The sequence below is a fragment of the Electrona antarctica genome (genome assembly GCF_951216825.1).
Source record: "Electrona antarctica genome assembly, chromosome: 13".
NCBI classification, from domain to species: Eukaryota; Metazoa; Chordata; class Actinopteri; order Myctophiformes; family Myctophidae; genus Electrona; species Electrona antarctica.
Window position 1 is genome coordinate 25155850 of NC_136794.1, and position 126192 is coordinate 25282041.

Here is a 126192-nt window from a genome sequence, read left to right on the forward strand (position 1 = left end):
TCCTTCATTCCTTCCATCCATCCTTCCCTCCCTTATAGCTGTCCTTCCTTCCTTCATGTCTTTCCTTCTGTCTTTTCAGCCATATGCTGCTGATCATTAAATTAATCTATTGATACATGACTATATTGACCTTATTACTGTATGTGCACAGCAGCAATCAAGGGAAATTCTGTTGGATTGTAACGCTGCTAATGCACAATGTGTGGAAAAAATGTATACAGTGTGCGTGCGTGCGTGCGTGCGTGCGTGCGTGCGTGCGTGCGTGCGTGCGTGCGTGCGTGCGTGCGTGCGTGAGCGAGAGAGAGAGAGAGAGAGAGACTGTCTGTCAGTCTGTCTAACTGTCTGTGTTTGTGCTTTTAAATACTGAATGACCATCAATAGTGTTTCCTGGAAATGCTGCATGGTGTGGGTGGGGGAGAGAGAGAAATGCCCATTTCATTTCATGGCCATTAGTCACTATAATGTGAGTTGTAAAAGCAGCATCTAATGCCTGTGGCTTATAAAGACAAAGGCTCATATTGAGCTCTATTTCCTTGCTTCAATCAAATTACATACATTTCTCTCTCTCTCTCTCACACACACACACACACACACACACACACACACACACACACACACACACACACACACACACACACACACACACACACACACACACACACACACACACACACACACACAATCATAATCATAATCCTCCTAAAGTGCTCTATCTTACAGGTGATTTCTAGTCTGTAGGCCTACTATTGATTTGCTGCCCGGCATTCCTGAGGTGTCAGTGTTGACATGTCATTACAGTTTCAGGACCATGTAGGTTATGTACAATGCATTACCTTTTCCCAAAAACTCCACGGTTCTGAGAAGCAATTCTTTGATGGAGCTGGTGACTCAATATCACAGTCAGATATAAGGAGATTGATTTTTGCTCTGGGCACCCTACACTGTAAACCCTACACCCTACACTGTAAAACCCTAAGTGTTCATTTAGAGTAGCCCATGACTAATAAGTCAGACTCAAATCACACGCCGAAGGCATTCTTTTTTTGTTTTTTGCCAAGGCAGATTCGTGTCTGGCTTATTAGCCAGGCTACATTTAGAGTGCCCATGGTATATGGAACCGGGGCTTATATATCTTGTGCCACCACTTACACCTTATCGCTAATCTTTTTACTATTTTGAAAAACCTTTTAAAATAGTTCAAATAGCACGATCTACAAGCTCACAACGTATCGATGTAAGGGGTAAGAGGTGGTGTAACACATGGACCCGTAAAGGTCCACTTTCAGAGCTAAATGAACACGCAGGATTTTATTTGAACATAAGTTTGACTCCTTCGCTCCAGATGCACTTTACATGCAAAGGATGAAAAGAACAAAAGATCAAAAAGGTCAAACACACACCTCATTCCGTTCTCTAGTCTAGATTGATCAGAATCTTATCTATCTCCCTGACCTCCAGTTTAAATCAACAAAGGCCTCATTGGAGTCTCCCAGGGTTCTTAAAAATGCTTAACCTGTTGCTTTATTGCAAGCAATCTATGAACAAAACACCATAATATGATTAATTGGTTATTATACTGCAATGAAAATAGAGTATAGACCTATATTTGATTAGAAACCTGTATGTCAGTCTAATTTTAATGTTAGGACCACTGATTAAAAACAAAACAAAAACAGAACAGAAAATATAAAATGAAAAGGATTATGATTTTCAACAGGATATTTTCTCCATTTGAAAATGTCATTAAATCCACTATTAGAAGGGGGATTGGCAATCATGGTTCCACCATGATAAATAATACCTACAAATTCGACCTTTCATCATCATCATCAATGACCATGCGGATGTTGTCCCAAGATGACTAATTGCTAATTTGACGGGAGTATCCCTTTAAACAACTCGCCAGCCGCGACATAACGGAACAGTCCATTCTAGACAAAAAGGGAGACCCATATGTCCCACGAGTCAGCTTTCTAACGGCTCTCAAGACTGCACGCGAAATGTGTGCTTTTTAATCTAGGTGAATATTTTACATGCACATTTCCCCCTAAATCAATAATACTATATTCCGTGAAATCGAGTTATTTGTCAATATCAATTATTTAAAAAAACGAGGGACACCCCTTCAGGGCTATTCTATTTTTAGTATCAGCTGTTGCAATATAAAGATTTGCTACACAACGTATTGTTTTGCGGATGTGCGAAGCACACTCCCGACTGTGGAAGCAGGGCTGAGGGCGGTGGGATAGAGAACACAAATACACACAGATCGAGATGTGGAATATGACAACGTGAAGCAATTCCTTTCTACACGATAGCGACGCTATATCGGTAAGTGGCTCTTTTTTCCCCTATTTTTATTTATTTTTTGCTGAGAGAGAAAGGGTCGTGAATATGGACAGAGGGGAGCTAAGAAAAATCTAAAATCCCGTATAGGCTGCAGCACCTCATGAAATCATCAACTTAGCATACTGTAATTTGAGGCTTTACATTAACCTGATGATTCCACGGCAAAGGCGCAGTTCAAGATTGTTTGATTCAAGAAGATACTATATGATATATGGACGCCAATATTCCATTTGCGGAAATTGCTTATTGCTGCAAACTTCTGAGAAAGATGAAGCAACCGAAATCCGTTATTCAGGGGCGGTAGCTATCTTTTTCGCCCCATACTGTCGCACACATAGAAACACGTACGGGCCTTGCCTTTATAATAGGCTATGCCCAAACTAAGACATGTGTTTTTTTTCCAGAGGGCTGTGCACACTCGTCTTTCTTAACCTGGTATGTTATTATGGTGTTATTCGTCAATCAAAGTGATCGACAATGTGTATTTGACTCGCTGTGTGTGTGTGTGTGTGTGTGTGTGTGTGTGTGTGTGTGTGTGTGTGTGTGTGTGTGTGTGTGTGTGTGTGCATACATACGACATGCATACAAACCGACACACGCACACACGTAAAGTACATACATACATACATACATACATACATACATACATACATACATACATACATACATACATACATACATACATACATACATACATACATACACATAGGCCTACATACTAATGTAATACATGTATTGTTGTTGAAGAAATTCTGTGGAGATTCTTCATGTATCAGATCATAGGATGAGATCATTCAGAAGCACCAGGCAGTCCACACACACACACACACACACACACACACACACACACACACACACACACACACACACACACACACACACACACACACACACACACACACACACACACACACACACACACACACACACACACACAGAGGCATATTCATCACTATTAATAGCATAGTGAAATCACCAGATAATTTGGCTATTAGGGGGCATGAGGAGTCACAGACCCCCTCTTAGGCTCTCATCGCAGCTTCATGTAAATGTAAGACCTCGTCAAACCCCGCTGAGGATGATGAAGTTTCAGAAGACACTGTTCTGACTTGTGAAACGTCAACTGAATGAATAATTCCGTTATTAGGGAGTTTGGTCAGCCTGCCGTAGCACAATTATTGTGCTGCCTGAAACCTCGTAAACCTATGTGCTTTGCAGCAGAGGAGGAATTCCCCATAGAATGACTGGTAGACAGTGATGGAAAAAGTACTTACGTATTGTACTTGAGTAAAAGTCTCAATACTGCAGTGTAGACATAGCCTATACTCTATACACAATTAAAAGTTCAGAATTCAAGTAAGTAAAAGTACTCATTATGCAGAATGTCCCATTTCAAGTTTTCAAATGTATAAAAATATTTAGCAAATAGCTTGTAGATCGGCTATTTTCAAATGGTCAAAATGTATAAAGGGGATGAAGAGGTTCATTTATTTATTTTTAATATTAATCAACTAGGCCTAAAGTAACTAGACCTAAAGTTTTCAAACAAATGTAGTGGAGTAAATGTAATTGGAAATGCTCCAACAAAGCACAAAATCCCTCAAACTTGTAGGCTACGTAAGTGCAGTACTTGAGTAAATGTACTTAGTTAGTTTCCACCACTGCTGGTGGATGTTTGGTTTCCACATGGGGGAAAAGGTGCTCGGTTGAAAATCTCATCACTTCTTTAACTATTCATACCAGTCAGTAATGGATACCTCCCTAGTTTACAGAGTATTACACGAAGGAGCTCTGAAAGAATGTCTGTAAAATGGCACAGCTCCTTTAAGTAGGCCTATGTAGTTATGGATACAAGCAGGCATGGTAATTGGGCTACATATTTTAATAGCTGGAGTGAAGTGATGGGAAACGGGCCAATGCCCTATACAAGTGGTTCCCAAACTTTTTCATGTCAAGGACGGTCAAGGACCCCCAAATTGAAACTTATTAGGCCGCGGACCCCCATTTAAAAACATATGCCAGGGCATTTCAAGGCTAAAATGATCGTACTGTACCATGTACTGTACCACATGCTGTTTTCTCTTTACTGACTAATAACATAGGCTATTCAATCAAATCAATCAAACAATAATTATTATATAACACATTCCTAAAACACTCACATGGACACGCTCATACACATTCATTGTTGTGTTTCATTTTAAACTAAGGGACTGCAATGGAAATAAGCCGTTGGCTTTCTTGCATTTATCCTTTTGATGGTGATGTATAACTATATGCATTTTTCTGTACATGTAAACATTGTCAATAAACAAATCAATCAATCAATCAATCAAAAAGATTAACGACTTGAAGTAGCATTTAATCCTGAATTAACTCATTTCCAATATCAGTTCACCATCCTTATATCTATAGGCTAATACTCTTTTTACTGATTGGATTCCATTGATTTCTTGTAGTATAGATGTCATAAAACATTTACATTTTTGGTTTTCAAAATGGACCCATGCTGAATAGTGAATACTCTCAAGAGTATCACTTGCCAAATGGGAGCTCACCAGCAAAAGAGATGTGATTCAATTTGAGGAACCCACATAGTTTGAGTGAACATGGTTGTGGGGTTTCACAGCATTGTACTAGTGGTTCTTACAACGTCATGATTCCTTGGGTTCCATTTGATTCCATTTGTACACTCTCAGAGTTATGGAGGTTTTTGAAATTTAGAAGTTTGAGGACCACTGGTCTGTACCATAGTTGCCTGTATTTCAGTGGCATTGTGAGGCTATACTGGGAAGTGGATGTTATATAATGGTGTACGTCTGCATCACATCTTGTGCTACAGTATGCTGCCCGATATCTTCACACACAATCACTTTTTTAACACTGAGTATTTGACTTTGCAATATTCTGAAGAAAACGAAATGGCATTCTCATTATATAATTGCACTTCAGGAAATTATGTTTCATATTTCAGAATTTATTGTAATAGAACTAGTCATATAGTAGGAACAAAGACCCATATACGTGCCAACCAGAACCCTTAGATCATCTGACAAAGGTCTCCTCACTTTAGGGATAAACTGTAAATCAGGTTGTGGTGCTTTCAGTCGCTATGGTCCCACTCTGTGGACGTCTATACCAGTTGATCTAAGGTTTGTTAACATTAATTCATTCTTGCATGTTAATCATATGTAATTGTGTTAAAAGAACGACTTCAGCATTGTCAACTACTGGCTGTATAGTATCTTCATATAATTGGTCCTCACTAATGCAAATTGTAATTATGGTAGTAATTTTGTTAGCCTGGTCCCCAGCCTTTATCTCCAAGGAGCCTGGTCATGACCTAAAGCAGAGGGGATATAAGAGCAGGACTTCCGACGTCTGTATTTCCCACAGAAACTATTTTTTTTGACCAATCACAACACTCGTTTCATTCACAGAGAATGTAAACAGATTTGTATAAAGCCTCAACGTCATTTCCTTGGGCGGTATTTCCGTTTCGACACTGAACCAGCTAGGTCTTGCTTATTTTCTACTTGGACTGTATCTCAGAGGATGGCTGTGGACAGTTCAGAAACCCATACACCAGTGACATCATCGATGGGGAATCCAAACGAATAGAAACAGCAGGCCTGAATAGTTAGCATGCTAGAAACCATTGTTCTTGCATACACCCCCCCAAAAAAATAAAAAATAATAATCTTGTTTGAAATGAGTGCCAAACCTGCCTACCAACACTGTGTGTGTGTGTGTGTGTGTGTGTGTGCGTGTGCGTGTGCGTGTGCGTGTGCGTGTGTGCGCGCGCGCGCGTGCGTGCGTGCGAGAGAGACTAGAGAGAATTAAACTGATTATCCAATCAATTTCTACTTTGTATCAAGGAGATATAAAGGACAGTGAGGGACAGCTAGCTCAATTTCCCTGGACAGCCACGTTATTCTTTAGATTAAAAGACAACAGCAGCATGTTGGAAGTATAGCTAAATTCACTGCATGAAGTCTTTATCAGGACAGAGCAGATCAGAGAAGTTATATATGACAGTGTTGGAACAGTGTTGATTTCGTCAACCAAAACTATAGGACGAAAAATGTTCGTCGATTACCATTATTCACTGACAAACTAAATAAAAACTAAGCCATGATGACCTAAATTATGACCGAATATAGATATACTGACAATTTCGTCACTCAATCTTTTCAGGCCGTGACACCCCCAAAATAATCATATTTGAACTGGGACCCTGCAGCACTTTGAATTATAAGAAGTTGAGGCTTTTTTCTTTTTCCCAGATAAATATTGTGTAAATATAACCCCCCTTGGGGCCCCGACCCACAGTTTGAGGTATGTGATTATATGTGAACATTTTCTGGTAGAACAGTTTGAACTCATTGAACTCATTGTACTAGCACAGCACAGGCTAGGGTGTGCTCTGTGTTCCCCATGAGTCCCTGTTACATGAGCAAAAATAACTGCTCTGTTCCCATGTGAACAGGCCAGGGAAGATGCATATCCTTCCCTGTGATCAGCCAGTAGTCAACAGCAGATTTAAACTGGTACTTTGTGGGTCCACAGTAGAGCCACACCGTATATTGGGCATTATTTGACAACATCGTTATCAGGAATAATGCAGACAAATTTTAGCCATTTTCAGCCTGGATACAAATTTGGGGCATGTCATTATAGGCACATGTTTTGAAAACATTTTGTTTTCATACACAAAATATTTGTCAAAACATCAGTAATCGGTTGTCTAGGTAGGACTATCCAAAATCGGGACTGGCATGATCAGCTAACAAAATGTATTCGGCTACATAAACTACATGGAAATCTTGAGTGGGTTATTTGACAACATAGTCCAGCTGATATGAATCAACTCTCTTGGCAACTAGATGCACAACGACATGAAGAATGAATAAGCTGTAGCTGGTCCTGTTTGGCTTTCATGAGGAAACCCCATATCCTTTCCCAGGACAGCCACAGTCGATAAGGCTACAGGGCCACAAGCACGATGACTGATCAGCTGGCTGGCTGGAGGATGTTGGATGGTTACATGCAAAACAAATCTGCATCCATGCTTAAAGGACGACTTCACCCATTTTCAATCTATCTTCATATAATTGGTCCTCACAATAAAATTGTACCATTTTTGTCTACTCACTCCGGGTCTCAGAGGAGGGCTGTGGACGCTTCAGAAACCTGCCTACCAGTGACATCATTGTAGGAATTTTTGCCAGCTACTTGAAAAGCAGCTGGACAACGTGTTCACCTACCTCTACTACCCCTGGATTTTCCCCTAGGCCTACACCAAAGAATTAGCCAATTAGTATTGGCTAAATTTTAAAAGTTTATCCGAATAGGGTAAATAGGGTAAATTGCCGATCACAGATAGGGTAAATTGCCGATTACCGATCAGAGTGAATATCGGTGACCAATTATCTAAAATATTTACCTTATAATCCCTTCCTTATATTTCTGTGTGATGTGCACAGCTTGACCAGGTCCTTAGGTCCTCTGAGTCTAATTCTGCAGTGATTTAACTGAGTTGTCCTTTTCCATCATGAAGTTACACTATTACTGTGTTTACCCGACATTGTTCTAATCATTCATTTGTGATCAGTCACGCTGTGACAAACTGTGTCCAGTCTTTGTTATGAGGTGTACACTGCCCCTAAGTGGTGGTTTGTATTAGCAGCAGGAGCAGAGCTTAAATGCGACCAAGCACCTCCGAAATGTTTGTATTGAGAGTGCTGCACGGCGCGTCTTTAAACGAGTCAACGGGGTACACTGCAATACAATACAATGCAGTAACCAATCAGGAACGTTACACATCGTAGAACATTTTTAATCAACATTTGACATTTCATGGCATATATTAGCCTATTATAATTGTTACTCACTAGTAGTGGTATACTATTATATAATATTTACGTTGCTGGCTTGCTCATTTTAAATAAAATATAAGCTGGTGAGGCTGGTGAGACTTCATTTGTCATTTGTATTCAGGTCAGTGGACGAGCTGACACTGCTCTACTAGCGACCGTAGTAGCGACCTAGTGGACACTTTTTCGTCATTGGTTGCCTGCCTCTGCCCCATAAAACCCATAACTGAACGGCATGAAACCCATACTCTGAACGTCGCAACATGAAGCCATATTCTTGGCTGCATATAGCCGCAATGTGAAGCCGTGAGCTGAGGCAGACTGTGGCACACAAACGAGAGCCTGCTGTTTTTAAAACAAGATTTATTTTATTTTTATTTCGCAATAAAAATGGCTTCCATTATAGCATGCTAACTTTCCAGGATCAGAAAGCCTGCAGTCTCTATTAGCTTGGATTCCCCATAAATTATGTCACTGGTAGTCGGGTTTCTGAACTGTCTACAGACCTCCTCTGGTCTGTAATGAGGACCAATTATTTGAAGATAGGTTGAAAAGTATTTTAATCTAAAGATGAGGTTACCAACTGGAGATCTTTGCTGTTGCAACCAGTTTGTGTCGAGTTTGGTTGTCACTTGAAGATGTGCTCTCCACCAAGACGAGGTTAAGAATGAAAGACTAATGGTTACTACAGCATTTTAACTAAACTTGGCCCCAATTAGACAATCCCAACCAAAGTACAAGCCAATCTAGAAGATTTCCTATTTTTGGAAAAAGTTAGATCATTTTGGAATACTTTTGAAAGAAATAGTGGTGCCAGTTTGAAAGTGGTAATATAAACAAAATCAGAAAAGATCTGCATAATTTCCAATAGGTCAAATTAAAGGACTATAATTGCCATTCCATATTACTGTTGAAAAGCAGGACTGGTGAGAGAATCTCAGTTCGGAGAATCTCAGTTCACGCCACGGTGCTGTTCAAGAGTTGTTTTTTTCTACTGTCATGATGACTTACTGTGATCAACTGACTGACTATGAGCGAATGGGTGTCTGGCTGTAAACAAGTGACAGCTTGGACTTGGAGTAATACAAGAGTTGGTTGGCTGAGTCGCAACTAGCTGCACCATGTACAGTACACTGTACAGTATGAAAGGAAGCCCGATGGGCGAACTCCAAGCACACTCCCGAAGAGTAAGGACAGTTTAACCACTTAAACCTTATATGGTATATCTTCGCAAAAAATTGCTGATCTACACGAGCTTGTAGAGCTCATTAACATTAAAGATAAAACTGCCAAAAGGATGCTGAAAGACACAAGTGACTATTTGGATAGAGACATTTGGTGTTTTACATCATCATAGCACAATATATTCCGTGGGCTGTTGGTTGGTAGGTTGACTGGCACTGACCGACTGGTTGACTAGCTGGTTGGCTGTAGAAGGGAAGATGCTTCCTTCCCTCTATTGTGCAGGGCAGGAAGGGGCAGACTGTAGCCAGCTGACAGCTGTTTCCTGATGGATGAAGGAGGGATGTGGGAGTGGTGCTGCTGGGCCCAGTTTGACAGTCCTTTCGCCTCTCTCTAGTTGTGTCTACTCTACTGCTGCTGGTGTTGTTGTCAAACTGTGTGTGTGTGTGTGTGTGTGTGTGTGTGTGTGTGTGTGTGTGTGTGTGTGTGTGTGTGTGTGTGTGTGTGTGTGTGTGTGTGCTTTTTTATATTACCCCTCTCCTTCTTGTCAAATAGGCCTAGGGGAAAGTGCTTTTTAACTCATTTACTGATAAATGAGTTGAGCCAGTAGCTACTGTATGGAAGCATAAAGCTGCCAAAATTCTAATGAAATGCCAAAAAAAAAAAAAAAAAAAAGTGTGACTCGCTCTCTCGTAGCCTGCGATGAGAATATAATTTACCTGTGGGATAACAAAGGTACACACGTCTAGTTTCTGGAAAGTGCACTCCCGTTCATATTTTAGAAATCAGGGAAACTACGCCACATCATGGCTTTTATTGGGAAGGTATTATTCTTCCGGTTTGAGGGAAAGGAAGTTCTGGTTTGAGGGTTCCGGCCTGATGACTACAAAACAATGACTACAACATTAGGGCCGGGACTTTAACGCGTTAATTGAGATTAATTAACTACAGAAAAATTAACGCGTTAAAAAAATTAACGCATTTAATCGCACCTTTTTTTCACGGCGGAACGTTTCTCACTGGGCGCATTTCTAGTACTGAATAGGCTCATTAGGCTGCTGCACTCCTTGCACGGCTTGCAGGGGGAGGAGCAGCCCCCCCCCCCCTCGCAGCAGCAGCAGTCCAGTTCACTCTACACTACAGCTCCGTCAGACAACAACAACAACACCCAAACGAATCGAATGAAGAAGCCGCTTATATCGCTTTTGCTCCGTGGATGGGACATTTAGATTTAAAAGCTATCGGATGGACGGTGGATAGCAGCATGGTTGTGTGCAATGTCAGAGGGAAAGGATCCATAAGCCATATGACCAACGCTAGCTTCCATGCTAGCTGCTTCAGCTTAGCATGTCGCAGAGTAGAGGCTTGCAGAAGCTCGCGGAGATTTCACCACAGCACGAAGCTGTCAAGCTGTCCTCGATGCGAAACATACTGAAGCAGCAAGTGTGAAAGTCCGTGGTCAGACAATGGTCTGCCCCAACCCCATGTGAAATGCACTCCCCAGCTAGTTCATTCCACCGTTTTTTATTTTATTCCTTTGTCTAAGTGTTTCCCCCCTAATAAAGTTGTTTTTATTTGCTTTCTCATGCCCCACCATGTAAAGCACATTTGAGTATTCATAGACACTTTATATAGGCACTTGCTGCACTTGTTTATCTGTTAAAAAAAAGTTGTATTGCTTAAAGGAGAATACCACTCATTTTCAACATTTTTCTATGGAGTTGTGTGGAACACTGGAAATAATAAAAAGTCACCCCATTTTGTGTTGCCTAGAACTGGAGGTCTGACAAAAAACAGTAACAATATGAAGTACAGCTTTGTGATGTCACTGAGATGTACTTGTTACTGTTACTGATTTTTTTCAGACCTCCAGTTCAAGGCAACACAGAATGGGGTGACTTTTATTATTATTTCCTTTTCCACACAACAGCTCTAAGGTATATTAATGACAGTACAATGTTGAAAATGAGTGGTATCCTGTAGTCACTATTCATTGATTCACTGGGATACCAAAAAACATTTGAAAATCACTGTTCTCGGGTTGAATATTGATATGCGATTAAAATGCGATTAATCAAGATTAATTAATCACAAAGCTTCTAATTAATTAGATTAACATTTTTTATCGAGTCCCAGCTCTACTAACAATATCATCCGATTCCAACCAGATCATGAACCTGAAAAGGAATGCTGCCCAGGCTAGGATTTTACTGGATTGCTGAATTCCTACAATGACCATAATGCTTTGCTGCACTGCTCCTCTTTGTGGAGAAGGGGAGGGCTGTCTTACTGAGACAATATGTAGTCCAGGAAGCATTGGCCGCTGCAGTTTGTTAGAGCCATGTGTGTGCACAAGGGGGCGGAAGTGCGCAGGAAGAGTGCTGAAGGCTGCGTCGCTGTAGCCTGGTTAATAAACCAGACCGAATCAGCCGTTGGCAAAAAAAAGTTGCCTACCAGCGGATTACGGTCTGGCGAGGCTCAGTAGCACGCCTCTTTCCTACAGCAGAGAACAGGTCGGACCAATCGGGACACGGTATGCAATATAGGCGGGCTTTGGTACAGTGACGTTCAATGCTTGAGACTTTTGACTGACAGTAGCTCTGACCAATTGCGTCAAAGAGAAAATGTTCCCCGGGAAATGAAATCCAAGTGGAGCCAGCCCAGACTGATATACCGCGACAGTGTTGTGTGATATTAGTCTGGCTTATTAGCCAGGCTAGCGTCGCTGCCCAAGTGACGTCACTCATGCGACTCCTCCATGTCTCTCGCTGCCACTCAAGTGACTACTGGCCACAGTGGGACTTACGTTATGCTTGCTTCCGCTATGCTTCGTAAGGAATCTCGGGAAAATGTTGCCCCCTCTCGAGAACACATTCCTTGGGAAGCCATGCTTTCATTTGCTGTATCGTACATGATTCTATTGATATCCAGTCAAATGACAAGCACAATCGTAACTTCGGATCGGACGATGTTTGCCACATTACGCACGGAAAGACAGCCCTATACTCGCGTAGTTCCATTCCATTTCCATCCAATCTCAAAGACTCGTGCACCGCATTTCAAAGGCTTATTCCTTCATGAATCCAATGAAAAAACAAACCAAACCAAATGACAGCTGCTTTTCCATAGAAACAAATGAAGAGTATGTGCGTGTATGCAATCTCTTCCTCCTTGTCGGGATGCTTCCTCACTCTTAATACTCAACAATGTTTGATGTGATAATAATTTTACTATAATCACCATTTTATTATTCAAGTGTTACATGAATCAGACATAATTAAAAAGTAAAAAATAAATAAAAGCTTTGCGCATAACGCCACCACAGCTGACTTTCAAAGGGAATGGCACCCGCCATGCTGATTGGGTTAATGGAGGTGACGCTCAAAACACACCCATGACTAATTCAGGGCCGTTTTACGCACAGCGCCATGGCACAAATTACCGCACCTATAATAGCAAAATGGCATTGCATGGTCACGCCTCCACATCTTAAATTAAGACATAACCTGGCGGTAAATTTGATGTTCAAAATAGGGACCTGTGAGTGGGAATACACAATTTATTAAAATACTGTGAATGTGAATGTGATACACAATTTCTTAAAAAAACAGCTAATTTGAGGGAGATAAGAGGAACAGAGTATAGGTTAATATGAATTACCGGTAGTTTGATTGAAATTAGGCTACCGAGGATATTTTGTGCCAACAATATGAACTCCCTCACCCCTCTGTATGTATTTCAGTATGGTATTAGGTAATGGCTGTAGGGGTCCAACAGTTAGTTGAACAAATCATTTATTATGTAAATTGTAATTGATTTTGGGGCAAAAGTTGGACCTTTTTCTTTTAGTGAGCATGCAGATCTTCTATTCTCGCTATTTTTGTGCAACACTGTTGTCTAACGAAGTACTGTATAAAAGGGCTAAAGAGTTAATCAGATTTAGTTTATTACAAACAATATTTTAGATTAGTTTTTTCCATATTGACTCATAATGTAAAACAATAAATTATATAAAATATTTGTTGGTTATGTAACATTAATCAAAACAGTAATAATAATATCACTACGAAAATTGTCTATTAGTTACAGCCCTGATTGTTGGCCATAAAGAGCTCACAATATTACACATTCAGCTTAATCTCTCCCATCATGTCTGCCAATTGCCTCATCATCACCATTCTTGTGTCTGTTGTTAACTTCAAGCCTTTGTCCTCACTTGCCCCTTCTCCTTCACCCTTCTCTCCTTCTGCGAACCTCTCTCTGTGGTGAGAATGAAAACCCTTTGCCATAATAGCAGCACGGTATCCCGTGAAAATGGGCGAGGATCCACAACACAAGGAACAAAAGCTCTTGGCTTAGTCATGCTCCCTGGGAGATGTGATGACCATGTTGTATTTCTCAAGCTTTCCCATAACACAAGGACCTTCCCCTTCAGTCATATAGGTGTAGAACAGACACTGAAGGTGGATATTTATCAATAGACATTCAGTTTTCAGCATGACGAGCAAATCCCTGGCTCTTTTCAACATCTACAATATAACCACTCATACCGTACCAATGTAGACACTTTTATTTTTGTTTTTAAAAAGCCATAATTACAAACTAGCGTAACCCAATTTTGTCTGAACTCTGAACCATCACATTTCTCCACCGATTCTGTGGTTGTGTGGTGGGCTAAACGAGGAGACAGGGAGGAGTCCCTGGCCTGGTTTCCTCTGTGGGGACAAAACAGGGCTATAGCCAGGGCATATTCATTAGCCTGGGTTCCAATACTGGGACTAATTGAACTATAGGCTGGGCTTAGCTATTCATGTGGTTTCCAATAAGGCTGCAACTATTGATTATAGTCTCAGCAATTATTCTATTGATTACTTAATGCAGTGGTTCTCAACCGTTTTCAGGCAGCAACCCCGCAATATAAACATATTTGAACTGAGGACCCCTCACAATAATCATATTTGAACTGGGGACCCATACCAAAATAGCCATAACGTCATGCGAGCTTGTAGATCTGCTATTTTCAAAATGTTCGCCTCTCTTAGATTATTTGACAATTTGGCCAATATTTGACCAGTTTTTATAGTATAGTTTGTTGATTATGCAGTAATGGTCTTTTTTGTATTAAAAATATCTTGAAAGTCATTGTCACTTTACTGTCATCTGGGATCCCCCCCGAGTGTCCTGACCCACAGGTTGAGAACCAATGACTTCATCGATAGAATTTCTTAATAATAATCAAGACTATGGTTGTCCTGGTTTGTTCCTGTATACAGGAAACCAGGCTAATGCACAAGACCTGAAGAGTGGTTCCCAACAGGGACTAACAAGGCTATAGCCAGGGCTAATTCATTAGCCTGCTTTCCAATACAGGGAAACAGACAATCTGTGTAATAACCGTCCCTATTCTGAGGTGAACGGTAACCTAAAACAGCCAATCTTGCTATCTACAAGCTCACACCGCGCAACAATGCAGTAGGCCTACTCTCAAGTAAATGTAATAGTGGATACAGAATAGTTGTATCCACTAGTAATCGAGAATTCTAATAGTAATAGAAAATGCTATTTAAGAATACAAGTTTCACAAAGAAACAGTGGTGGAAAAAGTACTCAAATGTTTTACTTAAGTAAAAGTATAAATACTGCAATGTAGAAGTACTCCGTTACAAGTAGAAGTCCCATATTAAAAATGTACTCAAATAAAAGTACAAAAGTATTGGCATCAAAATGTACTTAAATTACTAAAAGTAAAAGTACTCTGCAGAATGTCCCATTTCACAAGTTAAAATCTTTTCTGTTTCTACCTCTCTCTGTCTTTATCTCTCTCTCTCTCTCTCTCTCTCTCTCTCTCTCTCTCTCTCTCTCTCTCTCTCTCTCTCTGGTTCAGCTAGGCTAGGGTGTCCATAGTGATGAATAAGCAGCAGCAACAACAACCTAAACACCTGTCTTTCTTTCTGCTTTTCTCTCCCGCTCTATCTGTCGCTCCCTCCATTCTTCCTTCTTCAAACTCCCCCCCACCCCCACCCCCACTCCCACTCCCGTCTCTCTCCTCTCTCTCTCTAGCCTTCCCTACAGGTGCGTCTCTCTAGCCACCTACTAGCCTGTGTGCCCACACACCTTTTATCACGGTTGTGGCGGTAGGTAGGTAGGTAGGTAGCCATGGCAACCAGCGCAATGCCTAGCGACAACCTGCCGACATACAAGCTGGTGGTGGTGGGAGACGGTGGTGTGGGGAAGAGCGCGCTCACCATCCAGTTCTTTCAGAAGATCTTCGTGCCAGACTACGACCCCACCATAGAGGACTCCTACCTGAAACACACCGAGATAGACGGACAGTGGGCCATACTGGACGGTAGGGCGTGTGCGCGCGCGTGTGTTTGTGTGTGTGTGTGTGGATGTCCATCAGAGTTTTCTCCAGAGTGGTAGTGAGATCTTTGGTGTGCACTGTGCAGACTGCATTAAGACAAGGCTGTGTGCTACAGCTCCAGTCCTATAATATATGATATATCTGTCTATTCTGCATACTGTAAGAGGTTGGAGATGCAGGCTGGAGTCACCTTTGACTTTATTCAGGCTTGAAGGTAATCTATGTAACATCAGGAAGTTACAGGCAACCACTAAGTTGACCTATGACAATATGATCGAGCTACAGTATGCTGATGATTGTGCGCTGGCATAGCTCCACACACCAGAGGCCCCACAAAACACTCTCAGCAGCTGTAACTTCAATTCAATTCAATTTTAGACAAGTTGTCTCAAGACACATTACATGTAGAGCAAAGACCCGGCAGAGATCCCACCCTGAGCAAGCAACCACAACCACTACACAGTACACACCACACATTGGGATTGACGTCAACACAGAGAAAATGGAAGCAATTTGTCAGTTGAGCGCCGACTGCCGACCTAACTCCACACCATCCAGCAACGTTCACATCATAGAAGGGAAACCGCTGCACACATAATATTTGACACCTGCATATTTGAAACAAGCCTTAAACAAGCCTCAACATAATGTTGTCAATGTCTATAAGGAGAAAGGTTTTTGAGGCTGAATGAATGAAAGGAATGGTGGCACGCACTATGAGCCGGCTTGTGTCAAACACTGGTGGTGTGTCCTGTGATGCCCTCGCGCTAGTTAGCCTACCTCTGGCCGTTGTTTGTAGCACACGCTGCCGTTTAATCGACGCGATCGTGGATGTGGATTGTGTTAATTTCCCTGTTGGAGCGCGGCTGCTCGTATCCCCTGTCCCAGTCCTCGTTGCGGCAGGTAATGCCGGTTTATGACACCGGAGTCAACACTTTGTGGATCATCCCTGAGAGTTTTATGATCAACAATCAGTAAGAAGATTCACAGCGCCCTGACCATGAATGACGTTTTGACTGACTGTTTATTTTATGGCGGAGGACGGAGGTGAACCTTTAAATGAACGGGCCATTTGTTTTGATTCTTACTATTGTGTTGCGTTGCCTGTGAACATTAATTGCGTGCGTGGGGTATTGACTGAACATTGGTTGACCACTCCAACCAATGTGAGATTTGAGGAATTGACTATTGACTGTGGGAAACGTGTGAACATTGAACTATTGCATTTTGGGAGTTTGGTTTCACTATATCCATTTAATACTCTGTTGGCAAACAAGTTACTGTGTGTGTGTGGACTTTCAAACTAGGAAGGGTATGGCCTGGTCAGCCTGCAATGACATGCATAAGATCTGGTCATCCCAGCTTAGTAAGATGTTAAAAGTACAAATATTTAGGACGACCGTTGAGCCGATTCTACTCTATGGCTCCGAGACATGGACACTTTCAAAGAAACTAGAGAAACGGTTGGATGGCACTTACACCCGCCTTCTAATGAGAGCGCAAAATCTGTCTTGGAAGAGCCACCCATACATCGACTAATCTAATATACGGCAACCTTCCCCGTGTTTCTTCACTAGTCAGATCCAGAAGAACACAGTTTGCCGGCCACTGCTACAGAGCTGACAATGAGGTTATATCTTCCCTTCTTCTCTGGAGTCCTGCCTCAAAGCAGACCAGAGGTAGAAAACTGTCGTTCCCTGATGTCATCGCCAGGGGAGGATTATCGTGATCCATGATCTCGATCGCAGTCGAAAAATGATGATGTGTGTGTGTGCATGTGTGGCCGTGCGTGCGTGTGTTTTCTTTATGATTTTATAAGGTATATTGTGTTTGTTTAATTCAGGTTTGATATAATCTCATCGGTCCCTTGTATGGTTGTTGGTGGTATTTATTTAAACATTTTTGTCAGACTGACACTGACAGGCGCCCCTGCAATTACCCCAGCAAACCGCTACAACTTTAACTATATTAGCTACTTTTGATTATTATTACACACATTAACACATACATTCCCCAATTCAGCCCTACTGTACATACATTTGGGTCCGAAAATACAAGCTCACAGCTGGTAGATCTTATATTTTCAAAAGATTTGTATACAATATATTTCATACATTTGAAAACTTGTGAAATGGGACATTCTGCACAATGAGTACTTTCTACGTTTGGGACTTTAAGTAGGCTACATTTTGAAACCAATACTTTTGTACTTTCAAGTAAACTGTTTTTTCCCCCAGACTTTCACTTGTAACAGAGTATTTCTACATTTTCCACAGTATTGATACTTTTATGTAAGTCAAAAATAACCTTTTCCTCCCACTGATGTTACAGTGCTGGACACGGCCGGTCAGGAGGAGTTCAGTGCCATGAGGGAACAGTACATGAGGACAGGTGACGGCTTCCTCATCGTCTTCTCGGTGACGGACAAGGCCAGCTTCGAGCATGTCGATCGATTCCACCAACTCATACTACGGGTCAAAGACAGGTTAGAGGACAGTTAATTCCTATACAGTTCAGTCAGACAACTCACAATTAGATTGAGACCAATAATTGCTTGTGAACATATTATTTATGAAATGTAAATGTAAGTGTGAATATTATCTTTGATCTTGGCGTTCAGGCTCTGCTTATACATTACTCCCTGCTCAGCATACAACCATTTAAGAGCAGGGAGATATAAATCTATTAAAAATATGGTGCATGATGTAGCCTACTATATGTGACGTGTCAGGCAGGTGACCAAATTGGTGGTTGTAATTGGTTACTTGTAACGGAGTATTTCTATATTGCTGTTTCTAGGCGTCTCTAGTGAAGCGTCAGAGATCGCCCTCTCCTCTCGACCTCCCACCCACGAATGTGGGCTATTGTGTTCGTTGGAGTTCCCAGCTAAGCTGGAGACACTGTGGGGGAATTAAATCCCAGCCTTCACAGTGTTTGGCAGGAGCCAGAAGCGTTACCCCTGTCTGTGCCACACAGATGCCTGCTGAGCACATTTTAGTTTTGATGGGAAATTTCATGAACCCATGACAGACTAGAAAGAATACATTCCAGCCAATAAGAGTGTGTGTGTGTGTGTGTGTGTGTGTGTGTGTGTGTGTGTGTGTGTGTGTGTGTGTGTGTGTGTGTGTGTGTGTGTGTGTGTGTGTGTGTGTGTGTGTGTGTGTGTGTGTGTGTGTGTGTGTGTGTGTGTGTGTGTGTGTGTGTGTGTGTGTGTGTGTGTGCTCTACCTTTCAGAGAGGCGTTCCCCATGGTGCTTGTGGCCAACAAAGTGGACCTAGTCCACCTGAGAAAAATCACCAGTGAGCAGGGCCAGGAGATGGCTGCCAAACACAATGTAAGTAGTAGGTGTGTGTGTTGCTACACAATGAAAATAGCAGATCTACAAGCTCACAAAGCATCATGATGAGATGCATTGTGAGCTTGTAGATTGTCAAAGTAAAGTACAAGTTGGGTTTTACTATTAATAAAAAGCAACAATCACACAATAACAGGACAATATTCAGCAGCTGAGTCAGATATAGGCTCAAGCAGACATGCAATAGCCAACTCTCTGCCTGTCAATAACTCTTTGTCTTTCCCATGAAATATGGATGCATATTTTTGTCTTTCCAGATAACATATATTGAAACTAGTGCCAAGGACCCTCCCATGAATGTTGACAAAGCCTTTCACGAGCTGGTCCGTGTTATAAGGTAACTCAACCGTTATAATTCATTATATTGTTTTTTGTAATAAATATAATAATTATTGTAATGATTGTTTTCCCCTTGGGTTCTTTTGCAAATGTGCTTTAAATAATGTGTCTTTTCTAAATCATTATTTTCATGAAATTAGCTCAGTACACAGATACTGCACAGTAAAATCTTTGTTAATTTAACTCTGAAAGAGTGTGCAACGGGAACCAATTGGACCCAGAAGGGTCCATTTGGTCCCATTTATGAGAGAGAGAGAGGGCTCACGTTACTTTTCCATTGTGGAATCTTCGAGAAACAGATTTGAATGCATTAAATTCACTATGAATGTGAAGTAAAAAAAAATTCTATTTTTTCAAAGGGAGAGGATGAGGAGAGAAAAATCCCAGAGTTATTTCCTGTCTGACAGACGTGTAATTTCTGAAGAATTTGGTTTGTGTTGATGTTTCACTGTGTGGTCATATCCTGTCTGAAGTCCCACTACTGCCACTGGAGTGCAAGGGTTAGGGGAAGAACAAAACATGGAGTGGAGTAGTTTTGAGGCGGTTTCTCATAACCTAGTCCTCTTGTCTGGAGTCTGGAAATGACTCTGCTAGCTACATTGTGTGAGACTGAGGAGAGAAGATCAGTGGATACACATTGCCCCCTTGTGGCCATATTTATGAAACTATGTCTCTCTCTCTCTCTCTCTCTCTCTCTCTCTCTCTCTCTCTCTCTCTCTCTCTCTCTCTCTCCCGGCATCCACCCATCCATCACCACAGGCAACAGGTGCCAGAGCGAAGCCTAAAGAAGAAGAAGAAGATGAAGTGGCGAGGGGAACGCTCCACTGGGTCTCACAGGTTCCACTGTGTTATATTGTGACTGTCCTGTTCTTCTGTGTCCCTCAATAACTTAAACCCACAGACACGTACACACACACACACACACACACACACACACACACACACACACACACACACACACACACACACACACACACACACACACACACACACACACACACACACACACGTACGTCAGGGAACACTGCAGCCCCTGCAGGCAACAACTACTGGAGCACAAATGTAAGGGAGGGACGCATTGGAAACACGGATGTACGGAATGGATGCACTGAAGGATGGATGGATGGAAGAACGGAAGAACGGAAGGAGAGCTAAATCTGTTTCCTACCTTGGAACGATCGCCATGTTTTCCTTTCCTCAATGGGCTGGAGTCCTCACCCCCGTCCCCACTGCAGGGAACCGCAGCAAAGGGTTTTCCGTTTCTCTGTCGATTCTTTCGTCTCAGAAGCATATTGGCAAGGAGGGCGAGGAGCACAAGACTGTCTTACCAGAGAAAAGAGATCACAAACGTACCGTTCTGTTGGAAACAGTCTTTGGGGTGGGGGAAGAGAGTGAATGGCGAGGGGGCAGCAGGAGGTTGGCGGAGGTGCCGTATTTTCAGGGATGTGTCTGTTCCACCGTCCCTGCTGTACCTCCTTACCTTTGTATCATTTTGGGTGTGGGGAAGGGGTAAAATAGAACAGAAAAGCACACCTGTGTCAAACTTCTCAATTGTCAAATTTTTGATCCAATGTGTTGAGATTGCACTTATTCCGCATAGGGGACATTTGAAGTGCAGGGATGGACAGACGGACGGACGGACGGACGGACGGACGGACGGACGTGATGATGTCGTTCCGGGGACCCATGAAAATGAATGTTTTGCCATTGTCAGTGGGTGACCTGTGAGTTTTGTGAGTGTAAATTGTACATTATGGTCGTTGTGGTATCGAAACAAGGCAAGTTACACGTGATGGGGAAAGGGCAAATGGTTGAAGGAAAGTTGCTTGATGCTGGTCAAAACGGGTGAGAAAGAACAATCATATTGACCAATGTTGTTGATGATTAATGAATGGAGAAATGTGTAAATGCCATTCGTCATTGACTGTGTGTGTGTGTGTGTGTGTGTGTGTGTGTGTGTGTGTGTGTGTGTGTGTGTGTGTGTGTGTGTGTGTGTGTGTGTGTGTGTGTGTGTGTGTGTGTGTGTGTGTGTGTGTGTGTGTCTCTTCAGGCCTCTATGTAAATCTAACAGGGCTACATGGGCTGCGTTGTATTGGACATCTCAGCAGCTTGTCTGTTTACACAATAGTAGGATTGGATCTTTCCCTCCATATGTGATACAAATCAGAGCCCAGTTGTAGTGCACAGAAATATGAATGATGGGGAGCAGCCTGTCCTTTCATTGAGAATTTAGCAGTAATCCATACTACTTCTGCACTGTATGAAACGGGCCCTGATCTTTTATTTCCAATGTTGTCCAAGCAGATAAACCCTTTTGTATGTAACATAAATATTCAACGTGACTTTTGTTCTATACAGATTGTATCTGTATCAATGTAGGTCAGAAGAAAGCTATTCCAAGAAAGATTTAATTTAAGTTACATTCTTACGCAACAAACTAGGGGAAATGAGGGCTACATGAATCAGACTGGAGAAGCTGTTGATTTGCACTGGTCACTCGCCAAATGTGATTCATTCATAGCAGGGCTGCACGAAAGAAGTCAGTTTTGTGTTATTGGTGAAATACGTAAAAAGTGCTGTTCACAATAGTGTTGTTAGCCCATGATTAATGATAACTATGGGCCAACCATAATTGTGAGGCAATGCTATCGCAAGGCTAACTTAGCCCCACTTTCACATTGCACCAGTCCATGACTATATGTCCTGAAATCAGGAATACTGCTCTATAGCTGGACTTTCTATCCCTGGGCTAAAGTAGGACATATGCCACTTTGGAATGTGCCATTCTGAATATTCTGGTAGCCCAGGCTATCAGAAAATACTGTATGTATTCAATGTAAGTTTGTTTTTTAAGGGGACCACAAACTAAGCAACAAGACATTCAGTATGTATGTAGTCAGACAGGTGAATGGGAAGGTTAATGTAATAATAGCCTATGGAACAATGTAATAACCTATGAAACCTATGAAATGGCTTGTACTGTTAACACACTAAAATATTTTGGGGCTTTTGTCTGGACGCATATTGTCACTTGAAGGAAGGAAGCTTTTGCACTTTTAATAGATTTTCTGACTTTCATATTGGCATGTTATTTTCTTTACCAATCTGCAAATGAAAGGGATGGCATTGAGAAAGTATTCTGAATGTAAGAAAGAAAGATAGAAAAGGAATAAAAAAAATCAGTAATAGCTAAATAAGCAAATAGAGTTAACTTGTAGCCCTATCTGCCTGTGCGTGCCTGTTGCCGTAGGGTGGGAGGGTAGGGGGGCTGTGGGCTTAAAGGGATTGTGACATTTTTATTTATGTTTTTGTAATTTTTCTTTTTACATTCAGTAGATTTTCTGTGGTGTGGGGTTTTCTGGCTCAAACAGGTGCTCTGAGTTTCCTGCTGTTTGTGATGTAAGAGACAGAAAATCCCATATATGTCAATGGGATTTGCAAGCAGATGTCACTGTTTTCACTGTTTTGCCCGTTTTCATTGCAGCTCAGAAAGACTTCCAAACCCCAGAGAAAGCTCCAGACCACAGAAAATCCACTGAATGTTCAAAGTTCAGGTTTTTTGGATGTAATTGAGGTCATAAAACATAAAAGAAAAACGAAAAATAAATGAAAATTAATGTCATGACACCTTTAAGAGAAGCATAAAGTTCAAAAATGTGAAGTTGTGATTTTATATTTGAAATGCACGATTGAAATTCAATGTGGAAAAATGTTATGTGGAAGAAAACCCATTTGAAGAATTGTAAAGAAAACCGCAGCTCCTTTCTGGAAAGTGAATAATTGATTCAACAGAGGAATACACACAGTATGGATCTTAGTTGTTAAAGGGACTTTTAAACGATCAGAGGTTTGAATGAGACCGAATCAAACAAAGTGCCGCTTGTTTGGCTGCGAACCAACTGACTCTGGGGATATGGTGGGGTGGGTGGGAGAAAAATGTGATCAAGAAAATGTTATATCACATCATGTATGTTTGATACTTTTTTGTATTATTGATATGATTCTTGCAAAGTGTTTTTTAAACGACTGAATAATTTATTACTGTCCATGTTATACCTCAGTGTGTCCCAGACCTGGTAAAAAAACACAACAACTCTGTTTTGAGCAGCTCCTGGTGTGCGTGTGAGTCAAGTCTTGAGTTAGAATTATTTGCAAGCTTGTGTTGCAGCGAAAATATCAGATCTGCAAGCTCAAAACACACAAGTTTGTAGATCTGATATTTTTGGTGCGCAACACCATCAAGCCAATGGCCAAAGTATAAGTCAGGCTTTACAGCAGTCAACGAAGGTTCTTAAATTATCGATCAGGACTCAAAATGGGGTTGCAAGCCCTCAATCCCCACATGCCAAGTGAGTTATACTAAGCTTTAATGAGCCATGGGGCTTTGGTTGAAGAAATCAAATCACTCAGTTTTGTTTCCCTTTTGTTAATAATCTATGATTGAGCACTTCAGTCCCCAGGATGAACTGAAAAGTGAAAACCACATCTATAAACTTACCTGGCTTAAATCAATGTCCATACACAGTAAGAGGAGCATCAGTGTTAATGTAACTTAAAGTTAAACTCAGAATTAATGAACACTGAGGATGTAGCTGTGTACCATGAACGGGCAGATGACCCCTATGAGGCTTTATAAAGGCTGTTATAAAGTTGTATAATTTATTTTGTGGTAAAAAAAAACAAAAAAACATTGTATGCACTAATTTGCCACAGTCTATAATGATATATAACCTGCCTATTTAGAGAGCTAGTTCAGGTATCTTGACTAAAGTATAAAATGGTATTTTGAATTTGGCTCTGCTAAGATTTTTGATCTTAACTGGTGAAATGTTTCCCCGCTCTTCTTTGCACTTCTGGCAGACAAAAGCAAATGCTACATTGAATCATCTAGTATCAATAATTTGAACCAAGTTGCCAGTGTGCTTGGCAAGTTGAACTCTAGCTAGCATCCCTATTCAGGGGTTAACGTGTAGCAAAAAATAGCAGATCTACAAGCTCATCAAAACATGTCTTGACTTGACTCGACTTGTGAGATTGTAGATTGACGATTGACTATTTTCTGGCATAGCAATTTAGTGTAGAGCGGAATCAGGAGGCTACAGAGCCCTTGTGAATCCAGTTTAGGATTTACGTTTTAATTGAGTGTACGGTATGTCAATTTTACCCCCTTAACTCATTCAGGCCTGAGGCCGATTACAAATATCTTCTAAACCGTTTTCTGAAAAAACATGGTGCTGGTGCTCAAACCTTTTTCATGTAAAAATGTATATGTATTTGTATTTATATGTATTTGTTCCAGGGACCCCCCAGAGGCAAAGATTTGACTTAAAAATGTTCACTTTATAAATATATTTATTCAAAGATTTGCAAAAACTTTCATGATTTTCCTAAAATAGCATATCAACAAGCTCATATCGCGTCACTTCGTGCTATGCTATTAGCTTGTATGTCTATTATTACTATTACTAGTACTATTTTTGAATAGGCAAAGTATAAAATAAAATAAAATGAAAAGTGTCCAAGTAAAAAACACAGTCTGATTGAAACCATCTGTCATATCTCCAAAAGGTTATTCATAGGAATATCAAAAGGCTCTTTTTAGATAGTCACATGGACAATGGACATTATAATATAATTAATCATATAAGCCAGACTTCTTAAGCATAAACAGGATAGATAGATATATACATCAATTTACAATTTAGGCATTTAGCAGATGCTCTTAACCCTTACAGTAAGCAAGAACACCACATGGTAATACATCAAATACATAGAAGGATCCTAAGCAAGATACATCAGCTCACAAGGACTGTGTAAACTTTACGATTGGACTTAAAAAGCAAAGCGAAGCGGTTTTCATGACAGTGGTGAGATGTTTTTGTCCAGGTCTGTTGTGTTCTAACTGGCTGTGTCAGACTGAAGAGCTAGATGAGGCGCAAACAACTAAATTATGGCCTTTCTATCTAGCCTCAGGGGTCGATTATATTTCAATAAAGAAATACAAGTATTGTCATTTCATTTTTTATTTTGCTGTGTTTGTCTTATCTTAACTCTCTTGTTCGTATTGAATATGACATTACATGGGTGAATGGATGGTTATTATACATCATTGTAAAGTTCATATCTGGTAAATGCTTGCATGTTTGACCTTTCGCACAGAAGTGTTCTGAGAGCTGACTTGCTTGTTCAGCAGAATCTCCCTCCATTAATCAGTGCAGCTTTCAAGGTCCATTGGTTTCCACACTGTTGGAGTGATGAAAACTCAATTTGGCTCTGTTGATCTCCATCCCAGTCCTGAAGTGAAGTCACACACGAAAAAGGGCGGCTAACATTGATTCATTTTCGATCAATTTGACATTGATACGCAGTGGTGCAATTTATTTCCGAAAGCTTGTGAAATGGGACGTTCTGCGCAATGAGTACTTGGTAGTTAAAGTATATTTTGATGCCAATACCTTTATACTTTTACTCAAGTACTTTTTGAATACAGACTTTTACTTTGTTGATTACAACTTCTTGATTGATACTTTTACTAGGACTGTTAGTACCGTACGTCGGACCAAACACATGCACCCTATATGAAATAAGGGTCCTCTACCAGATCCAATCTCTGCTGTGCCTTCACTGAGTCAGCCAGTCACCAAGGCCCCATTTAAGCCCCCTGCCTTACTGCAGAGCGCACGCACGCACGCACGCACGCACGCACGCACGCACGCACGCACGCACGCACGCACGCACGCACGCACGCACATACGCACACACTGGCTACTTCCAAAAACGAATTTCTCAATATCTCGCCTCCTAGATGGCATAAAATCAAGATTGCAGTGGTTAAATCTACATTTTTGGTGGGAAGGGTTTGGAGCTGATTAGATTCTAAACAAGGTATGTATGGGTGCATCGTATTTCGCATTTACATGATATATCATGTAAAAATGCAAATTACCCACCTTGGGTAACCCCTTTTTTAGATTTCTGTATTTGCCCTGCTATAAAAGGTTGGCCACCAGAAATAATATGTATGACCCATTAGGAACACAACCTATATGGACAACCCGGTCAACTTGCTGCTGGAAATCCAATATGGCCACCTCAATATCGGCCCCTATCAGAAAGTAGCTTTGGCAATAACTTTTGAACCAGATGGGATAGAAATGCAAACTTGGTGTCTATTTCATAATTTATGAGCACGAGAAACTCAATGGACTTTATGATGGGGTGTGTCTAAACCCTTAATTTGCATATTTCCAAGATGGACGCCACCCGGAAATTAGTTTTACTGTGACTTTTACAGTGACAGCTGCTTTTTAAGCAACGTGAGCACATTTGATTAGTTTGAGCTTTCATTTCTATATTGACAATATGGCTGCAGTCATAAATAATGTATTTTATTGTCATTTTCCCTCAGATTCTATATAGAGTTGTGGGGATGATTGCACAGAAAAATCTGAGAAGGCACCCACAATGTATCTTTAAGATGACATTTTAATAAATGAACTACACACCCAGACTTGCCAAAAACTTCAGCTTAGCTGGCTGTCAACACTTGTGAGCTTGAGATGACGTAGAATCCACACAACAGGAGGCTGATACAAAAATACTCCATAAGCTACAGTGTCCAGAATGACAATGTTGACAGAGTTGTCATCCATGCCAATGACACAGACATCATCATCATGTGCCTTTACTAATGCATCAACCCACCTCAGATGCCTTCCAGAGCAAAATGCATACCTTCCTGTCCATCAAATGGTATCAGCACTGGGGCTTGGACAGTGTTGTTGCCCTGCCCTTTATCCATAGCTTAAGTGGCAACAACACCAGCATTCACTGGCAAGAAGGCATCGTTCAAGGCCATCATGTGTCTGGATCTCCCTGCACTTCTCAGATGAAGTCATCAATCAGGCACGAGACCTCACAATTGCTGTATGTATATACATCCAAAGCTGACCACCCAGAGGATAATGTGGGACGTCCTTGTGACCGGTGCCTGTGTTGGTTCCCACAGCACTAACTTGCTGGCTGGAAGCTCTGTGTGTCTTTGGCAGTGTCCTGCCAGTCTCATTCTCCTGACCAGAGGCGTATCTACAATAAGGCGAGGGCAGGCGTCCGCCTGTCCAAATCAATTTCTGGCCTGGCCAAAATCCATACAATGAGAAAAAAGAGGGCAAGAACAAGACCTGAGAACTATTAAAATGGACAGCTGATTGGCCGTTGCGGTAGAGCGCGACCCTCAATCACCCATTGGAATGTAAATGCATGCCTTTCAGCCTTTGTATCCCACTCGTCTGGCAGGTATATCTCTTTGAAAACCTTTAGTGCTACGATTGTGCGCGGGGAGACGACAATTAACATAACGTAACATAACGGCCAAAACGTAATTCCTGGATACGCCACTGCTCCTGACTGCTATTTTCTGGCTCACCCTTGGCATTCCATCATATATATTCTTGTTGTTAATAGTTTAAAGCTCATCCTTGTCATTGCTAAACAAACTTTCTTACTACTATATATCCTCTTCCTGGTCTGAGTATCCGAAAAGAGTCATACATGAGTGCAAGTGCTCCTTATATAGGGTGAGTAATGTAATTGGGACATACCACTTGCCGGGGGAATGTGCGCTGTGAACTGTATATTTTTTATGAAGAGTTGTTTTGCTAAAAAATATGATTATCACTTACCTTGCTTGATGCATATTATTATCTGTATGGTTTTTAGATGTTTTTTCTGGTTTATTGTCACTTGAATTGAAGGTGACTTTGTCTATAATTATAGGGTGTGTAGGATGGGTGACAAATTCCAAATGTACTTTGTCAATGAATTTAGCTTTCTCTCTCCATTCTGTCATAAACTATAGTAAAACCAAACCAAAACAGGGCGGCGGTGGCTCAGGGGGTAGAGTGGCTGGATGGTAACTGCAAGGTTGCCAGTTCGAACCCGGGCTCCCCCAGAGTTGGTGTCGAAGTGTCCTTATATATATATATATATATATATATATATATGTCCACTATATATTTCTAAAACTATGAAACATTTTAAAGATTTATTTTCAGAAATCACCGTAAGATGAACCTAAATAGGTTTGAATGGGGTTTCTAGGTGTAAGTTATGTAGGACAAGTAGCATGCCAAAGTTTGTGTAATTGCCATTGAGAATAGAGCACCGAAGTCTGACATCACTTTCAGTAGAGGGCACCAACACACAGGTTCATGTATTTTTTTATTTGCATTGAAATCTCCATTCTTCATATAAGAACTGTGTTTGAAAAATAAACCGACCACCCCGGCCTTTCTGTCAGGGGAGTGGCTGTGCGTCGTTAATGATGTCCATTCATATTTGATACAGCCAGTTTCTGGAGAAAATGGAATTAATGTGGCCGCAAAAGCCTTGAAACTACATATGAAGGCATTGTCGCTGCTAATATACGTCACGCCCAGCTGTCAACACATTGCGTTCCTGAGATTCCTCGTTGACGTAAGCTCAGCTGGTGGTGACTCGACTCGTACTAACCACGAAACATTAAATATCAATAAAATAAAAATAAAAATAAACGTAATTGACATTCAGTTTCTGTTGTGCGACGGGCAGATGCAGCCACCCCGCATACCCGGAAATGTAGTCTCTGGGTTGTTTGACTCGTTTCTAACGCTTATTTTGTTACTCTTTGGGTATATTTGTACATTTCCACCTTCAGTCGATGCTTCATATCCATATGAGTGAAAAGGCTGGGGTGATCGGTTTATTTTTCAAACACAGTTCTTATATGAGGCGATCTAAAATCCCCCTATGGAGATTACAATGCAAATAAAAAGTACATGAACCTGTGGACTGACGCCCTCTACTGACAGTAGAGGGCAGTGATGTCAGGACTTCAGTGCTCTATGCATTGGGCGTTTAAGTTAAATAACTCCGAAACTAGAAATCATTTCAAAGTAAAAAGTTCCAGCATGTGTCTCCACAGTAAGCTGAATTATAAAATGTGTGAATGGAGTTTCTGGGGGAAAGTGCTTTTTCGACGTGCCAATATCTGCCATTGAGCCCCATTATACATTTCTCAAATTTGAAAGCACTATATATTTCTAAAACTATGAAACATTTCAAAGATTTCTTTTCAGGCAAACATGTCCACCGTAAGATGAACCTAAATAGGTTTGACTGGGGTTTCTAGGTGTAAGTATGTAGGACTAGTAGCATGCCAAAGTTTGTGCTATTGCCATTGAGAATGCATTGGGTGTTTAAGTTAAATAACTCCGAAACTACAAATTGTACATCTTTCTAGCATTCTGTGGTTGTCACACTTTACTATAGGTAGAAGACACCTAATTTGAGAACTCGGAAGAGCAGTAGCTAATATTCACGCCAATCATACTTTAGGACTACAGAGTGTATTTTATAAACTTTATTATTAATTCATCGGTTTCAACAAACAACATTTAGTTAAACACATCTATAAATGGCTTATCTGCACAGACTGCCTGGTTTGGCAGATTAATTGAGCTATTAAAGACAGTGAAAAGTGTCTATCATAACCAATTATAAGTTGTTTTAATTGACAGATGTTAGTGTCAGGTATGGCTTTAGTGGCATAGATTATATGCTGGTGGCATAGGCATAGATTTTAAACCTGAAATAGATATAGAAACACAAGAATATACATTTGTTACATTCCCATAATACGTTCTAATCATTTGTATTTAACAGAGATAGTAGGCAGAGTATAAAACAGTAATTACCAGTTCCCCATCCGGATCTCTCTTCTCCGTTTGGAGAGGTATGGACTCTTGGTTGATGTTACTGAATCTGACTTACTGGAGTCGCCGAAGTGGCTTATAAAAACTCTGTTTCCTTAGACCTGCCCTGTTGGGCAGGTTCACATCAGCTAACATTCAATTGACTGCTGAGCACCATGGCATCAGTCCTTCCTGTGGACCTTTACCATTGGTTGAAAGACCAGGAAGCATCACCCACTGACATGTGCTAGCCATGAGGTCTGGCATGGGAGAAGCAGTTTGCTGGTGGAACTTACTAGTGGTTCTGTGGTTATCAGAACCCCCACTGTGTGTGAGGCCTATTAGAGGAAGTTCTCCGGCTTGCTCCATTTATGCCAGTTCTTTGTCTGACTACTCCAAGTCTATAAGTTCAACCCATGACATTACTGCTACATTACAATAATTAGACATTCAATGGATAATTGATAACTTGAAGAGTATTAGTAGACAATCATTGATACACACATCCTTAAGACTGAGATGGAGAGGTGTCACATTTCACACCTCCCTGTTAACTTCAGTCAGGGCTTGCTTTGGGGTGAAAGGCTCTCACTCCCATGTTTAGTACTGATAACTATTGGCAAGTTGTACAGTGCATATTTATTAATAGAAACCAAACGCTGATTACTATATCCAGCGGAACACAACTCATTTCAAAGTAAAAGGTTCCAGCATGTGTCTCCACAGTAAGCTGAATTATAAAAAAGTGTGAATGGAGTTTCTAGGTGAAAGTGCTTTTTTGACGTGCCAATATCTGCCATTGAGCCCCATTGTGAATTTCTCACATTTGAAAGCACTATATTTCTAAAACTATGAAACATTTCAAAGATTTATTTTCAGGCAAACATGTCCACCGTAAGATGAACCTAAATAGGTTTGAATGGGGTTTCTAGGTGTAAGTATGTAGGACTAGTAGCATGCCAAAGTTTGTGCTATTGCCATTGAGAATGCATTGGGCGTTTAAGTTAAATACGGGGAGGAAATATGACAGCAAACTGCCTGTCATATTTTCTCCCTATTCCAAAGCCCCCCCAGGTACATTATATATTTAAACTATTTTCAGCAATGGTACACTTATTTTTTCAGTGGGTAGATCTTGTTGAGCTGGTCATTTTTAAAGTAGATCTCACGTCATAAATGTGTGGGCACCCCTGTTCTAGCCCCTAGGATGACCCGAGGCCCACCACTTAAAAACCACATGCTACGGTGCCCAAATCTGAATTTAGGTGCTCAAATGAACTCAAACTGAAGCAATTCAGTAAAGGTCAACACTTCCTCCTGGGGTCATTTTAGGGGCTGGGACCTCCAGTAAAAGGCCTAAATACTCTCCAAGAGTTGGGGAACAACATATCAAGAGAGTGGAGTGGTAGGCCCTTGGATTGACCCAGGACCAGTGATTAAATGTACCCCACTGAAAAATAGCAGATCTACAAGCTCGTAGCGTGGCACTCGGTGCCGCACTACGAGCTTGTAGATCTGCCCAAAGTTGAAGGGCTTCAACCTTGGGTACTGGGTAGCTGAAGTTGAAGCTCTGCCCTTCAACTTTGGGCACTTTTACATGTAGGCTGACCCAAAGTTGAAACAGTTGCAAGGGGGACATCTTTGGGCATGGGGTCCTCATCGTTGGATATGTTGTTCCCACAACCAAGAAGAGTATTTTACCCTTTACTGGAGGTCCTAGGCCCTAAAATGACCCCATGAGGAAGCGTTGACCTTTACTGAATTGCTTCAGTTTCAGTTCATTTGACCACCTAACTTCAGATTTGGGCATAATTACACCATTGTTTCAGTTCCAGTTCATTTGACAACCTTCTTTCAACTTTGGGCACTTTTACATGTAGGCTGACCCAAAGTTGAAACAGTTGCCAGGGGGACATCTTTGGGCCTGGGGTCCTCATCATTGGATATGTTGTTCCCACAACCGAGAAGAGTATTTTACCCTTTACTGGAGGTCCTAGGTCCTAAAATGACCCCATGAGGAAGCGTTGCCCTTTACTGAATTGCTTCAGTTTCAGGTAATTTGACCACCTAACTTCAGATTTGGGCACCCTAACATGTGGTCTTTAAGTGGTGGGCCTGTGGTCATCTTAATGGCTAGGAGGTCCAGTGAAAGGCCTACATACTCTCCCAAGATGGAGGAACAACATTTTACAATCTGGGAACCCTAGGCCTTTGTATGGCTACAGTGCGACTGGTTCAATCCTACCCTAAATCTAGGCCTAAGACGTGACACCTCAAAGTGGGGTACATTGCATCCACTGGTCAATCCAAGGGCCTACCACTCCACTCTCTTGATATGTTCTTTCCCAACTCTTGGAGAGTATGTAGGCCTTTCCCTGTCCAGGGAAAGTCCTACATTGTAGGACTAGTAGCATGCCAAAGTTTGTGCTATTGCCATTGAGAATGCATTGGTCGTTTAAGTTAAATAACTCAGAAACTACAAATCATTTCAAAGTAAAAAGTTCCAGCATGTGTCTCCACAGTAAGCTGAATTATAAAATGTGTGAATAGAGTTTCTAGGTGAAAGTAATTTGTTGACGTGCCATAGAGCTGCCATTGAGCCCCATTATACATTTCTCAAATTTGAAAGCACTATATTCCTACAAACTGTGTTCTTCTGGATCGGACTAGTGAAGAAACACGGGGAAGGTTGCCGTATTGCCAGCAATGTCATCAGCAAAGTCAGTGTCGGTTAGGTATTTAGCTTCTCCTAGGGTTTAGTTGGTAGCCCTTATCATTGATAGTATCAACTAACATATGAATAACATAATCAACAACAATCTCTCTTGCACAAAGCTTTTATATTCCTTTGCGATTTTAGATTCCAATCGGCCCCAAAAAGTAGACCGTGTGGGGCTGTAAACACAAATATTGAAGACAAAAGTGAGGACGCAAATTGTGATTGGCCAAAGTGAGATGATGTATGATGACAAGAGCGCCCCTCACTTCGTTCACACGTGTGTGCTTTTTTATTTCTCTCTCTGTCTCTGTCTGTCAGTTTAGTTCATTTTGTTCCACACAGATAGAGATAGGTGGATTTAAATGAAGAACAGGCAGACACATCTTCTCCTGCTTAAATTGTCCCAGTATGTTTATGACATGGCTCAGGTGTCCAGTTAGGCCACATGCTGAGAACTCGGTGCAGAGAGCTGGACGACAAGCACTGCATAAAATGTGGAACTTCCAATCCAACCCACGGGCTTTGTTATATATTCTTTTGATATTGCAGGTTGCATTTGTCTCATTTGGCTTGCTGTGAAAGGAAGGTGGACAGCCAGCCTGTTCACTGACTGTCATCTCATTACCTCAGCAGCAAAGTGTTTCATAAATGCATTCTGAATGGAGCCCTGAAATAAACTATTGAGGTAGACACAATCACAGCTTAAAATAGTATGAATCATGATTAATCACCATTCAAATCCAAATATGCCCTTTTGCTGTGGGAACTGAAAGATAAGTGCGCTCTCTCCATGTATCCATGCAGTTGTCGTTCTATGTGATTTGAGCCACTAAATTGTGCAGCCTTTTATGGCAATAACGCACTTGTTTTTTCTCCCCATCCAGATAGGGCTAGCTCGGCTTCTGCTCGGCTACACAGTACCCGGTGTAGGTGCCAAAATCCCCAAAAATGTGTCTTACGCGTTTCAAAAAGTCCATTGGAAAAAAGTCCAGTGGACATTAAAGTCCACTTCCAACGTACATTTTCTTCATTTATTAAAACTAAAAAATGTTTCCAAACGGTAAAATAATTGTTTCTGGTCTAACCTCAGTACTCTTTCCACTTAGATTCTAAGTGGAAAGTATAGAACAACTTGTACTGAATGAAGTCACTGTGACCCTGGCTCATTAAATACAGGCCTATACTGTTCTCAATTAACACAGCTGATCAAAGCAGATCCCTGCACAGATCAATTATGCCCAACTGAAAGAAAGAAAAGTTGCACAAACACTCGACATTACAGACCTAATATAAAACATTAAATTACAAAACAAAATAGCAATTCAAACAATTCTCACAATTCACAGGTACAGACAGTAAATATGTGTTTTCAGATTCATGCTCCCACACCCGGTGTCGAGTCAGTCTGACCCACGGTTGTCCAGAACAACTGGAACAAGTCGAATGTAACATGTCATTGTCAATTAATTACATTTGTCTTGTGCTGTGTCTCTCTCCCATGTTAACACTCTGGTACTTCCTGTTAGCATGAAATGTAACCCCTAACCTCAGTAACTGATCAATAAACAATATTGATTCACACAAAACCTGTAACAAAATAAGCAAACTCAAACTAAAGATGTTGCATCATAATTACAAATCCATATCCATACTCTACCCATTTATTTCAAAACATTTTATTTTTATTACATTTTATTACAGACTGACTGTTCATTTAGAGATTGTATATTTAGAGATATTTGTATCTATTGAACATGACAGTATAATGTGTGCAGTCTTTATCGCCACCGGTCTTAAAATGTTTGTTCAGCACCATGGACAGCGCTTCAGCAGCAAAGCCAAAAGTAGCATGAAACAAGATGGATATAGCTCAGGATAGGTAAAAAGGTGATGTTGCTTTCTCTTATTTCAAAAATACTATTTTAAAATCTGACAATATAAGTGTGACTGAAACGTTGCAGACACGTGCATCTACTCATTTTCCTCCGGATATGAAAGCACTGCATGATGTGTGCTCTAAAAGTGTGCTTTAATTCGTAACCGCAGCATGCCAGGCATAAACTATTGTGCTTGAAGTTTAAGGCAGAGGTTTATATTGCGCACACTGAAAGGGTAGAGTGTGGACTGTCTCAGTGTCACTACGAACAACAGGTGAACATTTTGTTTTAACTTTGCTAAACATGTACCACATGTGGTGTGGCGTTACATCTGTGCGCGCGTCACAAGACTCGCACAACGCACACGATCCAAATAAAGCTCGGCGTCGTTGACGTTGAGTGCTTCAAATCGACCCTGTCCAGGCACAGAGTTATATGGACTGGCCGCTGCAAAGCCATACACTTCTGTTCTGACAGACAGGTTAACCAGAGAGAATCTGCAGACACGCGTGGCTGGAGAAACAGTGGAATGTATATCAATGAGGACTGCACTTTTAATCGACCTTAATGTTTGTTTAGAGCACTTTAGAGCCGGCAGGGGAAAGCCAGCACTTTCCCCTGCTCACTGTACAGTCTGTGCAGGGGATATAGCATAGGAAACCGTCTTGTGAATCTGTGGAATGTGTGTGGCACATGACGACTTTTCTGTTTGGGACACAGCTTTCAACAGCATGTTCGAGCTGTAAAAATGCGTTGGTAATTTGCGCGCACATAGAACGGTGATCTGGGAACACAAGGTAAACGTCTTTTGGAAGAGCAACTAAAGTGGGACATTATTTATTTTAATTAATGCACAGCTCCCAATTGCCGATGAACAAGAGGATCGTTGTGGACGGAATGAATAACTCCTTGTGGAAACTGGCCAAGTTATTCATGTACTGGACTTTAGTTGACGCACAGGTAAGGAAACAACCCGACATTGTAAGCTCAACATAAGAGCACATTTCCAGTATATTCATTATTATAGGCTATACTCACAACACTAATGCATGCATATTTTTTTTTATTGCAACAGTGCATGGCTATATATATATATATAGACACCCCTATTACAACTTTTAATCTAAGTTGTAATAACAGCCTAATTCCACGAACTGTAGACATCGCTAGAGGGCAACAGATAGTCAGTTATTGCTTAGTTGAAATGCCCTTTTTCTGCCACTTGATAAAAAAAAGCAAACTCCCGAGAGTCAAGTTGAACACTGTCGAGCCTTATTGGGTCATAAACCCTTCTGCAGGTATTATTATATTCTGGCATATATCTTGGCTTCTTAATATATTTTTTACATGCGTCTGGTAATGACAGATCGTACTGTTTTATTTACTGTTTGTTTGTGGATTGAAGACTTTACAGACAGTAGCTGGTGCTTTCATGCCGTGCGTCATGGTTAAACTCATGTAGGGGAGAACGGGGTAAGATTAACCACTTTTTGCTTAAGTTGTCCTGGAAGCAAGGCAAAATGAGATGGCAGTAACATCTAATGATCTACCCATATTTCAGGATGTCTTGAGTAAGCATCTATGACAAAGGGACATGAAAATATGGTACATGGTAATGTGGCTCAAATTGCCCCAGGGAAGGGGCAAGTTGATCCAAGTCGAGGGGTGAGTTGAACCACATGATATTTGAATGTTAAAAGCTTAAACTTGAACAGATAATGTATTACCTTATCGATAATAATATAATAACAGTTTTCCCTTTTGCAAATAGTCTTATTTATTTGTTTATTTATTATTTAAACAATATTAAGACAATTAAATAAAGTTTGTTATTCAGAACCTTATATTTGCAATATTGTTAATACAATATTGCAAACTTCTCTTAAATGAGTATGTACATGCAAATTAACGGTCATTCAGTATAATTTGAGTAGCAAAGACTTAAGAAAAAAAATATGAATAGTGATTCCCATTGACTCAATTTACCCCCGGACATTGGTTAATTTTACCCCCAGCCTCCATTTTAGAAAACAATGACTATAGAATAAGTTACTTCAGACAATGTATTTGCTAAATGATTCACATGGTTCTATCCATTGGCAAATCATCAAAAACCTGTTTTTTGTGTAAAAGAATGTTTTCTACTTTCCCCATGTGCTTCCCAACTTCACAGCCAGGTGTAAATGATGGATGCTTACTAGATTTAAGGTCACATGGCAACACAGTTTTCTAGTTTTCTAGATAAAGGGGGTGGTTCAACTTACCCGCTGGCTCATCTTACTCCGTTCTCCCCTATATCTACTGCACCTTTGTATCACCTCTGTGCGCTATACAGCAGTGCACAGCCACATGCTGTGTTAGTAGGTCTGAATGAATAAAGAATGATACAAATATTTGGAGGGCAGCAAGGCCCTGCACCTGCGCTTGCCTTATGCTCCCATGCACGTCTGCTCCTGACAGAATGCTGTGATTATCGGGTCAACACACCATTAAGTCACCTCACCAGCCCAGAACCATCTAATAGAAGAGTTGCGATATTGAGGGGGCAGAAAACAGCCCGGGTCACGTGGTTCATGTACTCACGCAAGCCCATAGACTCCAATGCATTCCGTAAACTTCCGGTTGTCCCTATTTGAAGCCTTCAAATGGGGACAAACCAAGTCTAGAAGAGCCGCCATTGGACTGGCCCCATGAAGTGGGGTCTTACTCTATGGCTCTGCAGCCATAGTGGTGCACAAACATGGTTATTCCTGCCATAGACCTTTCAGAAGGAGATATTTGTCATTAGTGAATGCTATAGGTTCATTGAACTTTACCATTATTGTTGATAAAAAAAAATGTTAATAGAGCTGCATATGTGCTTTTATGCTTCACAGTAGTGGGGACACAGGAGGAAATGTAGGGCAGCTAGACATAGAGGTTCACTGGGCCATTAAGCTGACAATCTAATGGTCTATTACAGTAGTTAAGAATGTGATAGTGGCCACGGTTGCTTGGTAGGAGATCACAGGTCAACTCCATAAGTAGAGAGTGAGGGCTGTGAATGGAGAGAATGCTGGGGAGGTATAGTCCCTTTACTATAGTAAAGGGGATGGGGGCAGAGGAGTGAGACCTTTGGCCCTAACGTATGCCATGCCTTACCCGTACTGTATATAGCTCGTTTAGATCCTTCCACTATCCGTAAACGTTATCTTACGGCCACTATACCCACATAACAGTTTGCAGACTCCTATATTTGCGGGTGGAGGTGTGTTCGTGGGCGTGTTGATGCGCTTTCCTTACAATTGAAAAAAAATCTACAATGTAACCAGTGGCGTTTCCAGGAATTACATTTTGGGCAGGCAAGAATTACATTTTGGACAGGCAAGATGTGTTAATTGTCGTCTCCCCGCGCACAATCGTAGCACTAAAGGTTTTCAAAGAGATTGGCTGAAAGGCATGCATTTACATTCCAATGGGTGATTGAGGGTCGCGCTCTACCGCGACGGCCAATCAGCTGTCCACTAATAGTTCTCATGTCTTGTTTTTGTCCTCTTTTTTTCTCATTGTATGGATTTTGGCCAGGCCAGAAATGGATTTGGACAGGCGGACGCCTGCCCTCGCCTTATTGTAGATACGCCTCTGAATGTAACTAGTAACTATAGTTTTCAATTAAATACAATATTTCAGTAAAACTACAATATTATATATATATTATATATAACACTGCAAGTAGGCCACAATTTATTCCATGAAGTTACTTGTTTGTTTACTAAATTTACAGTAAAGCAGTATCTGTATGTGACAGCTGGACAAAAAACTGGTCACAATTCCCAAAGAGAAGAATAAAGTAATCTAGAACTCTTATAATAAGAATAAATAGGTGAGAATTAGACTAGTTTGTTTATTTTCACATTGGGCCTACTTGAAATTTGCATAGTGTGGCAATGACAAAATAAGGCTATAGTGAGTGACATTAAAAATAAAAAATAAAACCATTGTAGCTGGTCACATATTTATTTGAAAAAGCTCTTAGCTTTTAGGCAAGAGGGTGCCAGTCAATACATCTTTATTTTAATAGTTTTTTTTGCAAATGTTATTATTTGGTTGTGGTGATTGTATTAACTGTAAAAAATAAAGCACTGTAAAATACAAGTACAATTTATTATGCATTGAATGTAAACATGACAGTATTATGAACTGTGTGTGAATTCTATTTGAGACACAGGTATACTTAGCTGTATGTCAGTCAGTTTCCCTAGACTGATGCTGCTGTGCATACCTATTAAACAACGTTCATAAGAAACCACTTGACACGCAAAACTGTTACAAAGAATAATGAATTCACATGTAAACCTCAAGAAGATTCTCCACCTGCTTCATACTTACTTGATAGAAGATCAGTCAAGCCTGTTGCTAAGTAATGAATATTGATGATATTCTCACCATGTAAATCACATGCTCACCGAGTGTGTGTAGCATTACATATGCGGCTAATTGGGGTGCGCCAGATCATCTGATCTATTTTTTCCTGCACTCTACAGATGGGGTCTGACGGGGCACTGTCAGCTCAGGAGCAGATGTATATCCTTTATGATGTCAAACTGCAATGCCACCAAAACCTCTCCAATAGAGACCCGGTCACCATAGGTACAATACAGCACTAAAGCAAAATTGGTTTTATGCTCACTATCATGACACGCACACGCACGCACGCACGCCAAGGTGTTTTATTGTATGCTGTCTTGAGTTTTGTATTGCGTGATGCATTCAACAAGCCTGCACTTAACAACACTTTAGAAAGGCTATTTTGCTTGCCAGCTCATGTCCAGACTCCAGCAGCTCATCTGTCTCTCTCTGGAAGAGGTTTAAATTTGATACACTCTAGCCTTTATTTGCCTTTCAATAAAACCATATTTGATGGTGAATTGGTGATACATATCACCTACTGATTATATAGAATGTTATAATATTGTAATCCGTTAATAATTTAATGCACAATGAATTAATGAAACTGAACTGACCGAATTGTATCCACACGATGCACAGCATAAATATCGCCTTCTTTTAGATAGATTATAATGTTATAAAAACACAATTGATACAAGGTATTGACACTCCCCCGACCCACAGTGTGGGAATTGCTGTTTTAGAGATATTGGGGTGCGCGCGCTTATCCGACACACCAAAAGTCTGACATGCGCAAATCACCCGTTGCTCTCGACATGAGTTAGGTTAGGGTTTGGGGTAGGGTGTCGGACAAATGACTGTCAGACTTAGTATGTTGGAACTTATGCCTATACCCAAGATAGAGCCTTAGTGGGGCAAAAGAAAAAAAATACTTAACAAAATAATAGATCTTAATTTCTCTTACAGATGAGCTGTGCCCTCCGGGTTGGGATGGTCTCATCTGTTGGCCTCAAGGCTCCCTCGGCACAATTACAAAAGTTCCCTGCCCTTCCTACATCTATGATTTCAACCATAAAGGTAAGATGCTACAGCAGGGGACCCTAAACCTTTCAGCTCAAGTAGGCTACTGTATAGCATCTACAGGACAGAAGGGAAAGCTCCAGCCGAAGTAAGAACTTTAGAAGTTGAAGAACCTGTTTCCTACGCCAGTGGTTCTCAAACATTTTGGACCCCAAATTAATAAAGCAATAAACCACGAGGTCTCAGGTTACCGGGTATTTTATAATGGCTGAGAGGCGTAGTGAGACGTAGTGTCTCAGACACTAACTCAGACATTATAAAATACACGGTAACCTGAGACCTCGAGTGTCTTATTGCTTTTCTAAAACGGTTACAAACATATAGTAATATTAACCTCAAAGTGGCACTTTGTATTCACCAGAGCGAGCCACACTTCCTTGTTTTTACTCGGAGCCACACATTCACAGTCATATGAGTGCGGGCGGTGATTTAGACACCCGCACGGGCAGGGGACAGGGTTTGTAAGGCAATCAAGTGCTCCCCTTCCCCAGTTCAGCTACAGAGCTGCGGGATCAATGTAACGCAGCTGGGAATGATATAAAGTGATTGAAGCTGCTGTGGATTATCGTGAGATTTACTACGTGGTCTAATCCGAAACCAGCCAATCAGAATGAAGTATTGGGACTAACCGTTTTAGAATATTATTTGGCCACGCACCTCCATCTGAAAATATTAAGGTATGACAGACCTCTATGCAAGATTTGTCTTATTATATTGAAGAAAAAAGAGAATCCCGCACACTGTCTTCACTTAGGTTGGTTTTTATTGCAACGTTTCGGTCGTCAGACCTTCATCAGGCATAAAGCAGTACTGACAAACAGTCAGCATAAATACATCTCTGAGATCAGCGGGGGCCAATCAAATGACACACACCAATCCGTTACCATGGAGAGGGACTGCCCACAGGTGAGTACAGGTGGTATATTTTTTCCATGATAAAAGGAACATTTATAAATATACACAAAATAGAATAAGATAGCTACAATAGAATAAATCAATCAGTATAGTAAAGGCAATATACAATGAAAATTGAAAACCTTTTTAAATGTACTGACTGCGGAATGAATATTGGACAATTATATTTAAATAAAACCTGTCCCTGGAGGGCATAATGTCCAATACATGTACTGGGGGTCAGACCTAATAAATTACAGGTATAAGGGTCTGTACTCCAAAATACACTACATTGACATCACACACAATGACAGCGGGAAATCAAACAGACTAGAACCAAGATATCAAAAAATCAAGAAATAAATACAATATCAGAAAACCCCAGAGGTGAGAAAACCTCAAAATTCACAACATCACATTTAGTAAGAATTCATCATTTAAACCTTTTGGGGCTAAGGTGTCGCAAGTGAAAATCCAATATGCCTCACGTCTCTTAAGGAGAAGGTCATGGTTTCCGCCTCTGGGTGGCAGAGGGACCATCTCCATGCCAACAAAGCGTAAGGTGGATATGTCATGTTTCATGTCATTAAAATGAACGGCAACCGGGTAATCCCTGTCGTTTCTGCGAATAGAGCTTTTACCGGCCTATATTAAGGATTCTACTGACTTTATAAATAAACTCTCCTCTGTAACTGACCTTCCTGCTAACACATTTCTGTTGACTCTAGATGTCACTAGCCTCTACACCAATATACCTCACTCTGAGGGTTTAGAGGCTTTAAATCATTTTCTACAAAACCGGGATCAGACTATCAATCCTCCCAATAAATTTATTGCTGACCTAGCCACCTTTGTAATGGAGTACAACAATTTCTGCTTTGACGGGGATTTTTATTTGCAAACCTCAGGTGTCAGTATGGGGACTATTTGTGCGCCTAATTATGCCAAACTTTTCATGGGTTATTTTGAGGAGAACTTTGTTTTTAACCTTGATAAGAATGTGTACCTCCCACGAATTCTGAAATATTATAGATTTATTGATGACATTTTCTGTATTTTCCAGGGTAATCTAGATGAGTTAAACAACTTTGTTGAACTACTTAATAGCTTTAAGAGTCACCTGACGTTCACCTGTGAGTCCAGCCCGGAAAAAGTACATTTTTTGGATATGTGGGTCTATATTGACAATGGTGGCTTATCTACCACCCTTTATAGAAAAGAAACTGACAGGAACACATTATTGCTGGCTAAGAGCGCACACCCCACACCCCTTATACAAGGTTTGCCAAAAAGCCAATTTTATAGACTCCGTAGAATATGCCAAACAACAGAGGATTACATAAATAAATCGTCTGAAATGAAACAACGTTTTATTCAAAGGGGCTATCCGTCAGAATGGGTTGATGCGGGTTTCGAGGCAGCCCTCCAGAAACCCCGCTCTGATTTATTAAAAAAGAATATTAAACAGGATAAGAACTTCTCAGTCACTTGTATCACTACTCATTCCCCATTTTCTCATCACATCCGATCAGTTTTTAAAAAACACTGGCATCTGCTCCAATCTGATCCGGAACTTTCACGCACTTTCCAATTCCCTCCGCTTTTTGTGAACAAACGTGGGAGAAATATAAGAGATTCTCTCGTTCAAGCGAACTTTGCCAGCAATAAACCAGCGCAACTCACTCAAACCCTACTGAGCCCTATTCCAAATGGCAATTACCCCTGTGGGAACTGCGCTCAATGCAATAACACCAACAAAGCTAAGGTTTTTCGTCACCCACAAACAGGCAAATCCGTCCCTATCAAAAGTGTCATCACATGTGCATCTACCCATGTGATTTATATGCTACGTTGCCCCTGTGGTCTTGCATACATTGGCAAGACTACTAGGAAGCTAAAAACGCGTATCAGCAAGCATAAAAGCTCTATTCGCAGAAACGACAGGGATTACCCGGTTGCCGTTCATTTTAATGACATGAAACATGACATATCCACCTTACGCTTTGTTGGCATGGAGATGGTCCCTCTGCCACCCAGAGGCGTAAACCATGACCTTCTCCTTAAGAGACGTGAGGCATATTGGATTTTCACTTGCGACACCTTAGCCCCAAAAGGTTTAAATGATGAATTCTTACTAAATGTGATGTTGTGAATTTTGAGGTTTTCTCACCTCTGGGGTTTTCTGATATTTTATTTATTTCTTGATTTTTTGATATCTTGGTTCTAGTCTGTTTGATTTCCCGCTGTCATTGTGTGTGATGTCAATGTAGTGTATTTTGGAGTACAGACCCTTATACCTGTAATTTATTAGGTCTGACCCCCCCAGATGTATTTATGCTGACTGTTTGTCAGTACTGCTTTATGCCTGATGAAGGTCTGACGACCGAAACGTTGCAATAAAAACCAACCTAAGTGAAGACAGTGTGCGGGATTCTCTTTTTTCTACCTATCAGTTTCCTGTTATCCGACGCACCTGTCCTTTGTAGGTGTGCAGAAGGACTTTTTCGTATATCTTATTATATTGAAAAATATTCAATATATGTATCACATTTCATGATTTATCGAAAATAGCAGATCTAATAATCTCACGTGTGACACATAAGAATGGCTATTTTCAAATTGTATATAGATTTAAAGTGGTTGAACTGATTTCTGATATTTTGTGCAATATCGACACAATATATATTGCACAAAATATCAGAAACACAATTAGCTTCCCAGCTAATTGTGTTGATATTGCACAAAATATCAGAAATCAGTTCAAACCCCGGAAAGAACTATCTACTAACTTTTAAACCACTGTCCTACATGACAATCAGAACATGCTGTTTGCGTTTGTAGGTCATGCCTATAGGAAATGTGACATGAATGGTTCGTGGGTGGTGGTGGAGAGCTGGAACAGGACATGGGCCAACTACACTGAGTGCATACACTTCCTCCAGCCTACTAACGAAGTAGAAAAAGTAAGTATTGGTTGACTGATCCAAGTATTGTTGTGAGGTACTTTTACTTTACCTGATCAATATAGGCCTATATATGTCCATTTTTCGACAATTTAGATTTTTACTCCACAACATGGAGGCAAATATTGCACTTTTTAGTCCACTATAATTATTTTAAATTGTAATTACTATAGTTCATTTTCAGATTTGGAATTGGTCTTACAAAACGTACATTAAGCACATTAAGCAGTTACCTTTTTTCTACTATTTTTGAATAACTTCAAACACGCTAATAGAGCTGGGTGCCATTTGTCCAATTAAATAAGTAATACAACTTTAAGTTTAAACAATTCAATTTCTGCATCCTACTATAAATGCGCCACATCTCTGCGTGCGTGTACGGTTGTTGTAATGCACGTAACTCGAGAACCGTTTGCCCCACCGACTTCATATTCAACACACGCGTTCCACACCCCCGCAGGGAGTGTAGTGCCCGGCCTCAAGTCGGTCAGACCCACGGTTCTCCAGAACCACCACAAAAGGCTCTGCTCAGGCCCTGCCAGTGGGCCTAATCAGCCAAAGTCCCTGTGCAACTTCCAGCCTCTGCCTCAGCCAATTGATTACCATGGCAACCCCACACATGACAATTGATTAGCCTACTTAACCAGTCCACTTTTCACAGTCAGTCAGCCCTCTTCAGACACAGGCAGATACAGAGATCGTAAGTTATGGCTATAACTATGGATCTATGAGACCGAACGATGACCGTCACTATGGTCATAACAACGAATGATGCCCTCATCTTCCTCTTCTCGAGACCAATATATCAAAAATGTCATGCCCACATGACCCGGGGAGGCGGTCTCACCGTATAAATTATGCCCGGTGAGGGCGGCTCCGCCTCCAGCCTCGAACGCCTCAGAACGTTCCGAGCGACAGGAGATAGTGACGGTCATCGTTCGGTCTCATAGATCCATAGTTATAGCCATAACTTACGATCTATATCGACCTCACTCTGACCGTCACTACGGTCATAACAACGGATGACTTATACCAACCGGGTCGCGAGGAACAGGGTACTCAGCCCCATCACCATCTCGCTGGGCAGCTGCAAGCAGGACGGTGGAACCCAGCGATAGCTGGGATTCCACGTTCAGTCTGTAGAACCTCGCAAATGTGCAAGGCACAGTCCATGAAGCCGCTGCACAAATGTCCTCCATGGACACTCCACTTAGTGCAGCCCAAGAAGTGGCCACCCCCCTTGTGGAGTGGGCCACCACATTCTCAGGGACCGGCTGGCCTAGATCAACATAGGCCGCCGAGATTGTGTCCACAAGCCAATGCGACAGCCGTTGCTTGGACAAGGGAAGCCCCAACCTCCTGCCCCCATAGCAGACAAACAGCTGCGTGCCTGTGCCTCGTATGGCCTGTGTGCGATCCACATAAGCACGAAGTGCTCGGACTGGACACAATGTAAAAAGGCCCTCCACAGTTTCCTGGGGGCCCAGAGCAGAACGCAATGCCGTAATTTCCAGCACTCGGTTCACCGTCTGCGGAGTAATTACTTTGGGCAGAAATGCCGGGTTAGGCCACAGCGACACCCCTGTGCCCTCGGGTTTCCACCTCATGCAGTCTTGGCTGACTGACAAGGCCTGCAGCTCACCGACGCGTTTGGCAGAGGAAAGCGCCAAAAGAAGTGCCGTCTTACGAGAGAGGGATTTCAGATCGGACTGATCCATCGGCTCATACGGGGCTCCCATCAAGGACCGCAGTACCAGAGGGAGATCCCAAGCAGGGGCCCTCAAGGCCCGTCCGGGGCGTAGCCGCTTGACACCAGCCATGAACTGAGTGACAAAAGTATGCCTACCAACTGGTAGCCCATCAACCTCCTCATGCCGGTGGGAAATAGCGGCGGAATACACCCTGATGGTGCTGGCTGCTCTGCCAGCATCCAAGAGGGACTGGAGAAAACGTAAAACCAGGGATACGTTGCAGGTGACAGGATTCGCCTGCTGGGCAACACACCAGGCAGAGAAGCACTTCCACTTGTGGTCGTAATTGGCCCGGGTGGAAGGCGCCCTGGCATTACGCATTGTGTCAAGGACGGCCTCATCTAGCCCTTGAGGGAGGGGCTCAGAAGAGGCCAGGCCCAGAGCTGCAGAGTCATCGGCTTGGGGTGCCAAATCTGACCCTCTGCCTGGGACAAGAGGTCTGCTCTGGCCGGCAGAGGCCATGGAGACCCCTGAACCAGCTGAAGGAGGTCTGGAAACCAATGTCTCCCTGGCCATCGGGGTGCAATCAACAGAATCCTGTAGCAACCCAGCCTCACCCGATGCAACACCTGAGGAATCAGGGGCAGTGGAGGGAAAGCGTACATCAAGCCGTCCGGCCACTCTCCTGACAGAGCATCCAGGCCCAAGGGGCCCCCCTGGCCCGTCAGGGAGAACCATAGCTCGCAGTGAGCATTCTCTCGAGAGGCGAACAGGTCTGCTCTGGCCCGGCCGAAGCGGGTCCATATTTGTGAGATCACCTGTGGGTGAAGTCTCCACTCGCCGGAGAGGGGGCCGGACCTGGACAGAAGGTCTGCTGCCGTGTTCACTACTCCCGGCAAATAGATTGCCCTGAGGGAGGCCAAGCAAGGCGCGGCCCACCACAACAGTTCCTGAGCCACCTGTAGGCAACGAAGTGACTTCGTGCCCCCCTGGTGATTTATATGATAGACCGCTGAAGTGTTGTCTGACCTCACCAGGACATGCTTGTCGCGGATAAAGGGGAGGAGAGCCCTGAGGCCGAGGTGAACAGCCCTCAGCTCCAACACATTGATGTGTTCGGACGTCCAAGGAAGCGCCCACTGACCTCTCGCTGTCCTGCCTTCCCATACGGCTCCCCAGCCGGTCTGGGAGGCATCCGTCGTCACCACAGTCCTCCTGAACGGAAGGTCCCGAAGCGGGACCCCTCGTGTCAGCATCGTGCAGTCCCTCCACGGCCGTAGAGCGTGAAGGCAAGGCCTTGTCACCACCAGCTTCACATGCCGGTCCCACTTGGGATCGAGGCCGAATGAATTCAGCCACCTCTGGAGAGGTCTGGCCCTGAGCAGGCCGAGTGGGACGACTGCTGTGGCGGATGCGATCATCCCCAACAGCCGCTGGACCAGAACCATCTCGACACGCGTGCCGAGACGGAAGTGGCGCAGGAGTGTTTGGATCCGTAGAACCCTCTCCGGGGACAGAGAGACCACCATGGTCACTGAATTGAGACACAGGCCGAGAAAACCTGTCTGTTGCCTGGGTTCGAGGTTGCTTTTCTCTACGTTCACTCGGAAACCCAAGGACTGGACATGAGACAACACCTGCTCTGTGTCTGCCGCAACCTGGCTGCGAGACGGTGCGACGATCAGCCAGTCGTCGAGATAAGGGAGGACCTTCATGCCTGAAAGCTGAAGCGGGTACAGAGCGGCCGCCACTACCCTTGTGAACACCCTCGGAGACAATGACAGCCCGAATGGGAGCACTCTGAACTGGTAGGCCTGCCCTTGAACGGCAAAGCGGAGAAAGGGCCTGTGACCCGGCCAAATGCGGACATGGAAGTACGCGTCTTTCAGGTCGAGAGTGGCGAACCACTCTCCCTGACCAATGGACTGGCGTATGTGTTTTGTCTGTAACATCTTGAAAGGTAGGACCTTCATGTACCGGTTTAGCCACCTGAGATCGAGGACGGGCCGAAACCCGCCGTCCTTTTTTGGCACCAGAAAATATGTTGAGTAAAAACCTGCTTTCTGATCGGTTGAACTCACCTTTGTAATTGCGCCTTTCTGCAGCAGGGTGGAAACTTCCTCCGCCAGCGCGCGTGCTTGGATAGGGTCCCTGACCAGAGTCATACGGACCCTTGAAAAGGGGGGTGGACGCCGTCGAAATTGGAGTTTGTAGCCCCTGGCGACTGTCTCCAGTACCCAGGGGTCTGATGTACGCTCTACCCAGCTGTCCAAGCAAAGCCGGGAGAGACGTTCGACGGCCGGCCCCGAACTCTCATGCAGAGCCCCCTTGGCGCCCTGTGCCCTTGCGGGGGCGACGCCCTTGAGGGCCACCTCTGTTAGTGGCTCGGGATCTAGAACCTTGCTGCCAGTGAGGCTGCTGCCGGGCGGCCGAACTGGGGGCCCGAAACGCCTCATCCTGGTGCCTGCCACGCCCCCAGGACCCTTGGTGGGGCCCTGAGCCTTGATAGGAACGCCGTGGTCCGAGTCTGGAGGTAACAGACCGGTGAAACTGTTGAACGCTCTCCCGTGTCTGAGCACAGCGTTCAGTTCTGTCCAGTGTCTCCTGGAAGTCTGGATGGAACACATGGCCCGGCACAACTGCTTTCTCCCGCAGCTCTTTCTTGATGTTCTCAGGGAGACGCATCTGAGCCAGCCAGACCTGACGACGAGCCAACATGGCTGATGACATGGTGGCGCCAATGTCCCGCGTGAGCTGAGAATGAGCCAACACCGCGGAATCTATCAGGGACCGGGAGTCTGTGTCCTCCGCCCCCATTGTCTTACTTAAAGCAGCCAAGAGGAGGACCAATGCATTCCCCGAGCGAGCTGCACGGGTTGCTGAATTGTACGTGCGACACACCAGACGATCCGTCTTTTCGCACTGCTTACTGGGGCAACGTGGGACAGTGGTAACTCGGTCAGGGCCAAGATCGGTCAATGCGGCCATGCCCTGCTCGACCGGTGGCATGTCTCCCAAGCCGGACTCGGGAGGATAAGCCATCTTTGCTAGGCCCCTGCACCCAGCATTAAATAAGGAGTCACTATCAGGCTTCCCCCAGTTAGTCATTAGCATCCCCGAATACCCCTCTGCTTCTGGAACAGTAGGGGACAAGCGAGCCTGGGACACCGCACTGAAGACACCCGCCGAAGAGGCAGACTTCGGGGCTGTAAGTGTCATACCCAATAGTTTAGCTGCCGATAACACGTGCGACACCAGCGTCTCACTAGCCGAGACGTCCGGAGCGGACTCTGCCACCTCCTCCTCGTAGATCGCAGATCTGGTGCTGCCTGAGACTGAAGCGTGGTCCGAACGTAGACCACTGCCAGTAAGGGAGCCAGGCGCATGGATGTAAAGCACATCTGGGTCATCCTCCGGGCCAGGCACCCCCCTGAAGGGAGATGCCTGCGAGGACACAGTCTCATGTGACACCGCAGTTGAGGAGCATTCAGCTTCAAACCTCCCCATCCGCTCACTGAGGGACTGAATAGCAGCCAAAATCTCCCTCTGAGTGGCACCCTGCGTCTCCCCGACCTCCTGGGGGTGAGCAGAACACTTAGGGGCCCGAGAGGTGTGCTCACGAGACCTCCTATGATCATGGTCACCTGAGCGACGCCGATGGCGTTTTCTAGAAAGCCTGTCACTCCGGCCAAGCACCGGTTCCTGGGCAGGGGGAGCCAACTCCCCCCCCAGCGCTGCCCGCCGAGCCCTCTCGGCATAGGGCAAGTCGATGGCAGCATTACAGGGGTCCTCAACGTCCCGCTGCACATGGGCTCTGCCCAAACAAACGGGACATTCCCGGTGGCCATCACGGGGGTCCATGGCTGCCTGACAACAGCAGCAGACGTAGGAAGCCATAGTAGCTCAATTACCACCCTACTCACAGTACGCAAACGCACCCGAGGGATATGCAGGAACCCCACCAGCTGCGAACAGCAGTATCAGGGGCCGCAATATACAAGGAAAACACCCCTACTCACCGTACGCGCACGTACTTGAGGGAACAGAAAAACGCAAACCCCAACCCGCTGCGAACAGTGTGGTAACAGGGGTAATAATATGCGAAACTCAAAATACCCACTCACTACACATAAACGTATGAGAGGGGATTAGCATAACAAAAACAACCCTGCCAGCTGCGGACAGCGTAGCACCAGGGATGGCGAATAGCAGTATGTACAAATGTATAACAGTATTAATCAAAAAACATCCATTCACTATACACGAACGTATGAGAGGGAATAACTAACGCAACAAAAATAAACCCTGCCAGCTGCGGACAGCGTAGCACCAGGGGTAGTAAATAGCAGTAGGCCTATGCACACAGTAGGCCTATGCACAAAATAATAACAATGTTAATCAAAACGTCTACTCACTATACGCGAACGTATGAGAGGGAATAGCAGAATAGCAAGTAACAAAAACAAATCCCACCTGCTGCGCACAGCGGTCTGAGGGAACTCACGTGACTGAAGCAAACAGCTTCCTCTCACCTACTCACAATACACTCGGTATGGAGGGAGGACAAGTTAAAGAAAAATATCACTTTGTGACTCTACTAGAATACTAGTGTGGATAACTACATCGCATGCGAACCCACGCGGAATTTGACAGGACTACCACCAACTTGGATGGAGCCTCCACTTAACCCCCGCAGCTGCGGACAGCGCAACAACGGGTACAACAATAACAAAAAAATAAGTAGCCGTATCCCGGCCGTTCCGCAACAAACGGAACTCTTAAGGCAGCCTAACTGAAGGGAAAAACCCTGTAGGCCAAACAAAACAAGTATACACAACAACAACGTGTTTAGCTTTAGCAAACAATCACAGTAGGCTATAAAGTCACACAACACTGCAACCCACAGGGACGCAAGGCGCCTGCACCGAAGTGTACGGGTTACCAACGCAGTGAGTGTGGAAAGACTACTAGCGAAAACCAAGCAGTCCGCATTAACAGTATATATATATCTCAAAAGATACGATACCATTCACCTACCGTACAGGTCTCATGAGGCGAGAGAGGCAAAGAGGCGGAGCCGCCCTCACCGGGCATAATTTATACGGTGAGACCGCCTCCCCGGGTCATGTGGGCATGACATTTTTGATATATTGGTCTCGAGAAGAGGAAGATGAGGGCATCATTCGTTGTTATGACCATAGTGACGGTCAGAGTGAGGTCGATATAGATCTCCATTTGGGACACAGACAGACAGTTAAAACGGGTGCTATGACAAGTTGACAACGGGTATTATTAGGTTCCCAAGTTACATCGTTCTCGGGACGCTGTGGGCTCTCGCGGCGTGTCCTCTCCTCCGCGTCATCAGTGCCCAAACCTGAGGCGGGGTTGGCGAAAGAGCCTTTCTTTGTGGAGTTTGCATGTTCTCCCCGTGTCCCCTAGGGTAGGTACTAGGTACCCTCACAAAAAACATGCAGTAATCCTGGTCTCTAAACTGCCTCCCCCTGGCCAGCCGGGGCGCCTGATGGAGGGGAAAGGAAATGGTTGGAATAACGTGTTCCTTCCACGCGCTACGTCCAACCAGGGAAACTCCCCCCTGTCAGGTGTAAAGGAGTGACTTGGACACTCATGCATGAAGGAAGCATGAGTTCAAGTCCGTTGCTCTCCCCAGGTTGGCAGAGGGTGTGTAGAGCCCAGGATCACATTAGATAATTGACACGGGTGAAAAATGGGTTACAAAATCGTGGGATAAAAATTATTAAAAAAAAGTAGGCCAGTAGCCGACGGGCACGTACAGGTCTAGTAGATAAGAATGGCAGGATACAATATAGAACTCAAGAAATTGCTAAAGTAGCTATACTTCAGAATCAATAGGGACAAAATTATTGATTTTCTTCAACTTCCAAAAGTTTCGGAAGAGGACAAGAATATGGCAGATCAGTATATTAGGCTACTTGTAATGAAATCGAAAAGGTGATAGACACTTTGGCATCAAGCTTGTGGGCCTGATGCCAGAAATATATAAAACCTTTAAAGGTATTCTGTCCCCTATTTTAGTCAGAATGTTTAACATTCGTTATCAACTAACAAACTTCCTCAATCATTGTGGATGGTTACTAGTATTAACATAATATTGAAGGAAAATAAAGACCCAGAGGATTTGGATTTTAGGATGTTGGATGTCGGCTCTTTCTGAGATGCCATTTATAAATGGAGCAATTTCACTTCATGGGATAAGGGAAAACTTTATTGTGAGAAACACTCTTAATTCTTGGAATCAGATACGTAGACATTTGGTATTACTAATCAATATTCTGTTCTTGCTCCTGTTTTTTGTAATCCTGATTTTGCACAATCATGTTCAGATGTCGGGTTCAGAGCCTGGAAAGATGCTGGTATCTCAAAAATACAAGATCTCTTTCTGGGTAGAACCTTCAAATCCTTTGCCCAAATTAAGACTGAATTCAATTTGCCTCAATTTAGGAGTTATATCCAATCTGTACAAAAGAGAAGTGAGGGAAAATAATTTGGAACAAATATTAATGAAAGCTTCTTCTTTAAAGAAGACAGTTACAAGTTATATATATTCCCAAATGTTCATTAACACCGGAAATATGGGTAGTAAAACATTTTGGGCAGATGCTTTTGGGTGCCAAATAGACAACAAAAAGTGGAAAAGAATCTTGTTAAATGCAAAAAATAATTACATGTTCTAACAGAACCCATGAGACAATACAATATTATACACAGGTTAACTGTAACTCTAGCTAATGTATACTGTATGTAGTAAATACGATCCTACATGATCTGGGCAGTACATTTTTGGTCAAGTGTTCAAAGGGAGATATTGACCTTTTTTTTAGATAAGGATACATCTAAATCCAATAAACTTGGTACTGGGCTTAGATTCTGATTATTAATTCATCAATACATTTTAATAGGGATGCACCGAATATTCGGCCACCGAGAATATTCGGCCACCGAAAATATTCGGCCGAAAATGGCAAAAAAATGCATTTTCGGCCAATAGTCAAAACACTGGGGTTACTGCATGGGAAATCTGAGAACCGATCATCAAAAAATAAAGGAAAACCAGTGCCCTCTGCAACAGTCTGTCTTGAGACTACCGCATGTGAACCAGTGCCCTCTGCAACAGTCTGTCTTGAGACTACCGCATGTGAGGACGTGAACACGCAGTGAAAACCAGTGCCCTCTGCAACAGTCTGTCTTGAGACTACCGCATGTGAGGACGTGAACACGCAGTGCCGCGCACATAGCCTGGTTAATAAACCAGACCGAATCAGCCGTTGGCAAAAAAAAAATTGCCTGCCAGCGGATTAGGGTCTGGCGAGGCTCAGTAGCACGCCTCTTTCCTACAACCGAGAACAGGTCGGGCCAATCGGGACACGGTATGCAATATGGGCGGGCTTTGGTACAGTGACGTTCAATGCTTGAGACCTTTGACTGACAGTAGCTCTGACCAATTGCGTCGAAGAGAAAATGTTTGAACCCGCCCCCCGGGAAATGAAATCCAAGTGGAGCCAGCCCAGACTAATATACCGCGACAGTGTTGTTTGATATTAGTCTGGCTTATTAGCCAAGCTACCGCGCACACAGCCACAGCCAAAGCCACGCTGCCTGGCCAGCTAGCACTAGCAGCTAAACACAGTATACACTGTAGGTTGATACGCGGCTGGCTCACCACCAACATGGCACAGTCTTCTGCAGTTTGGAGATTTTTCTACATAGAGAAAGACGTTCGATTTGCTATTTGTAAACTATGTGCATTTGAAGCCTCTCATGGGGGGGCAACGACAAAGACTCAACCACTTGAAAAACAAACACAAAGAGTATGAGGAAGCAACGTGTGAAGCAAAAAAAAGAAAAGCCACTGTCGCTCCCAGCATACCGACCCCTTCTGTGGAGGACGTGAGCATCACCAGCATGCTGAGTCTAACTGCACAATGGATCGACAAGGATTTCCAACTGCATTCAGAAGAGTTTACTGGGTCGCATACAGCACAAAACATCACCTCGACAATCGCCAGTATGTTCAATACCTGGCATATCGACCCACCTAAAGTGCACGCAATAGTCAGCGACAGCGCAATAAATATGACTAAAGCTATGGAAGACGGCCAGTGGGGTCACATACGCTGCATGGCCCATACTCTACAACTAGCTGTGCACGAGGGAGTGTTGGCTCAACGCAGCGTAAAAGATACTGTGGCCATAGCCAGAATTTTAGGCCATTTCAAGCATTCTCATCTGGCTAATATTAAACAGTTCCAACAAGATGTGAGTACACGGTGGAATAGTACTTATTATATGCTAGAGTCTTGGCTACATACTGTGCCAATAATGATCTCCCCGCATCATTCACTGCAGACCAGTGGGTGTTAATACAGAACATTATCTCCATTCTTGCCATTTGAAGAGATGACGAGGGCCATTAGCAAAGCTGACGCCTCGGTCGCAGCCGTCATACCCCAGATTGAGGCTCTAAAGCGCCTTCTCCACCAATAATAAGTGAAAATTAGCTTTAGTTGTGGAAAATCTGAAAAAAAAATGCTTACCACTTCTTCACAGATGTGTTGATAAAGGTGTCTACTATCACAGAAAAAAAAGTTCCAAGCCAACTCCCTTGGTAAACTTTATGGGAGCCAATAAAATTTGGGGTTAGCCTAGGGCCTAGGCTAACAGCAGGACATTTTAAAATTGGCCAATATCAGCTTGTCACTTGTCAATATCACTGCTCTTGTCATCTAGCTTGTTGTTCTTGCAAAATTTGCCATGGCAGTTACCACAAGCAGAAATGCACTGTGCATTCCAATTCAGTGTGTACACTTCCCCTCATAGTTGCAACTGACTAACTTCAGAAGATAGTCTGGTGTGATGGGGTCTGTTCATTGACGGTACAGACTCATAGCCTTTGTCACCAAGCTTCCATCCATACTCCAGTACATTATGGATGGAGATTATGGATGGAAGCTTGGTGGTGGTACACTGGATGTACTGTACATCCAGTGATGGACTTTGCAGCAGCAGCCAATCTCTGGTCTGGATATAAGCTCAGAGAGAGTGCTGTGCTGCGGCTCCTGTTGTTGGGGGCAGTTTTTCTGGTTTGATACTCCCAGTAGCGGTAGTAGTTCTGCAAGACTGAAGTGGAGAGGGCTATGGAAGTTTTGGACATCCAAGCCAACAAGGAGGACATCATCACAGCCAGCTGTGAACTATCAAGTTCATGTTCCATGGGAAATCGCACAAAAGTTTTGAGGACTGGAGATTTGACATCTTCAGCTACTGGGAGTATCAAAACTGAAAAACTGCCCCCAACAACATAGCCTCGGTCCCAGGCTTACTTTTCTGCAAAAAGAAGAGCCTGGTCACAGCGTAAGGCAAAGAAGCTATCGGCGGACGTATCCTCCGGAACATCCATCAGATGTATTTCCCCCGGATACGATATTTTCCCGACCAATCACAACACTTGTTTCATTCGCGGAGAATGTAAACTGTAAAGCATCAACGTAATTTCCTTGGGAGATACTTCCACTAAAATCCCGCAACTTCCGATGAGCGTAGGTCTTGCCCAGGGTGCCAACAACAGGAGCAGCAGCACAGCACTCTCTCCGAGCTTATATCCAGACCAGAGATTGGCAGCTTCCATTCATACTCCAGTACATACTGGAGAATGGATGGAAGCTTGGTGACAAAGGTGATATATTAGTTATTACGCATGTTTGGGACATACAAAAGCAGACAATGTTATGGCCAGGAAGTCATTTTTACTGAAAGGTAATGGCTGGAACAGATTCAGCACCCCCAAAAGAAACCTATTTACACACCTCAGAAGCTCATAATGTCCTGCATTTATCCTAGGCCCTCCGTGTACCCCAACTTTGATTGGCTCCCACAAAGTTTCCCAAGGGAGTTGGCTTGGAACAATTTTTTCTGTGATAGTAGACGCCTTTATGAACACATCTGTGAAGAAAGCTAGTGGTGGCCACAATTTAAGCTAATTTTCCCTAACTACAAGAAGGAGACCCCACCTGGAGAGCAGCCTAGTGCAGCCTAGTGCAGAGCAGCACAGGAGACAAAGACAAGGTCAAGGCGGCCACGAACAGCACAGAAACAAGAATTCATACATTATGAATTAATAACCAGCTGCTGCAGTATATCTCCAGAATTGTGCTATGAAATGTAAATATATCTGTGTCTATCTGTATTTAATGTGTGTGGAAACAACAACAGGATGTGTCCAGAGAGAGAGAGAGATTGTGCGATTTCCACAGCACAGCATAGGGACATTACATTTTCCTCAGACATATTCATATATCTTGGTAAAGAGTGTATAAAGTAACCAAAACTGAGTAGGCTACATTTCCATCTACAAGGCTCAAATTTCATGTAAAAAAATACAATTACGTGTATGGCATCAATTGTAAAATGTGCATAGCCGATAAGCACGTGACGGTTTTCGGTTCACCAGGTACGATCCGGTTTCAACTAAACTAGTAAACCGGATTAATTTATTTAAACCGACCGAACCGTTTTGTAATGTTTACCGATGGAAGCGGTCGCAACGCTCGCTGCGGTGCTCAAGCTTGACTGCTGCTGCTGTAGGCAGTGCTGGCTGCTGCATGGCTGTAGCCTGCAGAGCGGAGGCCAGCACACACACACGAAGACCCCCTTTCCACCGGTTGGTTCCCAATGGGAACCGGTTCAGTTCTTTTTGGTTCTTAGTCCATGAGCCAGAGCTCCAAAATTGTTGGGAAAAACTAGACCTATATTAAATTGTTTATAGGATCAATACAATTAATTAATACATGATAACCCTTCCACAGTAGTAGCTTTTTCATATTTTTGATTATTTTGCATATGTTCCTACATAATGCCTCATTTGCATTAGGGATGGGTCCGATTTGTCGAAAAATCGATTATCGTTAACGGGACCCGAAATCGATTATGAAAATTAATAATCGATAATCGGGAAAAAATGTGTGCCTGGGATGTGTCTGTGTAGCTGCATGAGGAGTGTGAGTCATTGAGTGTGAGTGGAGATTGATTCCAATCAAGATACATGTTTGGAGGATTTAGCAGGTGTTGGGAATTTACCTAATCGATTTGTCGATAATTGATTAATATTGAATTATGCTAATCGATTTTTCATTTTTGACACATTTACACATCCCTAATTTGCATATTTAAAAATGTAAAGTTTGTAATACAATAAATCATTGTCTGCGTGTAAGTACTCAATTGGGGAAGTTTCATGGTGATAACAATCTAATATAGGTATGGTTTTGCCCTGCACTCATTTCATAATTAACATGGCCCATGGACTAACCAAAAATAACTGAACCGGTTCCCATTGGGAACCAACCGGTAGGAAAGGGGCAGAGGTGTCAGGTTTCAAGTGAATGGGGGCAGAGGGGTGGAGCTGGGTGGACCACGCAGTGTTGTTTCTTTCGGTTACAATAAAGTTTAAATACTTTCAAACAGTTGTCATGTTGCACACATGCCTGAAATTGCTGTTATTTGCGCCGCCCTCGTTGAAAACAATGTATTTCAAACTCCAGCTTGTCCCTCTCCAGTTTTATGCCCCCTCAATGTCGCAAATCTAGACTATCATACATGGCTCGTGTCTGCACAGCGGTAGCTTTGCTTTGCCTTTAGGGACGGATTAACCCCCATGAGGGCCCCTGGGCTGGTAATATTTGCAGGGCCCCCCATAGCGTGCGTGCGTTCTTCCGTGTTTTTATCATATTTTGAAACTAAATTTAACAAAATCAACAGCCAACTAGAAAAAGTGCCCTTCTGGGCACAGGTCTCCACCAGGAGGATAGGACTGTGTGAGATGTTTGGCAAAATGTTTAGGAGTATTATAAACATGTTTGCCTTTGATGGCAATTGGATGATTTGAGGCATTTTGTTCCAAAAATGTGTTTTGCAAAAATCAACCTGTTGGTGGCGCTATAACAGGCCAATGTGAAAAGGGTGGGATATATTCCTCAGCCTAGTAAGAAAATGTGTGAAAGATTTCACGTAAATTGCATGCTGCGTTCATGATTTGAGGCTTTTGTTCAAAACGGGGCAATCTTGCTAAACTGTGAAAGCCAATTATAGCCAATTAGGATGGAATATGAAATATCGGACAGATCCGACTTGAGCACATGACCATAGAGATACTGTGTAACGATTTGTGAGATTTTTGGACAGAATCTGGAGGAGTAATATCAAAAAATGTGTTTTACAAAAGTCGGCCTCCTGGTGGCGCTATAAAAGGCAGATGCGGAAAATGCAGGTCAAAGGTTTGTCCTTGGTCTCTAGGGAGTGTGCATGCAAAATGTGAAAAGCTGCCTCATGGTGGCGCTATAACAGGCCGCTCTGGAAAATGCGGGGCAGAGGTTCATCGTTGGCATCCAGGGAGTGTGTGTGCTAAGATTGGCATCGACCGGGTTAACGGTGCCGGAGATTAGCTGGTAACGGACGGACGGAAGGACACACACACGGACGGACACACACACACACGGACGGAGTGCAAAACATACTCTCTCCCCATGCCTTCGGCCTGGTGGAGACAATGAAGGGCCCCAGGAGCCCTTTTCAGGGCGTCAAACCTAGTACCTTACGGTCTAATTTCCCCGAAGGGCCCCTGAGAGCCAAGGGCCCCTGGGCCACGGCCCCACTGGCCCAATGGCTAATTTGTCCCTGTTTGCCTTAGTCAAAACTGAAGTGAGTGATAGCGAGACGAGATTAACACAACATGTCAGCAATGAATGGAGGGACCTACTTGGCTGGAATTATTAAATCCATTATTGGCCTGGAGAAGGTTTAAAGCCGCCCACCCGCCGCCTCCTCCTCCTCCCTGGCACGGCGAACAAGTTAGCCATTTGCCATCTGTGTTTTGTTTACTGGCAGATGATAATGGCACAAGGGGGAATTAATAATCTGACGTTGAACAATGTAGTCTGTACTACTGATAGAGAGTTTGCATGACAGAAAAGCAATGTAACCAGAGTGGGCGCTTGTTGTATCAGTCATAAAAAGAAAAGAAAAAAAGACACTGTACAAATGGACTGTTGGTCCATTTGGTTGTTCCGACGTCCGCGGGGACCCCCCTTCTTCGCGGACCCCCACGCAGACTATCGCAGAATCCCGCTGACCCCCGCGGAGGTCAGCGCGGGGGTCCACGGAGAAGGGGGTACCCGCGGAGTACAGTGCGGGGGTCCCCACGGTAGTCTGCGATGCGTGTCGTCATGCCGGTCACATTGATGCATGTGGTTTATTTGCCGCATATGCCTGGTTGCTGGCGTCAATTTCCACATCTTTCTTCAGCTTGTGACTGCAACTTGTTCCTGTTCGCAGATGACTCGGCACTGCTAGTCTCGGACAGGAACAAACTGCAGGTTGAAAAGGCCCTCAGCTCTGAACTCGGTAGAATCTGCACCTGGCTCGCTGATAACAAACTATCTTTACACCTGGGAAAAACTGAATCCATTCTCTTTGGATCTAATAGTAATCTCAGCAAGGAAAATGGCTTCTTGGTTAGAGTGGGTGACAATGTTATCACACGTAAAGATGAAATTACCTACCTCGGTTCCATCCTGTAGGCTAATCTTTCCGGTGATAAAATGGCCACCAACGTAATCAAAAAAGTCAACCAAAGAACAAGATTCCTTTACAGGATCTCCTCACTGGTCAACAAAAACACCTTGAAGACCTTAACAGGAGCACTCGTACAAGGTTTCTTTGACTATGCATGCACCTCCTGGTACCACAGCACCTCAAAGGCCCTTAAGACTAGGCTCCAGACTTCCCAAAACAAACTGGTCAGGCTCCTACTTGGCCTCACCCCCCGAACCCCCCGAGCATTACAAAGTGTAATGCTTAATTGGGTCGTCCACTCACAGTTAACAGTCTTTGTATTGAGTTTGTGCTTGAAATGTACTGTAATTCTGCAAACTGTTAATACATATTTCAATCAATCAATCAATCAATCAATTAAACTAACACACATTAAACTAAAAAGCGTTGCTATTTGTTGAAGAGACACATTTTCGCGGAATTAATACAGCTTCAGAATAGCCATATGTGAAAGTGAAAGGACCACAACAAGCCACTGGCTTTATTGCCTTGTGTGATATAAGCATAATAAAAGTAGCCTATATAAATATAGGCTATATTGTGCGCACTTCTCTGCCTCTAAAGCTAGTCAATTTCTCAAAAATGTATTTATTTATATGTGGACTGAACTGAATATGTAAGTCAGAGAGACGTTATTTGCAAAGACCGTAGGAGGAGGGACTGTCGGGGGGGGGGTTTATACGAGCAAAAACCTGCTAGAAGCTTGCACATGCTACCATACACATTGGCCTTGGTTACATGCACAAAATGATGAGTCTATTCTTCTGTAGACTGTACGGCTCTGGGTTCAGAGTTCCAGTGATCCAGCACAGACACTGTATTGTTCCACCACTTTTGCTTTGGCAATGTAAGTTACATATTTCCCATGCCAATAAAGCCCTTTGAATTGAATTGAATTGATACACGTCATAAGCAATGTTCCCTCTAAAAATCTTTCGGTCTGAGCAAACACTCAAACCTCCTGAGCAGACATCAGCAACTACTGAGCAATCATACATCACCTTGACACCAACTATCCAAACGTTAGATAATGAGAAGTGAGCGCCCCTCACTTCACACAGGTGAATTATTTCTTTTTTCCAAATGGATTTTGGTATACGAGTGAATCAATGAATAGTTACATAAGGTTACGCAAGTTACATTTTTGAGTGGTGCAAACCACTCCAATAACCAGCTTTGTCTGTATGTGTCTATGTATGTGTGTACCTGTACGTGGGACCCAAAAAAATGAGCATGGTTACTATGGTCACTGACATTACGTCAGACCACAGCTGATCAGGCTATATAAGACCCTGCACCACTCAGTTCACACGGGTGTGATTTTTATTTTATATCAAGGTGGTAGGCTAGCAATTTTAGAAATATTCTGTTAGTCTATATCAGTGAAGGTTCTCAACCTTTTCAGGCTGTGACCCCCCAAAGTAATCATATTTGAACTGGGGACCCCCCACCCAGACAAGCAACAGAATGGTTCCACAGATAAATATTGTGAAAATAGCCGATCTACAAACTCGTTGTGAACTTGTAGATCGGCTATTTTCACAATTGTCGCCTCTTTCTTTATTATTTAATAATCTGGCCAATGTTTGACCAGTTTTATAGCATGGTTTGCTGATTACTTTTCATGCAGTAATGGTATTTTTCTTTTAGAGCCTTTGAGGTATTATAGAAGTCTTAAAAGTCCTTAAATTGTCACTTCACTGTCATCTGGCCCTGGGGTCCTCCCCCCCACCCCCAAATCATGTGGGGACCCACAGGTTGAGAACGACTATGAATACTCAATTGTGCATTACATGGGGGGCATGAGAAAATGTAAAAACTTTATTGACACACACACACACACACACACACACACACACACACACACACACACACACACACACACACACACACACACACACACACACACACACTAAGACGAGTTTGTTGGTGTGTTTTTTTTTTTTTTGAACTTTGTTTTTATTTCAAAAAATGAAACACGAACAATGAAACAGAAATCAAACATAAATGTGAATACAAGAAAACAAAAATACATAACAAAAACAGAGACAATAAAAGAAATCAAAGAAAAACAGAAAAACAGCTTGACAAACTTCAAAAATACAGCATTCTTCAGACAGTACAGGACAAGGCAGGGAACAGCAGGAGACATGACTCACAATACAATACAATATACAGCAGATATCCAACATTCGAAGCATTTTTATAGACTCAACAACCCCTACTCAGCACTCTTAGACCTCTACACATACACCGAAACACCCAAGTACAATATTACAGAAGTCCATTTAAGTATGAAACTTTCCATTTTTAATTGTAACCTTGCCGTCATTTCCTCCATTATATAAACCTGCTTCAGTCTCTGTTTCCATTGGGTTATAGTAGGTGGTTTTACCTCCCTCCAATTTACTGTTATCATTTTCTTAGCAATCAGTAAAAGTATCCTTAATATGTAACTCCATCCACGCAACTCCTCGGGTATAATTCCCAGCAGAAATAACTCGGGTCCAGAAGGAATATTCAACCCCAAACACCTTTCCATTTCCTTTTTAACATTTTTCCAGAACCCTGAAATTATTGGACAATCCCAAAAAATGTGTGTATGGTCTCCAACTCCCCCACAATTTCTCCAACATAATTCTATGGATGGTGTTTTCACGTATGAAGAAATGACCAGAGGAGTATTGAAATATCTAGTTTTGAGTTTCCAATCAAATTCCTTCCACAACTGGCTATTTATTCCCTTGTGACAACCTTCACACATGTCCTCCCAGGTTTTGTCTTCAATTATTATATTTAATTCCAATTCCCATTTATCCTTAATGTACCATGTATTTTGAGAAACATCATCCAGTGCTTTATATAAATTAGAAACATGTTTTTTAGTTGGGAATTTTTTTTCTGCAATACCAATGAAATACACCTCAATTTCGTTTGGGGTTTTCCTAACCAGCTCTCTCTCTCTATGATCCATGATATAATGCCTTATTTGGAAATATCTAAATAAATCACTTGACGGGAGTTTAAATTTCGTCTGGAGTTGAGCAAAGGATTTAAAAGTTGTTCCCTCAAATAACTGATTTATGGTTTTAAGACCCTTATCAGCCCAACGACTGAATCCAGTATCACTTATGGATGGAGAGAAATCAATGTTACCCACTATTGGCATTGCCCTTGAAACTGACCCTGGTCCCCACAGTGTTTTCCTAACTGCTTCCCACACCTTTAATGTATGCTTTATCCATTCATTTCCTATTTTAATTTTGTTTTTATCAATAGTTTTTTTATCAAGGAAGGGTAATGCTGACAGAGACACCCCTTTAATTGTGCTCTGTTCTATTCGGTTCCAACCTGTCTCTTCATCATTACCTATCCATGCGACAATTGCAGTCAGCTGAGCCGCCCAATAGTAATGCTTTAAATTGGGAAGGCCTAGGCCTCCCCTAATTTTTGGTAAAAGAAGTGTTTTGAGCCTTATCCTGGGCTTTTTATTTTGCCAAATAAATTTAGAAATCATTCGATCAAGTGCCTTAAAGGTGGAGATGGGTACTCTGACAGGCAAGGACTGAAACAAGAACAGAAGTCTAGGCAATACATTCATTTTCACCGTTTCAACTCTACCCAATAAAGAAAGGGGAAGAACATCCCATCTCCCCAGATCATTTTTAATGGCTCTAATTAATTTTGTATAGTTTGCATCAAATAATTGTGTGGGATTTGGTGTGATTATAATCCCCAAGTACCTAAACCCCTGTTTAGACCAACGATATGATACATCTTTGTTTAGTTGTGTAGGCCAGGACCCAGAAATCATCACTGCCTCCGATTTGCTTTCGTTAATTTTATAACCTGAAACGGATCCATAACTTTGCAGGCACTGCATGAGTGGGGGGATAGAGAGCAGTGGATTTCTTATGAAGAGCAAAACATCGTCAGCGAATAGCGCCACCTTGTGGACGAACCCACCATCGTCTGGAATGCCTTGGATCTGAGTATTTCGACGTATAGCTTCAGCCAAACATTCTATACTAATTGCGTAGAGAACAGGGGATAATGAATCTCCCTGTTTTACGCCCCTCTCAACCTTGAAAAATCCTGAACAGTGACCATTAACTCTAATTCTTGATTTGGAATTATTATATAGCAGATTAATCCAAGAAACAAATTCTTCTCTAAAACCCATTTCTTTTAAAGTCTCTTCTAAAAAGAGCCAATCTAATCTATCGAAAGCCTTGATCCCATCGAGGCTAAGGAGCATCGATGGGTCTTTATCTCTCGCTGCTAGTGACTGTATGTTTAATGCCCTCCTAATATTGTTTGTCCCTTGTCTAGTCCAGATGAACCCCGTTTGCTGAGGATTTATTAATTGTTTAATGTACTTTTGAATTCTATTCGCCAATATAGAGGTTAATATCTTATAATCCACGCACAAAAGACTGATTGGGCGGTAACTAGAACACTGTATGGGGTCTTTTCCTTCTTTATGTAGTACCGTGATGATGGCTTCTGACCACGACTTTGGGGGGTCTCCTGATGATAATACACAATTATATAATTTGCATAACCTAGGAGAAAGTTCATTTACAAAAACCTTGTAATATTCCCCTGAAAAGCCATCTGCACCTGGAGATTTGTTGTTTTTCAAGTTGGAAATGGTTTCTCTTATTTCCTCCTCAGTGATGCGCTTTATTAATTTGGATGCTTCCCCCTCTGCCAATTTATTTAATTCGAGAGGTCTCAAGAATTCAATAATCTTTTCTCTTTTAAATTCTTGTTCTTGACCCTTGTATAATTGTTCGTAAAATTTGGCAAAGGCATCCGAGATCTGCTTAGGCTGCGTTTCAACAAGGTTGGTTTCGGGGTGTCTGATTTTGGCCACAGCACGACCAGATTGGGCCTTCCGGAGTTGAAAGGCCAACAACCTGCTCGCCCTATTTCCCATTTCATAATATTTTCTGTTAGTGTACCTAAGTGCCCCCTCTGCCTTATACGTTAACAACTCATCCAATTGTTGTCTAATTTCTTTTAATTCTTCCAGTGTTTTCCCATTCCCAAATTGTTTGTGTTCTTTTTCTAGGATTTTTATTTTGTTTTCCAATTCTTGTTGTTTTGCAAGCCTTCGCTTTTTTATTCTCGCTCCTATAGAAATAATCTTCCCTCTGATTGTGGCCTTACCCGCATCCCAGACTACTGAGGGTGAAACACTCCCATCATCATTTATAGCAAAGTACTCAGAAATGGCAGCCATTATTTCCTCCTTAATACTAGCATCTGATAGTAATGAGGCATTAAGCCTCCAGTACTTTAAGTGGTTGACTAACTCAAAGCCAACTTTCATAGAAACTGGGGCATGGTCTGAAATAGTGATCTGTCCCATTGTGCATTCCCTAATACGAAAAAGATCCTTCTTTGACACACAAAAGTAATCCAACCTAGAATAACTCCCATATACTTGGGACATAAATGAAAAATCTCTTTCATTCGGGTGAAGATGTCGCCATGCATCCACCAAGCCCAACTCCCTCATCATGTTTGTTAAAGCCATTGCCTTTTTGGATAAAGGTTTCGTTGATGACGGTAGTTTATCCCACTTATTACTCAAAGTACAGTTCTGATCTCCTCCCATGATTATGAACCCCTCTCCGTTGTCTGCAATTAATGCAGCAATTTTTTTACTAAACAGAGGACAATCCTCGTTCGGGGCGTACACATTCAAAATTGTGACCTTTATGCCTCCTAGCGTCCCAACCACCATTACATACCTGCCCTCTTTATCTTGGAAGGTTTGCTCATTGCTGTAATATACAGATTTACTGAATAAAATAGCCACCCCTCTCTTCTTTCCACCCGCACACGATGCCCCGTACACTTGATCTACCCACTCTCTCTTAAGTTTTGAGTGTTCAATCTCAGACAAATGAGTTTCCTGAATCAAAGCCACAGAGCACTGCAATTTCTTCAATTGACTAAGTATCTTTTTCCTTTTTATAGGGTTGTTAAGTCCCTTTATATTATAGCTAATAAAATTTAAATCTGCCATATTTTTTGCTTTTCATTTTAACATGCCTCCCCTCCTCACCACACAAGCCCAAGTCTGCCTTACAAACACAAACAATGAATTTAAGCTGTATAAACACTGAGTCCCAAAAGTATGTCAAGAAAAATGAGAAAGTAAAGTAAAAACAACAATCCAAATTCCCCATAGAATGCTTCATCCCCAAAACAAAAACACACATAAAACCCCCTATGAGCATTCTGGGTAGAGAGAAACTCTCTTGGTTTGCACAGAGTGCAGTTGCAACGGGCCTCCACCTGATGTCGCCCTCATCCCATTGCTTGATTCGCATATCTCTTAAACTTAGAGCATGCATAGGTTCCCCCCCCTACTCGCACTAAAACCTATCTGAAATTAAGAAAAAAGGAATACTTTGCCCCCCCCCCCCCCCCCCCCCTCGGCAGGCATCCCCCTTGATAATAAAATAAAACAATATTTGAGGATATTCCCTTGTCTCTCTGTCCCCAAAATATGCTTGTTACCCAACATACACTTGAGAGATTGTTATTAACCAAACAAAAAACAAACAAAAAAAAACCTCAGTATTTAGCCTGCCGCCCCTCCCCTAGAAGAGACAATCCAACACTGAACTAAAAAATTATGTCTACATTTGCTGTCCCTTCTTTACCCCCCCCCCCCCCCCCTGGTAAGCCAAACCCTCATATGTACACACTCAAAAGATTAGCATAAATGTATTAGCCTCCCTGGCAGGATCATATATTATTTCACAAAATTCACATAAATCAAAATAATACAAATTAACAAATCCTTAGACTGACTTCCGTTTTTACATATTTCCATCTGCCACCCCCCTCGCACCCTCACCCAAAGCATTCCCCTTCATTTCAAATAATAACCATTGCCTTATATATTTTTTACCTTAAGTCCTTATTATACTAACAAATGATTCAATTTATCACTACATCCCTTCAGATGATACTGACCTCCTGGACGTTCATAGATGTGATTCAGAATATCTAGATAACTCGCTGTCCTCGACGTCCCTGGATGAGATACTCTGTCTGTTGCTATTCTTGGTCGTCCTCTTGAATGGTGGGTCTGGTGTCATCGGGATTTAATTGACTGCCTCTTTTTATGGCTCTGATGTCCTCCAGGTTCAGCTGACGGCTCCTTCTTTTCCCTCCTTGCGTCTTCCACCCGTCCTGTGTCAGCTCCCTGTCGAACACGTCTTGTTCCTCAGCATCCACGATGATTCCAATCTGCTTCAGTGTCTCTCTAGCATCCAGTAGGGATGGGAAGACCTTCTCTCCGGTGTCCAAGAAGATCTTTATTTGGGCCGGATAGATGGTGCGGGCTTTGATTTTCTTTTCTTTCAGCTTTTTAATCACTTCCCACACCGCTTTTCTCCTTCTTTGTAAATTATGTGAATAGTCATGGTCAAACGCCACTCTTCTTCCCTCATACTGGATGTTTCCCTGTGACCACGCTTGCTCCAAGACTGTCTGTTTTACCCCATAGTCCAGGAAGCGAACGATTATGGATCTTGGTGGTGCTGTCGGCTCTTTCGGTTTGGGCACAGTGGCCCTGTGCACTCTCACCACCCTTACAGACAGTTCTTCTTCCAAATGCAAAGTTTCACACATGAATCCTTGTATAAAGCCAGGCATATCATTCTTTTCTGCCCCTTCTTTAATTCCAAACAAACGAATGTTGTTGCGTCGTGACATATTTTCCATTTGATCACACTTAGCAGCCAGGCTGGCCTCCTTTTTTAGCAAGTAAGCTAATGCTCTGTCATGTAGCACGCTTCTGTCTTCTGTTTCACTCACTCTTTGCTCTGCCGTAGTGACTCTCTGGTCCAGCGTGTCCATCCGTTGTTTTATTTCAGTCATGGATGCCTCCAGTCTGCTCAACGAGGTCTTTGTGTCTCTATAAAAGTCACTGTTTTCCGCTCGGAGCTTCCGTAGCTCTGTTAGCATCTCCGACTCCACGTTCCCTCCACCAGCCATGGCTTGCGATGATTCACCGGTTAGCTTCAGCTGTGTTAGCCGTAGCTGCCTTGTGTTTGGTCTTAATTCGGACCCTTCTGTGCTTCCTTTGCTAGAATCTTTCGTAGTCTTGCCTTTCACCATTCTTTGACGACCATTTCAGTATATTTTCGAACTCATTTGTTAGGTTTTGATTAGTTTTAAGGCTATTTTTTAAATAGGTTCAGCGGAGCTAGTCTTTCACACGTCTGCCTCGGTCATGACGTCACCGGAACCGGTGTGTTTTTTAACTCCTAGTTTCTCAGATTGTCGAACGTCAGCAGCCCCTTATAGCCCCTACTACGCCAGCTATGGGCTATTATTATATAAGCTACATAGCAGAGGGATTGATTGATTGATTGAAGAAAGATGTATTAACAGATTTGAGAATTACAGAGAGAGGTTCCATATGGGGCTAGACCGCTAGAGATTAACGTTAGCTTCCACATGTTTCATTCACAAGCACACCAGACTGGAGGCTTGTTGTGCTGTAGTGATAACCACGTTAGCTAACCAGCTAATGCGAAGCTAACGTTAGTCCCCCTCTCGTTGTTGCGCACAGCCGTGCTTTTATCCACACTTCCATCCGTTCGCCTTTTAAATCTAAATGTCCCATCAACGCACGGGTCCAAGCAACGCAATCTTATCTGGTTTCATTAACACTGACTGCAGTGCTGCCTGCTCCTGCTGTTACGTCTCCACCTCTAAGGTCCCCACTCGCCGTGCAGACGGCGCAGTCATACACAGGAGGAGAGGAGAGGAGACCAAAGAGTCAAAAAAGGAGGGGAGGAGACCTGTCTGTCGCCTCGCCTGTGTAATCTAAATAAACTGTAAAGTAAATAGAAATAAAGTGTGGGCAAATGTCGACTCGGGATAGGTATTAATACTGTAATGTAGATGCTACTCGGGGGGGGGGGGGGGGGGGGGGGGGGACAATATTATTTTTAAAGAAAACTTTTTTTTTTTAGACCAGCGTCGGTGTCTGTGCGCGACAGATTTCAGTTGTGCGCGGGAGCATTTGGCCATGTGCGCGCGCGTGCACGGGCGCACCTTAGGGGGAACATTGGTCATAAGTGATCGCGGAATGTGCCGTCGCTTTGAAATGACAGCGTAGTCCATTCTGTTTCTAGAGGCAAATCCACTCCACCAATCTGTCCTCGCATCGAATCCTCTCCTCCTCTCTGGGGGCGGAGCTAAGGAGCGAGTGGAGGACGCGAGGGGAGTGAGCGATTGTGAAAGTTTTGGTATTGGAATTTGGCTTAGGGTGTCGTTCTCTGGGTCGTTCTCTGGGTCCCAAGTTTCATACCATACCAGCCGCTTTGCAAGCAGCTGGTAAAACCCGTCTCTCTACACCAGAGGAGGAGAGACCGGCAGGGAGACCACCTTCGTTGGCTGATATGTTCAAAGAGATCCTGGAAGAGAACACGACACCAAATAGGAGGTAAGCTACTCTGTTCTGACTTACTTATTTAATATTTATTTGTTCTGGTTTACTTATTTACTGTAGGCCTACTGAACATATTCAGTAGTAGTAGTATTATGCTCTCAATCTTAATCTTGTAAATGTTTTGACATGTCAGATGATTTTTTTTGCATGCTTAAATCAATTTGACTCATGTTCATTATGCACTGTCCCTATTAAAAAAACCCTCATCCTTCTTGTTCTCTCAAACCACTCCAGGGAGGTGACAAGCTCAACCGCTTAACAGTTGGATGACTATCTCTCTGAAAAGACCATCGCCGCCGTAGTAGAGGACGTGCCAGTAGATCCTCTTGGATACTGGAGAGAGAAAAAAGAACGCTTTACTGACCTGGCCATTGGCCAAGGTGGCACGCAAGTATTTGTGTGCCCCGTGCACAAGCACTGACAGTGAGAGACTGTTCAGTGTGGCAGCTCATGTGCTTGATGCGAAGAGGAACAGACTCATGTGTGATAAAGCAGAGAAGCTACTGTTCATTAAAAAGAACATGCCACTGTTCCTTAACAAGAAGTAGGCAACACTGGCTTTTAATTAGTCTTAATATAGTTCTACTATCTCTGTCTCCAACACACTTATCATATCAACACATATAGATAGGCTAAGTCTTTGGGAGGAACTTAAGGTGTGTGTCATTCCCACCCCCATCTTGTCTCTGACTCTGAACTGTTGAGTACAGACAGAGCGATTGTTAAATCTTAACAGTTTTCGGAAAACCTTATGTTGCTATGTATATCGGTAGTGCTCAAACTCTTTCATGTCAAGGACCTCCGAAATGATATGTATAATATTTGGCTGCCGACCCCCATAAAAAAGCAGAGGGTTGTAACTTGTACATTGGGGTTAAATAGCCCTAACGTTCCACTATTTAAGGCTCCCTAATGGCAGCGTCTTGTGAAAGATGTTGTAAAGTGGTTGTAAATAATTGGACTACAAAATGGAACTGAATGAAGCTCCTTGACATGTTTTACTGGGCTTGTGTGTGCGTGTGTGTGACCACCCAAGGTTGGTTAGGTTGGTTCCTAGGGAGACCTCAGTGAGTCTGTAGCCATGCTAATGCAAATATACACACACACACACACACACACACACACACACACACACACACACACACACACACACACACACACACACACACACACACACACACACACACACACACACACACACACTCTGTAGCTCATGAGCTCATTTTCATTGTGAGCTATAATTCAACTCAGGTTATCATTAGGGGGAAAACCAGCATCACAGTACAAAACAGTTCAATTATTGTACTTTACTACTTTTGGTATCTAAATGATACAATGTTTACTTTGCTCATGAGGACAGACCACCTTTTTTCAGATTCTTGATATTTAATTTCATAATGGAATCATTGTGATTTATTTTCTCCAGTTTGTACTTTATGTATCTAAATGATACAATGTTTACTACTTGCTTATGCGGACAGACTGCCTTATTTGCACATATTTCATTTGCAAATAGTTACAGATACATTCATGTGGACTGGATTTATTTATCCAGTTAGTTTGAATATTTGTATGCACACTTGCATAGCATGTTGTATATGTGCATTAATTTGTTGTTGTTGAAGGCCTGACTATTAGTCTTTGTTTGCACTATTTTGTTGTAGGGCCTGGACAACTCATAGCATGTTGTATACCGGTATGTGCATTCATTTGTTGTTGTGTTGTTGTTGAAGGCCTGGCTGTTACAGTCTTTGTTTGCACTATTTTGTTGTAGGCCTAGACAACTCTTTATGCAGTTTTATAGCAACATTGCATAGCATGTTGTATACCGGTATGTGCATTCATTTGTTGTTGTGTTGTTGTTTAAGGCCTGGCTGTTACAGTCTTTGTTTGCACTATTTTGTTGTAGGCCTAGGCAACTCTTTATGCAGTTTATAGCAACATTGTTCTGAATGCAGTGCTCTTTGTTACAAAAAGTGCATTTTCTGTTCTCTGTAGTTATACTACAGAGAACAGAAAATGCACTTTTTGTTGTGTCCAAAGAAAACACTATTCATTCTTTACCTGCCATTTTTATAGCAACTTTGTTCTGATTGCAATTTGTTGTACTTAAAGTACAGAGAAAATGCACTTGGTTTTGTGCAAAGAAAACACTATTAATTATTTACCTGCCATTTGTATAGCAACTTTGTTCTGATTGCTGTGTTGTACTTAAAGTACAGAAAAAGACCCTGGTTTTGATGCTGGCTGTCCGAGATGCCAGCACAAGCCTGCCACGCTGGGTTATATGTTTTGGTCATGCAAATCGTCAGGTTTTGGGAGAAAATTTCGAGGCGGTGTCTTACGTATGTGGTGGAACAGTGGATCCCTGCCCGGTGATTGCTGTTTTTGGGGTGTCTCCGATCGAGGAACGGCTCACAGGTCTTCAGGCAAACGCTGTGGCATTCACAACGCTTTTGGCTCGTAGATTGATATACTTCGACAATGGAAGTCGGGGAAACCTCCCTCGTTTAAACAGTGGGTCAAAGAGGTTCTCTCCATGATTCCTCTAGAGAAACTAAGGTACAACCGTAGTGGTTCTAAAGATAGTTACATTATGACTTGGACCCCTTTCATAGAGTTTGTGGAAAGTATACCTTTCACTTAAATACACATTCCCTTGTACAATCTGTTACCTCACACCAAATCTGACATTGGGTGACCTCTGGTTAGAGGCCCTCAGTAAGTAGACAGTTGGATATAGAGCAATTTACTATTTAACTGAATGATGGATACAATGTATGTAACCTAGATACCATACATACCCTGATGGAAAATGCTGTTTTACTTTTTTTTAATCAAATACATTGTACATATCCACATTCATAAACACTGTAGAAAGAAGAACATTTGATGCATTTAGACCAAGTATTTTTGCATTAAATAATATAAAGCTTTATTTTCTGGGATTTGTTTGTGTTTCGGGCATTAAGGGCTTAATAACTAAAAATGCTCAAGGGATAAGAGTAGAACTAAAAGGCAAGTAAATTTATATTTCTAAATTACTTCTAAATTAATGATCTATTCTACACGCCCGCAATTGTGCAATCTTACGTATGCATCTATGTGCGTGCGTGCAGGTGTGTGTGTGTGTGTGTGTTTGTGGTAGTCTGGGAGCCGTGGGGGTGAACGTGGTTCGTCAGATAAAGTTTTTTTCTCAACTGATTCTTGTAGCTTGGGGTCACCTCTTAAAGGTGCAGTGGAACGGAAATGGTGGACTTTTATTTTGAAGTTTCAAATGGTTTCAAGTTGAAACACCGGTCTGAAGTTTCTGAACCAATCAGAGTGTCGCATCCCTTCAGGCGATGGGACGGTAGCTAGGGACGGTAGCTATGCTATACGCAGCAGCGCATGCTGTGTGTTTGTTTACAAATCAGATAGACGGCCAGCTGTACCAGTTTACTGTTATGTGGCTTATTTCTACCCTATCATGTTTTCAGATACATATAGCGTGATGATTAAGTTGAAACCGAGTAATACACTGTCTGGATGTTATCTTGAATGGGAATAAAAACGGAGGATTTCTGTAATCAATAGCAGCTGTGCTGCACGGATGCGCACATATGGGGAATTAAACGGGTGAGCTTCATTTTTATTGGCTTTTATCGATGTGGGCCTCAACACGTCATCACGCAGCACGTTTTCAGGAAGTAATAAAAAATATATTCTTATGGACTTTTGATATAAAAACACATAGAAATGAGAATGTGCCCATTTTTTTTGGCATCAATTGTTAGGTATGCCCATATGATGACCACGGATATGGTCTAAAAGTGTGAAAAACGTATTTTTCATTTCACTACACCTTTAACAATAATCAAGAGGATACACAAACGAAACAAACAAATCCCAGAAAATAAAGCTTTATATTATTTAATGCAAAGATACTTGGTCTAAATGCATCAAATTTTCTTCTTTCTACAGTGTTTATGAATGTGGATATGCACAATGTATTTGATTCATGATTAATGCATTATTAATTAATGCATATTAACCCCTTCATGCTTGAAAACCCCCAAATCCCATAAAATATATTTTTGAGGGGCCCTTGCCACTCCTATGCCCAGCTTTCTGTGTTTGTGTAAACAAACATTGAAGACAAAAGTGAAGACGGAAAAGTGAGGACGCAAATTGTGATTGGCTGAATGACTTTTGTGATGATTTGATGGTTGAGCACGCAATGTGACGTATGTTATTGATGATGTATGATGATAAGAGCACCCCTCACTTCACACGGGTGTGATTATTATTATTATTTTTTGTATCTAATGCATCAACTTTTCTTTTTTGAGTGGTGTAAACCACTCCTACAACTGGCTTTTGTGTGCATAAAAAAATGACCATGGTTGCTATGTTCAAAATAATTTCTGACGTAATTAAATCACACCCGGGTGAACTGGATGACCGTAGCAACCGTGGTCATTTTCTCTGCACAAAAAAAGCCAGTTGTGAAATCACATCCAGGTGTGATTTCATTACGTCAGATCAGAGCTGATCAGGGTATATAATACCTTACCTTATATAATACCTCACATCGGACGTCAGACATTACGTCAGACCACAGCTGATCATGCTATATAAAACCTTAAACCACTCAGTTCACACGGGTGTGATTTTTTTGATATACAGGTTTAATGTTTGTTTTTAGTTCAATGTTTGTTTTAAAAACACCATTGACAATGAAGGGAATATTTACGTCATCTTGTCCCTAACACAAACATGAAATGCCATTAACAATAAAGAGAATTTAATGTTTGTTTTACATCACCATTACATCACCTAATCAACATGAGTTAGACTTTAATATATTAGCGCCCCTCACTTCACACAGGTGTGATTTCATTTTTTTCCCTTTTTGTATCTAATGCATCAACTTTTCTTTTTGGCGTGTTTATCCATGAATGTGGATATGTACATCCATCCATCTTCAACCGCTTATTTGTAGTCGGGTTGCGTGGGCAACAGCTCCACCAAAGAGCTCCAAACTTAAGTGGTTGACACGCAGCACAATGAAACATACACATAGTACATTTAGCCAGAAGCTTATGTTTCATACATAGAAAATGTCAAAACCTACTGTGTAATGAAAGGTAGAAAAGAAAAGCAGCACACCTTGGCCCAAAATGGTTGAAAATCTGTCAAGATGTTACAATTTTTATTCATGCGGGCCTCGACGCGTCATCATGCATCGCGTTTTCGTTCAAAGGAAGTCATTAATTATGGACTTTTGATTGACAGTTAAGTTTTCCATCATGCTCGCTTGAAGCACAATTAGGTAATTGTGCTCCTATTCAAAATATAAAAGGCACACCATTTCAATGGCTTGGTTGAATGCTTCTGAAAGTTCTTCTGATTGTAATTCTACTTCGTCAAAGTAGAAATGTTATTTCAGTATATGGACTGCTGAGCTTTACAGCCCTGAAATTCAGAGCACCTGATTGCACCTCTTGAATTGTTAAATGGTGACCCCAAGTTACAAGAATCAGTTGATTCAGATTAGATGGAAACATATTGGCTGACAAAAAAAGGCTAAAATAATTGTCAGACTAAAACTAGACTGAAATGTCAACAGTTTTTGTTGACCAAAACTAGACAAATACATTTACGGATTATTGGACTAAGATTAAGACTAAAATGCTCGACTTTTAGTCGACTAAAACGTGACTAAATAAAAATAGGATGAGTTCGACTAAATACTATAAAAACTAACAACGGTGATTGAAACTGGACTAAGACTGAGACTAAATTAAAAAATAGCTGACAAAAACAACACTGGTTTCAAGGCTTTTGCGGCCAAATTAATTCCATTTTCTCCAGAAACTGGCTGTATCAAATATTAATGGACATCATTAACGACGCACAGCCACCCCCCTGACAGAAAGGCCGGGATGATCGGTTTATTTTTCAAACACAGTTCTTATATGAAGCGACCTAAAATCGCCCTGTGGGGATTTCAATGCAAAAAAAAAAAATACATGAACCTGTGTACTGGCGCCCTCTACTGAAAGTGACGTCAGACTTCGGTGCTCTATTCGGTATTCGGTTTCGGCCAATAATTTCCCTTTCGGTGCATCCCTACATTTTAAGAATGCCGCAAGGCTTACAATCTTGCAAAAATGGTTAGATGAGGGAGGGTCCCCCTGACATAAAATGAGTACGAAAAACGTATGTCGATTCTGCCAATGGAGAGGTTATCATATGTATTAAGAGGCACTTTTTCTGATTTTGTTAGAGACTGGTCTCCAATTGCAAGGTTTTTAAAAGAAAATAGAAAAGAGTAATTTATAGTACAACTTCATTATGGGAATATATTGCTTAATGGTTTTATTGCAAATATTGAAAAGGTTGCTGTTTGCTGGCATGTTGTTGATTCTGTCATGCATTTTATTTTTATTGAATTATTTTGTGTAGCCTACCTGTGTCCTTGTATAGTGTATGTATAATTCTGTCAAAAAACCAATACAAATATTGAAAGAGAAATTACGGGTCCATTTGTACACATTCAGAGTTAAAGACACACACGTATAGGCTACTGTTTAGCATCTACAGGACAGAAGGGAAGGAAAGCTCCAGCCTAGCTAGTGCCCTTTTCTGACATTCCTTTATAAGAAGAACATGAACACAAACACGTATAGGTGTACATCAGATAACTACCAGCCAATGAGGAGACACACGCATGCAGCACACACACACACACACACACACACACACACACACACACACACACACACACACACACACACACACACACACACACACACACACACACACACACACACACACACACACACACACACACACACACACCCCCCCCCCCCCCCCCCCCTTGGTTCTCAGACATCTCTATGTCACTAAAGACCAAGCTATAAACCTCCCAAAACAACAAACCTAGTCTTAAATTGGGACTGACATTTCAAATTGTAAATGCAGCTTTGCCCTCTATGCCCTCTGTACCTAAATACATGACAAACTACCTAAAAAAAAGTGAGGGACACCCAAAGCCACTATACTAGAGGAAGTGAAAACAACGTTCTGGCACCACCCACTTTCAAAACAAACATGGGTAAATGGGTAAAGACAGCAAGGACTTTTTTCGGTGATCCCTTTGGATGTGTGTTTGAATGTACCCTGTACCGATTACATTTCTGCCAATAAAGTATTCAATCAATCAATCACTCAATCACACACGCACGCACGCACACACGCATGCACGTACGCAGTAACGCACGCACACTGAAACAAAACATTGCACTGCAGACAATCCACCCTGACAAAATTATACTGTAAACTTCAACTGTACTTCACTGTAGGTCAAATAGTGGAAATAGCAGATCTACAACCTCACAATTTATCTTGTAGATGTGGTATTTTCCCAGAATGTTCGCCTATAGGGCTTGTACACTAGGTTTCATGTGGTTACATTTAGCAGTGTTATTACGGTAGGCCTTCACAATGTTGTTTGTTACTGTACATGTGGGAGTTTGCTATACAATGATCAGAAGAGTTTATGATTTTCTGCAACATATTTTTGTGTTTTACTTTTGATGGTAATTGAAAAGTATAATAATAATAATAATAATAATAATAACAATAATAATATTTATTTATAAAGCACTTTTTAAAACAAGTGTTACATTTTAAAACATACCAAGGAACTTTGGTCTCAGTGCAGGTATCAAATGACAGAATTGGCCTTTCTAATTGCCAAGGGTAGGGTGTTGCACAACTTGGGTGCTCGTGCGGCAAAAGCCTAGGCGTGTCGTACGAACCTGTAGGATGGCCTCCTCTGAGGATACTAGGGATATACTAGGGATCAGGCAGCATTATGTACTGGGGCCAGTAAAAGACCATTTTGGGCCTTAAAAGCTATTAAAAGTATTGTATCCGTATCTGTCTACACAGCAGGACTTCTTTGACAGGCTCTATGTCATGTATACCATTGGCTACGCTGTGTCCTTCAGCTCTCTACTAGTGGCCATCGTCATCATCGGATACTTCAGGTGAGCAAGACACTGAAGCAACATTGTTCAGCTTCATAAGCTTCATGACTCATCCCTCACCGTGTTATTATGCTCTTGTTGCTCTTTCAAGCTCACTCTCTCTGTCTCTGTCTCTCTCTCAACGAGGTATTTGTCTTCTATTCATCTTTACAATTCTCCACATGGAGTTCAGCACGCAGTTTAGGTGGAGAGGCCAAGAGACGAGAAACCACATTTTCAAATTCTGCCACTTTTCTATGAAAAAGCTTTAGCTCTGCTGGGTTCATTATGGTCAGTATACATACTGTCACGGTTCGCAGAGAGGACTGAACCCAAATGCAGAGCCAAACGTCCAAAAATGCAATACTTTCAGATGCATAAACTCAGGAAGTCCAAAAGTTATACAAAGCTAAGTTATACAAATCCAAGATACCTTTTAGAAGACCAAAATAACAAACCAGAAGTCCAAGGCAGTGAGTTTGTGGAATGAGTCCAGTCTTATAGGGAGCAGGGTGATTGCAGAAGTGTTCTCAGGTGTGAAATGGGCATGGCACTGTTGGGCTAACAGCCAAGCTACACCAGGCCCGCGCGTGCGTTTTTTAAAATAGGACTGGACCTAAATTAAACGCATGCGCGGGAGAAAACACGCGAGAAACGCGCGAGAAAAAAGCCTGGTGTAGCTTGGCCGTGAAGAGGGAGTGGAAACAGGTGTGTGACCAGGACTGAGAGAGGGAATGGAGAGTGGGAGTGGCTGACGTGGAGACATGGGCCCTCATTTATCAATTGAGTGTAAAATCTGCCCCAAATTCGAGTGTAGGTTTTGTAGTACACTCACACCGCCACTGCATTTATAAAGTAATCGCAAACGACTGATCCTTCCTTAATTTCATTCCTAGCAGTGATAAATGTGACGGCTGAAATCAATCTGGTACACCCTATGACAGGAGTCGGCAATAGGTGGCCCGCGGGCCAAACCCGGCCCTCCAAAAATAATATCTGGCCCGCGAGATAATTTGGAGAATCCATGTTTTTTTTGTTTTTTTTTATTACAATCAGACCAACAGTCTCAGGCTATTATGCCCAAACAGAGAAACTATCCCCAACTAAAGGAGGTTTATTATAGGCCTACTTCCCTATAAATATAGTAATATACTGATAAACGTGAATGACACGTGCGGCCCATGCGGCATCGCCACAGCATAGCGCGCTTAATGACATCACAGAAGTCAGTGGAGAGCACCTGGTGCTGAAATAGCAAACAAGCAGTGTGGTGTGAAAGAAAACACACCAGTTCAGTTAATCAATAAACGTTTATCTTTACTTCAGGCCTAAATGTGACTCTGACGGCACCAGAAATGTGAACAGTGACAATGCAATTATCAATCAATTATTATTAACTTAAAATTCGGATAAAAATAAAATAAAAGTTGAATCTTCCACTTCAATTATTTAAACAAAAAAATGGAATGGGGTCAAAAATGAAAGTTGAATCTTCAGCATGATCATGAAGTGCTTGATCTCAGAAGCTCCTGAAAGACAGAGCAGGCACGCTACATTAGATATGAATTAGCCTACAATGCGCAATGTATTAACTCAATTAAAAATACAACAGGCTTGGTAGGTAGGCTACTTACCTAGTGTGAAAAATGGCATCTCCCCTCGGTCACGATCCGCTTGTTATCTGGTGTTATGGACGTCAGTTTAATCCACAGGCAGTTATCAAGGTTTGTGTGTGTCAAACGATTTATCTTGTGCGTCTTTATTGCATGCATTGATGAAAAGGCGGACTTGCACACATAAGTGGATGGGAACATTGAGAGCACATAAAATGCGAGTCTCTTTATGTTTCTGTACTCTTCTGAGCATCCTACCCAAAAGGCAGTCGTGGACTTGGCACTTCTGAATGCATCTTTGACCAGGGAGGTTGTTTGGAAGTCAATTAACTCCATTTCCAATGCAGCCTCATCTAACGAGGGGATATTTTTTTTCGCCTGGGAGGAAAAGCTCTTACACTGAAATGTAAGAGCCTGCCAGTCTCTTACATTTCAGTGTCTCATAGGTTTCCAGCTTTGTCGTGAATGCCTCAAGCTTTTCAACCATGTCCATGATTAGTTTCTCTCTCCCCTGTAGTTTGAGGTTTAAGCTCGTTTAGGTGGCCAAATATATCAGATAAGAATGCTACATTAGACATGAACTGTACGTCTCCCAGAAGGGTGTGGAATCTGGAAACACAATTCACATTAATATTGCATAAATAACCATGTTTTTAGCTAAAGTGTAAACCTGGATCTTTGTCTCTCATGGGTGAGAGGCTGACATGTTTAGACAGGATGCAGGGGGGGACCCTCTATGCTAAATAGATCACCTCGCTGATAGCAGCACTGTGCTTCCTTCCTGGTGACCATTACCTTATTTGGACACAGACATGTTGACAATTTGGTACAGGGGGGGTTGAGACCACCTTTGCATTTCCCTTTGATGTCTCTGTCTTGAGCTGTATAAAGACCCTACTGAAATGTCTATCTGTGTTAGTGAGTGGCCCACACGCCATGAGGCTGGTGGGCTAGGCCCATGTCTGTGATGCTGTTTTCTACTCTCTGAAAATAAATATGGACTCCGAAACCTTCATTCATCTGCCTGTGCCTCTTCATCTGCTTGTCTGCTGTTGACTTCATTCTCCGTATTTTTGCCTGAGTATTTAAGTCAAGTCTTTAGGTCTGTTTATGAGCTTTATAGAGAGAGAAGCACAGTCTCTCTCCTTTTAGTCCATTTACTTCAAAGGCAAGGTGGTCAGCTGCTGCTTTATTTTTGCTCAATGAAAGGAACGCATTGACCTCCTATTAGTTCACAGAAGCGCTCCAATGCCTTTCCTTTGCAGGCTTTGCTCAACCAGCGCACGTCATTGTGAAGCAGCAGATAGCCGATGTGACTCAGACACATCGGCTATTCCGATGCATCCAGCATCGGAATAGCCGATGCTGGGTGCTTGCCGTAGCCCTGACGAACTTAATTACTTTCATCACTTTATCCATAACGCTCTTCAACTCGCCACTGAGACTGGCGCAGAGAACACTTTGGTGAATGAGACAATGCAAAAAACTACTTTCTGGCCTTGACAGCCCATTCATCCAAACAGAAAAGTCCTGTCTGATTGCATTAAACAATGTTAAACTCACCAACATTGCAGCTGTACGAAAAGCTTGAATTATCCTCTTTCTATCTGCAAGTTTTTGTATCATAAAAATCCACCATAGAAACGTTATGAGCTACTTTGTCAAAAAATGCCCTGCATTTGATTATTTTTCTAAGTGTCAGAGTTTGGAAGTGCTTGTTTTCTATAACACAACATTTTGCTGCCTCCTGCATTATGTGACATTTAGAAACAGGTGGTACGCAGGGCGGTTGAGTGATTTCCAACGAGCGCTTCCAAACTCCAACACTCCATGCTGCTCAATGTTTTGCCACTCAGTCTAGATGAGGGAGGCGTGTCCTAATGGGAAAATCATGCATGTGCATACTCTATTATACCCTGCACCGCGTCCGACAGCACCTCGACGCAGCGGGTAGCAGACCTTGCAGAGAGGGACATATGTTTGACTGACGCAATGATATTATCATTAGACTTGACTGAGGCGAGTTCCTCCAAAACTGTCACCATCATCTCCTTAGGAAGCTGCCAGATTTGGGGGTCTGGCCCCCCATAAAAAGCCCTGGTCAGATATTGGCCCCAGGCAAAACTTAATCGTCTTACATCTTCAGCTTGCTAATAATAATAATAATACTAATAATAATACTAATAATACTAATAATATGTCTACATACATTTGGACTGTAAATAAGTTTGTTTATGGCATATTTATACAATCCTATTTTCTCTTTCACTACAGGCGTCTTCACTGTACCAGGAACTACATCCATATGCATCTGTTTGTCTCCTTCATGTTACGGGCAATCATCATCTTTGTGAAGGACAATGTTGTTGATACTACCGCTGGCTTGCAGGATTTTGATTCAGCTCTGATGGACAACTTTAAAACTGTTACACTGGCCCCACTGGACAACTCTAAGTATGTGAGTAATGCTTGCACCCTTTCAACTGACCTATAAAACTGTGTTCACTCTGATTTGGCTGCTGTGATCAACAATTTACAATCTGAGCATTTAGCAGATTTTCAGCCTCTGTGACAATGATGAGATGAGATATACTTTATTGTCCCACGAGGGGAAATTTGTCTTGGGCAAAAATGCAGTAGTACATCAACGTTTTTAAAACAGACAGACAATACACAATAGCAGCAATGTACAAGTATAGTATCACAAGAGTATCACAAGAGATAGTGCAAATTTGCAATCAGAGAAGGTATATGAATATAAAAGTACTAGAGTATTCACAGTTTATAGTATCACAGGTATAAGTGCAATAAATAACAGATGACGGTCAAGAAGTCCCTTCCCCACTAAGAACTATGTGGCGGTTGTTTAGTAGAACAATTTAGTAGAAGTGGGAAGAAAATAAAGTTTGAAGCGGTTGCTCTTGCAACGACATGCTCTGTAGCGTCTACCAGAGGGTAACAGCTCATACTCTGAAGATAATATATGTGAAGGATCAGACAACACTCTATTTGACAGACTGAGCACCGTTTTCTCAAAGATTGTCTGAAGAGATGGAGAATCTTTCCTACCAATTACCTTCATGGCTGTTTTTTCCATTTTAGCTATTCTAGATTTGAGCTGTACAGAGTGTCCCAAACCAAGCTGACATGCCATATCTAATAATGCTACCTAGCACTGCACTGCATCATGGGCCGAGTAGAAATGGGCATGGCCTATATAGAGCTGCATCATGACCCAAGGAATCCGTGGAAAAATACATTTCGATTTTTCGACTTACAGTTCAAGCGTTATAGGGAAAAACGTAAAGTGGGCTATTATAGCACCACCATGAGGCCGACTTCAATTCATTTTCATAATTATTATGCGCAAGCAGTGCGCAAGCAGAGCGTGCAAGTACTGTAGACCGCTACAAACTTTCAAATCTCAGCCTCTCTGTGAAAGAACGTTTGCAATATTTAATTATTAGGTTTAGCTATTTGCTACACGTACCTTGCTTTTGGAGGAGAAAAAGTAGTATTTTGAAGTATTGTAATGATTACTTATGCCTGTTATGGCAGTGGTGTCAGATTACATACATGTATACATAGGGGCATTACCTTTAGTCCACCAGACACTGAAACATGTCATCGTTACGTCACCATCGATAACCAATTATACCCTGGCATTGGTACATATATTCATCACGTCATATGCTCATTATGTCTATATATGTGTATATGTCTATATGTATGTATGCAATTTCTGAGTTGATTAGTGGTATAATGTGGTTACTCGGGTGGTTTGATGCGTATGTCCCTTTTTTAATCCACCCGACACTGAAACATATCATTACGTCACCATCGTAAACCAATTATACCCTGGCATTGGTACATAATCTTCATCACGTCATGGGACATACAGTACGCGGAAAACATACCTGCACGGTCTGCTTCCGTATGTCCCGTGCCAGCATATGACGTCATATCTTTTGCTGCTAAGGGACATTCGTACATATCTTCATCACGTCATGGGACATACGCTTCGTAGCATGACGGAAAACATACCTGCACGGTCTGCTTCGTGCCAGCATATGATGTCATAATTATCATATGCTGTTAAGGGACGTACGCATCATAGCACCTGACTGATAACATTACTTGCACGCTCTGCTTGCGCAAGTAATTGGAAATAGTCAAGTAAACCTACAAATACCTAAAAAATGCATGTAGGTACAGTTACTTTGTAGAATTAAGATTTTGAGTATCATTACAAAACACGCAAACCACTTCAGCCGTATACATATTTCGGCCATTTGAAAATAGCAGATCGGCTATTTTCAAGGTTTTTTTAATACATTTTGACAATTATGAAATGGGACACCCAATGAGTACTTTAGGTATATTTTTTGCACTTTAGTACTTAGTCAATTACATTTTGAATACTCGACTTCTACTTTATCGATACTTTTTCCATCACTGGACAGAAGACAATTATGGACACCTGCTGAGACACGCGCTCTGTCCAGTTCTATGGTCGCTCAGGCGATGTTATGTAACTCGATGGAAAACACCAGATTGATCCATTTTAAAGACAGATTCTTCTTCTTGTTTAAGAAGCATATAGGAAGGGAATATGCCATTAGTGCAGTCCTTCGTCATTGTCAAAATAATTGAACAATTTTGACACTGACGAAGGCCTGCGCGCCGAAACACGTTTGTCTCTCTGGTATGACTGCTGCTGCGGAGCACTATTATCATTATTAAACAAAGACTCTTACTCGACTGAGTGCGGATTTTATTCATTTTCTATAATATGTTCATTTTGAATCTGCACCCAGCACACGCCTGAAACTATATAAGACTGTCTGAGTAGAGCGGGCCTTTTCCCTTGAGATGCGAAGCCCACAACCATTGGCCAAAGGGTGGCGCTATGAAAATGCAAACTTTGACCACGCATAGCTCATGAACCGTTTGACCGTCAGCAATGAATCTTCGATACACACATGCGTCTCCTCATGCCGTATCGTGCTCTTACTTTTGACCTCTGACCATTTTGAATTATATGAAAATCAATTAAAATTAAAAAAAAAAAGTTTGAGACGTGAAGTATAGTACGTTTTTTTAAGTGAAAAAAAATGAAGGTTTTATGAGCCAATGAAAATTGCCGTTTGCCGTTTTGTACATGCAGCGTCATATGCTTTTGCAACTTTGCAGTATGGTAGAGGGTCATGCCAAATAGCACTGAAACCAGCCTTAAAAAAAACATGAACAGCGAACACACTGTAGTAATGAATAATGGACCAGGACACACATAATTGTCATGATAAACACTGAATGATTCTGCTGTTAACAATAGAACAATGTCATGTAGACAACATGGTCTAGTGGTTAAGATGTTGGACTTTCATGCGGGAGGCCCGAGTTTGAATCCTGGGTGTTACATTGGTGCTGTGACCCGGATCGGGTTTCCCCGAAGCCAGTTATCCTGGGTGTTACATTGGTGCTGTGACCCGGATCGGGTTTCCCCGAAGCCAGCGTTATTTTATTTTCGTGTGTCACTGCTACACACTTTGCTATTTTTGCACCTGAACCGGACATTACTGTGAACTGTCAACAGCGCTGCTGCACTTTGAAGTTTACATTCTGCACTGCACTTTGTGCTAAAAGGGGAAACTGCAAATATGTCAGATGTCATGAAGTCTGTGAGCAATGGTGCACAACTACCGGAAAAAAGAACCCAAAGTTAACGGAAAAGGGCATGGCTTTGCATAAGGAAAACTGTCTCAAAACACTGAAGACAAAAAGCACACACACTGGCCAGTGCATTGATAAAGTCAGAGGGCTTATGAATTCTACTGAGAATGTCACAAAAATGCAATCTGAAATGAACCCTTTGAAAACATGCTTTGATGAAATGAGCCATGAGTATGATGCATTTTTGAGGTTGCCTCTGACTGAGGAGGAGGTTAATGAGCAAAGAGAGTGGTTTGAACGAAAAAGGAGAAAGTACTGTGAATTTGAAGAGGATGTGAAAAGGTGGCTTTCTGAGGCTGGTCAATCATCACAAACCCTTGCTGCTAGTCATGTGACAGAAATTGAGGATGACATAGGACCAGACGACAGTGTTTCCAATGTCCCAAACCGGGCTAAGTCCCGCTCCAAGTCCCAAACCTCACGCACGTCATCAACAACATCATCTGCACTTATCAAAGCTCAAGCTGAAAAGGCAGCCCTTCTGGAGCGTGCTGCTGACTTAATTAGACTTAATTGACCTTTTCATATCAAGGTCCATAATTCATTCACATTTGAGCCACAAACCATTTGATGAGATTTAGCCTCTCAGACCCAAAACTAAAGAATATTTTGTTGTCGTTGGATAAGATTTTCTCAAAACAATTCCATGCTGTATTGAAAATGTTGATCGAAATAACAATTCTTCTAGATTCTCTAATTGTGTCCATGTAAATTATGTAATAATGAATTCAATTTATTTATATAGCACTTTTCCAAACACGGTTACAAAGTGCTTTACAGGAGCAGCAAATAATACTTGGTTAAACCATACATAAATCAACACAAGGAAATCAAAGGGTAAGCAAAACAGAAAATAACCTTAAGACAAGGATGCAGAGATTTGAACCCAATATACAGAGTCACAGGCAACAAGCTTAGATTTAAAGTATTTAATGAAGAAAAGTTGCAAAAACCTTACACTGAAGTTGTAACAGGAAAATCAGGAATGCAGGAAGAAATGACAAAGTAGTCAAACACAGGAACGACTCGAAACCAGGAACATGCATCGGAAACAACAAACTATGAACTGACAAATGAAAGCGTGTTATGATCCAGTTTTATAAGGGGAAGGTTGATTGTAGAATTGTTCACAGGTGGGATGACGAGGGAGTTGGGGACATGTGAGTAAATGGGACTGCAGTGTGGAATGGAAAGTGGGAGTGGCCAGGGCTGACATGGTCTGTGGAGACTAGAGACAGACCTTGACAGAGGACACTGATTTTACAAGCCTCAGCTAGGGCTCCTCAGCGTGGGTGCCCGAACTGCAAACGCCCCGATCGCCCTGTGAAACGAGGCGAGACGGGTGGACTTTCAGGTGGGCCTTTTCCGTGGATCTAAGGCAGCGCCCTGGTTCGTAGGGGGACAGCAAGGCTTTAATGTAGCTGGGAGACAATCCCTGCCAGGCTTTAAAAGTTATCAATAAAAAATTAAAATCTATTCTAAAAGTAACGCGTAACCAATGTAGTGCAGCTAGGATAGGTGTAATGTGATCTTGTTTCTTAGTGTTAGTTAGTAATCTTGCAGCTGAATTCTGAACCATTTGGAGGCGGGAAATTGATGTTTTGCAGAGGCCAGAGTATAGGCAAGTCTAAACGAGATGAAATGAAAGCGTGAATTACCATTTCCAGGTCTGCTGTTGATAAAAAGGATTTGATTCTGGCTATATTCCGAAGCTGATAATACTGTAGCATGTCTGAACAACTCGTGTGACTTGGGGAATAAATGAGAGATCAAAGATGACACCCAGGTTGCGTGCTGTGTGAGACGAGTGACATTAGAAGACAGGGTACTGAGCCCTGACTGGAATGAAGGTATTAGTAATGCAGATGTTTAACAGCAACAATATGCGGGAACTTAAAAAACATGCGTTTTGATTTTCCTAAACCCTATGGTATTGCTTCTCAAAGTGGGTTCCGGGACCCCCAGCAGTCTTTGAGGGGAGTGCAGGGGATCCCCAGCAACATTTATAAAAAATATATTTAACCACTTGAATCATACAGTAGCCTACATTGGCTATTTGAAAATAGCCAATCTACAAGCACACAACATGTCACTAATGGCACAAAATATTTTTTCAGATGGGGGTCCGCAGTTAAATACGTATATTAATTTAGGGGTCCTTGAGTGCAAAACATGACATCATAATTTGGTCTGCCTTTCAGCATTTTCAAGGCAAAAAGCAAACTTTTGTCAACTCTGCCTTTCAATTACCCTACTTCAGGGCAAAAACAAATAAATCATGTCACTGCTTATAGTGAAGTGGTAACGCTAAACTCTAGTTTATGTATTTGGTTTTACTCTCTCCAAAGGGATTTAAAATGTTATGCTACAAGTGTTGTTCCATCTGCTTCCATGTAGGACTACTATACTTTTGTCTGAGGATCTGGTTTGCTGGATACGTTTTTGAACGTGGCAACTTTTCAAACTCAGTCTACACGGAGTGTAATAGACGTCATCGCATTAAGTAGGATACACTTTAAATTGTCATTGCGAAATTGTCTTTAATTTTGATGGAGCAGATTAATTTAGGCTACAGTATTGAGCAAGGAAGGAGCACAGAGCCGGTGCAGCCACGCACGCGCGCGCGCGCGCGCGCACGCACGCACGCACGCACGCACGCACGCACGCACGCACACACACACTCATGGTCAGTTTATGCACATGGCCCAGGCTTCCGAATATCAGTATGGCAAATCTACGATACCCCAGGTTTGTTATACTTCCAAGTAATGGTTGATACTTAGAATGTTTATCTTGGAATGCCTGGTCCATGTACAAATCAAAGACACCCACCTCCAGAATCAGGACCTCCTTGTGACTGGTGTCAACAAAGACAACATCAGGTGTATTTGGGATGTTAGCAAAGACATCGCATGCACAGCTAAACCAATCTGGTAACACTCTTGAATGTTTATACATTGCTGCACTAGATGGCACATACTTTCGAACTGCATCAGACACTAGGTCAACAATCCGGTCGTGGCGAGCAATATACACATTTTTGTATGCACTACAGTACATCCATTTGTTATGTGTGCGATGGATTCTAGGTGTTGTTCAGAATCATGATGGTTTATACAGAGGGGAGTGTGGGTGTCGGGATACCAGTAACCAGATTGACAGATTGTACTTGGTTGGTAATACTTGCAGTCTTGCTTTGATGTGATCAGCTGAATCAACACAGGCCAACTTGACCTGCAGTCGAAGGCCACGCGAATGTTCTTTTGCTTCAGTCTGTTTCGTGCTAAGCAGCTCCCTGGTGGGCGAGGGTAGCCTTCACTACCACGCTGGAGTCTGTCATTAATCCATCAGAGGTGGGCACATTTTCGTTGTTTTTTGCCCATTTTAGCTGGACTCCTGTTCGATGGCAGAGGTCGTTGAGATCTGGCCAATCAGACCAGACCCTGAAGCCCTTGGCTTGTGAGTCCAGTTTCCCAGAGTCTTTCCTCCTAAAGCCCAGGAAGTTACACACACGCACGCACGCACGCACGCACGCACGCACGCACGCACGCACGCACGCACGCACGCACGCACGCACGCACGCACGCACGCACGCACGCACGCACGCACGCACGCACGCACGCACGCACGCACGCACGCACGCACGCACGCACGCACGCACGCACGCACGCACACACACACACACACACACACACACACACACACACACACACACACACACACACACACACACACACACACACACACACACACACACACACACACACACACACACACACACACACACACACACACACACGCACACGCACACATGCACACACACACACACACACACACACACACACACACACACACACACACAGTCACACACACACACACACGAGTCAAAGACTTGAGTACTACAACACTAGTGTACACACCCAATTGGATTGGTGTGGGGTGATTGATCACGCCACCTGCCAATTGTGTGCCCCATACATTTGTGCTTCATATGTTCAATCCTGCATTCATTCCGGGCCCCTCACCGTAGAGAATGTCGTCCGTGTGAATCTCGTGGAAAAGTGGAGATATTTGACTAAATAGGGCCTGCCCTACACGTTTTCTGCCAGAACATTCAAATGGATATGAAATTAACTGACAAGGTCAGTCTGCTAATCGTGCGTGGATAGGACCGATCTATGGCTATGTATTTGGAATACATGAAATGTAAGATGAAATGAAATGAAATGATTACTATATTTATCCAGGGTATCTGGGCTAAGCTCAAGAACTTGTTTCCAGCCAGGCCCTGCTCATAGAACATTTCATCGTAGTGGTTCAATGCCTTGTTCAAGGGCACTTCAGCGGTGGTCATTTTAACGTGTCGGACCGCTGATTCAAACTGGCGACCTTCCGGTATCAAGACCGCTCCGCAATCCGTTCGGCCACCGCTGCCACTGATAAGATCACATACATTCTAGGCCGGGCTAAGAAGTTGACAGAAGTCCATCGATCAGCATGCACACTTTCTCTATAGACGGGGGCCGTCTACATGTTTTAAATGTAATTTAATCATGGAGCCATAAGATTGATCACTCGTTTAGCACAAAGAAAGATGTGATGATAGCCAGTAGCCATTTAAAATAAATAACTGTGACAGTTCTTCCCATTGAAAGTAAAGAAACAAGCCACCATTCCTGAAACTGAATGGTGGACAACAATATTGGAAAGGTGATTATTAGGAAAGCCTGACAATGATGTCATACAATATTGTTGGCTGCTAAGAGCGTCACAGAAAAAGTGAAACCAAGAGTCACTTGTGAGTAACTTGTCCAACGGACAAGTAAAATTTGAATGCACTTGTCCGGAACGATTTATTGGTTGTCCCAGACAACAGGACAAGCCTTAATGTCAAGCCCTGCTTTAAGTACATTTTGATGGTAATACTTTTGTTTTACTCAGGGACATTTGGAAGTATTTCTACACGGCACTATTGATACTTTTACTTAAGTACAAAATATGAATACTTTTTCTGGTTACGTACACAGTCCTGTTCCACAGACACCACATTGTTTTGCCTGAAGGCATTCTTTGAAGGGTCTGTGCTTGTAGTGATGGGCCTCAGTGCAGTGGCTCGTATACACACTGCCGATATTTGCTCCGATTATGCTGTCGGGGAGATTGGGCTTTGATCGCCGAGGTTTTGCTCGCTGTGTGTGAAAGGAGCTGCGAGAAGATCCAGCGCAGATAAAAGCGCTCGCCGACACCTGTGTGTGTGTGTGTGTGTGTGTGTGTGTGTGTGAGAGAGATATGCGCCCTGTGTGGGTCTCGCGCTTGTATCACGGCATCCTGCACGTGCGTGAGATGTCAAAATGAATTGGAATAAAAAACAAATTATGTAGCCGACTGTATATGTATCGGGTCTGGATCGCATCTTGGTGAACTCTTGCAGTGTGTGATCCCTAGACCGTTTAGTGTGAAAGCCACAAAGATAATATGACAGCCGATTTAAAAAAAAAAGACTCCTGTAGTGTGAAATACATAACGATCTGATGACTCACCGACAACTTTAAAACTCCTACAGTGTGTATAGGGGCCATTAGAGTGAAAGCCACAAAGATAATATGACAGCCGATTTAAAAAAAAAAAGACTCCTGTAGTGTGAAATACATAACGATCTGATGACTCGCCGACAACTTTAAAACTCCTACAGTGTGTAGGGGCCATTAGGCATGTACTAGAATCTCAATAATGTATTTAAAACACATACATCTCCATACATCATGTCATCAAGCAGGTTGTGTGTGTGTTATGTTTCTTCGCTAGATTGGCTGCAAGGTGGCAGTGCTGCTTTTCATCTATTTCCTTTCCACCAACTATTACTGGATCCTGGTGGAAGGTCTCTATCTCCATAGTCTTATCTTCATGGCCTTCCTCTCAGACAGCAAATACCTGTGGGGATTCACACTCATTGGGTGGGGTGAGTAGAAAAACTCTCAGTACATAACATTAGACTACATGGATAAGTATCAGTATCACCAACAACAATGTGGGGAGTGTGTGTGTGTGTGTGCATGCGTACGTGCATGCATGCATGCATGCGTGTGTGTTTGTGAGAGAGAGAGAGAGAGAGAGAGAGAGAGAGGGGGGCAGCACAGATATGCAGGACAGTGTTTATATAGCGCTTTGGAGAAAAGCTCTATATAAACGCAGTCCATGCACTATTTGTGTGCGTGCTAGCGTGCATGTGCACGCACGCACGCACGCACGCACGCACGCACGCACGCACGCACACACACACACACACACACACACACACACACACACACACACACACACACACACACACACACACACACACACACACACACACACACACACACACACACACACACACACACACACACACACACACACACACACACACACACACACACACACACACACACACACACACACACACACACACACACACACACACACACACACACACACACACACACACACACACACTGCAAGATGCAATGACATGACAATTTGCACAAAAAGCTCAGCTCCAGGATGAAATGACTGAGGGGGCAGTTGAAAATGGCGAGGGGGCACACATCATTTTATATGTAGTAAAACAATATGTACATGAAACACAGGGGTTGCCATGGCCACGGGCCATCTTATGGCGCCATATTATATACTATACAGCGATCCTTCTCAAAAACTGCTTTCCAGCTCGATTTGGCACCTGCCCACAGTGCCAGAACGACTAGTAATTGGTGTACTGACCATGGTATTACTGCGCTTAACTGACCAGCCAACTGGCCTGACCTGAACCCCACAGAGAATCTATGTTGTATTGTCAAAAGGCAGGTGTGAGACAAGACTCAACAATACAAATGAACTTACGGCTGTTATCAAAGCAAACATGGGCTTCCATAACACCTTAACAGTGATAAAGGCTGATCACCTCCATGCCACGCCACATTGATAAGTCTGTTGTTTCCCTGCGTCGCTTCTCGCCATTAAGATGTCTTACTGGTATATATTTCAATATATGCCAGGTACTACAACAGACAAGCTCTTCTTGTGTAAAAGACAGAAGTTTACAGGTGCAAAAGAATAGGTGTTACGTAGAACATGTTGTTACGTAAAGAATAAAACACCAGGGCAGCAAACTGGTTGGCCTGAGAAACAAAAGAGTAATAGACGATCTTTTGTTTTTGTAACAAGTGCTCTAGATCTAGATCTAGAACAACTAGATGCGTTCGTTCGTGTAGGGCTACACAGGCAATTTGGACATTAGCCAAGAAGTGGTATCATCGTCCAGTTCAATTAGGCCGCTGACTCCATGTGGTGATTTGAAGATTGGGCATTCATCGATGATGTGTTCAACAGTCTGTGGTTTTCCGCATTCGCAGAGATCAGTGGCAGACAATCATGTGCAGGTAGAGTTCGGTCTTAGCTACTCCAGAGAGAAGTCTGTTGAGGTTGACCCAGGCATTCCGTGGCAAGTCGCACCCAGGAGGGTTGATTGAAGGAGAGTTGATGAACTTCCTCAACGTGGATGTGGATTTGGACCATTGGTTGTTCCAGCAGTCAAGGATCCATCCAGGGTGTGGAGGGCTCGTGGTAAGGAGTGTCCTAGCCTCGATGGAGAAGTGGCTAAGGTGCTGGCCATACTTTAGCCAAATAAGACCCCAGATGAACCAAAGAACTACCGCCCAATATCCCTCCTGTCACACCTTTACAAACTGCTCGAGAGGGTTATTCTGTCAAGAATAAACAACACCATTGAAGAGATTCTTCCCCACACTCAAGCTGGTTTCCGTAAAGGTCGATCAACAACAGATCTTAAGCTTGTGAAGTTCATCATGCTGCTTATACAGGACCGTACCTTTGTACTGGAGACCTCAAACGGCCAACGCAGTAAGAGAAGGAGACTGAGGAATGGGCTCCCCCAAGGCTCTGTTCTTGCCCCAACACTCTTTAACATCTACACCGCTGACATGCCTGTTGGAGAGTGCTCGCAATACACCTATGCCGACGACTCAGCCATTGGATTCGGGGACAAAGCTTTCAGTGTGGTCGAGAGTATTCTTGAGAAAGATCTCTCACTACTGAGCAGGTATTTTCACAAATGGCACCTAAAGCTGAGCCTGCCCAAGACAGTATGCTCCGTGTTCCATCTTGCCAATCGATGTGCCAATACCACGCCAGAGTCCTGCACGGGTCCAATTTTCGATACCCGCACCCGTCCCGCCCGTCAATCATCAGTTCCGCTACCCGCCTGTTACCCGTGATTTATATAAAACTCGAAACCAGATCCGCTCCGCCCATCAAAAAATATTTTTTTAATATATTTTTATTGGGTTTTTAAAAAAAAAATCCCCCTCCCATGTGGGGTCCTTGTTCATATACATGTACATATACATTTGTGATACATAGATATAGACACCCCTCATTTCCCTCCCATCCACCCCATTGTACCCACCCACTCTTCCCCAATGCAGAGACAATGCTAGAGAAAAGAGAGGCGGAAGAAGAAACTACAGAAAAAAACAAAAAGGTAGATACATTAGAAGAGAGAGAAGAAAGGAGGAAAAGAGGGGAGGGGGGACCACCTGTGTGTGCGCACATTCACCGGTTTACACAACGCACGTACAACGCATAGGCCTATGCATTCACCATTTTCTATTAGTTCAAATATCGCTCATCTCTGGGATTACCGTCAGGGTTCTTACATGGTCCACAAAGGGCGTCCATGTTTGCTGGAAAGTTGTCATGGAACCATTAAGTGAGAATCTAATCTTTTCCAGCTTAAGATAGAATAGTACGTCCTTTATCCATCCGTTATGTGTAGGTGGAGAAACATGTTTCCATTTGAGGAGTATAAGGCGTCGGGCTAAAAGAGAAGTAAAGGAGATTATTCTCTTAAGGTATAAAGGAATATTGGTCCCTGGGGGGATACCAAACAAGGCTGTTGACTTTATTTCATCCAACACCGCATGTGGTGGTGGTGGTGGGCGGCGGCAGTGTACTGCACACGGAACGGAAGACATGTAGTTGACTGAGGCTACTGCTGCTTATTATCACAACAAAGTTATATCATGATTTCGACCTAAATGGCATATTGGCATAATATATCAACAAGGAGAGGATGATAAAAAAAAAGAGATTAGCCTGATGAGTCGACCGTCTTGATCCAAGGCTGTTTCAAACACGGTCATCACTCATCAGGTTAATCTTTTTAACTTTATTTACACTTAGACAGAGTGGCGCATTAGGCCAACATTACCTGGGTTAGCTTTACATCTTGTGTTGAATGTTGGCATTATAATCCCTTGGTGTTTCATCAGCGCAAACGGAAATATAGGCTACAGGCTACAGCCTGGTGATAAAAAAAAAACTCCACACGTGAAATGCTACTGTTGTAGCCAATTTGATGATTTTGTACTGTGGGAGTGTGGGTAACTCATTGTGAAGTTGCTATGACAACCTGGGCATAGGCGGGTTCAGCCAATCTCAGCACAGCCTATTTGTAGGTGTCACAGGTGCGCAGCAGGAGGGAATTTGGGAAACTCCACAGGGAAGCCACACAGTTTTTCAACCGTGCGTGTTTTGTTTGTTTTTCAGTTGTTACGAGTTAATTTTGTTTATTTTGCAACACCAGTTTGTTTAAGTTACAGTTAAGTACCCGGTTTATGTTGTGCTTTGATAACACCCTGCAATCGAAATAAAACCTTAAATGCACTCCACGACAAGATCTGATTTACTGTCAACACCACGCGTTGGAAAGAGCTTCATTCACACCATATCCCTCACTGGCATCCTTTTGTTGAAGTTGCCTTTACAGCTACGATAAGGAAGCAAGGATTCGGCCGTGATGTCACTGCTATGCAACAATTAAGGAAGTAGCACAGGGAAGCACAGCAGCAGAAACAGAACGCCATGAAGGAATCGGCAGTGAAGTGACATCACTGACGATTCCTTGGGCATGTGACGGATTTAACTTGTCTCCGCTGTTGAGGAAAACCCCCAGCTCAGCTGCTGTTTATAACATCGCGCAGTGCGGGTTCACTGATTAAAAAAGGTCACCCACCCGCGTTGCGTTGCGTTCCGCCCGTACCTGCTAACTTATAAAGGTATATTGTCCCGCCCGTTCCCACCCGTCAAACTCGGGTACCCACGGGGTACCACGGGTATCCGACCCGTTGCAGGACTCTGTACCACGCTCAACATCAACCTCGACGGCACCAATGTCAGGCATGATCCCAATCCCAAGTACCTTGGTGTCACACTTGACAGAAGCCTCACCTTCAAGCCACACATCCAACAAGTCGCTGCCAAGACCGCTGCCCGTGTAAACCTCCTGAAGAGACTTGCTGGCACTGGGTGGGGTGCAAACTTCACCACCCTGCGCACTTCCACCCTTGCCCTTGCATGGAGTCACAGCAGCCATACAGCCTCTATTGATGTTGTGCTCAACACCGCCATGAGGCTAATCAGTGGTGCCTTGCCATCAACCCCTGTCGAGCTTTTCCCCATACTGTCTGGCATCCCACCTCCAGAGCTCCGTCGAAACTTCTTGACCTTGAAACTGGCCTGCAAGAGTGCAGATGAGCCAACAAGCCTGATTCCCCCGCCTTCTGAATATGCCAAACAGAGACTCAAACTAGATGCAAAGCTCATTGACAATTGGCATATGGAGGCGCAGAACAATCAGGAAGCACCAAACAAAATATAAAAGGACAGAATAAAAAATAATAAAAAATAAAATCTGAGAATAGTCGGCATAGTCGGAATAGTCGACATCTAGTCGGCAGCTAGCACTTGTGGAACACTATGCATTATGCCTGGAGGATGATCATAGCATTCAGTGTCATCTGAGAAATGACATTTCTGCAGGTATGTTAAATAACCATGTCTGTTTCTTTCCTTGGATGGAGCATCTGCACCACAGAATGAATAACATGTTTATATGTTTACACATTATTCTAAATAGAGTAGAATAGCCTATATTCTAAATAGAGTCAAAATCAGACAGATGTGAGCTGAAATTCCACATGTCCACCATTTGGAATTGCCCAAAATAATGGACAGTACATCTCAGAGGCAAATAGGGTCACGTTGCGACACATTGTGAGCTTGTAGAATTGTAATATGTTTGAAACTGTATTGTGGCATTGCTAATTTAAAAACTTCTTCCACCACTTACTACTACAGATCCACCAGGACACATGGTTAAAGGACCACTTCACCACTTTTCAACATCTCTTCATATAATTGGTCCTCACTAATGTTCATGATAAAACACCACCATTTTTTTCCTACTCAGTCTGTGTCTCATAGGAGGGCTTTGGGCAGTTCGGACACCCGTCCACCAGTGAAGTCATCATTAGGCAGACTTTTTTTTTAAAACAAGATTTGTTTTAAAATATATTTAGATTTCTATTATCGTGAGAACGATGGCTTCAACTTTTGCATTGCAACTTTTCAGGAAAAGAAAGCCTGCCGTTTCTATTAACTTGGATTCACCATCGATGATGTCACTGGTGGACGGGTGTCCGAACTGCCCAAAGCCCTCCTATGAGACACAGACTGAGTAGGAAAAAATTGTGGTATTTTATCATGAACATTAGTTAGGACCAATTATAGGAAGAGAAGTTGAAAAGTGGTGAAGTGGTCCTTTAAACGCTTCTTACTGTCTTTTGTCATTACAGGGTTTCCAGCTCTCTTTGTGGCTGCATGGGCTGTTGTCAGGGCGACACTGGCAGATGCAAGGTTAGTTAACAATTAAGTCCTAATTAGATTAGAATTAGATCATTTTAGATTTGAACTATATACATAGCAATAATAGTTTTTTCAGAAAGCTCATAGGATTTACAACGGTGGTTTAGAACAATGGATGTAAAAAGAATAGCACACAACGCGGCAGGTCACTTTATGCCGTGCTGCGAGCTTCTACATCTGCTTTTTTTTTAAATTTAAATGGGTTAAAAAATGTGAATGAATGCAATTGTTGTAATGGTGAGAGTCCATGGTGTTCACAGAAAAGGTTAAAATCCTCTGGTGTCTGCAGCATTTTGTTTTCTAATGCAATTTTGGGTCATCATGGGGGGATGGTCGACTTGGTAGGTTTTTTAATATGGAAACTTGGAGCACACTGATCATTGTGTTCCAAAATAGAAGCATTGTGGGGTGATGACAGGTGAAGTCACACCTGGCCTGAGTCAAAATAATTAGACTCTAATTGGGATTGGGAGTGCAGATGAATGTTGAGCATCAACACAGCATAAATCAGCCAAAACACAGCCAGCTGTGTTGTTATCTTTTGGCACTGGAAATACTGTACAAGAGTTTGAATGGAAGCCCTGCTGACGTCTGTCTTCTGTATGCTACAATTGTTACCATATAGTACGATAGTTTCAAGCACTTCGAGCACTTTTAACCTTTATTTAACCAGTAAAAACACACTCTTTTTCAAGTGGGAACTGGCCAACCTTGCTACATCATACATCATAAAACAGACAACAATATCTATGCTACCTAGTAAAAATACATGCAAAATCTCCAAAGTGATACACTTTAAATGACGGAAAAAGAGGCCGAAAGTCCTACATAAGTATCACCCAGGGTGTGCTAGTCTTATCCCCCTTTCACAATGCACTAGACCCCTGGGAGATGGATTGCTGGGGTGGAGCGCAACACCTACCATCAGCTCCCAGTACTTACAGCACGACTTCAAGCCGTGCTTCTCATACACTGAGTTGGCAGTGCCCGGGATTGAATCCACGACATTGCGGTTGAAAGACGAGTGCTCTACCGACTGAGGCTGAGCTACCCGGACACTGTACAATATAAAGAAATCAGACCAGTCTGAAGTGAGTGGTGCTGTACTGCAGGGGTTCTCAACGTTTTTGGCCGGGGACCCCCAGAAATGCTTTGGCCGTGTCTCGTGACCCCCGCCCCAATACAAATTGACCGCTACAATAACCATAATAATAGTGAAAATACATCATGAATAAAATACTGAAACCAGATATAATCATTAAGGAAAGTTTATGCATGTACTATGTGTACTATGTAAACTCTTCATTTCTCTTTTCCAGCCATTCAGTTGCAAAAAAAAAAAGACCTTTATTTATTTTTTAATAATTTGGGGACCCCCTAAAATAATTTGGCGACCCCCCGGGGGGTCGCGACCCACGGCTTGAGAACCCCTGCTGTACTGTACTCGTGCTGTAGTACTGGGGACCTGTACAAGCCCTCCTCCCTGGCCTGTGTGTGTGTGTGCGTGTGTGCGTGCGTGCGACGCCGCTCAACAGTGCCATCCAGTGGTATTAGTGAGGTGTTTCAGCTTTTCGTGCTCAGACTACAGACACAGGGAAAACGGTCCAGAAGACGGAAGAGACATGTCACATGTTACAGGTGTAAATGGCAAACACAAACAAACAATGGAGAAGCAGAAACAGAAAAGCGGTAGTCAGAAGCGAAAAATAAGAGAAGAAGAAGAGAAAAAAAGAGCAAACATTTCAAAAATATTACTTAAAAAAAGAAAGAGGACAAGATCGATGGCCTAATATTATTGATAATGATAACATGGTCATGGAGTCTGAGCCGGCTGAGGGGGTGGAGGAAGAGGAAGAGCATGCTGGAGATGTAGCAGAGGAGGACGAGGAGGACATGCCGCTGGAGTGACTTTGGATATTTCCTCAAATTTGACTCAAATGTCAAACGTTATATCGTGTCCACGGGGCCATGTAAGCCTACTGTCCACTTCCCACGGGATCCCAAACAACTTTTTCAACAAAATATTACACCCACAAAACTGGGTTTGGAGATGTTTTATTCACCCAAGCTAGCCTACTGTGAGACATGTTGGCTCTTTGCTGATCGCTCATTACTAGGTGGGAAGAAGACATGGCGAACAAGTAATTAGCAGAATCTATCCCACAAAATTCAGGTGGCGTTTGCATGGAACGATCGACGAGGACATGGAGAGAGAAATCAGACTGGAGACCAGCTTTTGGACCGTCGACGCTGGTATGAACACAATGTTCCCACTGTAGGGATGTTCTTTGAAAATTAAATCAACTGGCAGACACTACTATACTTTGTATCTGAGTGCTTGTAGTCATGCATTTATGCATACACAATTTCCCATTTGGACTTGCCCACCCAGGGCGTCATGTGTGTTTGTTTCTTGCGAAGCATTTTCCACATTGGTTACAGTTGCACTGTTTCTTTCCATTAGCCATCCTGGGTGTTTCTTATATATCAAAATCTGTTTACCACAAGGTTTATATCATCCACATGATGTCTTACATTGTCATTTAGTGCCCTAAACTAATTTTAAAGTACATAGACTTGGCTGGCAAATGATTTACGTCATGACAGCTTTAAAAACAGTGCGAACAGTCAGATGGACAGGGCCAGGCCTGCATGGAATATAATCCCAGACACTGGTACCCTCTGACGCACCCTGCCAGCTGGCTAATAAACCCATGCTCATACGCAGATGTGGCTTATATGCCTTTAAGTCACATCTGCTGCTCGCACACTGTAGATCGACCTTTGAAGAAAGTGCTGTCTGCATCACATTTTGTACCAATATGAAAATGGCACACCTTGTTGCAGCAGAGAACTCAGCTAGGTTTACAGTAATTATCCACTATAGGCCGCTATTACGCACTCCTTATGGCCAGGAGGAGGAGGCTGCTTATCTTTGGGAAATCGCCTGCCTCCTGAGCATTTCCTTCGTTTTGATGGACAGCTTTTAAAAAGCCGTTAACGTCACACACATGGGAGCAACAATCACAACACACTGCGCTGCACCGTTATGCGACTATGTATAAATTGGGTCTCAAGTGGTTAGTCATCAGACTAATAGGAAAACATAAAACGTTAGTGTTTGTTGTCTCCACCAGGCCAAAGGCATGGGGAGAGAGTATGTTTTGCACTCCGTCCGTGCGTGTGTCCGTCCGTCCGTCCTTCCTTCCGTCACCATCTAATCTCCGGCAGCGTTGGCCCGATCCCTGCCAAACTTTGCACACACACTCCCTGGATGCCAACGACGAACCTCTGCCTCAAATATTCCTCAACGGCCTGTTATAGCGCCTCCATGAGGCCGATTTAGGCAAAACACATTTCTGTGGATTACTCGTACACATTTTATCCATACATCACACAATTCGGTATACACCATCTCCATAGTCATGTGATCAACACGGATCTGCACCATTTCCCATCTTCCATCCTGATTGGCTAAGATTGGCTTCCAAAGCTCACATGATTGGTCCGTTTCGAAAAAAATGCCACAAATCACAAAGTGTGCAATTTCCGTGAAATTATACTCGCACATTTCCACTAGGCCGCGGACGACATGCCACTCATTTTGTTCCAAATCAGCCTCACGGTGGCGCTATAACAGGGAAATTCCTGTTTTTACCTATAACTGCATCGATCTGTATACAACTTATGTATGCGCACTCCCTAGAGGCCATGGAAAAACATTTTCCCTGCATCCCTCCACATCTGCCGGTTATAGCGCCACCATGAGGGCAATTTCTGCAAAACACATTGTTTATGTTAGTCGCACAGATTTCATCCAAATCTCACGCAAATCCGTACACATGATCTCTGTAGTCATGTGATCAAGACGAGTCTGTTGGATTTCTCAGATTCTACACTGATTGGCTAAGATTGCCTTCCAAAGTTTTCAGGAGTGGCCCGTTTTGTACGGGTCCTGCTCATCCAGAATTCTATCCTCAGAGATGCTATGAGTGATCTGGCTCTGCATTTCCTCAACAAAATGAAGAACATTGTTGCAAAAAACACAACATGTTTATATTACTCCTAAACATTTTGCCAAACATCACACACAACTCCTATGTAATGATAAACACTTCTTAATCATTTGATAAATCATATAATAATGTATAGAATATTGTTATTGTACAATACTTGACTGAGGGTATTGGGTCACTGACTGTGACCCATGATGTGACCTGTGTTTTTTGTGTGTGATAATCGATAATTGCAACCCTAGTCACGAGTTGAAGCGTTCTGCTATGCCAAAAAAAAGCAGCCGAGTGCATTTATCTGTCATAAATTCCAAGGCCACTTATCACAAGAATATTTATTTGAATAATATTGCATGTTGATCTTAAATCTGACTGACAGCAGTGTTTCCCCTAGGATACATGTGTGGCAGCGGCTGTGGCTATTTATCTCACACAAGAAACAAATGGGAAGCCGGGTGGGGATGGTGAGATTTGTCAAAATGGCTATATCTCAATTATTATTTCTTTTTGCATCTAACCCTAGGCCTAGGGCTCAAGGAATGTGACTGAATCATTGAAATAAATTACTTTAATAATTGCAGCCATTATGTATTTGTCAAGGCAGACAGTGAGTGAACCCAGAACACAGACAAAGGAGACAGAGATAAAGTGAACACTTGTATTGTACAAGTGTATTGATTCACTGAACTAAGGTACAAGCTCCAAGAGCTGCATGAATAATAACTTAAATAGAATTCCACCGGACAAAGAGCTTATAAGCATATTGATCCCAAGTAGCAAGTAGTAGATTCTTCTGTTTTCTTTGGTCCAGGTTGGAGCTGTGTGGAGTTATTAAAGGTCAAGAAAGAACTTGGTCTCAAACTAAACGTAGAGCACAGACAAAAGCCCTTTCCACACCTAAGCGCAAAACGGTCGACAGCCACGCACTTCTTAAGCTCTGCGCAGCTTAAATTCCGAGTTTTTAGACAGCTGGTGGATGGAAAAGAAGCTCCACCTCCGTGGACTTTTTGCGCGGAGGAGAGCGTTTACGGGAATCTGGCCGTCGCGCAAAAAGTCCGCACATCTTGGGCTCCATCTTATGCCATGCTTTATCCTCAAGTAATTATTTTTTTGGTGAATTACGCATTTAAGAGCTTCCACTATGTGTAAACGTTATCTTGCGGCCACACAGCTCACTATTCATTTAGCCAACTCCTATATTTGCGGGTGGAGGTGTGTCTGTAGGTGTGTTGATGCGCTTTCCCTATATTTGCTATCTTATGCACACAGGTTTTGGGCTCCATCTTGCGGCAGGGGCCCTTTTTCCTTCATTTGGGGATTTAGTATTGTGTGAGAGGTGTGGCCCCGTAAAATGTGTTGTACAGCCTAAGTCCCTAAAACACCTCCATTACCCCTTACATTATGCATAGGTGTGGTTTGGGCGTTACATTGCATTATTTTATCAAACAGAATTCGCATTATGGGTGGTTTGAAGAGGCACTTTCCATTGTCCTAAACCTGTGTGCATAAGATAGCAAATATAGGGAAAGCGCATCAACACTCCTACAGACACACCTCCACCCGCAAATATAGGAGTTGGCAAAATAAATAGTGGGTTGTGTGGACGCAAGATAACGTTTACGCATATAGTGGAAGCTCCTAAATGCTTAATTCACAGAAAATGTTTATTACTTGAGGATAAAGCATGGCATATTGGCATAAGATGGAGCCCTTTGTTTTTTTTTTGCTTTCGCCTTTATTTTACATTTTTTATGGAGGGATAGACAGTAGGCTGGGCAGGCTAACCGGGGCGAGGTGGAGTGGAGAGCTCTTCCACAGCTAGAGGAGAGGGAAGATCTTTGGTCTTTGAATCACTTTGTTTTGCGCGATTTTACTTACCACAACAAAACACAACAGGAGTCAGGACGAGGTGTAACTATAGGGTCAAAATTCAAATCACTAAACAGCTCTGTCCGTAGTGCCACAGTGCTGACTGCTGAATAACAGGCTACTGACACTGTCTGCTCAGGCAGGTGATTGGAAATTGGGAAATTAGACTGGAGCTGCAACGACAACGAGCAATTGAGATAATAGGCTGGCTGTGGGCTGTGGCTATATACTATTACTGGGTAAAGTTGCGTGTTTTGTTATTGTTATCTCTATGACAATTATAATATTCCGAATATATTTGTTATTTTTTATATTTTCATAACTTTACATAAACTGAGGGTGCACATTTTGCAACTCAGGGTGCTATGCACCCTCAGGCACCCCGCGGTGCCGGGCGTGGACAGAAGAGTCCAAGAATGCCCTTTTAGGGTTTCCAGTCCAGTGCAGATTATGGTACAGTGCAGCCTCGGCAAAGACAATGATGAAAAACAAGATTTGGCCAAAATAACAGATGTACAAACATAAACACACTTGCAGACAACACTACTGAACAACACCTAAAACAAGGAGAAGCTGTAATAGGCCATACTATACCCTTACTTTCCAAAGGGCCCTGGCAGCTCTCACTTAAGGTCTAACTCCCACACATCTTCTTCTTCTTCTTCTTCTTCGTGGGGTTTTATGGCGGTTGGCATCCAAATAGTTGCATTACCGCCCCCTTCTGATCCGTGTGTGGATCAGACAAACTAAAACGTATTATATATATATAACTTATCACCGTCCTGTGCAAACTTAATAGTGCCCACTCCAAAGTGAGCCCCCTCTACATTGTCCATTCTGTGCACTACATCCCAGACCCTGTGGCCTGAGATGGTGTGAATTCTTCTCTCAGTACAATATCCACGTCTTCTGCAGTGACATCCAGTACATGTAGGAACCTCCTCGCCGCTTCCAGCACCATCTTAATTCGTTCCGACTTGGTTTGTATGTCAGCCGCACAGTTGATGATCATCGCAATGAATGCCAAGAACCGTTTCTTGTCCATACAGATGTTATCACTTAAGCCTACATTGCTTCCCCCCTCATTTGCCTGCTATACTTCCACTGCTGCTTTTCCATCATTGGCCTTGCTCCTCTCCACTCTCTCTACAGCATCAGCGTAGGACAGTCCTTTCCCTTCTGCCCTAACCCTGCTCACCATAATCTCCTTCTCTCTCTCTTAGGACACACAGCTGATCCAGTGTAATGTCCCCCACCACAGTGCACACACTTTAGTTCTTCTTGGCTTTCTTTACATTCCTCTTCTTTGCATTTTTCCTCCTCACACCTCCCACACTTTCTGTTCTCATGGCCATATTTTTGTCAACTCCCACACATCAGCTGCAGGCTCCCTTTTATAGGAGTGAGACATACCAAACCACATCACAGCAAATTGGCAATTCAATTAACTCACCATAAGCATACAAAGGTCAATGAGTTAACACACCATTACTGAAGGTTTTAACATTAACTTAAACATGAAATTCCGGACCTCCATTCATACACAAACTATAGTTTTGTTTTAAATAAGATTGCTCTCGAATCAAACACCCCTCCTCCTCTGCAGCACTTGGCACCTTCCCAATCAACAGGAATGCCACTGCAGCGGGGAGGTGTGACTCACAATCACAGTCCCCAATCATTGTCTGTGTATAGGGCACGGGCTGCCCCGTGACAGGTGTTTTAGGGACTTAGGCTGTGGCACAAGATAACACATTTTACGGGAGAGAGAGAGAGAGAGACTGCAGGCACAAACACTTATTTTATGGAATGCACTCATTCCTAGCGAAATAACTTCACGATCAATAAGATGTGACAATAAAACAGATTCTGAGGATGTTACTTTAAGATTAGATCAAACATATTATCAGCTTTTTTCTTTCCTAAATGCAGTCCTTATGGGTTAAGTCATCAGGCTACTAAGGCGGAAAATGTGACTGTCAACTTCTGCACCTTTCATTCTCATCAATCCACTTTGTGCTATCAATACATTATAAGCAAAGCTTCAGAGTTTCCATAGATTTTTGTGTGGTTAAGACCTTAATCTTTTCAAACACACATGGGTGTTCAGTTCGAGCCTGTGGGGGACTTCTGCCTGTTACAACCACCACGCTCTGCCCCTCTTTCACTCTCCCACTCCTTTTCTATATCGTCTAGTCTTAAACTTGGATCCAGTCACTGTTTTATTTTATTTCCTGTATCACTGCATCAGCATGCTGTACCTCTCTGCTATAGCAGATGAAAACCAATAATAATGATTTGCAAATTAACCTTCAGTCTTGGTTGATTTTTTTAAAGATATTTGTGGGCGTTTTCTGCCCTTATTGGACAGTGTACAGTATGAGTACGGTGACAGAAATGGGGGAGAGAGATGAGGAGTGACATGCAACACAGGTCGTTGGATTAGCAGCCTAGGGACCGATAGGCCGGTTCCATCCACTCCCAATATAAGGTGAAAAAACGGAAAGAAGGTCCCCATGCTACAAGTTGAAGCAGCTCACTAGCGTGAAGAATGACACGCCGGGTTCGGCATTGGTGAGCTGTCAACTGGCAGTGATAGGCACTATGAGAGAGAATCCAGACGGGAAGCACGCAATCTAAAATCATCTAAAATCACACCTGTGTGAACTGAGTGGTGCAAGGTCTTATATAGCCTGATCAGCTGTGGTCTGACGTAATGTCAGTGACCATAGTAACCATGCTAATTATTTTGGGCCCCACGTACAGGTACACACAAACACGGATACAAACAAAGCTGGTTGTTGGAGTGGTTTGCACCACTCAAAAATCTGTACGGGTGCTGGACAAAAATATACATACAGAAAGAAGGTTGGATGTCAGCTCCCAGTGTTTTAATTGATACATGCTTCGACCCCTCCGGGTCTTCATCAGGAATGAGTGATAGGCACTGACCATGCAATGGGACAGATACACAGACTACACGACTGGAAAACAGGCAAATCTCTTTGAAACAGCACTTTGATAGAAAAGACCCGGAAGATATCATAGGAACGGATCATAGGAGCAGAAAGTGCTGCCTGGGCTCGCTCAAAAATAATCCACTGTGATCGGGGTCAGCTCTGTACTTGCCTCTTCTTTCCCCCTTTTTTCCCCCTCTACAATAAATTGTTCGATTCTTGTAGATCTGCAATTTTTTTGTAAAGTGATCAATAATGACAGTCCTAGGTTTCCCTATCTCTCTGATCTCCTTCCTTCTACAAATAATAATAATAATCTTTATTGTCCCGAAGGATATTCGTCTTTCACAGTCTGTTCAAACACCCACAACAAAAACAACACATAACACCAATGGCTGTCAGGCCATAACACCAGGAATCACACCAGCCATGTGATTCCCATTGAGGCCTCGTACACACTATTGAAACTAAATCGCTCTCTCTGTTCCGGAGGGAGAGGTGGGGCAGAGCAGCTCGCAATTCATTTTCAATGGGAGTCACTGGGTTTCACAGAGCTCCATGGCTGTGTTCTGCTCTCCTGAGCCTCCTCCCCCCCATGGAGCAGAGCTGCTCTGTGAAACCCAGTGACTCCCATTGAAAATGAATTGCGAGCTGCTCTGCCCCACCTCTCCCCCCGGAACAGAGAAAGCGATTTCGTTTCGATCTCGATTTCGTGTACGAGGCCTCATGTGTGAACGGCGCCTACTAAAACAGACCTTTTTCCATGGCAAGGTTCTGTATCTTTGTCCAGATGGCATGAGGTTAAAGAAGCTACAGGTGAGTTACAGGTGCTAGTGCTAGACGTGTGATGGCCTTATTGTTCATTTCAGAAAGTGTGGGTGTAGGAAGTCCGATATAGAAGCAATACAGGTAATACTGAACAGTTTGTTTCTGTTACGCATGGACAGTGTAAGCGCCATTTGAGTCATGCATCTATTCTGTGCTGTCATTGAAGGACTTGCCAATCAAGGCCTTGGTTGCCTTGGTTACAGGGAGGGGTATTTAACCCTGGCCCTAATCAGGTGCAGGTGTTGCTGACATGCAAAGGCAAACAGTTTTTAGACTGTGTTTGGAGGGCTCATTGTCTACCGGTATATTCTTTTGACTTATATGTTTATTTATATGTAAGTAAGTATAGGGCTTTGGCAGCTAATAAATATACTTCAACTGAATGGACATGTTTGGACATCACTTTCCTGGAGCACCCGTCATAACTTCAATCCTGGCTGTTGGCAACCAGTACCGCCTAATAATGGGTTTTAGGCGCTATATTTAAGTCTAAAAACTGCTTCGGTTCCATGTAGACTGATAGGGAAGTCGAAGAACCAGCGGGGCCAGTTTTGGAGTGGACACGCTGCAAGCACGGCACAGGACCGGGCCTCGGTGTGTGTTGCAAGAATCGGCTGCAAGCAAGTTCTGCTGTTTGGAGGTGATCGACTCAGAGCTACAGGGGCGCTTTAGGGAGTCGGGACTTCGGCATCAGCAGTACTGCTGCCACAGCAGCCAGCTCTGCAGCAGATCATCGGCACCAGACCATAGGACCGGACCGGTCACGAGACCGCAGTCACAGCAGCGGATCGGGACCGGAGTCTGACTGTAACGGGCGGCCATACGGTGGAGATAGAGATCATCCACGGCACGCTTCACCAACAGAAAGTGTGGTACGTTTCAGCGGTGCAGGGCCGCCGATGCAAATAATGTGTTGTGACAAACCATATTGAACATGAACCATTGACCTTTTCCTCATGGAGAAAGGTGAGGCGCAAACTTGCGCTTACAAGCAGCCAACAAATGACAATGGGGTTGAACTTGAGTCTGGTGATGGGGCTGTGGTCAAAATGACTCACAAAGATTTGATTGAAAATATTGACACTTTGCAAAGGGACAGTAGGGCAAAGCGGTACAAGCTCAAGCTGTCTAACCCAAAAGATGTTGCCTGGTGGAACGATGAGCAATATTTAAATGAGGCTAAAGATATATATTGCAACTTCATGAGTACTTATGATGAAGCCGAAAATGCTCTTCCAAAATGGCACAAAGTAAAAACGCAGAGTTTTGACTGTTTTATGGATGAAATGGACAGATGGATCGATGATGGAATGAACAGATGGCTCTATGGTCAAAGTTGAAGTTGCCCTGGTGATGATGATATGATTTTGGATATTGAGAGTTGTGTTGCTGGTCATGATTATGTCAGAGACAGTGGTGAGTCTCTGAAGACACAGGAGGAGCAGGCTCACCAGGCTGAGGCTCCGAGGAGGACACAGGAGGCGAAGAAGCCTGCTGCTAAGAAAGCTGTGCAAGCAAAGAAACCTGGTGCAGCTAAAAGGCCAAAGAAGGTGGCACCAAAGAAGCCTGCAGTTGTCAAGGAAGTGCAGAAGAAAGTCAAGCCTGCCACCAAGAAGGTACCAGCTAAAAGCTCAAGGAGGAGGAAGAAAGAAAAATGGCAGAGCCAAAGAAAGAGGAAGAAAGGAAAATGGCACAGCTCAAGAAAGAGGAGGGAAGGAGAAAGAAAAGGATAAAAGCAGAAAGACTTGAATAAAAATGCCTTTTGTCCTACAGATTAACATTTGAGTTTGGTTATTGCAATCATGAATATTGTCTGAGTTATTGCCTTAAAAATGTTTTGAATTGCTCTGTTTTCACACCAGTAGCAATTAGGGGTGGGTGTGTAAGCGCCATTTGAGTCATGCATCTATTCTGTGCTGTCATTGAAGGACTTGCCAATCAAGGCCTTGGTTGCCTTGGTTACAGGGAGGGGTATTTAACCCTGGCCCTAATCAGGTGCAGGTGTTGCTGACATGCAAAGGCAAACAGTTTTTAGACTGTGTTTGGAGGGCTCATTGTCTACCGGTATATTCTTTTGACTTATATGTTTATTTATATGTAAAAGTATAGGGCTTTGGCAGCTAATAAATATACTTCAACTGAATGGACATGTTTGGACATCACTTTCCTGGAGCACCCGTCATAACTTCAATCCTGGCTGTTGGCAACCAGTACCGCCTAATAATGGGTTTTAGGCGCTAGACAGTATGGTGTAGAAACATGCAGAACAGTACAACAGAACAGGTTGAATAATGCTTTTGTACTCCTTCACATGGTTGTCTCCTCTCCTCTCTCCTCTATGTATGTCGTCCTACCACAGGTGTTGGGAGCTAAGTGCAGGCAACATTAAGTGGATCTATCAGGTCCCCATCCTGACAGCCATTGGGGTAAGTGTTTATTTGAATATGAGTGCACAGTAAGTATCGCATGCGTGTGCTTTGTATTTTTTACCAGCACTGGGTAATTAAAATGACTACCTGCCAGCCTTAATATCAGTTGATGTCTGCTACTGGCAGCTTTTGCATAATTTTCACCCAATATTTCAAGGCCCATAGAAAATTGTGTGATATGACAACAATGTCACAAAAGGTCTCTACTTTACAAAGAAAAAAATAATTATGTTTCTAGCATTTCTTCTACATAGACTTCTATTTATGTGAAGAGTGACAAACAAGTACATGAACTATACGTGACCGGGCTGTTTTCTGCCCCCTCATTGGCATAGATCTCCTTTCAAAATCTTTATTTAAAACTCATCTCTTCTCCCTGGCTTTCAATGATGTTAGACCAAATTAACTTATGTAATATTTGTCTTGCTTTTTTTTTAACTTTGTTTTTATTTCAGTTTGGGCAACTTCACAGAATTATAAACATACATATTTCTTACAACTGCTTTTTTTCCTTTTTTCACACAACCTCAGCTGTTTCACACTTTCATAGAATATATATATATATATTATACACTCATACACACAAACAACTTCACATACATTTACAATTATTCACATGCTTTGAAAAGCCTGGTAGGCTATATGGGACTCTGGTGCAACGCACAGGTCCTCGCTCTACTCCTGGTGAGAGCAGGAATGGACCTGGTGAGACGTAGGAGGGGCCCGGACAGGAGACAACCCACAGAGCCTAGTCCCTCCATGCGCCAGAAGTGTACCTCCCAGCCCTGGCAGAGTAGTTCTGGAGTAGTTCCAACGGATTGTGTGCCCCTGGTTTTTCCCTAGTGGGACTGATTGAGGGTAGCTACTGGGACGTAAGTCGGGACTTGATCACTCCCGGCTGGGTCGCCTGAGTGAGGGGTATGATGTTGAGAGACCCGAAACCCCGTTGACCTCAGGATACATCACTGAGGATACGTCCCAGGTGCATCCATGCAATGTTTTTTAGTTATAGTTCTTCTATTTATAGTGACTCATAGGAATAGACTATGTGACAACCAGGTATAGTCTGGTGACCACCGGAGAGACGGGTGACAGCCGGAATGTAGACGGCACCCAGGTGAGCAGTATGGGTTAGCGCCCCAGCCTGTGTCCTCCGTGAGGAGGAAGCCCAACAGCCCTCGGTGAGGCCTTTGGGAGGGCCATGCAAGCAGCAAGCGGAACCGCAGCACCATGACCCTGCGGAACCATTGCCCACCACTCCTGAATTAACTGTCTGGTGCTGGGACTCTGGTGCAACGCACAGGTCCTCGCTCTACTCCTGGTGAGAGCAGGAGTGGACCTGGTGAGACGTAGGAGGGGCCCGGACAGGAGACAACCCACAGAGCCTAGTCCCTCCATGCGCCAGAAGTGTACCTCCCAGCACGGGCAGAGTAGTTCTGGAGTAGTTCCAACGGATTGTGTGCCCCTGGTTTTTCCCTAGTGGGACTGATTGAGGGTAGCTACTGGGACGTAAGTCGGGACTTGATCACTCCCGGCTGGGTCGCCTGAGTGAGGGGTATGATGTTGAGAGACCCGAAACCCCGTTGACCTCAGGATACATCACTGAGGATACGTTCCCAGGTGCATCCATGAAATGTTTTTTAGTTATAGATAGATAGGCACGATTAGACACAATATTGATGCAAACTTTCTCATGGCTACACTGGACCCCCTGCATTATCCATTACAAATACTCAAGTAAGTAAGTAATGCTCAAAACAATAACATTAAATGCACTTTGTTACTGTTCACCACATTGCATAGGGCAGTGGTTCTCAAAGTGGGTGCCGTGACGCAAGGGGTCCTCCCTATGTTCCCCAGGTTCTATGTTCCCCACTCCCCCGCCCCCCAAAAAAGGTTCCATGTTCCCCGCTCAACCAAAAACTGGTTCTATGTTCCCCACTCAATGAAAGGAGAGATCAAGTTGTTGCAAATGCATAGTTTTATTGCAGAAATGATAACATTTTTGCCATTAGACTTAATTTGCATTTAATGTATAAGATTAGCTTTTTATAGGGAGAACCCCCCTATATATTGGAGTCTAGATGCTGGTGGTGGGAGTGCAGATGAACATCCTTCCTTCTCCACGCTAGATGGACAAGGTGGGTTGCTTTACTGAAAAGAGAATGACAAGTGTCAGAGGCAGTGATATATAAAGGCAGAGTCCAATCGCCTGCCGAATGCAGATTGGCTAGATGTGCTGGCCTCTCAAGCTGTAGATGACAACATAGACCTTCCTCATTGAACCTTTGCTAAAAGCTACATTTTTTTAGCAACCTTTTTCGCAACCTATTATGCCCCCTTTTACGTCCAACAAAGCTGAGACTGCCACGCAACCACTGATGGACCAGCCATCTGTCCAACATCTGCAAACGTGCTGGTCTTGGAGCACTGCGCAAGCTGGCCAACAAGCTTGATGCTAAAGGCAGGGCCAACATCTACAAGACCCAGTTCAGGCGCATTGTGGAGTACTCCTGCCTAGCCTGGATGAATGCCTCTCGCCGACCACTCTTAGGCAGCTAGACCTCATCCAAAAATCACACCCCTGTGAACTGAGTGGTGCAACTCCGTGTGGGGGTCCCCAGTGGGTCCCCGGAACTTCCAGACCCACAGGAACGCACCCAGGGTTCCGGCGAGCCGTCCCGTTTCCGAGTTACTGTGTGGGGGAATTAGCATTTAGCAGACACCTCTCCCTCTCTCCCCCCCCCCCCCCCCTCTCTCTCTGTAATTAGCAGGCAACAGTGCAACATTATATCTCTCTCTCTGTTTCTAGCACAACAGCGCCACTTTTGCCCCTACTGGTACTCTAAACAGAGGGACAGACATAGGTACAGACATGTGGACATAGGGACATTGCTGTTCTTTGGAGTGGTTGCACCACTCAAAAAAAGGCCTTAAAAAGCATTGGGGTAGATGGGGACCTTGCTCTACAGCAGTACGCCATCAGCAAGCTGAGTCATCGGCAAACAGTTGCAGCAACAACTTACTGTTCTCTACAAGATGCATTGCACGAGATCGAATCACCCCGAGGGTACTACCAAGCCACGCCCTGCAAACCCCCAAGTCAAACACGAAATGCCTTGACAGGAGCTTTCTCCACTCTGCTATAACAACAGGGAACAGCCTTCCTCCTGCGGTTGTAGTGTTGTAGTGTTCATGCCTTCATAAAGAGGCTGAGCAAACACCTCCTCAGTATGTGACTGTTATCCCACAAAGCTTCAAGGACTTTTATTCATCCAACATTCAGTTTTTATTTACCTCAGACTGAGTAGCTCAGATCATTGATAGGCTCTTTGAATGTTTTTTCTCAAAGCCTGTATCTGATTAAGCCTAATAAATACCCACTTATATAGCTAAATTAACTATACAATTTTGAACTTATGGATGACCTGTGACCATCTTTACCCAGTCAACTTTCATGCCCTTTAATCGGGCATGAAAAGTTGAGCCCGTAGAGACCGACCTGGATCACCTTTATTAAGCCCCAAACTTCTTACAGTTGAGCTTCTTACAGTTGAGCTTCTTACAGTTGAGCTTCTTACAGTTGAACTTCTTAAGTTGAGCCCGTAGAGACCGACCTGGATCACCTTTTATTAAGCCCCAAACTTCTTACAGCTTGACATCCTTTTCTTCTCATTAAATATTATACAGTATCTAAGATTGGTTATTCATCAAGAACTGTCAATGCGTGATTCTACCTTTTCCAACTATGAGTGTTACACTAAGTTTGTTTTTCACAGTAAACGTTGGCAGTTCTCAGCTTGGATTTAACACAATTATTTAGAGATGGGCTTCAGTCTAAGGTGCGGGTAGCCGCCGCGCCGCACTGCTTTGATGTGGAGGATGTTTGTTCGCTGCACTGCTTGACATATCTGCCCAGATATGGGACCCCCTTAATCATTTTCAGCTTCCAGTCAAGCTGGTGTATCAAATCCAGAACCATCACACATTATATTGCTCAAAGGCTGCAGTCCAGCTGAGCAGATATGCAAATGTTTTGACTCACAAGATAAACAATGGCTCAAATCATCAAAAGCAATCTAGGGTTATGATGTCACAAAAATGGTGCATTTTCGATTGGGCCTTTTGACTCAAAGCCTTTCAGCTCTCAGGAAAAAACAAAAATACACAGGGAAGACATATTTGAATATTCTAACCAGAGGCGTATCTACAATAAGGCGAGGGCAGGCGTCCATTTCTGGCCTGGCCAAAATCCATACAATGAGAAAAAAAGAAGACAAAAACAAGACCTGAGAACTATTAATGGACAGCTGATTGGCCGTTGAGGTATAGCGCGACCCTCATTCACCCATTGGAATGTAAATGCATGCCTTTCAGCCTTTGTATCCTACTCGTCTGGCAGGTATATCTCTTTGAAAACCTTTAGTGCTACGATTGTGCGCGGGGAGACGACAATTAACACATGATCTTGCCTGCCCAAAACGTAATTCCTGGATACGCCACTGATTCTAACCACACCGGGGTCCAATTAGACTCAGTAATGTTAACTCCATAGACACATACAAAAAGTAAAAAGTTAAGTTCAAGGATCTTCTGATGTATTGTGATGTGATTTTATTATCAGGTAAAAAAGGGAACACAAAACTACTGAAAAAAATTAAATCACTTAAATCCCTAGACTCTGTTTATCACTCATCATTTCGATTTATTACGGGTGATGGCTATGGTACTCACCATTGTATCTTATATAACAAGGTTGGATGGTCCTCCCTGACAGAGAGACGACAACTGCATTGGCACCTGTTCTTGTATAAAGCCATGCTTGGAGATTGTCCTAAATACATCTCATCATTTCTGAAATGGGACTCTGAACCCTACCACACCAGATCAAGTCATTTCCCCAAATTCAAGGTACCAAAAGTTAACTGTGAACTTGGTAGATCTGCTTTTAGCTTCTGTGGCCCTAATACATGGAAAGACCTGCAAACTACATTAAAATTGACCACATTGGTACCCTGAGTCGTTTTGGGGGCGGCGGTGTCTCAGGGGTAGAGTAACCGCAAGGTTGCCAGTTCGAACGCGGGCTCCCCCAGAGTTAGTGTCGAAGTGTTCTTGAGCAAGACACTGAACCCCTAATTGCTCCTGATGTGCTGGTTGGTGCCTTGCATGGTTTCCGCCGCCATCGGTGTATGAATGTGCGTGTGAATGGGTGAATGTACTGCACAATCTATGTAAATGGTTCACAAGTTCCCTCCTCCTGTGCAAATGTTGTCCAGCAGGGGGAATGGTTCTACCAGGCTATACAGATCCAGCAGAACAACAAAACAAGAAAAAAAAGTAAATACCATACCCAAATTGTAATAGTTTCATTTTTTTTTCCTTCTTTTTAGCTCAACTTCATCCTGTTTCTGAACATTGTGAGAGTTCTGGCAACCAAGATCCGAGAGACAAATGCAGGGAGATATGACAGCAGGAAACAATACAGGTGGGTGACAATGCTGACCTTCTCAACTTATGCTTAACCCTTTAAAGATGGAGTGCCATGATTTTTTCCACCCTAAAACATGATCATCAGGTATTATTATTATACAAGGAGGAATACGTTTTTCAAAAAAGTGTACAGTATTTGTTAAAATGACGTTTTTATGTTCATTAAGTATGCCTGGTTTGCCTGGTGGGTGGTGGTGGGTGATCCACCTGAACTGAAGCCGCACCCACAGCTGTTCTATGTCGAGCATAGACATGGTAACGCCCCGCCTGTCTCTGATTGGCCTACCGACACTGCCGGCCTTACCAGAGTTTCCTCTGAGGTGGAAGATACATGCTGGATAGTCTGCCGTGAGGTTACTTAGTTGTGGGAAATAAATAAATAATACAAGTACGAGAATGACAGCTTGGCACACGCGACAGTAACTTTTATTTTTGTAGAAGTGGCAAACTAATATTGTTTATGCCGGTGGCCTGTTTATTTGTTTATTTGACTGCAACAGATGGTTACAGAGACCACATCAACAGCATGATTCACTGGCCAAAGTGGCCATAATAACACAAATTAAATTGGTTAAATATGCATAAAAGTTCATCCAGTTCAGGATATTACATCGTATACATATAACTCCTGCTCTCAAGAATAAAATGGATGTCAGTGCGTCCCCATTTTGCTTTAAATGCAAGACAGAGATTGGTAATTATGTTCACTGTCTTTGGTCCTGTGTGAAGCTTCAGAACTATTGGTATGACATTGTATCAGAACTCATTGTATCAGAACTCTGTTATTTTTGGTGTCCCAATCGATTTAAACCCGTTGTGTCTTTTACTTGGTCTCCCGGATGATCATGTTATTGATGTCAAACATAAGAGGTTGTTCAACTTATTAACGTTTGCTGCTAGGAAAAATATTCTTTTGTTTTGGATCAAGGATGTTGCTCCATCAAAGAAATCATGGCATAACATTATAATGGACTGTATTCCTTGTGAATACATTACATGCATGTTGCATTCTAAATTGGACACTTTCTACAAAATTTGGGACCCTTATTTAGATCATATTGGACCAACATTGTCTGCCACAATACTTGGAGGTTTTCCGTGCCAACCTTAGATATCTTATATGCCAGCATTCTTCCCTAGTGTGTGCTCTGCTTTGGGGTGGGGGCTGGTCTGCCCTTTGGGTATGGGGGGGTGGTCGCCCGGGCAGGGGTCTCGATGCATTGCATCGGGGCCGCTTCTTGGGGCGGTGGCCCTGCCGCCTGGAGGGGGGGGGGGGGGGTTGCCGCCTTTGAGTGGAGTATGCATGGGTCTGCTCTTATTGTAATGTTTTGTGCCTATGATAACTGTATTGTCTGCCTTTTTAACATTTAACAGCCGCTCTACACACCTTGTGAGTTTTTGTTCACCCATAACATATAGGGTTGAGTGGTAAAATTACTGCACATATTGAGTGAACACAGAGGGCAGAAGCACTTTCCACAATGTACTTCTAGAATGCATACATTATATATAGACAAATTAAGTATGCCCACACACAGTCTTGTTTTGACAAGACTGTCCTCTGAGGTGGAAGATACATGCTGGATAGTCTGCAGTGAGGTTACTCAGTGGTGGGAAATAAATAAATAATACAAGTACGAGAATGACAGCTTGGCACACACGACAGTAACTTTTATTTTTGTAGAAGTGGCAAACTAATATTGTTTATGCCGTTGGCCTGTTTATTTGTATACATGTGTAAACTTGAAACATTATTGTACTGTAAAAAGGTCTCTTTTCCCTTGATCTTTATTTTTTTTAGTATAACAGTATTAGTTTACTATAATTAGATTAATACACAATAATCAACACTAACACTCAATCAAAGCAAACGGCACAAACAATATTAGTTTGCCTCTTCTACAAAAATTTAAGTTACTAGTTACTGTTGCGTGTTGCCATTCCCTTGTATTATTTCCCACCACGGAGTACCCTTGCATCTCGGAGGACAGGCAAGACGGGCAGTGTCGGTAGGCCAATCAGAGGCAGGCGGGGCGTTACCATGTCTATGCTCGGACTTAGAATAGATATCCGCGTTGTTGTATGATAAAGGGGGAGGGGTTAGGGGAGGGGGTGATAATGTGATGTCACTATATCACTGTTAGGGTTAGGGTTAGGGTCATTGCACATAACCATACCAATGGGTCTAATGAAGTACTGTCACCTCCTAAACACATGAAAAACCCACAGACCACCATTTGATGAGATTTAGCCTCTCAGACCCAAGACTAGAAATTGTATTGTCGTTGGATTTTGTCCACAATTCCATGCTGTATATCTGTGTGTCTTGCAACGACGGCTGCAAGACACTACAGGCTAATACAGACAAGTATATGAATGTATTGGTAACATCTGTGTGTGGGCATACTTAGTTTGTACTATGTATAATTTATGCATTCTAGAAGTACATTGTGGAAAGTGCTTCTGCCCTCTGTGTTCACTCAATATGTGCAGTAATTTTACCACTCAACCCTATAGTGTCCATGTTATGGGTGAACAAAAACTCACAAGGTGTGTAGAGCGGCTATGTTCGCTATTTTGGAAAAATGTTGAAAGTGAAATTGGTTAAGTAAGAGGGTTTTAACTTTTATGCATATTTAACCAAATTAATTTGTGTTATTATGGCCACTTTGACCAGTGAATCATGCTGTTGATGTGGTCTCTAACCATCTGTTGCAGTCTCAGGGGGGTGGGGGGTGCAGCACAAGTGAGACTTCAAGGCAGCAACGCATCACTCTTCCATGCCATGGGCTATGCCTGTAAGGCATAGTTTTTATTTAGCCCATTGTGACTAATGTGCATCTGTGGAAGTCAGTTTGCCAATAGGAAATCATTAACACTGTATTATCAGTGCCAGTCTGTTTGTTGACTCATCAAACTCATGTTGCTTTCATGTATCGTCACTGGATCAATATGCACTCCTGCTGTCTGTTTCAAGTGCATTTTGAAAAACATCTTGTTTGTGTGTATGTTATTGTTTGTGTGTCCACAGGAAGCTGGCCAAGTCCACCCTGGTACTGGTGTTGGTGTTCGGGGTCCATTACATCATCTTTGTAGGTATGCCGCACAAGTTCAAAGGACCCAGCTGGGAGATCCGCATGTACTGTGAGCTGTTCTTCAACTCCTTCCAGGTGCAGTCATGTTCTAGTCCTTTTTATGAGTTTTTAATTTTTGTTCTCCTCATTACATTTTTATTTTTCGATAAAGCAAAACATAATAATCATTTCAAGGCATACAAAATTGAACTTTGCCGACGACAGTTCCAGATAGGCAATGTCCAGAAAGCTTCGCAGCCAATGTGTTTTTGAAATGTCATGTGGGGGTTTCCAGCGTTGGGCTATGATCTTTTTGGCTGCTGTGAGCCCTGCCAACCAAGTTGTGTAGGATTTATCCAACATATAGTCTACAGTAGGCTGTAGGTTACTGTGTATATCACATACTTTGTTGCTGGCTACCACACATTTTAACATAATAATAATTGCGACCACAGGTCACATTTACTATGAAATCGTACATTTTTGTCCATCAGTCAGTCACTCAAAATCCCCATACATGGGAAAGCCATATGGTGCCCAGGTCTCGTGATCCCTGATGTCATAGTAAATGCGACCTGCCCATATATGGGCCATCAATATTGGCCAGCAACTTTACATCTGACCTCAAACCTCAAACCATTAGATCTAAAAAATAACCTGTTCTGACTTCCCATCCATCTTTCCTCTTCGATGTCTCCCTTTTGACTGATACCTGTCCATTCAAACTCTAGACGGGCCTGCCCCAAAGTTATTAGTGCAGCCGCGCCTGGCAGCCGGAGAAAACTAGAGTTCTCAACAGGCCCGAAAATTAAGGCCCTAATCAAACCCTGTACACTCAAGAGAAAGAATGTCCCCGCTACCACCCTTAGATCTCCATATATGGAGCTGACCTGTTCTGACATTCCATATGTTGATCTGACCTCATCAAACCCTGTACACTCAAGACATGCTCCTTATATGGCCAGTACAGAATTCATTTTTAGAAGAAGGAGAATACCAGCACTCACGGAGTCCTTTAAGGCACTTTATTGTTTCATTTTTAACAGGGAAAGGTAAGCTGCAAGCAGCAACACAACGACACAGTACAGAATTCATTCCATGTAGATCTGACCCCTTTAGGGCAAGGTCGTTGGGCTAACATTCGCTAAATACGGCCATAGCCGTGATCACAAATGTGATGAGATCAGCACATTTCGGTACAAATAAAATGTTAAATGGTGCATTTATATAGCGCCTTTATCCAAGGCGCTTTACAGAGATTGTGCATTACATTCACACACTGATGCCTGGACATCGGGAACAATAGGGGTTCTCAACATTTCTAACATAAAACGTTAGGGTACTCAAAATGCCCAAGTTCACATTGGGCTCTATGGGCTGGCAAGTACAGTAGACACCTGCCCTGCTGTCACCTGCCTCTTTCAGAGTGTTTGTTGGAGTGAGTCATGCTTCAATGCAAGCAGATTGAAATAAATATATCTTTCCAGATAGAAAAGAGGACAGTGTCACCATACAATACAGTAATTGAGCTATTGAGGAGGACAGTGTCACCATTTTACCATGGCTTTTTACAACAGAAATCTCTTCCTTTCAGGGGTTCTTTGTGTCCATCATTTACTGCTACTGCAATGGAGAGGTGAGTGCTTACTTCAATTGCAGTCTTCACTTTAATACCACAAAAGATACCTTTGTGGAAATAGAAAAGCTTTGCTTTGCTGATGACATGGCCTTGGTTGCCTGCCTGCAGGACGTTTCCAGTCCGTCTTACTCCCAGCACTTCGACCGTATTGCCACCTGGTTTGACAGCAGCTTCCTTGACCTTAATGTCACTAAGACCAAGGAGCTGTGTTTGGGAGGGGGGTCAAGAGCAGAGGGCTCAGGGTCCATATGTAGGCCTGTTACTATGAGTGGGGAGGAAGTGTTGCAGGTCAGTGACTTTAAATATCTGGGAACAACCATAGACATTAGACAATAAACTCATCTTTCAGACCAATGCACATAACATCTACAAAAAGGCAAGGCAGCGGCTTTATCTTCTCAGGAAACTGAGAAGTTTTAATGCTAGTAAACACACCCTGACCATGGTCTATAGATCACTCACTGAATCATAGGCAATTCACACTGAGAGGGACTGAATCCGTTTCATTGGAACCGTTTCCGAATACGGTTGCCTGGTCCCCGATGGCCATGATTCACATTGCCCGAGATTCAACAGCGCACCCGGGTACACTTGCATAACACACTTTCATCCTCCAGATGGTGGTGTGCTTGATGACTGGTGCGCACGGACACTGACCATCAACTCTGCGACATTGTCTCCAATAAATCCAGACACTGCATTGTATTGCCTCTTTTGGCTCTTTGCCGTTATACTACGTCACTGTCAGCCTGCCTGCTATTCACTGTGTCAGTCAGTTCTGTGCTCCAGTGTCGTGTTTGATATTAGTTTAATGGATTCTACTTTAGCATTATTATTATTTTGTTTTACTTTGGAAACTATGCCAAGCAAAGCCCAAGAGCCACGTGTAGTCCAAGATCAGCGCGTACTGCGGTGCTGCGTGTATAGCAGATTCAACATAGCAGATCTACAAGCTCACGCGCGACGCGTTGTGAGCTTGTAGATAGGCGACGGGCGGCGTTGAGAAATGAGCTGGTGTTACGCTTCGTGCAGCGTCTGTGTTTTTTTTTGTTGACGCTTGGCTCGTCGACTAGAGATCATGTCACGTTCTAAAAAAAAACAGTCCACTTCCTTCTTTAGGTACGCATGCATTCACATTGGAACGATCCGTATCTGAATACAATTCAACGGTCCAGAGACCCGCCCCCCATGCGGTCTCGGGGACGGTTGGGAGATCCGCTCCCGGGAACGGTACGCATCATTCACATTACCACAACATCTGACAAGTGGTCCCGAGTCCGAACCCGGGACCATAGTGTGAATTGCCCCAGAGAGTGTTCTCACTTTTAACATTGTGTCCTGGTTTGGGAATCTCTCAGTTAGAGACAAACTCACCCAGGTAGTCAACCAGGCAAGTAAGATCATTGGAGACAAATAATTGCAACTTCAGGACATATACAACCGCTCCATAACCAAAAAAGCAATTCAGATTTAAAATGATCCTACCCACCCTCTTCGCTCTGAATTTTACTTGTTGCCATCGGGCAGGAGGTTTAGGGCAAAACTAGATAAAAAGAAGGGTTACAAAACTTTGTTTGTGCAAACTGCTGTGGACATTTTAAATAAGAAAATGTTTAAATAGTTCACCTAACACCCACTGTTCATGATCACTGTTGCTGTGTTTATGTGAATGCATTTTATATAGTATTTTAATGCATATATCTGTGTATTTTATGTAATGTTTTATTGTTGTAACTGCCTGCCGGTGTGCCAAAGACAAATTTCCATGTTATGTAAATTTAATGGACAATAAAGTTTTCATTATCCTTATTGTCATCCACCGATTTCTCAATTGACATTTAGCGGCCATTTTGTGTCCAGTAGATTAACAAATAGGCCTACGCTTTTGCAATTACTGACTATAGTTTGTCTAAATAAAGCAAAACATGTTTGTTGAACTGCCAAATAATATTTTTTTTCTTTACATCCTTATAGAGCGCAGCAGTCCCGCCCCCTTTCAGAACGACGAGTGGCCCAGGAAATGATTCCCCGTTCATTTTCTCCATAGGCTTTTCAAAAAGTATTTATAGAAAGACGGTTACGCCGCAGACAAAGCCAACTCGGACCGTGACAAATCATGACAACAAACACAATATTTTGGGCCGAATAATTAGAAAGAAGAAAATAAAGGCAGGATACAACACTATTTGTTTTGTTTTTCTTCTTATGGGCCACTTGTCGTTCTGAAAGGGGGCGGGACTGTGACGCTCTATAGCAGCACTATCATTGCTTTTGTGGTAACAAAAGAAGGCTATATATTCACAAGCAAATGTCTCCTCCGAATGACACTAGGTACAGACGGAGATAAAGAAAACATGGACACGCTGGAATCTGAACTTTGACTGGAAAGGCCAGGGCCACTGCCACTACCGCTCGGTCCTAAGCGCCTTCAACAACAACAACAACAGCGCCAGTAGCCACTCCCACCTGGCTGGGGGCGGACCCGCCACCTGCTCCACCGCACTCGTCTCCAGTCGCGTCTATCGAAGTCACGGCCCACCAGTGGTCAGCGTGCACGCCACTCTGCCAGGCTACGTGATCAGCAACTCGGACCCGGACAGCCTCCAACCGTCCATGCGGGAGGAGGCAGAAGACAGCGGACCCAAGCAGGTGGATGATATCTCCCTGAAGGAAACGCCACCCGTTCTGAGCAGCAGTACCACAGCGGACGACGAAGAGGAAACACTGTAGAACACTGGTCCCCAAACACTGGGTCTCGGGACCCATTTGTGGGTCGCGGACACATTGTTATAGGTCCCCTTGTTTTTTGTTTCCTACATTTGGTTTTTAATTATTATTTCAAAATATTTTCAAAAAGCATTCCCAAAAAAAGCTATTAAACCAAATTTCAATGATTTATGAAATAAAAGAAAAATCTAAGACAATCCATAAATTGGAAGAAAATAATAGTGAAAATAGCTACACGGTCATAATGCAGCAAGCGACGCATAGTGAGCTTGTAGATCTGCTATTTTCACTAGTTTAGGTCCTGGGAGAGTGTCTAATTTCTGTTTTGGGAATTTGGGTCACAGAGTTTACATAGTAGGCCTACACATAGTACATGCATACACCTTCCCTAATGTGTTTTCAGTATTTATTTATGGTGTATTGTCTCTATTATTAAGGTTATTGTTGCAGTCCATTTATATTGGGAGGGAGGGAGGGAGGGGGCGGGGCGGGGGTCCCGACTCCCGAGACATTGCCAAAGCATTTACGGGGGTCCCCGGCCAAAAGCGTTGAGAACCCCTGCTGTAGAACACTGGGTTGGTGGCATGGACAAGTACTGTATAATTTATAGCTGTAAAATCGTATAAATAACCCTCTGAAAGTGAAAGGCACAATTCATATAATTGAAAAATAACGGAACATCCAGATCCACAGGAACGCGCCCCGGGGGTCTGGCCCGGTTCCGGCGAGCTGCCCCGCGTCCTAAACGGTCGAGAAACGACAGAGTTACCATGTGGGGGTCCCCGGAACATCCAGAGCCCCAGGAACGGCCCAGGGCTCGTACTGTAGTGTACCCTGTGCCACTTTACTCTGTGCTGTACTCTACTGGCCACTTTAGGTGTTGCAGCTGTCCATGCTCAGACAGAGACATACTGTACATAAACACATTGCTGCGTAATGGAGCGGTTAGCCACCACTCAAAAACTGTATTATATATTACCTATTACTAGTTACTGTAAAAAAAGAAAGGGATATTATTATTACTTTAAATATTACTCCCTTCCAAAAGTAACTTGTTACTTATTACTTTTTTTGTAAGTAATTGCATCTTTTGTCCCCAAAAGTGTTGATTGTTCTGGACGGTTTAAGGACCGCCCTTCTGCATCCCATAATTCACAAGTACAGACAATTGGTGTGTGCATCTTTTCCGTATCCGCTCTAGAGTCTAGTTCCTCTAGACCAGACTAGTTAGCATGGCATTGGTTCGACCTTCGACCTCCTGATAGTCTGACCATTACTAACACTATCCCAAACCCTAACCTCCAGTAAGCCACAGGCGCATGGCGCAAAATTAATTAATCAGGTCAAGTATACCTGTCAAAGGGATCAAAATGTGTTAATTACAATCAAATCCAAGATAAATCATTTAGCAAACTTGCCTTCCCTTTGAGATGCAGACACTAGACAGCCCAGAGCCGAAGGATGTAGATGGTTCCACCGCCTCAAGCCAAGTTCAGGCTGGTGACCGTCTGGTGCATTTCCGGAGCAAGACTCGTAGACATGAAGAAAGAATGCACAGGAGCAAGGAAAAAAAGAAGGTGACGTTATGTCAATAAATCTTCATCAAGTCATGGCTGATGAAGATGCATTAACATCGAAACGTTGTCACGTTCTATTTTCCTGCACCCTGCGAATAAAAGACTCCAAATGTCCGAGTTTTCTCCAGTGCCGTCTTTCTTCCATTTTTTTCCTTTTTTCTATTTCTTTACAGCTTTCTTGAAACGGCAATGATGGAGAAGAATGTGCCCACCTTTTCTTCTTACATCTGTCATGTGACAATAAAGTTGATTTGAGTTGAGCTGAATTGAGTTGAGGTAGGCCTACCTACAGTATGTTCATGCTTCATTATTTGTGTTTGTATATTGCTATGCTGGTAATATGTTATGACAGTCATTGTATTGTTCTTATTGCTGTACTGATGAATATGTTTGTTCATTTAATGCAGTGCAGTGTCTTCTACTTTTACTAATGTGATTTCATGTTATTTTATGTTCACGGGATGCTAACTAAACCAATTGCCCTTCGGGGAAAATAAAGTTTCTTTCTTTCTTTTCTTTTTTATTCACGGAAGCCCATTGAGAGCAAGCTCTCTTGTCTCTGCCCTCATCACAGCAAGTATACTTATAAAATACAACACAGAGTTTACATAAGACAGCTATCGTGTGTGTGTGTGTGTGTGTGTGTGTGTGTGTGTGTGTGTGTGTGTGTGTGTGTGTGTGTGTGTGTGTGTGTGTGTGTGTGTGTGTGTGTGTGTGTGTGTGTGTGTGTGTGTGTGTGTGTGTGTGTGTGTGTGTGTGTGTGTGTGTGTGTGTGTGTGTGTGTGTGTGTGTGTGTGTGTGTGTGTGTGTGTGACTGCGTGTGAGTGACTGAGTGTGCGGTTGTGTGTCAGGGTTTCAGACGCTCTATTCTGTCCAAACAGCAGGGGCTCAGTTCATGTCTCTGCTATAATGAGATGTCATTGATTTCTGAGAAACTGCTGATGAGACGACATCCTAAAATGTCAACTAATTACCCTGCCGTGTCTCATTTTGATGACTAAATGAGGTGGTACTCGTACTGTATAACATGTTGACAATTATGTTGTGTTGTAGCCACCCAAAGCGCGTCCGAGTTAGTGCAGTTATTAGTGCATCAAAAACATTTTAGGCAGTAATGGTGGTCTACCACCATTACTGCCTAAAATGTTATTAAAAACTATACTATAAAAACTAGGGATGTCCCGATTACTTTTTTGTTCCCGATCCGATCCCGATTTAAGGACCGCCCTTCTGCATCCCATACAGACAATTGGTGTGTGCATCGTTTCCGTATCCGCTCTAGAGTCTAGTTCCTCTAGACCAGACTAGTTAGCATGGCATTGGTTCGACCTTCGACCTCCTGATAGTCTGACCATTACTAACACTATCCAAAACCCTAACCTCCAGTAAGCCACAGGCGCATGGCGCAAACTTAATTAATCAGGACAAGTATACCTGTCGAAGGGATCAAAATGTGTTAATTACAATCAAATCCAAGATAAATCATTTAGCAAACTTGCCTTCCCTTTGAGATGCAGACAGCCCAGAGCCGAAGGATGTTAAGGGATGTCAAACTCAAATACACAGTGGGCCAAAATAAAGAAATTGGTACAAGTCGAGGGCCGGACTGTGCCAGGCAAACAGCAGTCCACCTTCATGTAGTCATTTTTGGGGAGAGGGGTAGCTGAAAGTTGACCACAAGCCATATACTTTCACTGCTGATCAATAGTGAAGAGTAGACGCATGCTTGTGCTTGCGGGCCCTCGATATGTGCCAATGCACTCGCAGTGCATTGTCGGACTTGTAGTATTATGGTGGTCTGTGCAATATACCAGAGGGCCAGTTCCAATACTAATTAAATATCATCCCGCGGGCCAAAGATAATTCATTCACGGGCCTGATTTGGCCCCCGGGCCTTGAGTTTGACATTCCACTGCGCCTCAAGCCAAGTTCAGGCTGGTGACCGTCTGGTGCATTTCCGGAGCAAGACTCGTAGACATGAAGAAAGAATGCACAGGAGCAAGGAAAAAAAGAAGGTGACGTTATGTCAATAAATCTTCATCAAGTCATGGCTGATGAAGATGCATTAACATCGAAACGTTGTCACGTTCTTTTTTCCTGCACCCTGCGAATAAAAGACTCCAAATGTCCGAGTTTTCTCCAGTGCCTTCTTTCTTCCATTTTTTTCCTTTTTTCTATTTCTTTACAGCTTTCTTGAAACGGCAATGATGGAGAAGAATGTGCCCACCTTTTCTTCTTACATCTGTCATGTGACAATAGAGTTGAGCTGAATTGAGTTGAGGTAGGCCTACCTACAGTATGTTCATGCTTCATTATTTTGTTTGTATATTGCTATGCTGGTAATATATTATGACAGTCATTGTATTGTTCTTATTGCTGTACTGATGAATATGTTTGTTCATTGATGCAGTGCAGTGTCTGCTACTTTTACTAATGTGATTTCATGTTATTTTATGTTCACGGGATGCTAACTAAACCAATTGCCCTTCGGGGAAAAAAGTTTCTTTCTTTCTTTCTTTCTTTTCTTTTTTCTTTTTTATTCACGGAAGCCCATTGAGAGCAAGCTCTCTTGTCTCTGCCCTGATCACAGCAAGTATACTTATAAAATACAACACATAATATAGTGAAAAACAATAAACATTTGAACACACATCACAAATAAATATAGCATAGAGTTTACATAAGACAGCTATCATGGCTGTGTGTGTGTGTGTGTGTGTGTGTGTGTGTGTGTGTGTGTGTGTGTGTGTGTGTGTGCGTGCGCGCGTGCGTGTGCGTGACTGCGTGTGCGTGACTGAGTGTGTGGTTGTGTGTCAGGGTTTCAGACGCTCTATTCTGTCCAAACAGCAGGGGCTCAGTTGATGTCTCTGCTATAATGAGATGTCATCGATTTCTGAGAAACTGCTGTGGTTGGTGTTGATGAGAAGACATCCTAAAATGTCAAGTAATTACCCTGCCGTGTCTCATTTTGACGACTAAATGAGGTGGTACTCGTACTGTATAACATGTTGACAATTATGTTGTGTTGTAGCCACCCAAAGCGCATCCGAGTTAGTGCAGTTATTAGTGCATCAAAAGTAGACCACCATTACTGCCTAAAATGTTATTAAAAACGATACTATAAAAACTAGGGATGTCCCGATTACTTTTTTGTTCCCGATCCGATCCCGATCATTTATTTTTGAGTATCTGCCGATTTTCCCAATGCGATATTTTACACTATTGTGATACACTCACAATAGTACAATATCCAAAATCACAGACAATATCCAGTCTAGCGATTCATTCATGATATCGATATAATATTGATACTATGGATCACATTTCTTTGTTCCCGATCCGATTCCGATCATTTGAAAATGACGTGATCGGCCCCGATTTCCGATCACGTGATCGAATTGGGACAACCCTAATAAAAACTGGTCAAACATTGGCCAAATTGAGAGGCAAAAAGTTTGAAGCATAGCTAAAGTATAGAAGCTGAATTACCTGACAAAGCATTGCGTTGTGGGACGTTGTG

At 42.8% G+C, this 126192-nt stretch overlaps 2 protein-coding genes across 2 annotated transcripts; both read left to right on the plus strand.

Moving 5' to 3' along the window:
• Nucleotides 1-2200: 2200 nt before the first annotated feature.
• Nucleotides 2201-22697, plus strand: mrasa (muscle RAS oncogene homolog a). The gene is made up of 6 exons (XM_079518208.1): nucleotides 2201-2331; nucleotides 15468-15756; nucleotides 18103-18256; nucleotides 19006-19105; nucleotides 19384-19463; nucleotides 20225-22697. Exons 2-6 carry the CDS (start codon nucleotides 15564-15566, stop codon nucleotides 20322-20324), a joined length of 627 nt encoding a protein of 208 aa, XP_079374334.1. The 5' UTR covers nucleotides 2201-2331; nucleotides 15468-15563; the 3' UTR covers nucleotides 20325-22697.
• A 16617-nt stretch (nucleotides 22698-39314) lies between these two features.
• Nucleotides 39315-121538, plus strand: pth2ra (parathyroid hormone 2 receptor a; the record flags this gene model as incomplete). The annotated part of the gene is made up of 12 exons (XM_079518231.1): nucleotides 39315-39420; nucleotides 40147-40257; nucleotides 43996-44117; nucleotides 76884-76981; nucleotides 80848-81031; nucleotides 90112-90265; nucleotides 96000-96060; nucleotides 108096-108162; nucleotides 113556-113650; nucleotides 116687-116825; nucleotides 118324-118365; nucleotides 120700-121538. The coding sequence occupies 12 exons, from the start codon at nucleotides 39315-39317 to the stop codon at nucleotides 121096-121098; spliced, it is 1578 nt and encodes a 525-aa protein (XP_079374357.1). The 3' UTR covers nucleotides 121099-121538.
• Nucleotides 121539-126192: the final 4654 nt, after the last annotated feature.

Excerpts from the sequence above, each read along its gene's own strand:
- mrasa (XM_079518208.1), top strand. The coding sequence starts at position 15,564 with ATGGCAACCAGCGCAATGCCTAGCGACAACCTGCCGACATACAAGCTG. Across the intron at positions 18,257-19,005 it reads ATACTACGGGTCAAAGACAG|AGAGGCGTTCCCCATGGTGC; the intron begins GTTAGAGGACAG and ends TCTACCTTTCAG. Across the intron at positions 19,106-19,383 it reads AGATGGCTGCCAAACACAAT|ATAACATATATTGAAACTAG; the intron begins GTAAGTAGTAGG and ends TTGTCTTTCCAG.